This window comes from Homo sapiens, chromosome 6 (assembly GCF_000001405.40).
Source record: "Homo sapiens chromosome 6, GRCh38.p14 Primary Assembly".
Taxonomy (NCBI): domain Eukaryota; kingdom Metazoa; phylum Chordata; class Mammalia; order Primates; family Hominidae; genus Homo; species Homo sapiens.
Window position 1 is genome coordinate 82,150,203 of NC_000006.12, and position 144,179 is coordinate 82,294,381.

A 144,179-nucleotide genomic window follows, 5' to 3' on the forward strand; every position below is an offset into this window, starting at 1 on the left:
ATTTACATACAGTAGGAGTGAGCAATCTAAAAAAAATATCAAGAAAGCAATGCCATTTAAAATCTCTAGAAAAAATATAAAATACCTAAAAATAAATGTAACGAAAAAAGGGAAAGATCTCTACAAGGAAAAGTAAAACCTCTGGTAAAAGAAATTGAAGAGGACAGAAAAAAAAATAAAAAGATATTCCATGAACATGAATTGGAAGAATTAATACTATTAAAATGTCAGTACTACCCAAATCAATGTACAGATTCAATGCAATCCCTATCAAAATGCCAATGACATTTTTCACAGAAATAAAAAAAAATCTTAAAACAAGTACCAAGCAATAAAAGACCCTGAATAGCCAAAGCAATTCTGAGCAAAGAGAACAAAGCTGGAGGCATCACAATACCTGACTTCAAAATATACTATAAAGCTATTAGCAGTAACCACAATAGCATGGTAGTTATATAAAAACTGACACATAAACCAAAGGAACTGAATAGAGAGCCTGTAAATAAATCCCTCCATTTATAGCTGACTCATTTTTGACAAAGTTTCCAAGAATATACAGTAGGGAAAGTACAATCTCTCCCATAAATGGTGTTGGGAAAATTGGATAACCATATGCAGAAGAATGATTGGATAACCATATGCAGAAGATAGATCCCTATCTCTCATAATATACAAATGTCAAATTAAAATGGATTAAAATCTAAGATCTGAAGATAGCTGTTCCAAGATGGCTGAATAGGAACAGCTCCAGTGTGCAGCTCCCAGTGTGACCGACGCAGAAGATGGGTGATTTCTGCATTTCCAACTAAGGTACCTGGTTCATCTCACTGAGACTGGTTGGACAGTGGGTGCAGCCCACAGAGGGCGAGCTGAAGCAGGGCGGGATGTTGCCTCACATGGGAAGTGCAAGGGGTTGGGGCATTTCCCTTTCCTAGCTAAGGGAAGCCATGACAGACTGTACCTGGAAAAACGGGACACTCCTGCTCAAATACTGTGCTTTTCTCAAGGTCTTAGCAACTGACAGACAAGGAGATTCTCTCCCATGCCTAGCTTGGCAGGTCCCATGCCCACGGAGCCTTGCTCACTGCTAGCGCAGCAGTCTGAGATCAAACTGCGAGACGGCAGCCTGGCTGGGGGAGGGACGTCCGCCATTGCTGAGGCTTGAGTCGGTAAACAAAGCAGTCAGGAAGCTTGAACTAGGCGGAGCCCACTGCAGCTCAACAAGGCCTACTGCCTCTATAGACTCCACCTCTGTGGGCAGGGCATAGCTGAATAAAAGGCAGCAGACAACTTCTGCAGACTTAAACGTCCCTGTCTGACAGCTCTGAAGAGAGCAGTAGTTCTCCCAGCATGGTGTTTGAGCTCTGAGAATGGACAGACTGCCTCCTCAAGTGGGTCCCTGACCCCCCTGTAGCCTAACTGGGAGACACCTCCCAGTAGGGGCTGAAATACACCTCATATAGGTGGGTGCCCCTCTGGTATGAAGCTTCCAGAGGAAGGATGAGGCAGCAATATTTGCTGTTCTACAATATTTGCTGTTCTGCAGCCTCTGCTGGTGATACCCAGGCAAACAGGGTCTGGAGTGGACCTCAAGCAAACTCCAACAGACCTGCAGCTGAGGGACCTGACTGTTAGAAGGAAAACTAACAAACAGAAAGCAATAGCATCAACATCAACAAAAACGTCATCTACACCAAAACCCCATCTGTAAGTCACCAACATCAAAGACCAAAGGTAGATAAAACCACAAAGATGGGGAGAAACCAGAGCAGAAAAGCTGAAAATTCTAAAAACCAGAGTGCTTCTTCTCCTCCAAAGGATTGCAGCTCCTTGCCAGCAACAGAACAAAGCTGGACAGAGAATGACTTTGATGAGTTGACAGAAGTAGGCTTCAGAAGGTTGGTAAAGGCCGGGCGCGGTGGCTCACGCCTGTAATCCCAGCACTTTGGGAGGCCGAGACGGGCGGATCATGAGGTCAGGAGATCGAGACCATCCTGGCTAACACGGTGAAACCCCGTCTCTACTAAAAATACAAAAATTAGCCGGGCATGGTGGCGCGCGCCTGTAGTCCCAGCTACACGGGAGGCTGAGGCAGGAGAATGGCGTGAACCCAGGAGGCGGAGCTTGCAGTGAGTCGAGATCGCGCCACTGCACTCCAGCCTGGGCTACAGAGCGAAACTCCGTTTCAAAAAAAAAAAAAAAAAAAAAAAGAAGGTTGGTAATAACAAACTTTTCCAAGCTAAAGGAGGATGTTCGAACCCATCATAAGGAAGCTAAAAATCTTGAAAAAAGGCTAGACGAATGGCCAACTAGAATAAACAGTGTAAAGAAGACCTTAAATGACCTGATGGAGCTGAAAACCATGGCACAAAAACTTCATGACACATGCACAAGCTTCAATAGCTGATTTGATCAAGTGGAAGAAAGGGTATCAGTGATTGAAGATCAAATGAATGCAATGAAGTGAGAAGACAAGGTTAGAGAAAAAAGAGTAAAAAGAAACAAACAAACCCTCCAAGAAATATGGGACTATGTGAAAAGACCAAATCTGCATTTGATTGGTGTACCTGAAAGTGACAGGGAGAAAGGAACCAAGTTGGAAAACACTCTTCAGGATATTACCCAGGAGAAAATCCCCAACCTAGCAAGACAAGCCAACATTCAAATTCAGGAAATACAGAGAACACCACAAAGATACTCCGCGAGAAGAAAAACCCCAAGACATATAATTGTCAGACTCAACAAGGTCAGAATGAAGGAAAAAATGTTAAGGGCAGCCAGAGAGAAAGGTCAAATTACTCACGAATGGGAAGGCCATCAGAATAACAGTGGGTCCCTTGGCAGAAACCCCACATGCCAGAAGAGAGTGGGGGCCAATATTCAACATTCTTGAAGAAAAGAATTTTCAACCCAGAATTTCATATCCAGCTAAACCAAGCTTCCTAAGTGAAGGAGAAATAAAATCCTTTACAGACAAGCAAATGCTGAGAGATTTTGTCGCCACCAGGCCTGCCCTACAAGAGCCCCTGAAGGAAGCACTAAACATGGAAAGGAACAACCAGTACCAGCCACTGCAAAAACATGCCAAATTGTAAAGATCATACATGCTATGAATAAACTGCATCAATTAATGGGCAACATAACCAGCTAACATCATAATAACATGATGAAATTCACACATAACAATATTAACCTTAAATGTAAATGGGCTAAATGCTCCAATTAAAAGACACAGACTGGCAAATTGGATAAAGAGTCAAGACCCATCAGTGTGCTGTATTCAGGAGACCCATCTCACGTGCAGAGACACACATAGGCTCAAAATAAGGGGATACGGAAAGATCTACCAAGCAAATGGAACGCAAAAAAAAAAAGCCGGGGTTGCAATCCTAGCCTCGGATAAAACAGACTTTAAACCAACAAAGATCAAAAGAGACAAAGAAGGCCATTACATAATGGTAAAGGGATCAATTCAACAAGAAGAGCTAACTATCCTAAATATATATGCACCCAATACAGGAGCACCGAGATTCATAAAGCAAGTCCTTGGAGACCTACAAAGAGACTTAGACTCCCACACAATAATAATGGGAGACTTTTAACCCCATTGTCAATATTAGATCAACAAGACAGAAGCTTAACAAGGATATCCAGGACTTGAACTCAGCTCTACACCAAGGGGACCTAATACATATCTACAGAACTCTCCACCCCAAATTAACAGAATATACATTCTTCTCAGCAACACATGACACTTATTCTAAAATTGACCACATAATTGGAGGTAAAGCACTCCTCAGCAAATGTAAAAGAACAGAAATCACAACAAACTGTCTCTCAGACCACAGTGCAGTCAAATTAGAACTCAGGATTAAGAATCTCACTCAAAACTGCACAACTACATGGAAACTGAACAACCTACTCCTGAATGACTACTGGGTAACTAAGGAAATTGAGGCAGCAAAAAAAGATGTTCTTTGAAACCAATGAGAACAAAGACACAACATACCAGAATCTCTGGGACACATTTAAAGCAGTGTGTAGAGGGAAATTTATATCACTAAATGCCCGCAAGAGAAAGAAGGAAAGATCCAAAACTGACACCCTAACATCACAATTAAAAGAACTAGAGAAGCAAGAGCAAACACATTCAAAAGCTAACAGAAGACAAGAAATAACTAAGATCAGAGCAGAACTGAAGGAGATAGGGACATAAAACACCCTTCAAAAAAATCAGTGAATCCAGGAACTGGTTTTTTGAAAAGATCAACAAAATTGATAGGCCGTTAGCAAGACTAATCAAGAAAAAAAGATAGAAGAATCAAATAGATGCAATAAAAAATGAAAAAGGGGATAGTACCACTGATCCCACAGAAATACAAACTACCATCAGAGAATACTGTAAACACATCTACACAAATAAACTAGAAAATCTAGAAGAAATGGATAAATTCCTCGGCGCAAACACCCTCACAAGACTAAACCAGGAAGAAGGTGAATCTCTGAATAGACCAATAACAGGCTCTGAAATTGAGGCAATAATTAATAGCCTACCAACCAAAAAAAGTCCAGGACCAGAGGGATTCACAGCCGAATTCTACCAGAGATACAAAGAGGAGCTGGTACCATTCCTTCTGAAACTATCCCAATCAACAGAAAAAGAGGGAATACTCCCTAAATCATTTTATGAGGCCAGCATCATCCTGATACCAAAGCCTGGAGGAGACACAACAAAAAAAGAGAATTTTAGACCAATATCCCTGATGAACATCGATGTGAAAATCCTCAATAAAATACTGGCAAACTGAATCCAGCAGCACATCAAAAAGCTTATCCACCATGATCAAGTCAGCTTCATCCCTGGGATGCAAGGCTGGTTCAACATACACAGATCAATAAATGTAATCCATCACATAAACAGAACCAACAACAAAAACCACATGAGTATCTCTTGATGCAGAAAAGGCCTTTGACAAAATTCAACAGCTCTTCATCCCAAAAACTCTCAATAAACTAGGTATTGATGGAACGTATCTCAAAATAATAAGAGTTATTTATGTCAAACCCACAGCCAATATCATACTGAATGGGCAAAAACTGCAAGCATTCCCTTTGAAAACCGGCACAAGACAAGGATGCCTTCTCTCACCACTCCTATTCAACATAGTGTTGGAAATTCTGGCCAGGGCAATCAGGCAAGAGAAAGAAATAAAGGATATTCAATTAGGAGAAGAGGAAGTCAAATTGTCCCTGTTTGCAGATGACATGATTATATATTTAGAAAACCCCATCATCTCAGCCCAAAATCTCCTTAAGCTGATAAGCAACTTCAGCAAAGTCTCAGGATACAAAATCGAAGTGCAAAAATCACAAGCATTCTTAAACACCAATAACAGATAAACAGAGAGCCAAATCATGAGTGAACTCCCATTCACAATTGCTTCAAAGAGAATAAAATACCTAGGAATCCAACTTACAAGGGATGTGAAGGACCTCTTCAAGGAGAACTGCAAACCACTGCCCAACGAAATAAAAGAGGACACAAACAAATGGAAGAACATTCCATGTTCATGGATAGGAAGAAGCAATATTGTGAAAATGGCCATACTGCCCAAGGTAATTTATAGGTTCAATGCCATCCCCATCAAGCTACCAATGACTTTCTCCAAAGAATTGGAAAAAACTACTTTAAAGTTCATATGGAACCAAAAAAGGGCCCGCATTGCCTAGACAATCCTAAGCAAAAAGAACAAAGCTGGAGGCATCATGCTACATGACTTCAAACTATACTACAATGCTACAGTAACCAAAACAGCATGGTTCTGGTACCAAAACAGAGAGACAGACCAATGGAACAGAACAGAGGCCTCAGAAATAACACTACATATCTACAACCATCTGATCTTTTACAAATCTGACAAAAACAAGAAATGGGGAAAGGATTCCCTATTTAATAAGTGGTGCTGTGAAAAATGGCTAGCCACATGTAGAAAGCTGAAACTGGATCCCTTCCCTACGCCTTATACAAAAATTAATTCAAGATGGATTAAAGACTTAAATGTTAGACATAAACCATAAAATCCCTTGAAGAAAACCTAGGCAATACCATTCAGGACATAGGCATGGGCAAGGACTTCATGACTAAAACACCAAAAGCAATGGCAACAAAAGCCAAAACAGACAAATGGGATCTAATTAAAGAGCTTCTGCATGGCAAAAGAAACTATCATCAAAGTGAACAGGCAACCTAAAGAATGGGAGAAAATTTTAGCTATCTACCCATCTGACAAAGGGCTAATCCAGAATCTACAAAGAACTCAAACAAACTTACAAGAAAAAAAAACAACCCCATCAAAAAGTGGGCAAAGGAAATGAACAGATACTTCTCAAAGGAAGATATCCCTGCAGCCAACAGACACATGAAAAAATGCTCATGATCACTGGTCATCAGAGAAATGGAAATTAAAACCACAATGAGATACCATCTCACGCCAGTTAGAATAGTGATCATTAAAAAGTCAGGAAACAACAGATGCTGGAGAGGATGTGGAGAAATAGGAATGCTTTTACACTGTTGGTGGGACTGTAAATTAGTTCATCCATTGTGGAAGACAGCATGGTGATTCCTCAAGGATCTAGAATGAGAAATACCATTTGACCTAGCAATCCCATTACTGGGTATATACCCAAAGGATTATAAGTCATGCTGCTATAAAGACACATGCACACGTATGTTTATTGCAGCACTATTCACAATAGCAAAGACTTGGAACCAACCCAAATGTCCATCAATGATAGACTGGATAAAGAAAATGTGGCACATATACACCATGGAACACTATGCAGCCATTAAAAAGGATGAGTTCATGTCCTTTGCAGGGACATGGATGAAGCTGGGAACCATCATTCTCAGGAAACTATCACAAGAAGAGAAAACCAAACACCACATGTTCTCACTCATAGGTGGGAATTGAACAATGAGAACACTTGGACACAGGGCAGGGAACATCACACACTGGGGCCTATCGGGAGGTGGGAGCCTGGGGGAGGGACAGCATTAGGAGAAATACCTAATGTAAATGACGAGGTGATGGGTGCAGCAAACTAACATGACACATGTATACCTATATATCAAACATGCATGTTGTGCACACGTACCCTAGAACTTAAAATATAATAACAAAAAGAAAATCTAAGACCTGAAGCCATAAAAATTTTAGAAGATAACCTCAGGAAAATTCTTCTAGACATTGGCTTAGGCAAAAAGTTTATGACCAAGAACCCATTCATAGGTGGGAACTAAAAAAGTTAATATGGAGGTAGAGAGTAGAATAATCACTACCACACACTGGCCAGGGTGTGTGTGTGGATGGGGAAAGATGAAAAGAGAGGTTGGTTAATGGTTACAAATGCAACAAAAACAAAAATAAATATATGGGATTTAATTAAACCTAAAAGCTTCTGCACAGCAAAAGAAATAATCAGCAAACAGACAATCCACAGAGTGGGAGAAAGTTTTCGCAACTGTTCATCCAGCAAAGGACTAATATCCAGAATCTGCAAGTAACTCAAACAAATCAGCAAGAAAAAAAAATAATCCCACCAAAAAGTGGGCTAAGGACATGAATAGACAATTATCAAAAGAAGATATAAAAATCACCAACATGAAAAAATGCTCAACATCGCTGATTATCAGGGAAATGCAAATCAAAACTACAATGTAATACAACTTTACTCCTACAAGAATGGCGATCATTTTTTTAAAAAATACTAGACATTGGTGCGGATGTCATGAAAAGGGAACACTTTTACCCTGCTGGTGGCAATGTAAACTAGTACAACCACTGTGGAAAACAATGTGGAGATTCCTTAAATAACTAAAAGTAGAACTACCATTTCATCCAGCAATCCCACTACTGGGTATCTACCCAGAGGAAAAGAAGTCATTTTATGAAAAAGACACTTGCACACACATTTATAGCAACACAATTCACAACTGCAAAAACATGAAACCAGCCCAAATGCCCATCAATCAAGTGGTTTAAAAATGTGATATATATATCACATTTTATATACAAAAAATATGTGATACATTTTATATATGATATATATGTGATTATATGTAGTTATATATATATATGTGTGTTATACACACACACCATGGAATAATACTCAGCCATATAAAAGAATGAAATAAGGGCATTCGCAGCAACCTGGATGGAGTTGGAGACCATTATTCTAAGTGAAGTAACTCAGGAATGTAAAACCAAACATCGTTCTTATAAGTGGGAGCTCATCTATGAGGACACAAAGGTGTAAGAATGATACAATGGACTTTGGGGACTCAGGGAGAAGGGTGGGAGGGGGCTGAGAGATAAAAGACTATACATTGGGTACAGTGTACACTGCTCCTATTCCCCAAAAACTATTGAAAAAAAAATCTGGAAATTAAAAAAAATTGAAATCCTATAATTTGCAGCAACATGGATGAAACTGGAGGTCATTATGATAAGTGACATAAGCTAAGCACAGAAAGACAAATATTGTACATTTTCATCCATAGGTGAGAACTAACAAAGTTAATATGGGTGTAGAGAGTAGAATAATAACTACCAGAGACTGGCCAGGGTGTGTGTGTGGATGGGGAAAGATGAAGAGAGAGGTCGGTTAATGGTTACAAATATACAGTTAAATAGATAAGCTAAGACCTAGTGTTCGATAAATCAGTAGAGTGACTATCGTAAACAATAATCTATTGTATATTTCCAAACAGCTGGTAGAGAATAATGCAAATGTTCCCAGCATAAAGAAAAATTTTTAAGGTGATGAATATTCCAATTATATTGGCTTGATTATAACACATTATACGAATATAGCAAAATATCACATATACCCCCCAAAAGTATTTCTATTATATATCACAAAAATACGAATCAGAAACCAAAGTAAAATTTATATTTTAATATAAAATGGATCAAGTTTTTCTGTTACATCACAGTTTTCTTTGGTGACATACTGCTCAGCTTGTCTAGGCTTGTTACATACATTGTGTCAAGGAATTAATTATATTGGCTGCACTTGTGATCTCTGCTTCAGCAATTAATGCTGTTTTGATAAGTAAGCATCTTTTAGTGTTTATTATAAGCTATGTTCTAGCAATCTCTAATGAATTAGCAATCTGTAATACTCTCATTAGGTAGAAATTATTATTCCTAATGTACAGATAAGAACCTGGGACTCGAAAAGGTAAAATGACTTTCTAGTTTGTCTAATTGCAGAGTTTTTATATCTAATGCTGATGCCTCTGTGATCCAGAATAATTGCCATAGAATTTCAGTCCCTAAATAAATTCCTTGACAAAAGCCTTCATTGGTTAAGTGAATTTAGTGTACATTTTAAAATAAAGTATGTTGTAGAAGTCCCTTCTTGACAGTTTTCAATGCATATTAGCATACTAAAGCCTCCAAGAAGTACTGCTAAAAGAAGTAATTGTTTAACCCAGCATTTCCCAAATTAATTTAGCCATAAGGCTTTTTAGAAAAACACAATCAGCACTCCTTATAGCCAGCATTCCATAATTCCATAGAATATGTTTTAGGGAACTCTGTTCTGAACTTACATTCTGCCCTGTTTTAAAATACCTGATATTTCTATAAACCATATAATCCTGTAAGAAAGGCACCAAAGTGCTACTATGTCACAAGAACTCAATGAACAGTTCATTTATATGGCATTATAGCATCTTACCGATAGAGGTAATAATCCCTATGGCAAAAGTAGTAAAGTGTGAGTGTGTGTGTGTGTGTGTGTGTGTGTGTGTGTGTGTTCCTTTGGTTTCTGAAGATAACCCTAGAGAAGTAGAAAGTTTACACCAAGTCTGAAGGCAAGTGCTGTTAAAAAAAACAAACATCCCTTAATGAGCTTGATTTTCACCTTGAATAGTGTACTACTGTGAAAAGTTTAAGAAAACAAGGTCATTGGTTGGGGGGTGTCTATTTAACTAGTACAAAATAGGATTTAACATATACCAAAGAATTTACTTTCTTTAAATCTCAGTCGCTGGTTTTAATTTTAGTACCTATTGCCTGTGTCTGTACATGGCTCATGTAACATACTACATTATTTCCTACCACTCTTAGCTCAAATGTCAGTTTCTAGACAGACCCTACACTTTCTATTCCCTGTCCTTGAACTCTACCCTCTGTCAACTAGATATTTAAACAAACGCTTGGTAATGAGTGTGATGATGATGATGATGATGATGACAATGATGGTTTTAGATGCAAAGTTATGGACATACACCTAACATAATATCATACTAAGTGCCTTTTTTTTCTAAATGTCTTTGTATTAGTCCCCTTTCATACTGCCATAAAAAACTTCCCAAGCCTGGGTAATTTATAAAGGAAAGAGGTTTCATTGACTCACAGTTCAGCATGGCTGGGGAGGCCTCAGGAGACTTACAATCATGGCGGAAGCCAAAGGGGAAACAACGCACCTTCTTCACAAGGTGGCAAAAAGGAGAAGTGCCGAGCGAAGCGGGAAGAGCCCCCTGTAAAACCATCATATCTCGTAAGAACGAACTCACTATCACGAGAACAGCATGGGGGAAACCGCCTCCATAATCCAATTACCTCCACCTGGTCTTTCCCTTGACACGTGGGGATTATGGGGTTTATAATTCAAGATGAGATCTGGGTGAAGACACAAAGCCTCATCATATCACTTTTTCATTTTTAATACAATTGCAAAATGAGTCAAATACACTGTTCTATTTTATAGTCACAGCATAGAGTAATGAGCAAACCTAGGCTGGTCACTGCTATGTTATTCTTATAAGGAAAAGGAAAATTCAGCTTTCCATTCCAGCTTGCTGGTATTTCCATTTCACTAGGCTATAAATAAAACGAACACTAGAGTTAAAAAACTTGAATGTTTTTCTCTTTCTAGTGATAAGTGTAATTAGTAATTTGTTTTAAAGATATTTTTAAACCCTTTAAATGATTTAATTGAGGTCAGTAACCTATGTAACAAACAGCACGTTAGAGACACAACAATGGCTAAAACTCCTCATTTTCTCTAAAAATTAATTAAAATTATTTTCTCTAAATATAAGAAATGCCAAACTGAGCTAAAATAAATAAGACAATACTTATTTTTAATAGAACCATCTATAATTTCTACCTATAGAATACTTTTAAAGGTTCTAAACTAAGGCTTTTAACAGTGTCAGGCACAAATTGTTACCAATCAAATGAACTAAATTAATATGCTTTTATTTGCTATTTTATTACTAATTTTTTACAGTGGGTGAATACTACTTTTTCTGTGTCCTAAACTACTTAAAGTACATAAAATATACTTTTATAATATACTAGAACTTACTGTTTCCCAGACTTAAGACTGAGTCATTAGAGTAAGCTACACACTAGAGTGGAACAAAATTTAGCTTAATCTGAATTTCATGATTTGGTTTAAAATAAACCAAATTTTACTTTGCCTTCTAACTTTGTAACATTTTAAAGCTTATTCAGGTCACGATGCAATGAAAATAAAAAACAATTGACAAATGTACTTTGTGTTAATTCTGTTTAAACACTTGTCCACCTAGAAACTTTAGAGGTTTTCATACAGAATACAAAAATGCTATTACCTTTCCAGTCTTAAGCTAATAATTGTAATACAATTCACAATTTAAATTCTAAACTAACATGCCATCTGTTGCTATGAATCTAAAAATGTTGCCATATTTGGAAACTTTTATTATATTAAAGCATGAAAATTTGGATTTCTGAACAACCAGTAACTTGTAAAAAAGCTCTAATTTCTACTTTCAGAATACGTTTAGGATTCATATGTTCTTGTGATTCCAAAGAATTTGAAGTCCAGTGGAGCACAAAATTAAAACCAATTTTAAAAGTATTTAACTTTAATAGAAATTGGCACAAGCATTCATAAATCTTAACTAATTTTGTTATCCTCCTTTAAATCAATTTCTTTACATGGTAGTCCAGTTAGTAAGTTGCTAAGTTACTAGTTGTTAACTTGCCAGTTAATAAGTCCAGCTGCTAAGACAACTCAGCAATTAATGTGTATTAGAATTGGATTTCTTCAAATGTGCTCTAACTATATGGCCTACATTGGTCATTTATCAGAATATACAACTTACATGCCTCTTCGCATTAACACATCATAATGGATTCAAAGGTTTACCTTTAATAAGTTTAATTTAAAACTTAAATAAGTTTTAAATATGAAACAAGTTTAAATGCTATAAAACAAGAGTTAATATATGTAAATAACCTAAAGGCTTACTTTATATTCCATCGCAGACTTTGTCTTAAAATATCTGGTAGTTATAAGATAGGGTGAAAATAGATGCATTTTCAAAAACTGGGGCTTATTTCATGAAGGAAATTTGGCTTAATAATTAGAGCTTTCAGCCGAGCGCGGTCGCTCACGGCTGTAATCCCAGCACTTTGGGAGGCCGAGGCGGGCGGATCACGAGGTCAGGAGATCGAGACCATCCTGGCTAACACGGTGAAACCCCGTCTCTACTAAAAATACAAAGAAAAATTAGCCAGGCCTGGTGGCGGGCGCCTGTAGTCCCAGCTACTCAGGAGGCTGAGGCAGGAGAATGGCGTGAACCCGGGAGGCGAAGCTTGCAGTGAGCCGAGATCGCGCCACTGCACTCCAGCCTGGGCGACAGAGCGAGACTCTGTCTAAAAAAAAAAAAAGAAAATAATAATAATAATAATAATAATAATAATAATAATAATAATTAGAGCTTGCATGTTAACTAAGTTCAAGGTAATTGCTTTATAGTCTCAAATTTTAAAATATTAAAAACATAAAGTTAACATTTATATGAGTAAGAATTATGTCTGGTTCTCTTTTCTATAAAGCCATCTATCTACTTACATTTTAGAGCTTATACTTTAAATTTTTTTAATTATAAAAGTGATATATATGCAGAGCTTGAAAAAGTCAAACCTTGTTTTAAAAGATTTAAACCAGCTGGGCGCGGTATTATTATAACTTCTGTGAAGAAAACAAAAGTTTTTCCAGCTACGTGGTCTGTTAGAAAATAAAAATTAAACGGCTCAGACTAAGAAGATGTGGAAGAAATTATAGGACCAGACTCATTTTCAGATACTCAAAACAAACGATCAGTTGCCAAGTAATCAAGTACCTTTTTTACATTCTCTTACCTCACCCATTCTTTATACATTTAATTATGTGTGTATGTGCTTTTTAGATCCCATACCTATATAATTATCTTTAATTTTTAGTTTAATTTGCATAGGAAATGAAGAACTGGATACATTAAATTTTTTTTTGTTTTGAATATGAATTTATACTGCTGTGTTAACAAAGACTGCAGTCGTGACTGGGTGTGGTGGCTCATGCCTGTAATCCCAGCACTTTGGGAGGCCGAGGCGGGCAAATCACGAGGTCAGAAGATCGAGACCATCCTGGCTAACACGGTGAAACCTCGTCTCTACTAAAAAATTCAAAAAATTAGCTTGGCATGGTGGCGGGCGCCTGTAGTCCCAGCTACTTGGGAGGCTGAGGCAGGAGAATGGCATGAACCCGGGAGACAGAGCTTGCAGTGAGCCGATATAGCACCACTGCACTCCAGCCTGGGCAAAAGAGAGAAACTCCATCTCAAAAAAAAAAAAAAAGAAAAGAAAAAAGATTTAAACCAAAACAGTTGTCCCCTGACTTCAGCCCAGAGCCAATCAACTTGCACTCTTTTAATGGTTTCTTCTTTCTGTTTTGTTTTCTGCTACCTCTAGATAATTTAATATGTTGCTTTTTGTTTTTAACTCTTTGGATAAAATATTTAGCCAACTTTTGACAGCTCTGTAAAGCTTCTCTCAACACTTTTCCATCGTTAAACCTGTCAGATAACCCAATTGTCACTTTTCGAGTCACCTTCCTGGGGCCTGCCATTCTCCCCAGTTCACCAGAATGGTTTGCTCTCTGGGTCTGATAAACTTTCCCTTCACCATTAATCTGAGATTTCTACTTGTCTCTCCTTCTCTTCATTGTTGATTACCTATTTCCTCGATATCAGGTCTTCCTCTCAATCTATTTCTTCGTTTAGTGGAGTACATTCTCCAGCAGCCTCTAAGAAAGGGTATATGGTAGGTTTATTAGAGACTTTGTTTATTTGAAAATACCTTTATGCTATCTTTATACTGAATAGAGAGCTCTGTGGCCGGGAGCAGTGTCTGACGCCTGTAATCCTCAAACTTCGGGAGGCTGAGGTGCGTGGAGTTCGAGACCAGCCTGGCCAACATGGCGAAACCCTGTCTTTACTAAAAATATACAAAAAATTAGCCGGGTGTGGTGGTGGGCACCTGTAATTCCAGCTACTCGGGAGGCTGAGGCAAGAGAATTGCTTGAACCCAGGAGGCAGAGGTTGCAGTAAGCCGAGGTCGCGCCACTACACTCCATCCAGCCTGAAGACAGAGTGAGGCTCTGTCTCAAAAAAAGAAAGAAAGAAATCCTACTGCACATTAAATTGTGCCTCAAAGTCTCTACTAAAAAGGAGAAAGGTATATTATCTCCAAATCTTTCTTTCACCTTTTCATATGAAGGTGAAGGGATTGGAAATTCCCTTAATTTTTTCAGTCTTTTAAAAGGGTATTATGGATATGTGCTATTTCAAATGCCTTTTGTTTTAAAAGGAGTATATTTATCAGATTTTATCTTTTAGGGGCTGCAAATACATCCTAAGTTGAGCACCACAGCTAAAGTACATTGTAAGTATTTTGAAAAATACTTGCAGTATAAATTCATAATCAAAACAAAATTTTTAATGTATCCAGTTATTCATTTCCTATGCAAATTAAACTAAAAATTAAAGATAATTATACAGGTATGGGATCTAAAAAGCACATACACACATAATTAAATGTATAAAGAATGGATGAGGTGAAAGAATGTAAAAAAGGTACTTGATTACTTGGCAACTGATCGTTTGTTTTGAGTATCTGAAAATGAGTCTGGCCCTATAATTTCTTCCACATCTTCTTAGTCTGAGCCATTTAATTTTTATTTTCTAACAGACCATGTAGCTGGAAAAACTTTTGTTTTCTTCACAGAAGTTATAAATAATTAAAATTAGTGAACTCTAGGGCACCCAAAGACATCTCAAAATCTTTTTAAGCTGTACTAAATATTTGAGATTTTAATAGTAAGCAACTTACAAACATCTCCCTCTCATTATCAATTAATGAAAAGCCTCCCATTCCTAATAAACAAAATTTAAGGCTTTTAAGTTTGTATAGCAAATGTTTTCCACTCTCTTCCAGTTACCAACCCTTGCTATGCAATAGAAAATATTTCTAGACTATCGAGCCTGTGCATATCTTCCCTTCTCTTTCGCCTCAAAATACCTACTTTAGCACGTATCCGAATCACCTGGAGGGCTTGTTAAAACAGATTGCCGGGCACCCCTTCCTGTTTCCAATTCAGTAGAGGCAAAGCCCATGAATTTGTATTATCACATGTTCCCAGTGATGTTGATGTTGCTACTCTAGGAATCAATAAAATTATCCTCAATTTCTTTCCCTCAGTTTAAGAAAATTAAGTAGCACTTCTTTCCTTTCCAACAAGTTTAAATTTGTACTCTTGGTTTTATCTTCCTTCTCATTCTACCGTTATTTCTGTATTTCCAGCATCTCAGTCTCTTTCTATATGCATTGACTCCTCTCTGCCTTCTAGATGCACAGACCTCCTTTTTCAAAAATATATATAAAACAAATACACCGTCTATTTAAAAGTTACCATCTATGTCTCTCATAAATCTGTTCACTGCCAAATTTCTAGGTAAAATATCCTTGAACCAAAACCTCTACATTCGGCCAGGCGCGGTGGCTCACCCTGTAATCCCAGCGCTTTGGGAGGCTGAGGCAGGCGGATCACTTGAGGCCAGGAGTTCGAGACCAGCCTGGTCAACATGGTGAAACCCCGTCTCTACTGAAAAAAAAAAAAAAATACAAAAAATTAACCACGCGTGCTGGCACATGCTTGTAATCCCAGCTACTTGGGAGGCTGAGGCAGGAGAATCCTTGAACCCAGGAGGCAAAGGTTGCAGTGAGCTGAGATCGCACCACTGCACTCCAGCCTGGGCGACAAGAGCGAAACTCCGTCTCAAAAAACAAACAAAATCTCTACATTCTATTACTTCTCTCCATTACTTAGATCATCTTTCAGAGTCCAAGCAGGAAACAGACAGCACTTTCAACTTGGGAGAATTATTATTAAATTATTTATAAAAGTCTGGGTAGGATGTAGGAAAACCACAATGGATACTGCAGTTAGTTGGGCTAGATACAATGCAAGATCCTTTGCCATTCTTAGGCCTGAGGGTGTGGGAAAGCAACATCCCCAGAAGCTGGAGAGATTGTCATACGGAGAGAGCTGCCCGACAGGAGCTGTGACCTTCCCGATTGTGGCTCATAACAACATCATGAGAGAGGGCAGAAAAAAAAGCTTCATTCTCTTTCTCCTGCCAACACGCCAATATTCTGCTGGTGCTCCAAATGGTTATCAAGCCTGTGCATATCTTTCTCTTACGGCTCAAAATACCTACTTTAGTACACATCAGAATCACTTGGAGGGTGATAACTGGATGTCAGAGGGAAAATAAGCTGGTTGGTAAAGTCCTAGAGATTAATTTCACAAGATATAGTAGAGAACAAAGGATGGATCTGCAAATAAGCAATATCCCTTACCATATGGTCCATCTCTTTTGTTCCTCAGATTCTTATCCTTTATTTAGGTAGACACATTTATGTCCTCAACACAGGAAACATACAATCATACAAAGTCCTACAAGCTACTATTTCATAAGATTGATGTCAATTTAGTCATATTCTTCTCCTGTACACATGGAACATTCTCCAAGACAGCACATATACTAGACTATAAAAGATATTTCAACAAACTTAAAAGGACTGAAACAATACAAAATAAGTTCTCCAAATTTAACAAAATTAAATTAGCAATCAATAACAAACACATATTTGGTAAGAATTCCCAAATACTTGAAAATTAAACAATATACTTTTAAGTAATCCATAGTTCAAAGAAGAAATCAAGATGAAATTTAAAAATATTTTGAACTGAATGAAAATAAAAACATGACATATACAAATTTATGAGATGCAGCTAAAGCAGTGCTTAGAGGGAAATCTATAGGTCTACATGCCTGTATTTGAGAAAAAGAGAACTCTCTAAGCCTGAATGTATAGAAAAGAACAGCAAATTAAAGCTAAAGGAAGCAGAAAATAATAATAAAGAGAACAGAACCAAAGAAAAAGAAAAGAGAGCAGAGAAAAATCAATGAACCCCAAGCTGGTTCTTTGACTTCAATAACTTCTTTGACAACTTCAATGTTGACTGATATGGTTAAAGAAAAAAAAGAGAGAGAGAGAAAATAAAGATTACCAAAATTACAAAAGTAGGGAGGAACTTGACCACCAAACCTTATGAAATTAAAAGGACTGTAAGGCACTACTATGAACAAACTAGACAACTAAGATGAACCAGATAAATTCCTAGAAAGAACAAATTATTGAAACTGAATAAAGAACATATAGAAAATCTCAACAGGCCTGTAATATGTAAAGAAATAGAAAAAATAATAATAATTTAAAATCTTCCCACAAAGAAAATCCCACACCTGGATGATTCCACTAGTTAATTCTATCAAATATTTAAATAAGAAATAATACCAATCATTTATGAACACTTCCATAAAAGTGAATCCTTCCCAATTCACTCTATAAGGCTGCTATTACAGTGATACCAGAGTAAAAGATAGGAAAAAAAAAGGAAAAGAAAAAGAAAACCACAGACCGATATCTCTCATGAATACAGATGCAAAAGTCTTCATTGAAATGTTAGCAAATCAAATCCAGGACCTCTTTCTGAAGTGCTGTCATGGTCCACTTCTTGACTTACTGGTAAATTACTTAGCTAAATATTTTTGTCTTGTGCACTTACCTCTTTATGTTATGGTTCAAGATTTTAAAAGATTTAAACATACACATATACAAGAAAGAAAAGAATGCCTAGTCTATGTTCTCAAAGTACAAGTAATTTAGTAAAAGACTAGATTAATAGAAAAACAAAAGTAATGGCAGAATATGACAAGTACCCTGAAAGGTATAGGGTTACAAGGAAATGAGAACATAGCTGATCCATGTATGCTACTGTTTTTATGTTACTTTATGTTTGAGGGTGTATGGAGGGAAACCAGAAAAACTATAAAGGAAAGAGAATTTTGATTGCCTTAATTATGGATAGGTAGAATTTTATCTGAAGAAAAAGAAAAATTTAGGTAGAGATCAGCATGAGCAAAGCTTGAACCATATTTGGGAGAAACATCAGGTCAAGTTTGGCTCCACCACTATATGTACAATTTTTTTTTGAGATGGGGTCTCACTCTGTCACCCAGGCTGGAGCACAGTGGCATGATGTTGGTTCACTGCAACCTCCGCCTCCCTGACTCAGGTGATCCTCCTACCTCAGCCTCCTAAGTAGCTGGGATTACAGGCGCCCACTACCACATTTGGCTAATTTTTGTATTTTTAGTAAAGACGGGGTTTCACCATGTTGGTCAGCCTGGTCTTGAACTCCTGGCCTCAAGTGATCCACCAGCATCGCCCTCCCAGAGTACTGGAATTATAGCATGAGCACCACGCCCGGCCAGCTTTCTTCAATTTATAAAATGAAGAGAATATACATTAAAATTAATCAATAAGGCTTCAGATCTAAAATTTTATGAAAGAGCTATTTACACCTTATCATGAACAAATATATACACCCTGGCCTCCAAAACAGTTAAAGGGAATCAACCCAGACATAACTAGCAATGCTTTCTCAAATGACTGGATATTGCTCCTATATAAAGCTAGGTTTTCTTAAATTTATTTTAAAAACCATCTCTTTAGGACTTGAAGAAGAGTCCTGAATCCCAATATTTTGTCAACAAATTTGACTTTACCTGATTAGCAGTCTTCTTGATTTTGCAAGTTTTAAGCATATTCTGCCTCTGACATACCCTTATCCCAATGTCCTACCCAACCATCGCTTTTTCAGGCTGAAGAGTTCTGCCAGGAGGCAAAGGTTGCAGTCAGCCAAGATCCTGCCACTGCACTCCAGTCTGAGTGATGGAGTGAGATTGTGCCTCAATTAAAAAAAAAAAAAAAGAGTTCTGTAATTGTTTTCATAAATCTTAAAGATCTCTCTATCCCACTGATATTTTAAATTTGTCATTTCCAGTATTTATTCAATTCTATCAGGTCTTTTTGAGGTTATGGAATTAGAGATGAATACTGTAGCAGAATAATGTTATTTTGTTAGGGGAGAAAGAAAACCCTTATCACTTTCCTGGGCTTTTTGACAGCAATGTGTCAGATAGCTATCTTCATGGAATTATTTATGAAGAAATACAGTTTATGACAGTGTTTCTCTTTAACTTTACTAGCAAAAGAACTCCTTTTTTCCCAATAAAATTATATATAATACCTCACTACATAAAACAGACCATAAAGTGCAACTGCTCTGGTTGTAGTTTGTAACTGCCTAAAGCCTCACAGATGCGGTTCAGCTCTTGCCCCTCTTTCACACCCCATCCAACAAAGACCCCCAAGAGTGCTTCCCAGGCAGCACGGAGGACAGCAAGAAAATCATCACTTTACAGCATCTGTAAATATTAAAGATGTCAACATATACAGAAGAATCAAAGCTTCAAATGAAATCAATTACTTCAAAAGGCTTCTTTACTGCAACATCAATAGAACATTTATAAAATTCATTTCTCAATTTACTCAAACACACATACAAAAATTCACAAGTTCATATTTAGAAAACTGCCTTTTTAAATCCGTCTTAGAATAAATACAGCATCAACTTAACCATATACTGGCCACTAGTGTAGCACATCAGAAAAAATAATTATTAACTCTTTCCATAATAAATGTCAATATAGTAAAAAATGTCAAGCACACATTAGTGAAATGGATCAAGATCATTTTTTATTGCACATCTGCTTACATGTCTGCTGCTTTTGGGCAGAGTTAAACCTGACATATTGAGTCAGTTTCCGTCATTTTACATCAACTAAATTATAGCAGTGAATTGCTTATGTGTCTCCCAGGCTTACCTTCCAGAAACTAGAACATTAACCTTTCCAATTTATCTAGGTACTGAAGCACAAATTTAACATTTGTTTTTGCAAAATTTAAACACTCAGAAACAAACCAAACAACATCCTATACAGAAAACAATTTTTATGTCTAGATATACAATTGAGGTTCAGAGAACTTCTGATTATACAGTATTGTAAAGGTAATGATAATCCAACCCTCTTCCAAACTATTTAATTCCTGTATATGTAATTAAGCATTTATTTTCAGAAATTTTAACACTTTCAGCAATTGATTCTCTCACAATTAGGCATTTTTAAGATCCTCCATCCCACCAAAAATAACCCACAATGACTCCAAATCTTGTTTTTCTTTTTTAAAACGCTATTCTCTTGGGACTAAACTGTTCAGAATAATCAGTATTCTTATTCCCTTTCCACTGTACTCTACTGCTCAATGCAAAATGGAGAATATGTGGTCCAAATAGAAATATGGCATTTGTGCAGGTCAAGCTTTGAAGAGACATGGACCACATGATTAGCCTGATTTTTAAAAAGCAACAAGAATGGTGACACAACTATTACACCAAACACAAAATTCTGGCCATTAATGAATCAGAAGTAATAACTGATGCTCCTACTTTAAATTCATCAATGCCATATTTAAGAAGTCAAGCAACAACACATACTTGGCAAAATCTTCTAAATTCTCAAGTTATCAAACAAAAAAGTTATTTTTAATACTTTACCCCCCTTATATCTTATGATTCAATCACTTATATTTTCCTTTGTTAGATTATTCAGAAGAAACAATTCTATTTAACCTTAATAAGTTTTTGTCTCACACATTTTATATAAAGTTACTAAAATCACAATTCTGAGAAATTTATTTTTAATCATACAAACATTATATGATTTAACTGCAGTAAAGAAATTATATCTTTTCTTAATCTATTTAGAATGATATTACAAAATCTCTAAGACTCTTTTCCACAGCTTTTCTTTATATGAACAAACTCATAATTATGTAAAATGCATCTCAACTCCACAGTGAACTAGCATCCATGCTTATTCCACATAGGTACTGCCAGTGGTCCCTGCGGTGTCCTTTCAACAATGACAAACTCTTCAGGGTTGCCAAATGCCTCATAGAAAACCAATAAATCTTGTATGGCATGCTCCTCAATCTGAAAGGAGGAAGGGAAAGAAGACTCTTTACTCTTTTAATTATAAACTAAGCAGGATGTATTTGCCTTCCAATTTCCTTTTGAGGAACTATCACTTTCCATGGATACAATACAGTGAAATTAAATCAGGTATCCTGCATTTTAAATCAGGTATCCTGCTATCTCTGTGGCAAGGAGAAAGCTTGAGGTGTGAGGTAGAATCATGAGATACCCATGCGCTCTTCAATTTGAATCTTGAGCAGAAGGAAAAAGAAACTGAAAATGGTTGCTAAAATTCATTCATTCCAATAGCTTTATTCTGTGAGATACTTTCTGTTGTTGTACAAGTCTTCTAAATCTTGCTTCTGAGCTTTCCAGTGCTACTATGCGTCTTTTCTGTTTCCAAGCCTGGCTGTCTGGTCTTTCAGCTAAGTCTATGGAATCTTAATATCCCTCAAATAAATTATCTTTTCCTTAAGTTAGCCAGAGTGGGCTTCTGTTGCTTACAATCTTAGAATTCTTACTGATACAGAAGCCAAGTGCAGCACTAGAGAATACTGCCAAATTCTCTACTGGTCATTTTAAAAAAACTAAAATAATCCAAAGTATCACCAAAGCAAAAATATAAGCTTTATCATAATTTATTAGTCATAAATTAATTGCCCTGAATATCTACAACTAATACATACACTGCTAGATGCCTCAGTTTAATTTTACCTGGCATTTACATTTTAATTTCATAGATACAAGCACCTGTCCAAAACAAACAAACACGATTTTCTTAAAACCTAAGTAGGAAATGTAGTTCTTCTCTAAATTAAACCCTACTAAGTATGTTATTTACCTGAATCAGAGCCAACGGTTTTTCTCGACTTCTAATAAGAGCTGCTTCTTGTTGTAGTTCTTCTTCTACAATAGATGCAAAAGTGACTGGGGCTACCATGGATGGAGCAGTCACTGAAGAAGATAGCCAGGGACTGAAAGAATAATAATAATGAGTTTCATTCATCTTCCTAAATTTTTGCATGCAAAATTTTCTCTGAAATACTTTTTAGCAATGCTACAATTCTTTCCAGTGACCTACAATGAACGAACCTGGAAGCTTTCACAGAGATTACAGAATGATGAGTTTCACTCATCTTCCTAAATTTTTGCATGCAAAATTTTCTCTGAAATACTCTTTAGCAATGCTACAATTTTTTCCAGTGACCTACGATGAGCGAACCTGGAAGCTTTCGCAGAGATTACAGAATGATGAGGTGAGAAACAGAAAAACAGAAGAACTAATGTTTTATTTGGACCAGTATTAGAGAGAAAATTTTGGAAAGTACCAGGAAATGGGGAGGGAGCAGAAACAACATAACTGAACAGAAAGGTAACTCAAACTACAGTACGGAGAGGATACAAGTAATACATTCTACTCAATACCATACTATTCCCAATTTCTTAACATTCTCTTATTCTCTTTTTTTTTTTTTTTTTTTGAGACAGAGTCTCACTGTGTCGCCCCGGCTGGAGTACAGTGGCATGATCGCGGCTCAATGCAATCTCTGCCTCCCAGGTTCAAACGATTCTCCTGTCCTAGCTTCATGAGTAGCTGGCATCACAGGCATGCGCCACCATGCCCAGCTAAGTTTTGTATTTTTAGTAAAGACAGGGTTTTGCCATGTTGGCTAGGCTGGTCTTGAACTCCTGACCTCAGATGATCCACCCGCCTCAGTCTCCCAGAGTGCTGGGATTATAGGCATGAGCCACTGCACTCAGCCTTAATGTTTTCAATGCTAAGCAGCAACTTAGCTTTGGAGGCCCATAACTTATCAATTAACCTTACTTGGGACTGTCTAGAAGTGGTAAATCTGAAATATGGTTGCCTTCTGGTCCTGGGGTACCATGGGTAGAGCATCTGCAAAACAAATGCCAAAATTAAAGATTAAAGCTTCTAGTAATATTAGTCAAACTGCTTATTAATAGATACAGAGGAAGAATTGTAAACTCCTGACTCCAGAGGCAAATTAAATGAGTGCAGTCAAGCTTACCTTTAAAATTATAAGTAAACAAAATAATCTATATTTATAAAACCTTCTGTATAAAATATCATAGAGAAAGATACTGCAAGAAATAGCCTATTTCTAATAATAAATATATATATACACACACCAGATAAACCAATAATCTCTAAATCAGATAATTAACAGCCGAATTTTGTAAGGAACTAATATACTTTATGAGCAAAGGATTACAGATAGGACAGAAATATAAAATATGATCTTTACCTTCTAAGAATTCACAAGCTAGTTGAGGAAACAACATACAAAATGACATATAAAATAACAGAACAGAATTTAAGACAGTATAACAAATTGAGTCACACTGGCTATAACAACTATAAAAATCACAATATTTAATCATTTGAGAGGGCCTCATGGATGGAATGAACTTGAGAAGATAATAAAAAAGAGGTATATGATGAAAGCAGTAAGAAGCATTCCAGTAAGGAGAAAAACTTAAAAAGGTACAATACAGATGGACCTAATTATGGAATTTTACAGCTAGAAAGGTCCCTAGAGATTATCTAGATTGCTCCAATGCTCTCTTTCAGCAATGAGAAAACTGAGGACTAGACAGGTTTAACAACACAAAGTCAAACAGAGAGTAAATTAACAGGACCTAAAATATTGACTTCGTGATTCATTTATACACATTTATTGAGCATGTCAGGATTACTGTAGGTGCTAAAAATCAGGCTGATTAAAACCCAATCTTCTCCCCTCAAAAAATTCTGATGGGGAAGATTTAAAAATATACTTAAGCAATGATAAAACAATGTATAAAGTACTATGGATGCACAGAAGAAAAAATACAATATGGAAGATTGTATATACTGATGGCTTCACTGAGGAAATGACATTAAAGCTGAGGAGACGTACAATTAGAAAGAATTTTGGTTGTACAAATACATGGACCTAAAAAAGATTTCAGTTATTTAAGTAAAGGCAGGCTGTTCTCTTCAATAAGCAAAGAATGCCTGAATTCAGGGTAAGGAAGAAACTTAAAGAGAAATAAAGTTTAAAAGAAACAATAGAGCCAGAGTACAAAATGCACTGAAAGCTAAAATGTTTAGCCCTAATGTGTGGGCAAACAAATTTACTAAAAGCCTAAGTACTTCATGTGTATTATCCCATTTAATCTTTGCAATACCCTGTGAAGAAAGCATATATTAACTATTATAGAGATTAAAAAACAAACTCAAAGAATATTATATAATTTGTCTGATTAACAAGTTAGATAAGTAGCAGAGAGATAACAAAAATCTGGTCTTTTTGATTTAGAGTACAGTGTTTTTTCCATGATCACACAGCTACCTTTATTTTTACTATTCCCCTTATTCTGGAATATATTCCACTTCAAATGTCTTCTCACTCTTTTACAGTTGGCTCAAATGTCACCTTCTCTCTCCTCCTACAAAACTTCAATCATTATGATAAAGCATCACACACTGTTATTATTGTTTACATGTCAATCTTAACTGCTAGACTAGTCTCTTGGGGAACAGGACTGTGTTTCATTCATCTTTGTATCTCAGTGTCCACCAGAATACTTGGAAATAGTCGTTTATGAAAAATTAATTAGAAAATTAACGACTGAAACAGAAACTCAAAGGGTATTTTTTTAGTATACGATAATGAAAAGCAGAGGTTTTTAGGTTCTTTATTGCTTTAAATTACTGATAACTTTTCTTAGAGATATAAGTACTGAATTACAAACTGATATAAGCCTTGTAGTAAGCCTGCATGATAGGTATTACTACTCTCATTTCCATATTATGAAACTGAGGTACAGAAAGACTCAGAAAGAGCTGTATAATGTTATACTGAATCTCAAATATGTTTCCTAAGACTACAATTCCATAACTTTTTCCACTCATGATGTTTCAACGGATAATTTCATTAATTACAAATTTATCCAATGTGGAGTCTGTCAAAATTTCTTCTTAAAATGAACCAAATTTGTCAAATAAAATAGAGCTATGATTAAACAAATATCAAAAACATTCTAAACTTTCAAATAATAAATATAGCATTATTGAGTTTTCAACATTAGCAACATAGAAGTAGATATCGCAAGAGACAATCTGTAGAAAATTTAGCCTTCTGAAAATAAACAGCAACATAAAAAGGTTAACTGAAATTTTCCTTAAAAGATTTTTGTTCTGGCCAGGTGCAGTGGCTCACGCCTGTAATCCCAGCACTTTGGGAGGCCGAGGCAGGCGGATCACCTGAGGTCAGGAGTTCGAGACCACCCTGACCAACATGGAGAAATCCCATCTCTACTAAAAATACAAAATTAGCCAGGCTTGGTGGCGCATACCTGTAATCCCAGCTACTAGGGTGGCGGAGGCAGGAGAATCGCTTGAACCCAGGAGGCAGAGGTTGCGGTGAGCTGAGATCAAGCCATTGCACTCCAGCCTGGGCAACAAGAACGAAACTCCATCTCAAAAAAAAAAAAAGATTTTTGTTCAAACCAAAAAACATTAATATTGTCACATTTACACTTTAAAGGAACTAAATTATTCTTTGCTCAGTTGGCCTTAAAAAAATTGTACTGGCTTAATTAGAAAGATTTTTATATCAGATTGGAGCTGATATAATCACAGAATAATTTTTTTCTCACAAGTAGTTTTTTTCACTAATTAGAAACACAAGCTCAGCTGGGCACAGTGGCTCACACCTGGAATCCCAGCACTTTGGGAGGCTGTGGGCAGATCACCTGAGGTCAGGAGTTCGAGACTAGCCTGGCCAACATGGCAAAACCCTGTCTGTATTAAAAATATAAAAATCAGCCAGGCATGGTGGCAGGCGCCTGTAGTCCCAGCTACTGGGGAGGCTGAGGCTAGAGAATCACTTGAACCTGGGAGGCAGAGGTTGCAGTGAGCGGAGATCACGCCATTGCACTCCATCCTGGGTGACAAGAGCGAGAGTCCGTCTCAAAAAAAAAAAAAAAAAAAGAAACACAAGCTTACATTTTCTTTCCAGAATTACATAAGGGGACATTTCAGTGAAAGGAAAATGAGAAATAAAAGCACATGAAATAAAAAAGAATACCTAAGTAACAATAAACAAATAAAAATTGTACAAATTGCTCACTTTTAGATGTTAACACCCTCAAACAACATTGTCATTCTTGCCCTAACCTTGGAAAAAAATCACATTTTCTAGAACTAAAACAAGAATGTATAATTTGTGGAATTTCCTGAGATGAGTCCCCCACCCCTGGCACCCTAACTCCCCAAAGGACCATAAGCATTCCTATCTTCTTAACTCCCACGATTTCCTCTGTTTATACTGCCCCATCTTCTCTTATTTCTTCTTTTAAAAATCCCATCCTGTATTCAAAAGCTTATGACAATGAAAGGAATCAAGAATTAAGTGATCTCTTTTTTTCTAATGTTTTTCACATGCTTATAAATATAATAATAAAATATTTGGAAATGAATATAAAAAGTGCTTATGAACTGACCCAGCTCAAGCCCTTCTTCTGCAATGAAGTCTTCCTGACAACACCAGCCCATGCTCAGTTTTTCTTCTCAGAACCACTCATTTGGTACTTCATCATATTGTAATCTCTTTAATACTTCCATATTGTATCGTAATTTCTTTTTGTTTTGTTGTTGTTGTTGTTGTTGTTGTTTTTGGAGACAGAGTCTCACTCTGTCGCTCAGGCTGGAGTGCGGTGACGTGATCCTGGCTCACTGCAACTTCCACCTCCTGGGTTCAAGCAATTCTCCTGCCTCAGCCTCCCTAGTAGCTAAATTACAGACATGCACCACTATGCCTGGCTAGCTTATTTATTTATTTACTTATTTATTTCTCTTTTTATTTATTTATTTATTTTTTGAGATGGAGTTTCACTCTTGTTGCCCAGGCTGGAGTGCAATGGCACAATCTCGGCTCACCACAACCTCCGCCTCCTGGGTTCAAGCAATTTTCCTTCCTTAGCCTCCCAAGTAGCTGGGATTACAGGCATGTGCCACCCCTGGCCCGGCTAATTTTATATTTTTAGTAGAGATAGGGTTTCTCCATGTTGGTCAGGCTGGTCTTGAAGTCCCGACCTCAGGTGATTTGCCTGCCTCGGCCTCCCAAAGTGCTGAGATTACAGGCATGAGCCACCACGCCCGGCCTAATTTTTGTATTTTTAGTAGAGACAAGGTTTCCCCATGTTGGCCAGGCTTGTCTCAAACTCCTGGCCTCATGTGATCCGCCCACATCAGCCCCACAAAGTGCTGGGATTACAGGCATGAGCCACAGCGCCTGGCCCTTGTATCGTAATTTCATTCTTATTCTGTCATTTAACTTCCATGTATGTATATTAATATTTATCAACTAGATTTCAGACACATTAAAGGCTGCACCTATACATTCTACTTTTATATATACCCAACACAGGCCAGTACCAGGTAGCCCATAATTTGCAAATTAATGAATATTTTAGTTTGTCTGTAATGTTTAATATTTCCTTTTTAAAAAAGCATACTTATTATGTTTTCTATGATGGAAAAAAACCCTGAAACTCAAAGCTATCTGTCTTCTTTCTCAGAATCACTAGCAGTGATAGCCAAAGCTATTTAAAACATTAACTCCCATACCAAAAATACTGAAGCTATGGATATATCATACTGTCATAAACTCCATTGAGTCAAACTTCCAAAGCAGTATAACAGGGCACACTTATAATTAAGAGCCCTGATGTTATAGCACACTCTAGTGATCAACTATGAAACCACAGATCCATATTTTAAGTTCCATGACAAATCGTTATATATCTAAAGACTTTTTTTTAAGTTTCAATGAATATTAATATTTAAAATATAAAAATACAAAACTTATCTTAATTTTCATACCTTTAAATTGATATATCTAAGACATGCAATATAACTCACTACATTAGAAACAAATGTTACTTGAAACAGGGTTACAATTTCAATTAATTTACTCATTCATTCACCAGACTCACTGAGCACCCAATACATGCCAGAAGCTAATATGAACACTGGTAGTAAAATGATGAGCAAAGACAAACATCCTCCTTGCTCTCATTGAACATATAATTAAACATACAAACATGAAAATACTTAGAGTAGACAAATATTAAAGAATCACACTAATAAATATGGAACGTACAATAAAAAAGAAGTACTATGAGAACAAACAACAGCAAACTGCCCCAGTAAGTCAGACTTCTCCAAAGAATATAACTGAATAGATATTGAAAGAAGAGTCAGAGTCGTCAGTCTGTCAAAGAGTAAGGAGGTGGAAAGAAGGAAAGTGCATTTGAGAACTAAGAGAAGGCCAAGATGACTAGAATACAGAGATCAGGTTACAAAATCAAGTTAAAGACAGTTGGCAGGAGCCAGACTATGTAGGCCTTGAAGGCCATGTTAAGAATGCTATAGCTTTTCTCTTAAAAGCAGTAAACTCCAAATTTTAAAAAAGAACATACTGGCTTAATATATTTGGAGTAAAGAAAGGCAAGACCAGTCAGGAGGGTAACTCTGGTGGCCCAGGTGAAGTATCACACCAGACTGACTCAGAGGTGATAGCACTGGAGATAAAATTTAGTATATGGATTTGAGAAATATTTAAGAGATAAAAGTGGAATGCTCTAACAGTAGACTGAATATTTGTGAAGAAAATGGAAGTGCCAAAGACACAAATTCTTCCTATTTACTGAGGAAGAAGATTCCGAAAAAACAGGCTGTTCTATGTTTTGTCTATATTTTTGTTTGATTTTGGTTTTATGAGATGGGTATGAGGAAAACATTAAGTTTAGTTTTGGACATGAAGTTTGTGGTCTTTCTGAACATCCAGATAGAATGGTAGGGTCAATAAGAGATAATTAAGTCTAAAGTTCAGATGATAGATATGGGCAAGAGATATAAATTTTGAGACTTTAGTACATGTCTGACGACTGAACATATGCTCATTAAATGGATAGTGTAGAAAGAATATAAAGTGAAATAAGACGACGACCAGTAATTGAACTTCAAGTATGATGAGTCACATAAAAAGTGGATGGTGTTGGCAATACAAAGGTCACTGTTGAACTTAGCCTGTACTGGTACTGTTTCAGTTTAGTAATGGGGCTGGGAGATAGAATCAATTACGGACTGATTGGGAGGTGACAACTCTTTTGAGAAATCTGGCTGTGAAGTGGATGGAGAATTGGTAATGATAGGACAACTGATAGAAGAAAGTGTGCCCAGACCACATGAGAGACCTGAGCACATTCAAAACCAGAGGGGAAGAATCTAGTTAAAAGGAAAATGTTGAATCTTACACAAGAAAGGAAAGGGGTAATTAATAGTTTTCAGGCTTCTGAAATGGGAAGCATTAAGATAAAAGCACAGGTATTGGCCTAAGATAGGAGAGATAACTCTTCTATGACAAAACAAGAAAGGAGGATAGTTCTATATAGGCAGGGGCTAATTTGTTCACCATAGGCAGGGGCTAATTTGTTCACCACTGCAACTCTAGTACTTAGCATAATGTTTGACACAAAGCTCATAATCAATAAATGTTTGATAGACAATTTTAAGACTATGTACCTAGTTTTATATTTATAAGCCTATCATAATTATAATTGTAATTTATAAATATGCAAAAAGGCTTAATCTGCTTCATATGTTAGTATTCCATTTAAGGTTTTTTTATTTTGTTTTGTTTTGTTTTTTGAGACGGGGTCTCCCTCTGTCACTCAGGCTGGAGTGCAGTGGCACAATCATGGCTAACTGCAGCCTTTACCTCCCAGGCTCAAGCAATCCTCCCACCCAGCCTCCTGAATAGCTGGGACTACGTGCACATGCCACCAAGCCGAGCTAATTTATTTTTCTTGCTATTTTTTGTAGAGACAGGGTTTCATCATGTTGCCAGGCTGGTCTTGAACCCCTGGACTCAAGTGATCTGCCCACCTCGGCCTCCCAAAGTGCTAGGATTACAGGCATTAAGCCACTGAACTCAGCCTAAGATTTTAATTTTAAAATAGTATTTTAATGCTAGAAGTATTAGACAAGTTAGGGAGATGACTTCAGATATTTTTTGCTCTTTGATTTTCTGTATTGCAAGAAAACGGCTCAAGAACTTTCCGCCTAAATCTAAGTATCTGTAAAAAAGAAGACAGTCACAATAGTAACAATAAAAATATGCCTAAACATTTAATCTAAATCAGGAGTTTCCAAACATTGTTGTCAGAAGACTTTGATAGTTCCTCAGGACAGGTAAAGTGACATTAAACTAGTATAGCTCCCAGTCTCTGTTCCTTGCTTCAGTCAGAAAAGTTTATATTATCTGTTTGATGCACTTGAATTGGACATAACATATCTTACTTATTTTGTTTTGTTTTGTCTGAGACCAGGTCTCACTCTGTCACCCATGCTGGAGTGCAGTGGTTTGATCACAGCTCACTGAAAATACTGCTTTTAAATTATAGATAGATTTTGATGTTTCATGTAGGCATTTAAAATATGAAACTTTTTTTTAAATACATTGGACTTTCTAAAGCAGTATCAAAAATAGCTAGGCCAGGTGTGGCGGCTCATGCCTGTAATCCTAGAACTTTGGGAGGCTGAGGTAGAAGAACTGCTTGAGGCCAGGGGTTTGAGACCAGCCTGGGCAACATAATGAGACCCCCATCTCTACTTTCATGAAAATTAAAATTAAAAAATAGCTAGAGAAAAAATTGCAAATACCTAAAGGTCCATCAACAGATGCACAGATAAACACATTGATGTGGTATACCCATACAATGAAATACTATTCAGTAGTGAAACAGAATCAATGGATACCCATAACAGCATGAATAAATCTCAAAATAATTATGCTGAGTAAAAGAAGACAGATTTTACAATGGGTACATACTGCACGACCCTGCTGATATAAAACTCTAAAATGTACAAGCTAATCTTTATTGGTAGATTAGTAGCTGCTTGGGAGGGGGAAACAGAAGGAAGAGAGGAAGGGATTACAAAGGGACATGACAAAACATCTGAAAATGATGCTTATGTTCACTATTTTGAATGTTGTGTTGGTGTCATAGGTGTATATATACGCTGAAACTACAGAATGTATACTTTAAATATACGCAATTGATTTTAAGTCAATTATATCTCCGTAACCGTTTCAATTTTTTTTAAGTGGGGAAGGAATTTAAACATGCTAATTTTAATTCTGAATGTAAAAGAGTGTACAAAAAATCTGCCTCATAAAGTTTTAAGGATTATTTCAGAACATAAAACCACCACAGAATATTTTAAGGTAGAAAATGTATTAGTTTTAAGTTTGTTTTATTACCTGACAATTTTTGGTGCCTGAGAATTTTCAATTCCTTTAAAAGAAACTTTTTTGACATGATCGCCTGAACTATGGCTAGTAACAGACTTTTTTTCTTCTAGTAAGAAATCCCGGAATGACTTGGATGAAACTGAATGCAGAGAAGATGCCCTGCAAAAGAAAGCAAAGATCATGTTAAAACATCCATTTTGTAAAAGGGCATTGCTGGAAGTTATAAGAGAACAATAAGAACGTATACCAAAAATTTTACAATATACAATTGCAGTTTTCAATGTGATGTTGGATTCTTGCTGCCAATTGTGAAATATCCAAAACTATTCCATAAGAAAAACCAATCAATGAAGACCAAGTCTAGAGATAACTCAGATGTTAAAATTAGCAATATTAAAATAGCTATTACAATTATGCATCAGATAACAACAACAAAAGCTCATTAAAAATAGGTAAGTTCGGCAAAAGAAAAGAAACTATTAAAAAAAGAGCAAAATGAAAATTCAAGAATTTTTAATATATTTTTAAAAATTCACTGTATAGATGGAAGAGTCGGTAAACTTGAAGATAAACCAAAAGAAATTTTTGAATCTGAAAAACAAAAAAGAGAAGTTGAAGAAAATTATTCCATAGTGAGTTATAAGATAAAATCAAAAGGTCTGCCATATGTGTTAACTGAAGTCCCAGAAATAAAGAAGAGAGATACGGCAGAGAAAAAGAAACAATGGCCAAAATTTTCCCAAATTTGGTGGAAGATATAAATTTAAAGACTCCAGAATTTTGGCAAACCCCAAAAAAGATAAAACAAAGAAAACCATATTTAGGCACATAATAAATAAACAGCTGAAAACCAAAGCTAAACAGAAAATCTTGACAGCAGCCATAGAAACACAACACAGAATGAAAATGAGTAGCTTGTTATTTGAAACAATGAAGCCCAAAAGACGATGGAAAGGAATCTTTAATATGATGAAAGAGGTAGAGAATGTCAATCCAGAATTCTATATCTGAGTAATCTTGAAAGTAGGTCCTCTTCAAGTCATGCCTTGAAATGACTATAGCCCTGGCCAAACCTTGACTGCAGCACTGTGGAAGATCCTGAGTCAGAGGCATTCAGCTGAGATTCCTGACCCAAAGGAATTATGATAATAAATGTTGGTTGTTTTAAGCTGTTGTTCAAGTATAATCTGTTATGAAGCAATAAATAACTAATACAAGATATTACAGAAATTAAAAGGGTAATAAAGAAATCTTATAGAGCCAGGTACAGTGGCTCATGCCTGTAATCCCAACACTTTGGAAGGCCAAGGCAGGTGGATCGCTTGAGCCCAGGAGTTTGAGACCAGCCTGGCCAACATGATGAAACTCCGTCTCTACTAAAAATACAAAAATTAGCTGGGCATGGTGGCACACACCTGTAATCCCAGCTACTCAGGAGGCTGAGGCATGAGAATTGCTTGAACCTGTGAGTCAGAGGTTGCAGTGAGCCGAGACAGGGCCGCTGCATTCCAGGCTGGGTGACAGAGCAGGACTCTGACTCAAAAAATGAAAAACAAAACAGAGAAAAAAAAAAGATAGAAATGTTATAAACAACTTAACACAAATAAATTTGACAATTTACATGGAATAGACAAATATCTTTTTTAAAAAACTAAATTACTGAAAATAACAGAAAGTCTATATAGACTATATCTATTTTAAAAATTGAATTAATCTCACTAGGTTTTTTAACTGCAAAAATTGACAAACTGATTCTAAAATTTACATGAGAATAAAATATCCCAGATTAGCCAAAGCATTCTTTTAAAAAAAATAGAAAGTTGGAAGAAGACAAAACCAATTATGGTAATCAGGATAGTATAAGCTAGGTCTGAATGTATTTCCTCCAAAACTCATGTTGAAATGTAAATGTCACTGTGATTGTATTGTGAGATGAGACCTTTAAGAGGTGTTTAAGTTATGAGGGTGCCTCACAAACTGACTAATGCCATTATCACTGAGAATGGTTAACCCTTTTTGCTGTCTCTCACCCTGCTGGCATATGCCTTCCACTATGCTATGAAGCAGGAACAAGGCTCCTGCCAGATGCCAGCACCTTGATATTGGACATCCCAGCCTCTAGAACTGTGAGCCAATAAATATCTGTTCATTATAAATTACCCAGTCTGTGGGACTCTGTTACAGCAGCACAAAATGAACTAAGATTGTGTGATACTGGCATAAGGATTGACAAACAGATTTCTTCAATTATGTTTTACTGTTCTTTCCACTGACTATGCCATAATTGGAAACAGTACCTGATTTCCCACAATTTTATTTTCCTAACTCACAAGCTCCAGCTATTTTCTACCTTAACAGCCACAGAAAATTTATGGAGAAGAATTTTAGACATTTGTACCTGCATAAAAATTAACCAGAATTTTGCTCCTCAGCAAAAGAAGCCCTGTAATTTTACTCTAAATAATATTTTAGCTTTAAAATATTAAATAATTGAAATTGTTTTATATTGTATGGGTTAGCTCTAAATGGAATTTGAAAGAATTTACATTCAAACATCAAGCCAGGCCACAAAGAAAAAGTATTCTTCCACTGAAGATGACTGATGAGAAAGGTTCTATTATTTCTCCAAGTGAAACATTTAATTTTGAGAAGTAGCCAAATCCCATACATACTTAGTGTTTTCACATTAAATTTAAAATTTGCCTGGTTGGAACTTCAATCTAATGCAAAAACCCAGTTATCCCTAATACTTTCCATTGCCACACCTAACTGTCAGCAGCAGGAGTACAACTATAAACACTGGGAATTCTACAGACTAGGTGAATGAATGTGTGAACAAACTAGTGAAAATCCTACCACAACCTCAAGTATATTTAGAGTGCTAATTTGTGTTTTGCTAATGAATTGCACATTAACCTTAATATTAATGTAAACATATTTTTAAAAATCTTTTGAAGAAGTAAAATCTTATTAGATGATACTTCAGGTAATGATGTACCTTTAAGAAGGATTTTAAAAACCAGTTACATCGGCTGGGCGTGGTGGCTCACACCTGTAATCCCAGCACTTTGGGAGGCCAAGGTGGATGGATCATGACGAGGTCAGGAGTTCGAAACCAGCCTGGCCAACATGATGAAACCCCATCTCTACTAAAAATACAAAAATTAGCCAGGCATAGTGGTGTGCATCTGTAATCCCAGATACTCGGGAGGCTGAGGCAGGAGAAGTGCTTGAACCCAGGAGGCAGAGGCTGCAATGAGCCAAGATTGCGCCACGGCACTGCAGCCTGGGCGACAGAGCAAAACTCTGTCTCAGAAAAAAAAAAAAAAAAAAAAAACAGATAAATCATCACAGTCATGAATACATTCTATAAATAACAATCTGTAAATCTGATTAAAATGTTAACTTCAGCCAGGAACAGTGGCTCATGCCTGTAATCCCAACACTTTCGGAGGTGGAGACAAGAGGACTGCTGAGCCTAGGAGTTCAAGACCAGCTGGGGATATACAGACCCATCTCTACAACAAATAAAAAATTAGCTGAGCATGCTGATGCACACCTGTGATCCCAGCTACTCAGGAGGCTGAGGTGGAAGGATTGCTTCAGTCCAGGAGGTCAAGGATGCAGTGAGCCAAGATTGCACCACTGCACTCTGTCTCAAAAACAAAAAAAAAGTTCCAATTTTTTCTTTAAAACCAATGCATACGAGATATGTTCTCAGGAAAACAATCTATTCCATTTTTACTTCAAGCATATATTACAAGTATTTACATTCTATGTGTATCTGATTAAAAATCAAGTGATATACTGAATTATGTGGCTATCTCATAATTTTATAATCACATGAAAAATTATATCATATTATATTCACTCAATAATTAATGTTTTATCCAGAGTTCAGGTTAAAATACTTTGCAGCCTTCTAAGAATTCAAGAAAGAAAATTATTCAACAATTTAATAACAGTAATTTCAATTTATACTGAAGTGCTTTGCTTTGCTGTGCTTCATAGTTACTGTGTTTTTAAACAGGTTGAAGGTTTGTGGCAACCTTGCATGGAGCAAGTATATCGTGCCATTTTTCTAACAATACATGCTCACTTTGTGTCTCTGTGTCATATTTTGGTATTTCTCCTGGTATTTCAAACTTTTTCATTATTATTATATCTGTTACGGTGATCTTGATCTTTGATGTTACTATTATAATTGTTTTGGAGCACCATGAACCACATCCATACAAGTTGGCAAGCTTAATTGATAAATGTTTGTTTTCTGACTGTTACACCAATTGGCAGTTCTCCCATCTCTCTCCCTCTCCTCCTTAGGCCTCCCTATTTCCTAAGAAACAACAATATTGAAATTAGACCAACTAATAACCCTACAGTGGCCTCTAAGTGTTCAAGTGAAAGAAAAAGTCACATGTCTCTCACTTTAAATCAAAAGCTAGAAATAATTAAGCTTAGTGACGAAAGCACCACCCTGATCAGTCAGCAGTCATCAACATCAAGGCAAGATACTCCACCATAAAAAGATGATTCACTGAAGGTTCAGATGACCATTAGCATTTTTTAGCAATAAAATAGTTTTACATTAAGGTTTTTTTTTGTAGATATTATGCTATTGCACACTTAGCAAACTACGTATAGTATAAACATTACTTTTACAGGCACCAGGAAACCAAAAATTTCTTGTGACTTGCTTTATTGCGATGTTTGCTTTACTAAGGTAGTCTGGAACCGAACCTGCAGTATCTCCAAAGTATGCCTGTATAGTCTTAAAAAGAGCATAAATTACTAATTGTAGACAATTCAGATACCTCTCACCTTGATGATAATAATTCAGAATATCTATAATTCTCAAAAATTCAGATTACCCATAACATCTATAATTATCTAAATTATCTATAATTGGTCAGTTAGATAAATTTTCTTAGTGTACTAAGATACATAAAACTCATTACTCATGTTTGTACTTAAGTTTTCCAATCATGTTTTCATAAAATAAATGTATAACAAATATCACTTGTATTTGATAATTATCAAATTCTTTTTTTTTTTTTTTTTTTTGAGAAGGATTTTTGCTCTGTTGCCCAGGCTGGAGTGTGGTGGCATGATCTCAACTCACTGCAACCTCTGCCTCCCAGGTTCAAGTGATTCTCCTGCCTCAGCCTCCCAAGTAGCTGGGATTACAGGCATGCAACACCATGCTCAGCTAATTTTTGTATTTTTAGTAGAGACGGGGTTTTTCCATGTTGGCCAGGCTGGTCTCAAACTCCTGACCTCAGGTGATCTGCCTGCCTTGGCCTCCCAAAGTGCTTGAATTACAGGCATGAGCCATCATGCCCAGCCAGATAATTATCAAATTCTTTTCAAAGAAAAATAACCTATGTTTTTGGTCAAAATTTATGGCATCTTTCTTCCCATCTTTCTAGAATTCTCCTTAATATGCCATAATAGACTCTTAAAATTTGGATAGATAGTCCCTTCAATGTGGCACTCTAAGCTCATGTTGCTATTACCAAGGAAAAATTTTTCCTATGTTTGAAAATTAGTCAGAAGTTTCAGATAAATGACCACTTGAATACCTTCCTCTGAAATCCTAAAGTGTACAGCAAAGTAATCAGAAAGGTATAAACCCACAAGGGCAAAAATAATAAGCTATTAAGACAATGGCAGTCTAAAAACAGCAACACATTTTTGAAGGATAGCAAAAGAGATGGAATGATAAAAACTGATGTCGCCGAGTGGACAAAAAGAAATACTAGCAGTCATCAGGTGGGTGACAGTAAAGAGGGAAGCTGAGAACTCTGGAAAGGGGCATATACTGGAGACAGAGTATGTATCAAATCCTGAAGTCGACATGAGCATGAAAATTGTTTCAGTTTATTTAAGGAGGGGCTGAAAGTGCCAGATGTACTCCCTATCTCCATATGGTCATATTACTACATCTCCTTTACTCTGGCAGAAGGAAAATTTGATTCAAAGTCACTAGTAATAGAGGATGGCGGGAGTGAACTGTTGTGTACAAAGTCTATACACTAAATGTGAAAACCTATTACAAATGGTGACAAGTTCAGTCCCAGCTCTAACCTCCCTACACTGAGATACGCTTCCAGAATGCTAGCAACAAAATGTACACCTTAACAGCAAAAAAAAATTAAAAGGCTGCTCTTTAGAAAAACTGACAGACTAAAGAGACCAAGGAGAAAAGATATGGAGATAACCAACATATGGGGAGATTCAGGGGTCCCTAAGGAATCTGATACGTTACCCTATAGTCACACCTATCAGTCTATTTGTACAACATAGGCACACAGAGCTTCCAGTCAGAACTTAAGAGAAAACAATCAATCAATAAATTGACAAAATGAAATAAAATAAAACACATATAGAGTAGAATGAATAAAACATGGATGTAAATCAATGGCTATTTTTAGCTTTCTTTTTTTTGGTTGATTGGTTTATTTTGTTCAATATCATATTGGTAAGATTCATCCACACTGTTGTATTTAGTCATGATTTATTCTTTTTCATTACTCTGTAGTATTCTACTATAAAAATAAATTAATTTATCCACTGACTGCTGATAGACATCTAGATTGTTTTCAGTTTGGGCTATTACAGATAATAAATTATGAACATTCTTATACTTGTTGCGTGGTACATACGTGTGTGTTTCTGTTGGGTATATACTAAAGAGTGAAAATGCCTACAGAGTACAGAGATCTTCAACATTAGAATATTAAAACAATACTATAGAAAAAGGTATCATCAACAAACAAACCAAAAAAAGCTCTTGATAAAGATTTTAATGATTGGAAAAAGTCAGGCAAATGTTCCAGAAAGTAGAATTAAAAGGCATATATGTGGACAATAGAAAAGAAAAAGTGTAGTGGCTCACACCTGTAATTCCAGTACTTTGGGAGGCTGAGGCAGGCAGATCACTTGAGGTCAGGAGTTCGAGACCAGCCTTGCCAACATGGTGAAACCATGTTTCTACTAAAAATACAAAAATTAGCCGGGTGTGGTGGTAGGCATCTGTAATCCTAGCTATTCAGGAGGCTGAGACAGAAGAATCGCTTGAACCTAGGAGGCGGAGGTTGCAGTGAACCAAGATCGCACCACTGCACTCAAACCTGAACAACAGGGTGAGACTCCATCTCAAAAAAAAAGAAGAAAAAGTAAGAAATTTAGAGAAGCCTAGGGGGACCAATATCTGACTAATGTGATTTGTAGAGAAAACAGTGAGGAGGAAAAGTATCAAAGTAATATTAATATTACATAAGATTTCCCTAGAACTTAAAGACATGCTGTTGCCAATTAAAAGAGCCCAAGTACCCAGGATGTATCAAAAAAGACCTACATTATGATACATTACTGTAAAATTTCAGAACATTAGAGATAAAGAAAAGATCCTGTAAACTTTCAGGGAAAAAAAAAGTGGAGAAGAAAACAGGAGGTAACATAAGAAGATTTAGGAATTAAATGGCATTGAATAAATTCTCCAAATGATTTCCAATTTAGAATCCCGTTCCCATCTATCAGTCAAGAAGAATGAAGGCTAGAATAAAAACATTTTCATGAATATACGAGCTCCAAAAATATATGTCTTATACATCCTTTATCAGAAACCTACTGGAGTTGTGCTACATCAAAACAAGGAGTGTATCAAGAAATAGAAAACCACAGGATCAAGAAAACTGGGGATCAAACACTGGAGAGAAGGGAAGACCTGCAAGACAACAGTTAAAGAAAATCTCAAGATGACAGATATTCAGCATGCCTGGAAAAGACCCGGTTCAGATCACAAAAGAGCACAGGACTCTAAGGAATATGCCTCCAAAAAAATAAGTGAAACAACTTTCACTCGTTCACTTTTTGCTTAAGGAAAATGATTGATGGCATGCTTACAGCTATATTACCAAGTCCAAAGCTTCATCATGAGCTTAGTTAATTCTCTCAAACTGCAATTTAGTACTTGACAGTGGTTCCAATAACTTTTCCCCCTTTTTGGATTTTCCATACCTTTGTTTAAAGAAAGCACAACTCAGTATTGCAGCAGTCATATCATAAACCCTACAAGGGTAACAGTCAAATCTGTCTTGTTCATTGCCTTATCATCAGAAACTAGCACAGTCCCTTACATTTAGAAGGTGCTTAACAAATACTGATAAATTTTAAAATTCTGCTAAGCTCATCCTCTCCAGTTTTACCCTCTTTTCTCTTTTCCTTGGGTGTTCTTACCTCTTATTTTACTTTCTTTTTCAGTAACCATGCTTTGGACCTACTAATAGCCCTAACAAGCACTGATTTAGTTCCATTGGTAACATTTAGAATAAAATTATTTGCCACTTTCTTCAAAATAATTAACATTTTAATTGAGAAAAATATTCCTTCTTACAAACAGAATAATGTGGCCTTAGAAACATTGAAAGGATTCCCCTAAACCATGGGTAGCTGCCAAGATCCTCCCCAGTCCTTGTGAGAGAAAGAGAGTTCTACTGATTTCTTCGTAAGGCTTCACATTCTCCATGTAGTTCTCCAGTATTGGTTTCCAGATATTTTAAGTTACAAGAAAAGGAAGGATGGAACGGAAGCTGGAGTACAACCTATTTTACATATCTCAAAATTATATCTGACCTCTTTGGAGGTTATTCCAATGCTGCCACTATGTGTAAATTCCAATGGAGAAAATGTAAACACAACATTAAGTAAGGAGCAGTGTTTTAAAAAGTGAAAAATAACAAGCTATGATTATAACCATGTAAAGATATTTATGGAGCATGCAGAAGGACAAAGAAATTAGCGTAGTATAAATAAAGTTTTCTTTTTATATGTGTCTGATGTATTTAATTTCTTATAAAAAATAAAAATAAATTTTAAATCACTTTAGCAAGAAAATCTAATTAGAATATCAAGAAGAAATTATATCTATATATGAAAAATATATCCACATTTTGATGTGTATGATGATGTGTGTCATCATGACTTGTATGTCAAAACACCCCAAATTAAAAGAAAATAAACAACAACAAAAAAAGTGTTTGTTTCCCAAGTTCCAATTTTTAACTTGAAAACAGAAGGGGAGATAAAATACTTGAAAAGACTTTAGAAACACTGGAAGTGGGAAGGAACTCCAAAGTCAAGTACTACCTTAAAAGCAAATGCACAAATCTATATTAATTTTAATAAAAATAAGAGCATACCATGCATTCACTGGTTTGGGGGCTTTTGAAGGAGTGAATAAAACTGTTTCCATGCTATTCATTCCTGAATTGTTTTCCTTGGTAGTCAATGCAATCATTTTTCGTTGCTTCTGAGAAAGTTTAACTCCATGAGAAACTGTTTTGCTAGAAATTAAACCAATTAGTTTCAGTGGTTTCTTCTGACAAAGTTTAATTCCATGAGAAATCATTTTGCTAGAAATTATATCAATTAACATTAATTTCTGCTTAATAAAGGTTACTGGTAATAATAATGTTTTCTATTTATTTCATGTTATTTTACCATTATTGGATCAAAATGCTCACAAGTTTCAACAATGAAAATATCAGTTTATACTAACAATGATCAAGTAATAGCTACATATGAGCCCTCCAACATATCACAAATTTCAAAAAGAACTTGCATCACAAGCCTTAACTCTTTGGCTTTTGTAGCCAATAGTCCACAATGATCATTTTAGAGTCAAGTTTCTGGGATGTAATACTGTATTCTACAAGAGCTGGATTATCAACTCAACTCTATCTTTAGCACATATTTAAGAAATAATATTATGGAGGCTAAATTGCCCAGAAAAGGATGTATAATTAACTATAACATCAAATGCAGAAAAATAATAAGAAAGATGCAGTAAGTCTGTCCAATTCTTAGGGCAGAAATACAACATGAAATGATCTTTTGTAATGTTTTCAACCCACCCTAAATGTGACTTTGGTGTAGCTCCACATTTTTGTCTACTTTCTTCTATTTCCATGATAGTTCTGAGATCCACAACAGGAGGGCTGACAGGACTAAAAGACATAAAAGGTTACTTTGCAAAGCATTCATTTACCTATAAAGCCCAACCCCCAACTTCACTGAAATGATAAGTGATATGTGAGATTAATAATCAGAGTATAATTTAGATTTATCAGCTGTGAGCCAGTTTCATAAAGGATATTTTGAATAAAAGCTACTTTTATATACACATATATAAATATTAACTAATATATATCCAAAATGTTAAGTGATATAGCACATATACAAATAACAACTAATATGTATCCAAAGTCATAATGTTGTGATATAACTGAAATTCCTATATTTAAAAAAACATTTTTTAAAAAAAGTGAAGCAATAGAAAGATTCTTAACTAAATTAGGCAGAAAAACTCACCAAAGTTCTAATTAAATTCTTACCTTTAGGTTAAATGAAGCTTGAAAATTACATTCTTTCCTTTCTATTTTTAACAAACAAAACTCATTCTACTGTTTAATATTAACAAAAACAAACATTTAATAGAAAAACTTGGGGATACTAAATAATATTGGAGACCCACCAGAGGAAGTTATACCATAATGACAAAATTCTACAATCATTAGAAATAGATGATTTCTGGCCAGGTGTGGTGGCTCAAGCCTGTAATCCCAGTACTTTGGGAGGCCGAGGCGGGTGGATCACCTGAGGTCAGGAGTTCGAGACCAGCCTGGCCTATGTGGTGGAATCCCGTCACTACTAAAAATATAAACATTAGTCAGGGGTGGTGGCAGGCGCCTGTAATCCCAGCTACTAGGGAGGCTGAGGCAGGAGAACCGCTTGAACCTGGGAGGCAGAGGTTGCAGTGAGCTGAGATCATACCACTGCACTACAGCCTGGGCAATGAGGGCGAAACTCTGTCTCAAAAAAAAAAAAAAAAGAAATAGATGATTTTCGACCTAAATGAAATCTACACTACAGATAAAAATAAGTCAGTCAGGCACAGTGGCTCACACCTGAAATCCCAGCACTTTGGGAGGCCGAGGTGGGCGGATCACAAGATCAGGAATTCAAGACCAGTCTGGCCAACATGGTGAACCCTCATCTCTACTAAAAATACAAAAATTGGCTGAGCATGGTGGCACGCGCCTGTAGTCCCAGCTACTCGGGAGGTTGAGGCAGGAGAATCGTTTGAACCCAGGAGGCAGAGGTTGCGGTGAGCCGAGATCGTGCCACCGCACTCCAGCCTGGGCAACAGAGCAAGACTGTCTCAAAAAAAAAAAAAAAAGTCATATTACTTCATATTAAAGGGAACCTGTTTCCTGTACTTTTTTTCTTTCATCAAAAACAAATTCTACTTATTATTTACACTAGGCAATACTACAAAATGAATGTAGAAATGTTTGTGTATATGTCAATATTGAGAATGTTTATTGCCTATTGCTATGCATTTTGTCAATGAGCATAGTACTGAAATAGCCTAATCTATCTTGTAGACCAGGGTATTTTTAAAACATGTTTAACAAAATATCCTAACATTAGCAATCAGAAGATGTTTCCAGATGTTCCCACATATTAAATATTTACCAATTTGTGTACTTATGCAAAAAAAAAAATTGAAACTAATTTCTGAACTAAAGTTTAAACCATGAAGCACATAAAATGGAACATCATAATCTTTGTTCCAACTCTGCAAAATATAGCCTATTTCAAAAGAATTAAACAGTCCAGATGATAATATGTCAATTAACAGTTTTAGACTTTATCAACCATTGTAGGCATATAAACATGAAGCACAAGCTTAATTAACATTTTGAAAGAATACTACATTCTAATTACATCTGCTACTCATTTAACTTTTCTTTTTCTTTTTTTTGAGATGGAGTCTTGCTCTGTTGCCCAGGCTGGAGTGCAGTGGCGCGATCTGGGCTCACTGTAACCTCCGCCTCCCGGGTTCAAACGATTCTCCCACCTCAGCCTCCCAAGTAGCTCGGATTACAAGTGCGTACCACCACGCCTGGCTAATTTTTTGTATTTTAGTAGAGATGGGGTTTCACCATGTTGCCCAGGCTAGTGTCGAACTCCTGAGCTCAGGTAATCCACCCACCTCAGCCTCCCAAAGTGCTAGGATTACAGGCATGAGCCACCATGCCCAGCCTTCATTTGACTTTTCTAAATAAATGAAAAAATATATATATAATATAGGCAAGTTAAAAGGATAGTATAACATTAAATTAATATCCTCTGAAAATTAACTGAATAGTTACACATTTTGTGAAATTTTAAATACCCCTTCACATGCTCTAAGAGATAAAGTCTATGATTGACAAAATTGTCTTCCTGTGCAGCATTTTTAACCAATACATATTATCTAAGAAATAACTACTGATACTAAGTTTCTCTCTATATACGTAAAACATAGTATTTGCTACTATTCACTGATGATAATACAAAGGCAACTAAATTTTGCCTGGGGTTGGTTGGGGGGGAAGCCTATTATAGCTGGTTAGCAATTTGTAGGTATTTAGGCAATTTTCTGTGCATTAGAAATTTATATTAATATTTCTTAAATGTTCATCATTAAAAAATTAAATTGCATTAAAAATGAATGACATTTCTCAAACTAACAGTTATAGAATAAAATAAAAATCCTACCTGAAAGAACCAGCAACCCAACTGGCAGAGCTGGTAGTATCAATTCTGTTACTGGGAATAGGCTGTGGAGCAGATATTTTAAGTATTGGTGACTTTTCCCATGGTTTTAAATCTTCCCTAGAATACACAGGAGATGTACCATTAACATACGGTTTGACTTTCGCCTGGGGAGAGAAAAAAAATAAAAAAAGTTAACAGGCACCTAGAACAGTAACTAACACATAGCTGGTACTTAATAAATATTAGTTACATTATAATGAAGAATAAAATCTTATGACAATAAGCCATCTAGTATTTTCAAATCATGTTCTTCTACAGTTTTGTGCCTTAGCCAACTCTCAAATCACATTATTGACTATAACTGAATTATTATGAGCTTTGAAAATAATTTTTAGGGAAACTAGTTTGCATATTAAATCTCTACACAAATAGTTAACATGTAATATATAAAAGTTGTACAAATAAGACATGAAGCAGTAATTTTAAAATTAATATCCATGGCTTGAATATGAAACAAAATGAAAGTTTTGTATAAATGTCATATAATTCACTCTGATGTAAAGTACTGTGAATAAAATTAAAGTCAAATAATACTGACACCTTGAAAGGAACCCTAAAACTACTGCTATTGTAATATGTCAAGGAAGTTATTAAAATGATATGTCTATTTCCAGGATAGATTCTTCTGTTATTGTAAATCACTCACAATATACCCTGAGCCTTCCTTTAAACCTCAATTGTCTTACAGACCAACCTTAGTGTGAATATAAATTGCCCCCAAACTTCTATCCTATATTTTAAAAAAAATCAATCCTGGCGGGGTGTGGTTGCTCACATCTGTAATGCCAGGACTCTAGGAGGCTGAAGTGGGTGGATTGCTTGAGTCCAGGAGTTCGAGACCAGCCTGAGCAACACGGCAAAACCCCATCTCTACTAAAAATATAAAAAAATTAGCTGGACGTGATGGTGCGTGCTTATAATCCCAGTTACTCTGCCGGCTTAGGTGGGAGAATCACCTAAGCCCGGGAAATCAAAGCTGCAGTGAGCTGATACTATACCACTGCACTCCAGCCTAGGCAACCAGAGTGAGAGACCCTGTCTCAAAAAAAAAAATCAAATCAATCCTTGAGGCCTAAAAGACTCTAAGAAGAAAGGGTAAACTTCTGTTGTCTTATGAATTCCTAGAAGTTCCGATACGTTTTGTGGATGTGTAGGAGTTACAGAAAAGTGACTCTATCTCTATTCAGTTACACATTTTTCTCTAATAGGTTAACAGCTATGGAATCAAATGTTAAGGAGTGTCTAAGAAATGCCCTCCCCAGAGCTGATTAGGCTAGGAATCCTGCAGCTTAATGTGCTAGATTAGGAGAAGAACTCAAATCATTTCCAAATTGTTTTGCTCCAGTTAATACCCTGGAGGAAAGAGACTGCGAACTTTCAAAGTAGGCTTATTTTCGAAATCATTTGCCTTGACAATTTTTAACTGATGTTAACTGACATTTCACAAGATAAATTTCAATAATTTAGCTACAAATATATTTTTTCAACATGTCTATAGTGTTATTATATTTTACATCAACATTATATTTTAGTTGCACAAAGACTAGAAATAACATCATAAAGGGCTCAAAACTGCCATTACAATCTCTAAAAATAGAAATGTTGTGCAAATTTAAGAAAACTAACACTATATTTGTGATTCTTATATACCAACCTGGAAACTGTTTTAAAATTAGGGCAAAAATAAGGAAATATTAAAGATAAACCATCTATAAATCTAAAATCTGAAGGTAAGGAGGTAGTGCTTCAAAAAACAAACCTCAATCTTATCTGAATGAAATCCTGTTGTGAAATCAGGGGACTGTAAATCTCTAGGACTACCCACTCCTGCATAGCTTCCTTCAGAGTCTGATGTCAACAGTTCTGGAAGAGATTCCACAGAATTGGTCTTACCAGACTTTAATAATCCTAAAACATGAAATTAAAAAAAATTAAACACATATGCATTAAACATATATGCATTACATTCCATGAACCAGAGAGCTAAAAAAGCTTTCATTTATCCAGATTTAATAACATTCAAATTATATTTATGGTATAAAAATCTTAATAATTCAAGTTAACTGGAGAAAGAAATCAGTTTAAGTGAAAAACTGAAATGGAAGAGATTCTAAAACAATAATTTTATTCATTACAATCACACACCAATTGTGTAATGAACCTGAGGAAGATAGTTCTTTGGGATCTGCTCTAAAAAGTGATTTAAAATATTTTTGTCCGCATAAGAGACAAAGGAGAAAGGGAAAATAATTAAAATCCAGACCTCTTTTCCCTTTCTCATCTGTCTCTTGGTACAGTGGTCTCCGCACCCAAGCAAGGGGGTAGCTTCATTCTATGTGGGAGGAACCCTGTGGCCTTTTTGCCTCTCACTTAGCCAGCTGACTGACCCCATAGCAGAGGCTCCCGCAGAAGACAACTGTGGCCTGTTTGAAGTGTGTTTTTCCCTGAAATCTCTGGCTATTGAGAGCTCGCTTGAAGCAAGAGGGTTGTTGTGAAATGTATATATCATTTCTTCTCTTAGGCAAGCTAAATGCCTGGCCTCATGCCACACCTGGTATCCAGGTTCAAACTTTTGCTTAGATTCACATGTCCATTTCCACACATTTCAAATTTATTAGAATCTAAATGAAGTACCAAAATAAGCTATAAAATAAAGATGTTATCTAACTTGTAACTAAAAGCTGTATAATTGATTTAAAAATAAAACCTACCATCTCTTATACATTGTTCTCTTTAAAGTAAATCACCTTAACAAGCTAAATGTTTCTTTTATTGTTATCACTACAATTTGGAAAGAACATTTAAACATTTTTTTTGCCACACAATCTTTTTGAATTTTTTTTTTTTTTTGAGACAGAGTCTTACTCTATTGCCCAGGCTGGAGTGCGGTGGCATGATCTCAGCTCACTGCAACCTCCACCTCCAGGTTCAAGTGTTTCTCCTGCCTCAGCCTTCCAAGTAGCTAGGATTACAGGCATGCACCACCATGCCCGGCTAATTTTTTTTGTATTTTTACTAGAGACAGCGTTTCACCATATTGGCCAGGCTGGTCTGGAGCTCCTGATTTTGTGGTCCGCCCGCCTTGGCCTCCCAAAGTGCTGGGATTACAGGCAGGAGCCACTGCGTCTTGCCTCTTTTTGAATATTTTTAAGGCTGGCAAATTTTCATCGAAGAGAATACATCTAATATTAGAACACTCTCAAAAGTCAGTTAGAAATAAATCCAGAAAAAAAGAGGACAATTAATGTGGCCAACAATTACTTCTGGTCAAAAACAGTTTTGCTGAATGCCGTTTGTCTAACTTTAAGATCGACACAGATGTTAAGCTTTTACGCAACTGTCTTTGATGAAATTGGCCTCATACTCAAATTTTCTTCCTTAACAGGTCTTTTTGGCCTCCAATTAAATCTGACCTTTTAGTTATCTTTGACTACAGATATCCTGGCCACAGAAAGAACAGTACACCAGGAAAATACGGACCTGGAATCAAGAGAACAAATTTTATTTCTTTTGGTCACTACTTCAAATCACTTATGTTTTTTGAGCTTCTTTCCTTAGGTTTAAAGTAAGGGACATAAATTATTTCATTACTAATGTCTCTTCTAGCTCTGAAATTCTAAGATTCTAACACATATGGTAACAATAACATTATTTAAAACAAACCAAATATCTGCTTTTCCATAAGTCATTTAGGTGACTGGAAAGTCATTACTTTCAAGACTGTCTATCCATTATTCATCCTTCCATCAATCCACCCCTGCCTCCTTCTAAACACTAACGGTAATTCATACAACACAGAGAACACAGAGTCACAGAATTTTAAATTTAGAAAAGTCCTAAGATAATAGCTTTCCCATTTACTAGGTCTCCTGATTCCTATTTTCATTGCTTCATAAATAAATTTTAGGCATATTATCTATCCTTTTTTTATCTTTATGTTATCTAAAACTATTCTTGACATTATTCCTTTGAGCTTTAGTGAACATATCAAGCACCTAATTTGAAGCATCTCAGTAAACATAAAAAAAAAATCCTTCTTCTTTGCCCTGCCTAACAAGCTTTTTTTTCCAAAGGGACACAAAACAATGTACTCTTCTATTTTTCAAAGTTGTTTGTATACAGCTGATTGACTATGAAGTACTGTTAGCAGAAACTGTACTAGGTTATGCCTTAGTGCTATAGACAAGAGTAACCTACCATTTCTGAAAGCCATACTGTAGTCTCATTATTTTATAGTCACAATTCATGTTTTATCTAAAGAAACTACTAAAACGTATATAGTTTAATCTAGATCAGATGAATCTAGAATGTGAGACAGTCTATAACACAATTGGACTGACCTTTTGGAAAAGAGAAAACAAAAAACAAAAAAGTACAGCAGTTTTATACTAGTTAGAAGAGACTAAAGAGATACTAATAAGCAAAGATAATATGAACCTTGATAGAATACTAGTTTTTTTGTTAATGTTAAAAAAAAAAGACTATAAAAACATTTGTCAACAATTAGGAAAATGTGGATATGAAGTATAATACTAATTAACACTAATTAATGTCAATTGTCTCAGGTATGATAATGGTATTGTGGTTGTGTAGAAGAGTATTCCCATCTTAAAAGATTCATATTCAAGTATTCGGGGGAAAAGTATCATGTCTACAACTTATTCCAAGTGGAACAATTTTTTTTTAAGTCTCTGTATTGTGTGTGTGTGTGTTTGTGTGTGTGTGTAACACATGGAGGAAAGAGGAGACAGTAAGCAACAAAGAGTCTGCAAGAAAATGCAAATGTGATGAGAAGTTAACAATAAATCTGAATAAAATGTACATAGGTGTTCATGGTATTTTTCTTTCATCTTTTCAGTAAGTTAAATATTCTCAAAAGAAAAAACTGGGGAAAAATATTTTAGAAAAACTACATAACCTGACCTTTACTTTCAAACAGGCTCACATAATGCCTAAATACATTTTATATTCTACTACCAGATTACAACCCCCTTATGCATATGAATGGCATCTTACTTGGAGTACTGACATATTTAAATTGAATCAACATGATAATAGTTATCTCTGTCATGTTTTGCCAACCTCTAAACCCCTATGCCACTGGAAAGAGTAGTCTTTCTAAAAACAAATCTCATCCAGTCACATCCTGTTTTAAATCATCAACAGCCACCCATAGCCTTTAGAATAAAACACAAATTCCTTAGTTTGGCATATAAGAGCCTCCAAAATCTGACCCTATCCAACCTATCTCCTATACTGAACTATATGCACAAGAAATGTGCAACTCTTTCTCTTGCTACTAAGCTTGGGAACACATTGCCCCCTTTGCTTAATATACCTATCTGCCTCCTTTTCTTAGATAACTTCATTCTTCAAGACTCAGCTCAGCATTGCTTTCCTCTAAGAGGACTTCCCTGATCTCAGATTAGTTTGAGTACCTCTTTTGTGCTCCCAGAGCAAACTTCAACTGGAGTACTTACAATAAACTATCACTTTTGGTACCTCCATAAGGACTGTTTATTTCAGTAGCCCCAGCAGATGACATATGTGAATAGAGACATAGAAGATTAGAACTGGAAATACATGCTCACTTTCCACGAACCTGTAGATGATGGACTCTGAATAATATCTGAAAGGTTATAACCTCCAGAACTATCTGAACGTTTACGTGGCTTCTTTTTAGCTTTTGTTTTTGCTTTCTTGAACATAGTTTCCCTAGGAAAAAGCAAACATAATTTCAGCAGTGTTTAGGGAGGTAACTAAGATAAATGCACTTATTTAACCCAACATGTTTAACCTGAAGGCTACTTTTTAAAATATTTACACTTTCAATGTGTTAGACCTACAGATATTAATTATGTATTTACTTTGTATTATACCAAGGTTAAGAATGAGCGTAACTACCTATTTCTTATGTCAGAATTTCTCAATTTCATCTTCCAATACCAACACAAAAGTGTCATATGTCCAAGATGAGAGTGAAGGGACACACTGGAGAAAAGAAGGAAGAAAAGGAGGAAAAGAAAAAAAAAAAAGAAAACAGCTTACGAATGATTTTGTTCCATATTTATTTCTTCTTTCAAGAAGATATCTCCATCTTCTACTTCCAAATAGCTAATATCTGGTCCATCTTGATATGGTGTAATGACTCTTCTATCCATTGCTGGAATCTGCAGAATTGAAGATATCACTTTTCAAATACAAAATCTGTGAAGTTTTTTTTTTTTTTTTTTTTTTTTTTTTGTGCACACGTGGCTCTTGCCATGTTGGCCAGGCTGTTTGGAACACCTGGCCCCAAGCAAACCTCCCATCTTGGCCTCCCAAAATGCTAGGATTACAGGCATAAGCCACCACACCCAGCCTAAAGATGTTTTTTAAATTATGTAAGATATTCCATTTTTAATATGTGGTGACATTAACTAGAACAGCCTTGAATACTCAATAACTTCCTAAATTTACAAGAGGGGGTTAAATTTTGATTCAATTCAATAAAAACTTTATTCCATAAACCTGCCAAAAAGGAAACTTGAGAAAAAGCTCCACTTTATTATTAAAGATAGATTTATTCATTTCTTAGGGATCATATGAATTCATGTTTTTGCACGGTCCTGACCTCTGGTAAATAACAAAAGACTTACTCTGAGGCTTTCAGTAACTTTCATTTATAAAGAAATTAATAAATATTAACTTTATTATTAAGTATCTTGAATTCTGATTATCATATGTATCTGTGAGATCTGTAAAGGAATCCTATATCATCAGTTTTAAAAGATCCTAATGTACTAGAAGTCATTAGGAAACTATTCCATTAATAAGTCTGATCTAATATACTGCTTAAGCTGGTAATATTATAGCCGCGAAAATCTTAAAACATAAACCTTACCATTTTCCGGTAAAACTCAGAAAGATCCTTCAAAACACCATCGCTTAAAACATCAAGAGACCTAAAATATAGGATACAAAATTCTATCTTAAGATTCAAGTGACTTGATAACTGTCAAGTTGCTTACATACGTAGATATTTCATATTGCTAGATAAGTAACAAAGTTATTTTTTAAGCATTATATATAGCAGTTGCTACAAATTCCTTTTGGAAATAGATGTGGTTGTATATTACATATTTCAAATAAACAGCAAAGCAAACATATTACACAAATATCTTGAATAAAACTCAAGCAACTCTTTTTTTTTTTCTTTTTTTGAGATGGAGTCTCACTCTGTCACCCAGGCTGGAGTGCAGTGGTGCAATCTCAGCTCACTGCAACTGCTGCCTCCTGGGTTCAAGTGATTCTCCTGCTTCACACCCTCCCAAGTGGCTGAGACTACCAGGCACACACAATCACGCTCGGCTAATTTTTGTATTTTTATTAGAGATAGGGTTTCACCATCTTGGCCAGGCCGGTCTTGAACTCCTGACCTCAGGCGATCCACCTGCCTCAGCCTCCCAAAGTGCTGGGATTACAAGCATAAGCCACCACACCCGGCCTCAAGCAACTATTATAAATAAATGTACAAAGAATCTTCTCTACTTCATAAGAGTTTCATAAAAATTAACTAAATGAATCTATGTAATGCTTTTAGAACACCGTCTAGCACATAGTTAATAGTCATTACTACTGAAGTAAAATATAAAAATAAACTAAACAATGAAGCTTTAAAATAAAAACTGACACCAGGAACTCTAATCTCAAATTTCTGTGTTCTCATATTGTCACCAATGACTTTATAGGAAGTAAAATATTTTGACCTTATATTTTTAAAAAAGTATACATTTATTTCATTTTAAAAAGATCACTGTTAAAAACATTCAAAAGTTTTCAAGAGCTCTCTAATTCTAAAATGTACATAACTTCTAAATCATCAGCATTGATCAAATTCTTTCCATCCAGGTAAACATCATTATTCACATTTAAATCACTAATAATATCTGCTATTATATATAAATATCTCCTTTTGCAACAATCTTACAACATATGCACCTCACCTACCTTGCTTCAAGTAAAGCTGCCATATTCAATCCTATAAACTGTAAACAAGACAGTTTCAACTGTTTTGCACTATACATTGCTGCAAATTCCAGTAGCATAGCAGCATTCTTCAGGGTAACTACAAAGAAAGAAAAGATTTGCAAAATTAGATAAAAGGCACATTACCACAGCAAAATAAAATACATTTATGTCTAAAGCTGTACGATTTGAACATTTGGAATAAAGAAAAAAAAGTTTCTTGCCAAAAATAAGTTAATACTGGGGCAAATATGTAACTCTTCCATCCCAATATGCCAAAGTAATTTCAAAAGATTGGCTATGAGGAAAAATAAGCTCACACACAAGCATATTCTAAGCAAAACAGAATACAGAAGGGGCATAGTGCCACCCAAAAGCAAACACATAAGAACTGACAATCTTCCACCTAACATTTTCTGAATATTTTTAAAAAGCTTTTATTAATGAACAACTTTCCTTTCCATTTACATAGCAGTTATTCCCTCTTCCATAAAACTAAAAAAGATATAAAACTAAGAAAAACTGATGAAATAATTCTATAAAATATATTGAGTTATCTATCAGAATTCATGTGGGTGTATATATATACATGTAAGTATATAAATATATACATATTTTGAAAATACGTACATCACAATCTTATCATAATATTCTTCACACCAGTGAAAAATCTGATATACTGTGCAAAAGATTCTGGATTTAGTTACAATTGTAGTAACATTATATATAAAGTACCCATTTTCCTAGAGACTCTCCCAGAATATTCTACCTACATAACAGGTAACTTTCAGCTTCCTGTTCCCTCCACTATTTTTCTTAATTACTCTATCAGTACCAGCCAATAGGGAAACACAGTTGTTTTCTACATCTGGCTTCTTGCATTTCTTTTTCTTTCTCACCTGTGATTCTATCAAAAGTTGCAACTGCAGTCAATAATGGTCTCTGTCTCACTCCTGACTAATCTACATTTTCAACTAATGATGAACAGAGAAATTGAAGAAATGATAAAATTAGATCATATAAAAACTTCTTTAGAGTTGTTCACATGGGAACAAGTATCCACATATTCCTAATAATCAGAGACCAAAGGAGGTGGTAGCCTCCTTTTCCTAGGTTCTAGGAACATCAAGGAATTAATAAAGGCAACTGTGCAGCCAGAGCCATGAAAGAACACTGAGGAAGAAGACCAGCAAAGGCAACTGTACAAGTGTAAAATATCACTTATATGTATGTCTTATACCTGTTGTATGCTGTGTCCTTTATTTTAGAATATTTTTCTTTTCTTGCTTAAAAGGAGATCAGGGCTGTTGTTCTCTATTTAATAACCAAGGAGTAGACAGTCTACAGTGCTCAAGAAAAGTGAGAACTAAAATGCCAAAGCCAAGACAAACTCCTAGCAAGTATGAACTAGAAAAAATGGACAGGAATTCCCTTCACACTTCTTGAAGTAGCAGTAAAGCAGAACAGATATAAGATTAGAAAGTCAAAAAGGCTGTCAGGTGGAAGCTAAGGAAAGTTAACCTTTATTCTAGAGTAAGCAATTATAAATATGTAAACAGGGGGAAGATGTAACTACTTCCTACAGAAAGCTTAAAGAAACAGAAGTAGACAGGAGAAAGAGCATTTAAAACACTACTGTGACACTACCCAGAAGGAACAGATAACAGTGACCTCAACTGCATAGTAACAGTGAGAACCCAAAGGTAGGGGAAATGTGACCAACATAGTTAAAAGGAATAAGTTTTGACAACTGAATGAATTTGAGTGTCAGGGCCAAAATAATAAAGAAAAACTCATTTTGGATTTCAAAGTACAGTGTTCAGGAGGATAGCCATGAAATTAACTAAGATAATGAAGAGAGCAAGAAAGAAGAGTTCAAGAAAAAAAGAGATGTGCTTTGTTCAGATATATAATGGGAAAGTTAAATTTTTAAAATCACTGCAAATAGTAGAAAATGGGTAGCTAAAAACACCTAAAGCCAAGATCAGGGCAAGAGTACAAAAATTTCACTTTTAAACTCTCACCCTTGAAATTAGCAAATAAATCTGACACCATCTTTATTCTTCAAGGTTTTATGACATTTCAATACAAATATTACATTTCAATTCTAAGTCATATATATTTTCACATATTTCTAAAATAAGAATTCACTTACAAATGATGGCATGTAATAATTTACATATTTTGGCAGGTTTTCGTGGTACCAAAAAAATGGTCTATTTTACCATAAGTGGAATCATAAAGTCAATAAAGTACAGTAATCCTTGATGAACCTGAAAACATATTAATATTCAAACTCAAAATTACTCACGTTTTTCAGTTAATGCTACTTCACAAATCTCTTTCAACCGGGTTATGAGAAGTTGATCAGCCACCACAAGAACACTACAAATAAAATCTACATTTTGAGATTCTAAAAAAAGAAAGAAAACAAGCATCACTTTTTCTTTGTATACATTATACCTAGAAAAAAAAATTTGAAGTAATTAGTACACTAGAAAAGAGATTTAAGTAAAAAAAAAATTTGAAGTAATTAGTACACTAGAAAAGAGATTTAAGATTATTTTCTAAATGTTGAAAGGGCAACCATAATAAAAAGTAAATACATCAAAATATATTTCTATTTTTTAGGTAGAAAGCTGACAAAATTACACCAAAATGTCTTGATCTCACACTAGGACCATAAAATGGCCAACTTAAATTGATCATTTCAGTCTAGAAGCCCACTAGAATGCCTGACTTGTTTATAATCTCCCATGTTGTTAGAAAAACACTTCTCAAGCTAATACAAAGAGGGAAAAGTCAAATCTCAGCATCACACTTAATATATAAAGGGTGGGGAAATAATGCTCTTATGCTTTCTTATTTAAAACAAAATTTGTCATCTAAGAGTGCTTTTTTGTAACTATTGGACTTCCTTAATTTAAAACAACTTTCTTGGGCCAGGTGTGGTGGCTCACGCCTGTAATCCCAGCACTATGGGAGGTGGAGGCAGACCGACCACTTAAGACCAGGAGTTTGAGACCAGCCTGGCCAACATGGTGAACATATCTCTACTAAAAATACACACATTAGCAGGGCGTGGTGGCACATGCCTGTAGTCCCAGTTACCGGGGAGGCTGAGGCACGAGAATTGCTTGAACATGGGAGGCAGAGGTTGCAATGAGACGAGATCACGCCACTGCACTCCAGCCTGGGCAACAGAGTGAGACTCCATCTCAAAAAAATAAAAAATAAAACAACTTTCTTGGTCCTCAGTACTACTAATGGCTTTTTGCCCCTGAGCCACTGCCAAAATAACAACATAAATTGAAAGAAAAAAATAACAGAGGAAGAGAGGAAAGGGAAAAAAAGATTAAGAAGAAAAAAATCTGACACAGAAAACAGCTTTAAAATATGAGACAAAGATGAAGTCACTAGGAATGACAGACTAAGAGCTTCTAATCCTCTCCTCTAAAAAAAAACAGACAACTGTGGAAAATTGTCATAATCAACTTTTCCAGAATTCTGGAAATCAGCCAAAAGCTTATAATAATCTAGGAAGTGTTTACTTAAGAAAAGCAGTTGAATCTTGTTAAGAACAGTGGGATTCAGGACACTGCAGCCTTTCCTGTTCAGATCTTCCTCTCCCCTCCTCCACAGCAGTACTGAAACCAACAGCTCCATAATCACAGGGAATCACATTGACAGCCTAGTAGCCACAGGAGACAGAACAGTTGTAGAGCAATAGTATCCTTATTTGACCTGTCTGCTAGTTCTCTGAAAATCCCACTAGAATGCTTATCTTTATTTGACCTGACATAAAGCTTGCCCAGTGACAACAGCCTTTTATACGGGGGCAAACAATTAGCAATAAGTAAAGTAAAGATATTGAATTAGTGATCAAAAAACTTCCTACAAAGAAGAGTCCAGGACCAGATGGCTTAATTGGTTAATCTGACTGAATATTTAAAGATGAATAATACAATTGATGAATTAATACAAGATAAATTGATACAATTCTCCACAAACTCTTCAAAAAGTAGAAGATGAAGAACACTTCCCAACTCAGACAAGGAGGCCAATATTATGCTGATTCTAAAAACAGACAGGGACATCACAGGAAAACTAAACCAATATCCCTTACAATTAAAGATGCAAAAATCCTCAAAAAACGCTAAGAAACTAAATCCAGTAACATATAAAAAGGAATTATACAACATGACCTAACAGAATAAATCCAAAACGAAAGGATGATTCAACATATGAAAAATCAATCAATATAATACACAAAAATAAAGTATAATAAACACACGGCCATCTTAAGAAACAGAAAAACATTTGACAAAAATCCCACACCCTTTCATGATAAAAACACTCAATAAACCAGGAATAGAAATAATCTTCCTCAACCTGATAAATGGCAACTACAAAAAACCCACAAGTAACATCCTAATTAATGGTAAAAAGGCTGAATGCTTTTTCCTAACATCAGAAACAAGACAAGGACAACCACTGTTGCCACTTCTATTCAACAGAGTACTAGAGATTCATCTAATCAGGGCAATTAAGCAAGAAAAAGAAATAAAGCACACCCAAATTGGAAAGGCATAAGTAAAACCATCTCTATTTGCAGATGACATGATCTTGCATATAGAAAATCCTAAGGAATCCACTAAAAAAACTACTAGAATTAGTGAACAAGTTCAGCAAGGTTGCAGGATATAAGATCAATATACAAAAATCAATTGTAATTCTAAACACTAGCAAAGGACAATCCAAAAATAAAATTAAAAAAATTTCCATTTAAAATAGCACTAAAAATTCTTAATAATTTTTAACTAAGAAAGAGCAAGGCTTGTACACTGAAAACTACAAAAATCATTGAAAGAAATTAAAGACTTAAATATATAGACTTAAATAAATGGAAAGACAGCTGGTGTTAATGGATTATAAGATTTAAATATTAAAATGACAATAATCCTCAAGCTGATCTACAAATTAAATGTGATTTGTATTAAAATCCCAGCTGCCTTTATTGCAGAAATTGGCAAACTAATCCTAAAATTCACATGAAAATGCAAGAAACCCAAAATAGCCAATACAATCTTGAAATAGCAGAACACAGTAGGAAAACTCACATTTCCCAATTTCACAACTTACAACAAAGCAATGGTAATCAAGACACTGCTGTACTGGCATAAAGAGAGTTCAGTGAAATAGAACTGAAGAGTACAGAAATAAAACTTTAAATTTATTGTCAGTTGATTTTTGACAAAGGTGCTAAAACAATTCAATGGGAAAACAAATGTCTTTTCAACAAATGGTACTCAAAAAATAGGACATACAGATGTAAAAGAATAAACTTGGACCCATAGCTCACAACAAATACAAAAAATAACTTAATAAGAATGGTGGTTACTAGAGGTCAGGGGATTAGGGTAATGGGAAGATATTGGTCAAAGAGTACAAAATTACAGTTATAAGATGAATGAATAAGATCTAGAGACCTTATATACAGCATGGCCACTACACTGATAATAATGTACTGCATACTTGAGATTTGCTGAAGGACTAGATCTCAAGTACTCTCACCACAAAAAAAAAAAAAAGGTAATTATGTGAGGTGACGGTTATGTTAATTAGCTTGATTGTGGTAATTATCTCTCTCTATATATATAAATATAGATATTATACATATATATATCTCAAAGCATCATGTTATACACTATGACTACATATAATTTTTACTTGTTAATTACACCTTAATACGACTGGGGGGGGAATTAACTCAAAATGGATCAAAGACCTACATGTGAGAGACAGAACTATAAAACTCTTAGAAGAAAACATACAGGGTAATCATCATGACCTTGGATTTGACAACGAATTCCTAGATATGACACCAAAAACACAAGTAACAAGTCAACATAGACAATTTGGACATCATGAAATGCCTGTAATCCCAGCACTTTGGGAGGCTGAGGCAGGAGGATCACTTGAGCCCAGGAGTTCCAGACCAGCCTGGGCAATATAGGGAGGCTCTGTCTCTAAAAAAATTTTTACAAATTAACCAGGCATGGTGGTGCACAGCTGTAGTCCCAGTTACTTGGGAGGCTGAGGTGGGAAGGATCACTTGAGCTCAGGACGCCGAGGCTGCAGTGAGCCATGACCATGCCACTGCACTCCAGCTTGCCCAATGGAATAAGACCCTGTCTCAAAAATAAAAAAAAATTAAGTTTTTGTTTTAAACGACACTTCATCAAGGAAGTGAAAACAACTCAGAGAAGGAGAGAAAATACTTGCAAATCATATATCCCATAAGGGACTAATATCCAGAATATATAAAGAACTCTTGCAACATTATAAAAAAACAAATAATTGAGAAAAAAAGTGTCCAAAGGATTTGAGTATGTATTCAAAGAAGATATACAAATGACCAAAAAGCATATGAAAAGATGTTCAACATCATTAGTCATTAGTGAAATACAAATCAAAACCACAATGTTGCATAACTTCACACCCGTTAGGATGGCTATAATAAAAAAGGTTGATATTAGTAAGTGCTTGCAAGGATGTGGAGAAACTGGAACCCTCACACTGTTAGTGGTTAAGTTAAATGGTACAGCTAGCCACTGTGCAGTTCGGCAGTTCCTAAAAAATTAAACAGATGACCCAGCATTTCCGCTTCTAGGTATATGCCCAAGAAAAATGAAAACATAGGCCCACGCAAAAACTTAGGCATGAGTGTTCACAGCAGCATGATTCCTAATAGACAAGAGGTAAAAACAACCCCAACATCCATCAACTGATGAATAAATGTGTTATATCCACACAATAAATATTATTTGGCAATAAAAAACAATGAAGTGTTGGTACCTGCTACAACACAGATAAATTTTTAAAACATCGTACTTAAGTAAAATAAGTTAAATATAAAAGGTCACATGTTGTTTGATTGTATTTATACAAAATGTCCAGAAGAGGCAAATCCATAGAGACAGAAAACATAATAGGGGTTTTCCACGGACTGGGGATAAGAGAGAGTGGGAAGTGTCTGCTAATGGGTACAAGGTATCTTTCTGGGGTGATGAAAATGTTCTAGAATTATACAGTGATGATAGTTGCACAAATTCATAAACATACTAAAAACTACTTATTGTATGCTTTAAAAGTATAAGTTTTATCATGCAAATAATTTCTCGATTTTTAAAAAGAATGAAAGTAGAGAAAAACATACCATGTCTCAGTTATCTTACTCTCAAGTATACAAATCTTCAGAAATTTTGTCCTCAGTTAAACTCTATCTCCTTACAAGACTACCCAGATTTCCTAGGCAGACTCAGAGGCTAGCTTCTTAAAAATGCATCTGCTTTTTAGAGAATTACTCTGTTGGATTATATTTGTTTTCTTATACATTTGTCTTCTCCACTAGATTGAGTTTCTTGAATATAAAAAAAGGTCTATCCACTTATTTTTATCCCCAGTATACAGCTGGGGTTAAAAAAAACTAATGGAATATGACAGAACATCCAGTACCATTCCAATGAGTAAACATATCTTGTAACTAAAAGTTACTGTTTTGCCTAACAAAGTACATAAATGACCTCTCTTCATAAATTTTGGTACAATTTTTAATCTGTTTCTTTCAAGATGTGTAACCACAAAGGGGAAAAACAGGTAAGAAAGAACTTATGTAAGTATTTGTCAAAACTATCCCTGTTGTCAATTCATTCATCTCCATCATAGAAGTAGCTGGAAATTGAACTGCTGAATCTAATTTCAACCATTACCTACAATTCCTTTTTTTTTTTTTTTAATGAAACGCTTCACAAATTTGCGTGTCATTCTTGTACAGGGGCCATGTAATCTCTGTATCATTCCAGTTTTAGTATACTTGCTGCCGAAGCAAGCACTAATTCTCAAAGAGTTCATTTTCACATGGGTAATGAAAACCTTTTTCTGCTCCTTTACTATTAGCAATCATTCCTATTGCTTATTCTAAATTAAGCCTTTATTGGCCAGGCATAGTGGCTCACGCTATAATCCTAGCACTTTGGAAGGCCGAGGTGGAATAATCCCTTGAGCCTAGGAGTTTGAGACTAGCCTGGGCAACATAGTAAGACCCCGGTCTCCATAAATAATAAAAAATAAATTAAATATTTTAAAAATAAAATAAATTAAGCCTTTATTGATGGTTTTTTTCTATTAGAAATTAAGATTCACGTTGATTTTACCATTATTCCATTATATGTGAAGTATCTACAATGTCCTAACTCTTATTAATACCTTTTATCACCACAGCTTCATCAGTATAGAGGTAGTCCAAAATAACTTTTAATATATCAGAATGTATTGGCATTTCCAGAGCTGCACAACTGGAAGCCTAAATAAAATAAGACAAAATAAAGTAAAATAATTCATTCTAAACAATAAAATATTACATTCTAATTTGGGTTATTGGTACAAAACACTCTGAACAGGAAATCACATCAAATGCAAAACATAAAATTTACAAAACACATGGCTAAAATAATATTAAATTTAATTTTAAAACATAACATGAAAAAGGAACAAAAAAATTCAGAAAACAAGAAACACAGTGGTGTTCCTAATACATTTCTAAATAATAACGGGGAAATTTTTATTTAAGTAGCTTCTTGGCAATAATTTTAAATTCTAAGTGTTGCTATTTTCCAGCAGCCTCAAGCATAAAGTTTAATATAAATGAAAAACTGAGCTAAAATATCCAGTTCTGATTTTGAATTTCTTTACTACATACTTTGCACAAAATATAAAGAAACATAGTTACCAACCTAGGCGCTTTTTACTTAAATCTTACCTCAATCCATGAGCTACTCAGCATACTATGAAAATATTCTAAAAGAAAAAAAAGTTCAATGCAATAAGAATAGTGAAACAATACTACAGCAAATAAATCAGCAGCTTTAAAAAGTGCACCTACCAAGTCTAGCACAAAGAACACATTTATGACAAGGAAATTCCTTTCCATCCACTGATTTCATGGTCACGTCACACAGAAATGAACTGCAAGAAAATGTTTAATTGAAGCAAGAGCAATTTCTTTACATATTTAGTGAAAAAGATTATAGGATTTGGCTTAACTTTCAGTTTTCTCTTAAAGGTGGCAGAGAATAAATAACTTGCAGGAATACATACAATAAAATACTTCATCTTTTTCCACCACAGGGAAGATAAGGGCCTTAGAGTAAAGACAATATTTGAAAAGGGAGCCGAATACAAATATTCAAAAAGTATTTTTCTGATTTTCCTTTTTTTTATTCCAGAAAAACTGTTAATAATATAATACTAAGTGATATCATATTTAAGTCTCTGTAATTCACTTATTTGTAGTAGCTAATCTGGGCCAAGCACAGTTGAAACAACTCCACAGTTTATCCTTCTCCAAAACCTTTTCACTTACAGAGGAAGCATGAATAGCTAAAAACAAAACTTTTTTTTTCTTTGAAACGGGGTCTCGTTCTGCCACCCAGGCTGGAGTGCAATGGTGCAATCTTGTCTCACTGCAACCTCCGCCTCCCGAGTACAAGTGATTCTCCTGCCTCAGCCTCCCAAGTGGCTGGGATCACAGGCACCCGCCACTATGCCCGGCTAATTTTTGTATTTTCTTCGTAGAGACAGGATTTCACCATGTTAATCAGGCTCTTGACCTCAGGTGATCCACCTGCCTCGGCCCCCCAAAGTGCTGAGATTACAGGCGTGAGCCACCACACCAGGCCCTAAAAACAAAACTTTTTAACAATATATTTAGAATAGTATATTTATTACTAAGAATTTTTTATACTAAAGGCAATAATCATAACAATGATGAAGAGGTATAATTAATTGGTTTGGGGGCTAATAACATTTCCTAATTATAACAAGGCACAAAATTCAGGCAAGAAAAAATAAAAATTAAAAGTTCCACTCTCTATTAGAAAGTCATCGGAAAGAAAAAACTCCTTTGATGTCTTCAGCAGTTAATATTTTATCAATTTACTTCAACAGCTCCCCAACATTTCCAGAAATGCAGAATACTAGAAAAGGTAAGAGGGTATCTACCTATACATTTTGCTTCATATGTGGGTAAGCAGAGATCTATTTCCACACTTAAGTGCCAAAATCCAGACATGAAATGTTAATCTTCCTTTCCTTACTTACCATTTTTTCTGACTTAGCTTCAGTTTATTACCAGTGTTCTTGGCAATAACATTAATTTTTTCATTTTCAAATCTGACTCCATCTAACCTATCAAGGATAGATAAAAATTAACAATTGATATTCCCCTACAAAAATAAACATACAACAAAAAATCCAACAAATTAGCTTACATCTAAATATAATACTGTATCCTAGAAAAGTATCTCAACAAACTCCTACTCTGAGATAAAGAAATATCATACTTTTTCTTCCATTTTAGTTAGAATTCAAAATAGATTAAACATTACTGACAAAAGACAAATCAAAGCCATAGCACAAAGTTTTTCCTTTTTTTTTTTTGAGACGAAGCCTCGCTCTGTTGCCCAGGCTAGAGTGTGGTGGCATGATCTTAGTTCACTGCAACCTCCACCTCCCAGGTTCACATGAATCTCCTGCCTCAGCCAACCCAGTAACTGGGACTACAGGCATTCACCACCATTCCCGGCTAATTTTTGTAATTTTTTGTAGAGACAGGGTTTCGCCATGTTGGCCAGCTTGGTCTCAAACTCCTGACCTCAGGAGATCTGCCCACCTCAGCCTCCCAAAGTGCTGGGATTACAGGCGTGAGCCACCGCGCCCGGCCCCTTCATTATTTTTAAACAGGAAACACGATACACACCCCTCCTCTCTTCCCACCCTACAACGAAGGTTTAACTGCCACAAGCAACATAAATACCTTAAAAAAAGAAAGAATTTCAAATAATCTGATTCATAATATGATACTATGGTGTTAGGCAATTTACATATGACAAAACCATATCAACAATATGAGGCAAATATTATCTTTCCCATTTCTTATATTGAGAAACTGAAGTAAGAAGGATCGCTTGAGCCCAGGAGTTCGAGAAACTGAGGTAAAAGAAAATTGTCCCAGCCAGGAATAGTAAAGCTAAGAGATATGTATGTCTAACTTGAAAGACCTTTCCAGCATACCACATTGCCTGCCACTCCAGATCCCTGTTACATACACAAACCAGAGTTCAAACCCACCAACAGCTTTCCTATCCATTAATGTAATCCAAGAAGTCCCAGAGATAGCTCTGCCCGCAAATGGAGGAAAGACATATCCATGTACCTCCCCAAAAAAAGGATGGGTAGGGAGAAAGGGAGAGAGAGGAAGAGGAGGGGAAGGAGAAAGAGAAGGGGATGGAACAAGTGGGAGGAGACTTGGGGAGGGGAAAGAAAAGCAAAGCAAGGCAAAAAGGGTGGGATTTTTTTTTTTTTCTTTGAGACACAGTCTCGCTCTGTCGCCCAGGCTGGAATGCAGTGGCGCAATCTCGGCTCACTGCAAGCTCCGCCTCCCGGGTTCAGGCCATTCTCCTGCCTCAGCCTCCTGAGTAGCTGGGACTACAGGCGCCCGCCACCACACCCGGCTAATTTTTTGTATTTTTAGTAGAGATGGGGTTTCACAGTAAGGGTGGGAAATTTTTTAAAGGAGGACTGAATGAGGTACAGGAACAGATATAAAAGAGAAATCATACCTACTACTCAAATTACTGAAGTCGAATTTCTTTGCAACAGTTTGCAACATTCTTACAGGATCATCTTCCCTAATATTTTTTCCTTTTTTACAAGATTTAGGTTTGCTCTTCTGCCTCTCACTAACTGTTTGAGCTTGATTACTTTTGTAAACTTCAAATGCAGACTTCTGGTTATCATCTTCATGGAAATTCACTTTATTCAAATGAGAATTCAGAGTTCCCTGATATTCTTCTGGGTTTTTGTTTAAGTGTATTCTTGGTTTGAAGCCATGAGTTAAAAAGTCACAAGTATCTGTGTATATAAATTGTAAAAGGTATTCAAACATGTCAGGATGAACCTTCTCTACCACAAAGAGATGGCACCCTGCAGAATCTTCATCTTTCTGGTAAATATCTGTAAATTCTGAAGTATTACCATCTGAAAGAAACAATTTCTGAAAAAAATCAGAATGCACTGCCAAAATATATTTATGTGCAGGGAAGAGTCTATTGCCAACTTGAAATGTCACATCATGAATGCTGTCCATTTCATCTGCTTCCCTCAACAGTTTGCCAAACTCTTCAAAAAAGGATGATGAGGACACAGCTGGAATTTCATAAAGGCTAGAAAGAAGACAAAAACAAATTATGCTTCAAAAAATATGAAGGAAATCCTTTTTCATACCTAGCCAATTCTCCTTTAAAATGCAATTTTTTTAACAATATTTAGAAAATTTTAAATTTGGCATTTCCTAAAATACAAGAATATTGCACAAAGTCCTAGATGCTATATCATCCTTTAATTTTTTTCTATTCCTTTTTATATTTATATTCTATTCTTCTCTCAAATTAAAATGATAAGAACTAAGTTGTCCGTATCCCTGGTTCTTACAGTACTGTGGGAATGCAATTACACCTTCCCAACCAACATTTCACCCTTCTCAGTAGGAAGACCAACCCTCCTGTGGTTTGCCTTGGACTGACGAGTTTCTCAGATGAGACTTTCAATGTTAAAACTGGGGCAGGCCTGGGCAAACCAGGATGGATGATGACCCTACTTGCAGAATTTCCTCCCTCTTCAACAGTACCCTTGATGTTTATCTTAATCTGATACCTCTCTGCTTATGTGACTTAGGAGATTTGCATTGCGATTTACAGATGGCGCCACAACACTTATTTTGCCAATTCTCATCATATTCAAGGGTCAGAAATCTTTGCAAACTGCCTAAGAAATATTTATAATACATTTTTCAGAATCTGAGAACCCAGGGTACATCATACAGTATGAAAGACAAATAAGGCAGGGTGCGGTGGCTCATGCCTGTAATCCTAGCACTTTGGGAGGCCGAGGCTGGCGGATCACCTGAGGTCAGGTGGTCAAGACCAGCCTGGCCAACAGGGCAAAACCCCATCTCTACTAAAAATACAAAAATTAGCTGGGTGTGGTGGCGGGCACCTGTAATCCCAACTACTTGGGAGGCTGAGGCAAGAGAACTGCTTCATCCTGGGAGGTGGAGGTTAGAGTGAGCCGAGATTTTGCCACTTAGCCTGGGCAATAGAGCAAGACTCCATCTCAAAAAAAAAAAAAAAAAAAAGAAAGACAATAAACTTTGTGAGTGCATGTATAGATATTTTCAATATTTTCAATAAATGTCAGTTTATAAACCAAAGGAAACATTCATCACTCCAAGTATAACAAATTCTACCTCTGGATTATCTGTAGACATAATCTGTAAACATGATTATGTCTAAGGTCTCTATAGGTCTTGGCAACAGCTCTTCAATTAAATTTGCACCAGCAGCTACTGAAAACAAGAAAATTCAGTGATTGTTCCTTCTAAAAAATGAAATTTAATATATACAAGTATACCTTGTTTTAGGATCTGACTGCAGGATTGCAAAGTTGCATCCACTTGGATCTGTGCTGACACTAACAGCTCTATGTGCAAAGGTAAGTTTCTCAAGTCGAATTCTTTCATACACACTATTTATATCAGAGACATAAGACACATCTGATGAGGAATTGTGAAGGTTTGATAAAATCTCTGTTAAAAAAAAATAAACTACCATTAATCAAGGCTTTACTGAAACTACTAAAATGATTGAGAAGTAAATGGAATAGAAAAGGAGTTAGAAAAATATGGAAATCTTTTTCACATATATTCAGTGTTTTTGAAGAACTACATCCTCTCTTCAACACATTTTCCACTGAATATATTGGCTGTATTATACAGGAAATTTTTGGTGGATGGATTCTCAATTATCCATGATTCCATCTCTTTCAACAAACACATCCTCCATACTGCAACCAAAGTTCCCTTTCTAAAAAGCAAATCTAGTGTCATACTAGCTTTTAAAACTTTTCAACTTATACTTCCTGTTGCCCAAAGGGAAAAAAATTCTTCAACTTGGATTAAAAATATATAAATCTACTGTCTTCATAATCTGCTTGTTTATTTGCTTCCTCCCTTTCTCTTCCCCCTTTCTTGCATGTATTCAGAAAATATGTGCGTAACCAAACTGGGCTACTATGATATCATCAGTCTGGTGATATAGTAGTGAAGAAGACAGACATGTGCCTGCTCTCCTCGAGTACACAATCTAGCAGGGAAGACAGACATTACACAAATGATTATATCATTACAAGTAAAATCAAGGCTATGAAGGTAAAGGATATAGTGCTTCCACAAAGATATGAAATTTACATGAATGAAATGATTCTGGTTGTAGTGTGAAGAATGTTTAAGGTAAACAAAGAATAGATAAAAAGAGGCCATTTAAGGAATTACTGTAAATCCAGGAAAAGAATTAAAAGATGATATAGACTAGGTTGTAGCAATGAATCTGGAAAAAAGTGGAAAGATATAAGAAACATTTGAGAAAGAGAACAAAACTTGATGACTGATTAATTCTAGTGTAAGGGAATCTGAGTGTCAAAGATAATAATTTACAGAAATAGAAAACACTGAGAAGCAGAAGTTAGAGCATGAAATCATGAATTCAGTTTCAGATCACTAAATATGACTAAGACACACTTCTAAAGACTTCCATAAGTTGAACCTACGTTCTAGTTACTCCCACAAATTAACTCTATTTTAGTCTTATGAGGCTTTACTAATCTTCTCTGACACTCAGTCATTCCAATTTCTATGCTCTCAAGAAACTTATTATGTGGATATTAACATTAGTCTCAGTGAACTGCAAATATTTACATACATGTCTATTGCCCCTACAAGCCTATGAGTGCCTCAGTATAGAGGCCCATTTTATATATTCTTGCATCTTTAAAACTTTCCCCTATATCTGGCACATAGTAAATATATATTAAATGTTTACAGACTTGAATAATCTATAAAGAAATAAAAGAAATACAAGTAAATCATTAAATTTTACAAAAGTCATTTATCTGTGGCTTTATGATTTTGAAGAATACGTTTATAATTTTCTGAGTAATTATAAACATTCTTGATTTTGTTCTGGCACACAATAACTGAGTTATTCATACAACAGGTGATTTAATGAGTGACTACAATGCGCCAGGAAATATGCCAAAGGCTAAGGATATAGACGAATATTCATGGCCCTTGCCATCACTAACCTTACACTCTAATAGGAAACAGGCATTAAAAAACTAATCACAAAGATAAATACATAAAAGTAAAACCTAATAACACTTGTCAGTTGAACCTAATACTTGTCAAATTAAAGGATAATTGAAAGGTACTTTTACGTATTGTTCAATATATGAACTGACCTTTCTTTTCAGAACTCTTTCTTTTCTCTTCAAACCATCTCCCTCTAAATCCTTCTCCATCTTGCGTAACAAATAGAATTTCATTTCTATTTAAAGCAATATCAGAAATGAAGACCTGACGTGGATAGGCCCATCGACACTGCTTCAGAGAACTGTTGACTGATCTCCAGCAAAACACCTAAAACAAAACCAAATCACATTGAAATATAAAGCAAGTAGCATTTGAACAACCAAAACCTTAAATCAAGATATCAAGAGACAATGCTGTTAAAATAAAAGCTCTCATTAGTATGTTTCAATGTTTATTCTTCCACAGAAAAAGATAGCTACTATAAGAAAAATCAAGATGATTTTAAAGAAATATCTTTCAGAAAAGTATATTAAGCAAGCCTGAAGCATTAGAAATTATTTCAAAGGCACTCCTCTTAAGAAGTAGCAATTTCCAGTATTACCTGTTTAGGGCAAACAGATGTGCTACAATGCTAAAGAAAAACAAAATCTTAAAGCTACAACTTACAAGTCAGGCTTCTTGTAGTACTATCTCTTTACAAGAAGAATGAGCCCCCTATGAAAATCCAAACTTTACTCTCAAGAAAAAAGTAAATGTATGCATAACTCAATTATATAACTAAAACAAAATCTTAGAAAAGTCATTACAGAATTCAATGGTTGTAAATGGTTCTGCAAACCTCAGAGTCCCTGAAAAGTAGCTCCAGGGGACTTGCTAAGGGATGGAGAATGATGAGAGATGGGGTGTCAGGCTTCCCAATCCACAGTAGCAATTGTTTTATCTGTTTCATATACCGGTATTCCAAGCACAATTTCATTTGAAAAATTGGAACTGCTGATTTTTAAAAGTCCAATTCCCTCATAATCAAGTTAAGAAAACTAGAACACAAAATGGTTATCTGACAAGGTCGCTAAAAAGTTATTCACACAAAAAGACTATACTGATTGAGACTGACTGATGCTTTCAGAGCTTGGTTTTCTTAATGAGACTCTATTTTGCAGGAAGTAAATATCCAGAAGTATAAGCTATATCCATTTCAATGTAAGTGATACACATCCCAAAATCAAATATAAGTTTTTATACTCAACTCTTTTATGTAACCCCATTTGTTTCCTTCCACTAGTACAAACTGGAGCTCTAATTCTTTTTTTTTTTCCTTCAACTTTTAAGTTCAGGGGTACATGTGCAGGATGTGTAGGTTTGTTACATAGGTAAACGTGTGCCATGGTGGTTTGCTGCACAGAGCATCACATCACCCAAGTATTACGCCCACCATCCAACAGCTATTCTTCCTGATGTAGAGCTCTAATATTTAAACCTAGTTACTACTATTAAAATCATCTTCATTCTCCATCCCTACAATATATGCCTATAATGACCCAGTATGTGGAGCTTTATGATTAATTCCTCAATTTCTAAAATGTCAAACTTTACAGCACATTATAAACCTCGGAAAACATTATTTTAATTTGATAAGTAAAACCAGAAAGTTATCTGTGTTCTTCTACCCATACTGTGTGTTTTTCAGTATCATTAGTGTATGATATATACCTTTAAATATAATTTTTAAAATCTAAATATATTATTTAGAGATGGCTCCCACCCTCCCACCCCTCAAAAACAATTTAGAGATGTATTTTATATAATATATAAATACATTAATTGAAGCATATATTTCAGAAAATAATCTTTTTAAATATTTTAAATTAATAATTTTATTAGAGAAATGTACTGATATGTTTGCATAAGGAACTAAAATTAGAACTTTTTATTTAAGAGATAAGAAATTCCTTATACACTAGTGATCCGGAAATATTTCATATATAATGTGGATAGTTATAATGTATACATATATTATAATGCATACATTTGTATAAAACTAAATATGGAAAAAAATTTCCAACTATGCACCAAATTTATCATATTGCCTGATCTTTACTTTTTTAACAGTTACATGAGGCCAGGCGCAGTGGCTCATGCCTGTAATCCCAGTACTTTGTGGGGCTGAGGAGGGCAGATCACTTGAGGCCAGGAGTTTGAGACCAGCCTGGCTAACATGGCGAAACCCCGTCTCTACTAAAAATACAAAAATAAGCCAGGCGTAGTGGCACATGCTTGTAATCCCTGCTACTCAGGAGGCTGAGACATGAGAATCGCCTGAACCCAGGAGGTGGAGGTTGCAATGAGCCGACATCATGACACTGTACTCTAGCCTGGCCAATAGAGCGAGACTGTCTCAAAAAAAATAAATAAATAAAATTATAGTTACATTACATATCTTATATTTACGCAATTCAGTGTCATTTATCAGTATTCAGTGTATACACCAAATAACATCAAAATCTCTTTTCATTTTAAGCACAATAAAATTTTTGATTACAGTTTAACAAATCAGTATTGTGCAACATTAGATTAAATGCTGTCTGTCATACTTTCTCTAAATCCCACCTCCATACTAATTAGTAATGGATGTCTAAAACATACTTATTTTGGCACCCAATACTAATCATCAAAGTCAATAGGAATTGTCACTAACATAGCAATACATTTTCATGTTACCAGGTCTGCTACAGCTATCAACTGAGAGTAAGATTACACTTTTACATAAACATGTACTTACCCTTCCAGCTCCATCCATTGCAAGAATGCAAATTTTTTGACCCCCATTTTCTTTCAAATGTTCAGGATCAACCTTGTATTCCATATGACCCCCAGACACAAGAACTTTTTTCAAGTTCAACTGTCTAGATGAAAAAAAAAAAAATCCTAGATTAATATGTTCTCTAAACTACACATGCCTAAACTTCAAAGAAGTTAGTATTCAAACAACAATCTATAGGCAATTATTGTGAAGGTGAAGTAAAATGATTTGGTCTTTGGTATCTCTAGCCTTCCATTCTGTAAATTTCCCCTACAAGGGGGCTGTTCCTTTCTATGTCAAGTCTTTTTCTCTTAAATGACTTTACCTACACACACACACACACACACACACACACACACACACACACACATTAAATGCCTGAAGTTCCACCTGCTAATTCAAACATTCACTCTGGAGTTTAAATAACTGGTATGGGCTGGGTGCAGTGGCTCCCGCCTGTAATCCCAGCACTTTGGGAGGCCAAGGCCGGTGGATCATTTGAGGCCAGAAGTTCGAGACCAGCCTGGCCAAAATAGCAAAACCCTAGCTCTACTAAGACGAAAATCAGCCGGGCATGGTGATGCGCCCCTGTAGTCCCAGCTACTCGGGAGGGTGAGGGAGAAGAATCACTTGAACCTAGGAGGCAGAGGTTGCAGTGAGCAGAGATCACACCAGTGCACTCCAGCCTGGGTGATAGAGAGAGACTCTGTCTTAAAAAAGTAAATAAATAATAAATAAATAACTGGTATGGCTATAAGCTCCTAAGTGCATCTCTATTTTAACAGAAAAGACAAATTTTAAACCTCAAAATTAAATAGAAATGCTTAATTTAAAAAATGGCTAATCCTAAACAGATATTGCTACCATGAAAATCATCTGTACTGCTATTCAGTAACTCATTCATTAGCTACACATTTCATTATATCTGCACATTTGATGTGCATAGCATTATGTGAAATCTGCCTGCTGCTACTCCAATGACTGTCCTCCCTTTTAAATTAAAGGAAAAAAAAATTTTCAAAATTACTATATTGTATAACTTAATCTGTAACAAAATAATTTCCTTAATGTACTCTTGGATATAACATATTTATGTGATTTAATGTTATATAGGCAAGTTTTATAAATGTTAACTAAAAATACAACTCAACATCTTACATATCACCTCAAACTCAGGAAAAAACCTATTTAGTCAGTTTTAAGAAACATATTCACATTTTCATGTTTCTATCACTAAAATATAACCTAAAATTGAAGTCAAAAGTAACTTTCTGCCAGGTGCAGTGGCTCACGCCTGTAATCCAAGCATTTTGGGAGGCCAAGGTGGGCGAATCACCTGAGGTCAGGAGTTCGAGACCAACCTGGCCAAAATGGAGAAACCCCATCTCTACTAAAAATACAAAAAAAATTAGCTGGGCATGATGGCAGATGCCTGTAATTCCAGCTAATCGGGAGGCTGAGGCAGAAGAATTGCTTGAAAACCTGGGAGGCGGGGGTTGCAGTGAGCATAGGTCACATCACTGTACTTCAGCCTGGGCAACAGAGCAAGACAATGTCTCAAAAAAAAAAAAAAAAAGTAATTGTTACTCAAAGAAGGTAAGTTTTTACAAATTGATAGACATTTTCTGCTCATGAGTAACTTCATGGATGGTACCTGTTTTACATTATCAAAAGCATTTTGTTGCATTTAAATTTAAATCCCCAATTGTTTTAAAAGTTAGATAGCTATTCTCCAGAATTCCTGTACACAACTGCTCCCACTAGTTGAGCTATCCACTTTCAAGAATCATTTATATTTGTACAATGACCTATTTAAGTACTTGTATTTTTTTAAACTAATAATGTATATATTTATAATGAATTTATCACAGTAAAATACTATATAAATGGTAACATATTAGTCTGAAACCTGTCTATAGAAGTTGAATACTTTGGAATGGCACAATAAATATGAGCAGCAAAAAACTGTCAAACTAATTAATCAATTATAAAAGATTCAAAATGTATTAAAAATGTACAATTCTGCACTTACATTACTTCACAATTGTTTTTAAGCACTGGTTCCTTAAATCATTCAAAATGAAATGACAGGTGACACATTATGAGTATGGTTTATATGAAAACACAGGGAATTCCAGTTGGTGCACCCACCCATACTTAAAACTTTATGAAGCTGGGCGCAGTGGCTCACATCTGTAATCCCAGCACTTTGGGAGGCTGAGACAGGAGGGACGCTTGAACCCAGGAGTTCAAGACTAGCCTGGGCTACAGAGCAAGAACCTGTCTCAATTAAAAAAAAAAAAACAAAAACTTTATGATTCTTTGCTTTGACTTGACTAGTCAACCAACTGCTACTTTACTGCATTCTATAATAACATGTTTTTTTAAAAAATATACTTATCAGTTATAAACACTAAGCCTGGTTAGAGGGCTCATGATATATGATTATATTCTAAAGATAAATAAATGTATAATGTAAAAAAGGCTATACAGGAACCAATGATGAGAGTGTCACGAATCAAGAATTATGATTAATCTATTTCTGTGCACCTAAAATACAAAAAAAGAAAAAAATATATAGCTCATATTTAACTACATATTAAACATAATTCAGAAATACCACTTTACAATTTACACAGAAATTTTATATATATTCACTGGATCCATGCCAAAAGACAAAAATCAAAGACAAAAATTCCTGATGTTTTTCCTCATTCAATTTTTTCCATTTGACATTTATAGAACATAGCATAAAGCTAACACTCAGATATTTGCTGGAAGAGTTGAATTATTATTAAAATTACGTTTCTTTCACAGAAATACACATACTTAGAAGCCATCTTCTTGCACTGATAGTCTGCAAGTAAGTAAATATCTCCCCTTGTGGTAACACAGACTGTAGCTCCATCACTTGCAGCAACCAAAGACAGAGCAATGTCTTTATGGTGAAGGGCAGAGACCTGACGAGGAGCAGTTACACACTTTTCTCCATTGGGATCTAGCAAACAACCTAAAAAATGATACAAATAAGCAAATCACAAAATAGCTCTTTTAAGAGTCCTATTTAGCCAAGCACAGTGTCTCATGCCTATAATCCCAGCACTTGGGGAGGCCAAGGTGGGCAGATCCCTTGAGCCCTGGAGCTCGAGACCAGCCTGTGCAACATGGTGAAACCCCATCTCTACAAAAAATAGCCCAGCATGGTGGTAGGGGCCTCTGGTCCCAGCTATTCGGGGGGCTGAGATGGGAGGATCGTTTGAGCCCAGGAAGTCAAGGTTTCAGTGAGCTGTGATCGCACCCTGAACTCCAGCTAGGATGACAGAGTGAGACTTTGTCTCAAACAAACAAACAAAAAATCACTCATAATCTCATTCTAATCAATAAAAATTAAAAAGAAAAGATAATTTTTTAAAGAGTCCAATTTAATTTCCAGATATTGTCATTAAGGATTTCTTACCCAGTTGTCCACCATTTAGTCCCATAGTGTAAACAGCTTCTCTAGTCCATAGGACTGTATGAAACCTGCCTGCTGCAACGCCAATGATTGTCCTTCCTTTCAGATATTTTGCCTGTATCTATTTAAAGACAAATAAAACTGCAATTTACTATATATTTATGACCTAGTACAATTTTTTAAAGATCCAGCAGACCAGCAAATATATGGTATACTTGCTGTTAGTGGTCCACTCAAGTGCAATTGGCAGTTGTCACTAACAGATCTCAGCACTCATACTAAGACCTGAATCCTTCTCGGAACACAAAACATTGTGATGCAGCCACTTTCAGTCAGCAGTTTTAACATATAGAAAATTGACATGGTGTAAGAATCAAATTATTAAACTTTTAGCTATTTTTCTTTTTCTAACAAGCAATATGCAAAGCAGCCAGTCTCATTCTTAATAGAAAACACAGTGCTTCTAAATTAGATATTTCCATGGTCTCTCAATAGTGGCATTATTGACATTTTGGGCTAGATGTTTTTTTGTCGTGCGATTGTCCTGTGCACTACTGTGCACCTTCTGGAGATGGCTGTGCACATGAGAGTAAAAAAGTAGAATAAAGAATACTGGTTTTTGGACCCATGTCCCCTAACATCAACTTGTCACGTGTGATATCTGTGCAGAGGCAGATTTACTGAAGCAAATAAAACTTAAGTCTCTGAGTTCCTCACTTGCATGAACCCATTTGGTATTGATAAATTTCATATTTTTTCTTATGGAGGGCCTAAAAAGTGTTTAAGTTTCAAATCCAAAATATCTGGACCTCCCTTTGCTTATGAAGACTTAAAAGATGCAGTTTGGTGGCTAATCTCCCAAGTGCAGAATTTCCCAAGTGCTTTCTTTCTTACTCCAAACAAATGCTAATATGTACTATGCTTAATTTCTCCTGTTAAAAATAAAGACAACAGGCTGGGTGCAGTGGCTCACACCTGTAATCCCAGCACTTTGGGAGGCCGAGGTGGGCAGATCACCTGAGGTCAGGAGTTTGAGACCAGCCTGGTCAACATGACAAAACCCTCTCTACTAAAAAATACTCAAAAAAAAAAAAAATTAGCCAGGCATGGTGGTGTGTGCCTGTAATCCCAGCTACTCAGAAGGCTGAGGCAAGACAATCGCTTGAACCCGAGGGGCAGAGGTTGCAGTCAGCTGAGATCGCACCACTGCACTCCAGCCTGGGCAACAGAGGAAGACTCTGTCTCAAAAAATAATAATAATAATAATAAATAATAAAGACAGTATATACCACTGAAGATAAAGTTAAATAACAGAAATAAAATAAGTTGCTCTGTCAATAACTTACATTTTTTTGTTCATACAGGTTTTATTGCAAATGTAAAACCTTATTATTTAAAAGAGTAAAGCTTACCTGTCTGGGTACATTACAACTGGAAGGCGGTGGAATAATTCCTAATTGATGAAAAATGTTTAGACCAAATGTATAAACACATCCATCTTCAGTTAATACAACAGTATGATCCTTAGCAGCTGCCACTTGGGAACAATTATGACCATTCAGTCCTTCCACAAGCCGAGGGACCTACAAAATAAAATTAACTTTAGTATACTACATTAACCATTTATACAGATATGCAAATAGAATTTGATGATACTACATCTAAAATGACATGAAATGACATGACTGATACATGGCTGTATCTATCATAGGTAAATTCTACATTTCAGCAAAGGGTAGATGAGTTTAAAAGGATATGGTTGTAAGTTTATGAGCAAAATACATAAGCCCAGTAAGACATTCCAGTGAAATAATTCAATTCAACAAATGATTTTTGAGCCCTTACCAAGTGCAAATTTGTTTGGTATGAATAAAGGGAGCTCATCAAAGTATACACGGGTACATTGAAAAAAAAACAAAAATACAGAATCAATGTTTCCCTTCGGGGAGTAGCCAAACATATAGTATCATATTCCTTTGGAGTCATTTATCTGTCCTGGGTTCAAATCTTACTTCTGTCACTACCTATTTGATCTCAAATCAAATTTCTTAACCTCTCTGTACCTCATTTTCTTCATCTGAAAACAGTAATCAGTCAATAAACGATTGCTATTATTAGTGTCATCATCATGCATAAAATGAAGATAATACCTGTGCCTCACAGGGCTGTTGTGAGGCTTAAGGTAATATTATATATGAAAAGCATAAACAATGCTTGGAACAAAATAAACCCTCAAAAATGGAAGCTATTATCATTATAGCTTTCCCTCTTTTTAAAAGCACCATTTAATAGATAAGTATATCAGAAGTCCCCACAAAAAACATCTTAAAATAACGTAGTGAACCAATTTTCTGATAGGTAATGTACTAGGTCTCTTCTAATTAGCACTAAGTTTCAGTAGCACAAATATAAATTTTGTGACTACATAATGAAAATACTGGCTCAATTTTTAGACCACAGAAATCTTAATGAGAAGTTAAAAACAAAAACCAGAACTACTTCAGGAAAAGTGTTTTACAATTAGTGTGCCTTCTTTTTTGTTTTTTTTTTTTTCTTTTTGAGACGGAGTTTCACTCTTGTTGCCCAGGCTGGAGTGCAATGGCACAATCTCGGCTCACCGCAACCTCCGCCTCCCAGGTTCAAGCAATTCTCCTGCCTCAGTCTTCCAAGTAGCTGGGATTACAGACATGTACCACCATGCCCAGCTAATTTTGTATTTTTAATAGAGACAGGGTTTCTCCATGTTGGCCAGGCCGGTCTCGAACTCCCGACCTCAGGTGATCCGCCTGCTTCAGCCTCCCAAAGTGCTGGGATTACAGGCGTGAGCCACTGCGCCCGGCCTAGTCTGCCTTCTTCTATTTCAACTCTAGAAACATTTTAAAGCTTATGTAACGCTCCTGACTCAGTATTTGCTATAAGCAAAGTATTACTTTTTTTAATCCTTTTGCATTGTATGTAAATCCTTAATTTAAACATGATATATCAGGAAACAGATTTTTTAAAATCTATTATCAATTGATGTATTATTTCGTCCTTACAGTTGAAAAAAAAATTTAGTTAATTAAATCTTTCAGCTTATCAGCATTTTTCTAAAGTTACCTAAATAGTGTAATGACATTTCAATTACCAAGCATGTCTGTTCATCTCCATGTCCTAATCGCCCTCCAGGACCATGACCACAGGTATAAACCTGCCCTTTCTGAGACAGAAACACGGAGTGAAATTTACAAAGCACCACCTAAGGGAAAACAAGAGAATATTATTAAACTTCTCTGAATAAAATATCCTTTATTTTATGAAAAAGAAATAGAATATTGTTAATTGTTTAAACAGGATAATGGATACAAGGGGAATTTATAAGACTTTAATTTCCACATTTTAAGTTTCCTGTAATAAAAATAAAAGATACATATGCTTTGTTTTAAAATTATGTCTAAAAACATTGACACGAAAAAAAAGAACAAAGAAAGAATTAAGCATGTGTTACCCACAGAAGAGATTACCCAAAGGAAAATATAATTTTAAACCTTCAATTCCAAAAATTAGTAGCCAGTTGTTTTCCAGTTTCATGAAATATCAAACAGTAAGAAATGAGCAAAGTGCAACAGGAAGCATAAAGATTACCAAATAGTGATATATGGTACTAATAAAAATAATAGAAACATCTTCAGAGTGTTTTCAAAAAACAATAAAGCCATTTATACATGGCGTAGGGGGCAGTATGTCCTTTTCTTTATCTTTGGTTTTATCAACATGTCTTTAATATACATTTATAATTATTTTAATAAATAATTTTATATTTATTTTCAAGTTTTTCTCTCCTTTCCCACTTCCTTTTTCCTTATCTGCCTCAATCTCAGTACACTCCCTTGCCCCTGATACACAGACTTACTATTCACATACTACAGAAGACAAAGATACTGAAACAGTTGAACTGCCTCAGCAGAACACAATAACAGGAAACCATCAGCAGTTTCAAATATATATATATTTACATATCTAACCCTGGGCCACATTTTGCTATTTTCCAAGCTCTGATATTCATTATACTCACTTTACCTTAATAATATTTTTAAAATCTTCTCATTTTTAAAGATTGTTTGCATTTATATTTCTTACAACATCTGCAAATATTTCTAACTTAGGATATAAAAAGATGAGTAAGAAATAAAGAAACCCTAAAATCATTTCCAGAAAGTCAAGGTCCTTTGGAAAACAAAAAAATTATAAGCTAGACAAGCTCTAAATATTTACACATACCCTAGACCGCTCGGAATTTTGTAAGCACAATATAGCTATCAAATAAAAAAAGTAATGCAAAGATTATTATCTCATTTAGCTGTACCACAAATACCTAAAAAGTTTAAAAATAAAATCCAAATTTGTATTTTAAATTTACAAGTTGTCAGTGAAATTCATTTTATGAAATAAGAAAGAATACATTTCATTCAATTTTATATTAAATATTAGAATGCCATCCTACAACTGCTGACTTCTACTACTAAACAACAGTTGCAATACTAGACAGTTTTAAGTTATCCAACTTTAAAAACCCCAGACTTTTTTTTTTTTTTTGAGACGGAGTCTCGCTCTGTCACCCAGGCTGGAGTGCAGTGGCGCCATCTCGGTTCACTGCAAGCTCTGCCTCCCGGGTTCACGCTATTCTCCTGCCTCAGCCTCCCGAGTAGCTGGGACTACAGGTGCCCGCCACCACGCCTGGCTAATTTTTTATATTTTTGGTAGAGATGGGGTTTCACTGTGTTAGCCAGGATGGTCTCGATCTCCTGACCTCGTGATCTGCCCGCCTCAGCCTCCCAAAGTGCTGGGATTACAGGTATGAGCCACTGCGCCCAGCCTAAAACCCCTGAATTTTTAAATAAGAACTGAGCATGGATTTTCGCTTTTAATTATCTGGAATATATAATACTAACATTAATAATCTCTGTCTCATGGTAGTTAATTAATTTGGTACTGTATAATATAGAATCAGCCCCTTTTCAATAACAAATGGGGCTCTCTATATAACTGGTACTCAATTAATATTCCCATACTTGCTTTCTCTTCCCTGACTGAAATTTATACTGATTTCTTTCCTTCAAACCTACCCACTGTGCTTGCTTCACCCTCATTCTGTGGTAAATAAAATCCCTTAGATCCTTAATACCTTCACAAAACACGCCCACTGCCTTGCCTTACCTGAAATGTGGCTTTCTCTTTGAGTACACTAGTTCACTCACAACCCTGGCAAATGGAATATGCTCAAATATTCCAAACTATATATTTCTTTGGATCAGACATTTCAATCACCCTCTGATTTCCTAATGCCATCATGATTCCCTCACTCTTGTCTTTAAAATCCCTGCTCCGTAACAGCTCATGAAATAAAGGTATATCATGTACTACCTCAAAAAAGGAAAAACAGGTGTCTTTCTTGTGCCACAATTCCAATCAATCATTAGTGGCTGCTAATGGTTGGATTATCATTTTAAGGAGGAGTCTGAGGACCCACTCAAGCTCAGCATGAGAAAAAAAAAACTGACTAGCATGTCTGCAAAAAGCTCTAGACTAGGTGAGCAGCTTGTACACTTGCTGCCCCTGCTCTGATTTCTCACCATCTTGCTCACCCCTCTCACATTCACTAAAGACTTGGACACCAAGCTTGATTCTCGCCCATCACAAGTCCTTTCATTATCCTAAGTTCCCTCCACATCTACAGAGAAGACCCACAAGAATATTAGCTTTCATGACACCATTCTACTCCCTACTTCTCTAGCCACTTTTCATTCCTATATGGGTTTTTATTCCTGTTCTCTCAAAATTTAATATTCTCTAGAGTTTAAGGATTCTATTGCTTTTTTTGTTCAATTGCTGGTTGTGATGCATTAGGTTGTGACTTTTAGTTTAAAAAATAGTGTTCTATGGAGCCCTAAATATAGTGGTCATATTATTTATCATGCAAACATTTTTGAGAATGAAAGGGGATACTAACAATTACACTAGGAAAATAATCATAAACCAGAACTGTCCTGGGCAAACTAGGGATATGTTGTCAAAGTAGCTCTAAAAACTGTCTAAGAATTCAATCTCAGGATATAAACTAAGTGTTGTTATGTATGTCATATATAAATAATAGGTGAAAGTTGGAAAGAGCCAGTACTATAGTGATAAAAACACTCCAAGCTCATATTCTGGATCAAAGAAGTTTTATGAACTTCAAAATGCAGAAAGAATATAACTAGGAAGTTGTAGGAAATGTAAGTTGAAATGGTAATTTAGGAAGACTGAAAAAGTTCTTACATTCCAAGCCACAGAGTTTGGACTTTATCCAAAGGTGACTTAGTAGATAAACACATAATTAGCTCTTTTTTAAGACAAATAATTCTGGAGAAGAATATTATTGGGGTTGAAATGAATGGAGCCAAAAAGTCAAATTAGGACACTGTTGTCACTGTCCAAAAAAAGAGCTTGAAAAGGACATGGCACCTAGGTTCATGAGACAGAAAAGAACTAAATAGACATGCTCTGAGGTATCATCTTCAGGATTTAGAATTTGAGATTTATAACATTAAAAATTGAATAGGGTAGTTTAGGAGTGGCAAAAATAACACTTCAGACATTCTAAATTTAAATATCTTGAAAGAATACCCACAGTACAACTGAAATAAAGTTCAAGAGAAAGACTGGGGCTAGAGATACACATACATACACACATATACACAATGTAATACAGAAAGATTTGTCAACAGTAGCTGTATCTGGGGAAGTAGAAGATATCATGCATTGTAAGGATATAAGACCACAGACCAAATCTTTACAATTGTATCTATTAAAATTTTACAATTACTTACATTTAAGAACTCAGGTTCACAAAAAGCATCACTCGTGCCTAAGCATCTAAGGGCAAATTTTTGAACCCCACACTTCCAAAACATTGCTTATCTGTCTCCATAAGTGATGAAATTTTAGTTCTATCTACTATCCAAACTGAGAACTGAGACTTAGACATTTAATTATTTATTGCTTGTCAGTGTGAATACAAATAATTAAATAGAATGACTGGCAGTTTACCAGACCCTCAGTTAAAAAACTCTATAGCCTTTCCAGACTGCTGTCATCCAACTTCACATAAGATTAAACATATTCTCTTCATGATAAATAGCTTGGAACCTAAAAACATTATTTTGTTACAAAAAATTGCAAGAAGTGTGTTGTTTTCTAAATTGAAATTATTTTATTTTTTAATGCCACCAAAAAAAAAAGAACTGTTGTTCACTTATCAAAAATAACACTGAGCTTCAACAACAAATTCACTTGAGAAACAGCTTACAGAATTGTAATGTTTGTTAAATAGAAAAGCTAGAAAATCAAGAGAAGCTTTACCCTCTTAAATTAAACTACTATCTGTATAACATTTTCTAATTTCTAACACTAATTGCACAAATATCTTATATTTTAGGGTATTTTACAAAGTCTAAATATAATTAAGGCTAACAATATCTAAAATAAAATTAGCAAAGTTCTATTGATTGATTTCCTCATTAAAATGTTACTGTACCTGAAACAAAGTTATGTAATCCACATGAAAAGCTGAACAATCAAATACAAAAGTTCTTTCTCATCTCTAAAAGTATATAGATTGTACTTCAAAAATACCTGCTTGATATAAATCCCACTCCTGGAGAACAGATCCACCAACTCTGGATGATGTTTGCTATTCTGGCTTCCATGACCCAGGGTAAAATTTGTATTATCGCCCCAAGTATAAACATCTGTAGGATCTAAAATAAAAATTAGTTTTTATACTTTTTTATATTTTAAAACACATATAAGAACTAATTTAACTACAATATTTAGAAAGATGCCAACGCTCTTCTCTGAATGAATATATTAATATGATATTAGGTAATTCTAGAAATAGAAAATCCAAATCATAGTACAGGCCTGTCTCAATGCAAGCAATCAAACATTTGTTCCTTGCTTCTTTTTTTTTTGTTGTTGTTTTTTTTTAATAATTGAGACAAGGTCTCATTATGTTGCCCAGACTGGTCTTCACCTCACGGGCTCAAGTGATCCTCCCACCTCGGCCCCCCAAAGTGCTAGGATTACAGGCATAAGCCACTCTGCCCAGGCTGTTTCTTGTTTCTTTAGCAGCTAAAGTTTAACTGCCAAATGAGTAAAACACCACCGGCCATATCTACTTAGTTTCCATGAAAATAATATATAGAACTGTATCAAATGTAAGATATTATTAATCCACACATACAAAGGTTCTAAATGTTGCAAATGTGATATTACTCTTTGTACAGGAACACTAACTTTCAATACTTTGTTTTTCATAGACACAAAATCACACTAGTGATTAGGGTAAAGCCCATTAAACTGGAATACAAATCACAGCTAAGTTCATGATATAAATCTTCATTTTTATTTTAGAAGATGAATAAAGTCTTAGAATGGAATTATCACTGTTAACCTGCAATGCAGTATCCAGGGTAGAAATAGAAATACAGAATGTGTCCTTACTCAGCTTGCTTACTAGTTAAATGCAAACTATACAGTGCCCCAATTAAATCTTTTCTTTTCTGCCAATTCCCACTTCCAAATCTCAAAGAGCAAACAAACTGGAGGGATAAGTGAAACTGAGAATGTGTGAATAAAAAAATAATTGGAGCCGGGCACAGTGGCTCACGCCTGTAATCCCAGCACTTTGAGAGGCCGAGGAGGGAGGATCACTGGAGTTCAGGAGTTCCAGATTACCCTGGTCAACGTGGCAAAACCTCACCTCTATAAAAAAAGTATAAAAATTGGCCGCACGCAGTGGTTCATGCCTGTAATCCCAGCACTTTGGGAGACCGAGGCAGACGGATCACCTGAGGTCAGGAGTTCGAGACCAACCTGACCAACATGAAGAAACTGCATCTCTACTAAAAATACAAAATTAGCTGGTCATGGTGGCTCATGCCTGTAATCCCAGCTACTCAGGAGGCTGAGAGAAGAGAGCCTCTCAGCTTGAACCCGGGAGGCGGAGGTTGCGGTGAGCCAAGATCGCGCCATTGCACGCCAGCCTGGGCAACAAGAGCGAAACTGTCTCAAAAAAAAAAAAAAAAAAAAAATTAATTGGGCATGGTGGCATGGGTCTATATTCCCAGCTACTTGGAGGGCTGAAGTGAGAGGATGGCTTAAGCTCAGAAGGTTGAAGCTGCAATGAGCCGTGTTCTTGCCACTGCACTCCAGCCTGACTGACAAAGCGAGACCCTATCTCAACAACAACCACAAAAATAATGATAATTTCCAGAGACCCTATCTCAAAAATAACAAAAGGAATAAAAATTTACATTCCTTTTTCCTTCTACCTCAATGCTGATGTTACTTTCTGAGTATATATCAATTACTTTACAGTAGTTACAATTATAACAGTCCTCCCATTTTAGATTGTACTTTTATATAGACATAAATATGGATTGAAATTTTAAAATGCAAAATAAAATTGTTCTGAATATGAAACAAAAAATATCCAACATATACCAAAGTAAAATTTCTTTGCAGATAGCCACACACAAATAAATTTCCCCACTACTTTAAGAAGAATAAAATTTCATTAAAATTTTCTAAGCTAAGCTGCACCTTAATGGAATACATTTGTAAAGTTTTTTTTTTTTTTTTTTTTGAGACGAAGTCTAGCTCTATCACCCAGGCTGGAGTGCAGTGGCAAGATCTCAACTCACTGCAACCTCCACCTCCCAGGTTCAAGCAATACTCCTGCCTCAGCCTCTAAGATTGCCTAGAGGAGCTAGGATTGCCTGTAACTAGGATTGCCTGCTACCATGCCCGGCTAACTTTTGTATTTTTAGTAGAGACGGGGTTGTACCATGTTGGTCAGGCTCGAACTCCTGACCTCAAGTGATCCGCCTGCCTCGGTCTACCAAACTGCTGGGATTACAGGTGTGAGCCGCAGCGCCCAGCCCATTTGTGAAATTTTCTTACCAGTATTCTCGAACTCCTGACCTGAAGTGATCCGCCTGCCTCAGCCTACCAAATTGCTGGGATTACAGGTGTGAGCCGCAGCGCCCAGCCCATTTGTGAAATTTTCTTACCAGTATTCTTGAATACTACATGAGTTGGTCTATCCTTCATTACAAGATCCAAAGCTGACAAGCCTTCTTTATCTTGAATATACAGACTAACACCATGCTAAAACAAACAAACAAACAAATACATAAATATATATATATTATTAATTACCTATATCATCAGTAACTTCCTATTTTATTATTATTTTTTTTTTTTTGAGACAGAATTTCGCTCTTGTTGCCCAGGCTGGAGTGATGCAATGGCGCAATCTTGGCTCACCGCAACCTCCACCTCCCAGGTTCAAGCAATTCTCTTGCCTCAGCCTCCCAAGTAGCTGGGATTACAGGCATCCACCACCACGCCCGGCTAATTTTCTATTTTTAGTAGAGACAGGGTTTCTCCATGTTGGTCAGGATGGTCTCGACCTCTGACCTCAGGTGATCCACCTGCTTTGGCCTCCCAAAGTGCTGGGATTACAGGCTGAGCCACCACACCTGGCCGACTTCCTATTCTTATGTATCAAAAAGTCAGATAATCAACCCCATAAATACACTGAAAAAAAATTTAATAATGATTATCTCTCATATTCACACACATTTTTCTCTCACATACTGCAGAGAATAATTAAGAAAAATCACATATCCGACTCTTGCTGGAATAAGGAAGAATCAGAAAATGTGAAGAAATAAAAAATTAACATTTTAAATAAAAATTAACTACATGTGAACTTTTTTTTGCAGGGGGGACGGAATCTCGCCTTTGTCGCCCAGGCTGGAGTGCAAAGGCACGATCTCAGTTCACAGTAACCTCCGCCTCCCAGGTTCAAACAATTCTCCTGACTCAGCCTCCCGAGTAGCTGGGATTACAGGTGCCCACCACCATACCCGGCTAATTTTTGTATTTTTAGTAGAGATGGGGTTTCACCATGTTGGCCAGGCTGGCCTCGGACTCCTGACCTCGTGATCAGCCCGCCTCAGCCTCCCAAAGTGCTGGGATTACAGGTGTGAGCCACCGTTCCCGGCCATGTGAACATTTTTAACAATAAAGCATTTCTGATACCCCTTTAATACCCCATAAATACACTGTCCCTACAAGTCCCTAGCTCTGGGTTTGTGTCTGTGTGGGAGTGCATCTGAACATAAACATTTAACTCTTCTTGCATTTGAGGAGCCACACTCTGCCGGGCGCAGTGGCTCATGACTATAATCCCAGCACTTTGGGAGGTGGGTGGATGAATCGCCTGAGGTCAGGAGTTCAACGTCAGCCTGGCCAACATGCTGAAACCCCATCTGTAGTAAAAATACAAAAATTAGTCAGGTGTGGTGGTGCATGCCTATAATCCCAGCTACCTGGGAGGCTGAGGCAGAAGAATCACTTGAACCCGGGACACAGAGGTTGCAGTGAACCGAGATCGCGCCACTGCACTCCAGCCTGGGCAACAAGAGTGAAACTCCGTCTCAAAAAAACAAAAAAAAATTATCTGGAGAAGGAGAGACATAAAATTTCAAATCAGTTTATTTAGTTTATACTTACTCTATTTTAGTTTGAGGAATTTTTTCTTATTTATAATTTGACAGTTAATTGTTGATGACCTGTTTATTCTGCGAGGTATCTGATATCCCTTCAATATATTTTGTTTATGTTACCATAGTTGGTTCCAGTTGCAGGCAAAAATAACTCTAATACATCAATATTTATCAAGCATGTTCCTATTTGTTCATTAATTTTTGTTGTTATTGTTTTTTTTGGTTTTTTTGAGACGGAGTCTTGCTCTGTCACCCAGGCTGGAGTGCAATGGCGTGACCTCGGCTCACTGCAACCTCCATCTCCTGGGTTCAAGCGATTCTCCTGCCGCAGCCTCCCCCGTAGCTGGGATTACAGGCATGTGCCACCACGCCCAGCTACTTTTTGTATTTTTAGTAGAGATGAGGTTTTGCCATGTTGCCCAGGCTGGTTTCGAACTCCTGACCTCAGGTGATCTGCCCGCCTTGGCCTCCCAAAGTGCTGGAATTACAGTTGTGAGCCACCATGCCCGGCCATTGTTCATTAATTTAATTGCTTGGTTTTGGTTTTGGTCTATCTCCCCCTAGTAGAATAAAAACTTAAACAAAGAAGGGATTCTGTCTTGTTCACTGCAATATCCCTAGCACCTGGATTACTGCCTGGCACATATCAGGCACTCAAAAAATATTTGTTCCAAATACCTCACAGACAGTATATTATTTAATCCATATAACCTATGATTCTGTGAAGTCTTCTGTTTACAAATGGGAAAAATTAAAGCAAGTTCTTCCAGAATAGTAAGTAAACCACCAGTATAAAAGAGCAATGGTTTAGCAACAACAGATACAGCAGGACTCCACAAGCATAAACAGTCTTTACCAGCCATGCATCCTGTCATGGAATCAAGAAGCCCCAAAAGAGCTACATAAGATAATCTGTCTCTATTCCAGCTTTTTGTAGGCAACAAGTTTCTGCTAAGGTTTTATATCTTTGGCATTAAGAAACTGACAATTTACTGTGCAATTTACAAATGTTATAGCTATGAAGTTTTATCAAATTTAAATTCATTAAAATGTGTGTGGTTTCTTCCTGATAATCCATAATACCTGAAGTGCTACAGCTGACATCAGAGACGGAACTGACATGAAGACACCTATCACTGCACCCCTTCCAATTAAAGAAGTGTTGGAAGGTCAAAGTAAAAAAATATGCTGAACAAAAGCAGACAGCCTACCAACATGAGAATGCTGAATGGTTAATACAGGATTTAGGGGAAAACCGTCAGTGGAATACATCCACTGTTATGTATCTATCACTGATCAGCAGGGCTCTGATGCCAATAAGACAGTCAAGCTAAGGGCAAGGTGACAACGGCACAATTTCCTGGCTTCTATTAGCCAAGGTGGCTAGAGTGACTGAGGATTTCGATGGGGCAATAAAATCTCACAGGAAGGAAAGGACCAAAATTCAGTCCAGACCATAACTATTTCAAACTGTAGCCCTAAATGCTAACACCTAAATGGCAACCCCTAGGATGGCAGGAAACCCAAACCCAGGGACCTTCTCAAACTCAGCAGGGTTGGCAGTCATCCAACTTTCCAGCAGAAACTGAAAAAAAAAAAGCCAAGGTTTTACAGATGGAAAAGGGTAAGAATGGAGCTGAGAGATGCTTTAACTCTTACTAACCTAGCTTTCCCTATAATGACAATAAGGGAATTAAACAGATACCCCAAGGTTTCAGATATAAGAGGAATCTTCTCTACCATTAACAAACTTAAAAATGCTTTACTTCATGGATAGTCCCTGGGGGGGAAAAAAAAAGGAAAGTGCTATTATTACTCTCTTTTTATAGATAAAACTGAAGTTCAAGATTTAATAATTTGTCCACGATGATTCACTAAGTAGTAGTAGTAGCAGCAGCAGCAGCAGCAGCAGCAGTAGTAGTAGTAGTAGTGGTGGTGGTAGTAGTACTAGAAGATAGTAGTAGTAGTAGCAGTAGTAGTAGTAGTAGAAGATAGTAGTGGTAGTAGTAGTAGTAGTAGTAGTAGTAGTAGTAGCAGTAATAGTAGAAGATCAGTAGGGAGTTTAACTCCACAAAAGAATATTTTACTATTACTATATAATAAAAATTATTCTTATCAGTAAATGTTACTACATAAAAGCCACTACAGAAATATTTTTTAAGTCAAAATTAAATGAAGACACTGAAGGTAAGCTTCTGAATTTGACCAGAAGTTCCTTAAGGACCAGAACTGTTTTTTTCTTTTCCAGGTCCTCCACAAACATGACAAAATCCCTATACAAAAAAAATTGTTAAATTTAAGGCCAGACATGGTGGCTCACACCTGTAATCCCTGCACTTTGGGAGGCTGAGGCAGGTGGATCACTTGAGATCAGGAGTTCAAGACCAGCCTGGCCAACATGGGGAAACCCCGTCTCTACTAAAAATACAAAAATAAGCCGGGCACGGTGGCACATGCCTGTAATCTCAGGTATCGGGAAGGCTGGGGCAGGAGAATCACTTGAACCTGGGAGGTGGAGGTTGCAGTGAGCGGAGATCACACCACTGCACTCCAGCCTGGGTAACAAAGCAAGACTCCGTCGCAAAAAAAAATAATAATAAAAATAAAATAAAATAAAATTGTTAAATTTAAAACTCATGACTTCTGACAGTGAGTTTCTAATTTGCATTCATTAGTGAAATGACATTGGGGTGTATTTCAAAACGCTTTATTATTTGCCTATTCAATACAACACACCTAATCTACTAGAAAGAAAATTTTATATAAATTAAACAATTTTAATGATTTTTTTTTTGAGATGGAGTCGTCCTCGGTTGCCCAGGCTGAAGTACAATGGTGCGATCTCAGCTTACAGCAACCGCCGCCTCCTGGGTTCAAGTGATTCTCCTGCCTCAGCCTCCCAAGTAGCTAGGATTACAGGCATGTGCCACCACACCCAGCTAATAATTTTTGTATTTTTAGAAGAGACAGGGCTTCACCATGTTGGCCAGGCTAGTCTTGAACTCCTGATCTCAGGTGATCCACCTGCCTTTGCCTCCAAGAGTGCTGAGATTACAGGCGTGAGCCACCGCGCCTGGCCATCAATTTCTTTTTTTGAGACAGAGTCTCACTCTGTCGCCTAGGCTGGAGTGCAGTGACACGATCTTGGCAAACTGCAACCTCTGCCTCCTGGGCTTAGCTGATTCTAATGCCTCAGTCTCCCAAGTAGCTAAGACTACAAGCACACGCCACTACACCTGGCTAATTTTTGTATTTTTAGTAGAGATGGCGTTTTACTATGTTGGCCAGGCTTGTCTCGAACTCATAACCTCAAGTGATCGGCCCACCTCGGCCTCCAAAGTGCTAGGATTACAGCATGAGCCACCACACCTGGCCTCATCAGTTTCTTTAGAGCTTATAAACACCGTATGTTAACTAAACAAGAAATGAAACATACTACTCAAAAACACAATTCCTAAATAATGTTCAACAACTACTGCCCTTTTAAAGTTAATAATAGGCTGGGCATGGTGGCTCATGCCTGTAATCCCAGCACTTTGGGAGGCCGAGGTGGGTGGATCACGAGGTCAGGAGATCGAGACCATCCTGGCTAACACGGTGAAACCCCATCTCTACTAAAAAAATACAAAAAATTAGCCAGGCGTGGTGGTGGGTGCCTGTAGTCCCAGCTACTTGGGAGGCTGGGGCAGGAGAATGGTGTGAACCCGGGAGGCGGAGCTTGCCATGATCCGAGATCAGGGGCCACAGCACTCCAGCCTCGGCGACAGAGCGAAACTCCATCTCAAAAACATAAATAAATAAAATAAAGTTAATAATATAGTTATTTAAGAATAAATCATTTTAAAATACTAAAAGATATTGTTACAAAAATACTAATTGAGATGCCATTAGACTGGGGCAACTCTAGCACTTTAAGTTTATCCATAAGTAAACACACAGCCAGTAAACAGTAAAATGAAACTAGAGTCTTTACCAATCAGAAACCACCAACTAACCTCTAACTAGGGTCTTTCCACTCTAACCAATTAAATATATTTTCTTTGTCTTTATTCTGCATCGGCCTATAAAAGCTCACTGCTCAGGCTGCAGCACAGCTCTCTGAGCCTCTTCTGGTTCTGAATGCTGCCCGATTCATAAATCATTCTTTGTGCAAATAAATTGTGCTTACTTAATGTAAAGTATTTCTTTTAATAATGTATAATACTCATTAAATGATGTATGGGATTTAGTTCAAAATATTATGAGATGTACAAATAACACAAAATTGGCCAACAGTTCATTATATATAGTAAGCATGATAAATGTTTAAAATTTTACATCACAAAAAAGTTAAGTAAAAGGATATATGGAGTTTTAATTCCAAAGATCAGTTACAGTAGTAAGAGATAGCAAACAAGCAAGAAAAAATGCAAATATTTTCCAAAAAGCATGTAGGATGTATGAAAATGATTAAGAAAAACATATTCCAGACTAAATACGTTTAAAATAAACAAATGACAATTACCTTCAATAGAGACCAAACACAATCAATATGTCCATAAAAAATGCTTCTGTGCAATGCTGTCCATCCAGACTCTTTGTCTTTCACCAACAGATCCACTCCTTTCTGAATAAGCCAATCTAACACTCCTTTCTTTCCACAGGAGGAAACAAGGTGGAGGGCATTCCTGCCAAAAACATCCTTGATAGTTGCAGCATTGTAACAATGACTGGAGAGAAAGGCCTTAATCTGGTTTTCGCTCCCCTTTGTTACCACAGAAAGGACATCCAAAGCATGCTTCAGGGATCGACACTTTGATGTGCAGTCAGGCATGGGTGAACTCATCCTAACTGTTTTTATACCACTTACTTCAGAATCGTGAAAACTAATTTTAAAAAATGAAAAAGCCAGGACACAAAGGTGCTATTGAGGAAGTTACAGAGAATAAATTACCTTTTTAGGATAATTTAAATCCTCCTGACAATAGTATAAAACTATATATCTTTATACAATTTTTTGGCACTTAAATCAAAAAAATTATAAATAGCTCTATAAAGTTCATATCAAATACAAGTTCTTCATTTAAAAAAATTCCACAGTTTATAAATTATTCCTGGAGTCAAGCACCAAGGGGGAGTGAGGAGGGGAACTCCCCCTCCACACTGTCTGACCCTTTTAAATATCCATAATTGCAAGGGTGACCTATAAGAGAAAGAGAAGAGAAAATAAAAATTCAAAATCTGTCTCTCGCTCTCCTTGAGTACTTTAGAACACAACTACCTCCATATTTAGATGCCCTTAACCCATTTATGCTTAGTGTTCCATTACTGGAACACTAAGCTTACGGGAGTTATTTATATCCTAATGCTCAAGGTCATCGCCAAGATCTGATTTTTCACAAAAAACATTTGCAACCTCTGGCATAAACGGGTTAATTCCTTTTTTTTCTTAAATCTATCGACCTTTCATATTTATGGTACCTATATTTTTATCAGTCATCCTTACTCCATTTTTCCACTCTCATGTTTAAAGTTAACCCACATTGGTTGTACTCTGGAGTTTCTCTTTCTTTCCAGTCCTTCATTCCTTCTATGCTGTATTTTTACACTCTACTAGTTATGTCCCCACAAGCTATGAATACGCTTAAATCTACCATCTTTCTAAGAATCCCATCCCAAACCTATACCCCCTAAAACTGTATCATCACCACCAACACAACAATAACCAACACTCTCATCAGTTACTCCGTTTTTACTAAGTACCCAGGCACTGTGTTAATATTGTTACCTCTGCCTGAAAAGTCCTTCATCACATGAAGAGATGATAATTAAACAAAGGTATTAAAACAACTGGATAGCTATCTTTAAAAAACAACTTTAGATACGGTACTTACTTTATATCTTATACCAATATAAATTCTAGATGGTTCAAAGGCAAACAAAAAAACGAAACTACAAAAGCACTGGATGAAAATACAAAAGACTCTTTTTTTATAATCACAAAGTACAAAACACCTTTCTAAGCAGGATCTGAAATCCGAAAGTCATAAAAGATTAATTCAATAGTTTAAAAATTACATTAAAAAGTTTAAAGACAAAAGGAGAAAAATTTGCCTCAATATATATGGTCTTTTAGATCTTCCTTAATGTGTAGTCTTTGGGAGCAGAGAAAATTGGCTATAAGAAGACTATTTAGAAGGACATACTTGAGTTTACTATATGTATAGGGAAAGCTTCTATGCATCAGAGGGAAGTATGAAATATTCTAAATCTGTATTTTTCCACTCCCACTTCATACCACACCAAAGAGTCAGAAATCTGAGATCTAACTAGTTTTCTGATCTTAACTACTTTGATTTCTCCACCTGGAAACTAGATGATTATAATCTTCTCTATTAGGTTGGTACAAAAGTAGTTGCAGATTTTGCTAGTAAAAGTAATGGCAATGGCCAGGCGCAGTGGCTCATGCCTGTAATCCCAGCACTTTGGGAGGCCGAGGCGGGCAGATCACCTGAGGTTGGGAGTTTGAGACCAGCCTGACCAACCTGGAGAAACCCTATCTCTATTAAAAATACAAAATTAGCCAGGCGTGGTGGCACATGCCTGTAATCTCAGCTACTCGAGAGGCTGAGGCAGGAGAATCGCTTGAACCCAGGAGGCAGAGTTTGTGGTGAACCAAGATCACACCATTGCACTCCAGCCTGGGCAACAAGAGCAAAACTCTGTATCAAAAAAAAAAAAAAATTAATGGCAATTACTTTTAAGAATCCAATCCCAAACCTATACCCCCTAAAACTATATCACCACCACCAACACAACAACCAACCCTCTAAAAGTAATGGCGATTATTTTTAATGGCAAAACCTACAATTACTTTTGTACCAACTTAATAGCTCCAGATCTGTTCTACTAATACATTCTGTAATTTGATATAGTCCTCATAAAAATCATCTCCCCCTTAAAACACTGATTTGAACAACAGCAACAAAAAGAACAAGATAAAACAAATAAAAATGTGTTTGGGGGCCGAGCACGGTGGCTCACGTCTGTAATCCCAGCACTTTGGGAGGCCGGGGTGGGCGGACCATGAGGTCAAAAGATCAAGACAATCCTGGCCAAGATGGTGAAACCCCATCTCTACTAAAAATACAAAAATTAGCTGGCCACACTCCTGTAATCCCAGCTACTTGGGAGGCTGAGGCAGGAGAAATGCTTGAACCCAGGAGGTGGAGGCTGCAGTGAGCCGAGATCCCGCCACCGCACTCCAGTCTGGTGACAAAGCAAGACTCTGTCTCAAAAACAAAACAAAACAAAACAAAAGACGGGCACGGTGGCTCATGCCTGTAAACCCAGCACTTTGGGAGGCCAAGGCAGGCGAATCACGAGGTCAGGAGATCAAGACCATCCTGGCTAACACGGTGAAACCTCGTCTCTACTAAAAATACAAAAAATTAGCCGGGTGTGGTGGCGGGCGCCTGTAGTCCCAGCTACTTGGGAGGCTGAGGCAGGAGAATGGCGTGAACCTGGGAGGCGGAGCTTGCAGTGAGCCGAGATCGTGCCACTGCACTCCAGCCTGGGCGACAGAGAGACTCTGTCTCAAAAAAAAAAAAAAAAAGTGTTTGGTAGCAAAGAGAAAAAAAGGTACCAATCGTCAAGTACTTTAAAAGGTTAAAAATGGAAAGCATGACACAGTAGTTCCCCATTATCCATTTGCTTTCTATGGTTTCTATTACCCACAATCAACCATAGTCCAAAAATATTAAATGAAAATTTTGGAAATAAACAATTTATGTTTTAAATTGCATACTATTCTGAGCAGTATGATGAAATCTCATAGTGTCCCACTCCAAACCACTCCACCTCACCTGAGACATGAATCATACATTTGTCCAGCATTGCCATACTGTACATGCTACCAACTCGATAGTCACTGAGTAGCCCTCTTGGTTAGCAAATTGTAAAAACATAGCATATATAGGGTTCAGTACTCTCTGCAGTTTCAGGCATCCACTGGGGGTTTTAGAATGTGTCCTTGGATAAGTAGGGACTATTTATTGTATGTGGCAAAATAGTTCATCCAGTTAATTTCATTCTTTTAAAGCTCTAAAATCCCACCATGTTTGTATTTTCATTGTATGCATAATACCTGGAAGGAACTACTTACTGGTGAATCACTCAAACCTTACATTAAAGAATTAAGATACAACAGAAAAGAATTCCCTAATTCATTAGTATATATAATGTAAACATTTAAAGGGGGGAAAAAAGAATGTTAAAAAGTCATTCCATACTATCATATAGAGAAAGCGGCACCTACAGAATACTATGAACATAAACATGGAAGCGATTAAGAGCTAGGATTTCTTAGAGTTTTACATACATAGATTCAAATATAGCAATGTCAGCTGTTATCAGTTATATAACTAAAAAATGACATAATCTCTCCAAGTCGTTTCTTCATCTGAAAATAGAAACAATCCATGGACTTCACATGGTTACTATAATGATAAATGAAACTACCTAACATGGTACCTGGCACTAAATATGCATTCGACAAATAATAGTTTTCATTACTATTGTTTCTTCAGTCATAAAAAGGTAATACATTTTAACTCCAAAATTCATGTTTGAGCTTCATTATCACTTGTTACCACTTCTCCAAAGAAATCATTATTGCTAAAGTTACTAATGACTTCCAAATTACCAAACACTTTTAGATATTTTCAATTCTTACTTGCCTTCCCTGCTTTTATGTCTTTAAAACCTCATTCCCTTAAGGAGTCTAAAAGAGATCCAGGAAGGGCAGGAAGTCGCAGAAACATTTAAGCATGGGCTCTCTCTCTTAACCACTTCTTCCTAGGGCATTATCGCTTCCCCTGTCCTTCAAACTGGGCTTCTCTGAAATAATCCTCAGTCCTCTACTTCATATTGTTCCTGATAGTTTCAATCCTTTTCATGCTTTTAACTCTACCGTACACATGATTATAAATCCCCAAATCTGTCTCTTGCTCACATATTTGCCCTAAACTCCAGGCCCATATTTCCAATGCCTATTGTACTTCTTATCTATGCATTCAAAAACTGCTTAAAGAAGGGGAAGAAAGCAAAGGAAATAAGCATTTAAAGACCTAATACATACGGAATGCTTTACATCAGACCAGTCAAGTAAACCACCTAAATCATACCACCAAGAAAAGAGGGAGTCAGACTTCAAATACAGATCTGTTTAATGATGAGGTCCGTGCTATTTCTGCTACGTTACACTGTCTTCTTCAGCGCATCCATAGTAGGTCACAAGGCATTGGGAATACAAAAATAATTAGGACCTAAATATTTTAGATAAAATAAAATACAGGTTCATGGATAATACTCAGGTGGATGCATAGCTAGTTTAACATATGTACTAACTGAACAAAACTTATGATCTATTACACAGTTCCTATTATCAAAGGGTCACAGTTTGGTAGAAGAGAGTAATTTTATTTAGGCAAGTAACTAAAACATATCATAATTATAAACCTATGGTCAAGATAAAACAAGTGACACATAGGAACGGGGAGTGCAGAAGAGGGGTCCAGGTAAGACTTTCTACAGGAGATAAACTATGTATAAACTAAGACTTAAAAGATGAGTACTGGCCAGGCACAGTGGCTCATGCCTGTAGTCCCAACACTTTGTTAGGCTGAGGCAGGCAAATCACTTGAGCCCAGGACTTTGAAATCAGCCTGGGCAACATGGTGAAAGCCATCGCTACAAAAAAAAATACAAAAATTAGGCGTAGTGGCACATCCCTGTAGTCCCAACTACTCTGGAGGCTGAGGTGGGAGGATCACTTAAAACTGGTCAGTCAAGGCTGCAGAGAGCCAAGATCATGCAACTGCACTCCAGCCTGAGCGACTGAGCGAGACTCCTTCTAAAAAAAAAAAGAGTACCATATGTGTTGGCCTGATAAATTCTGGGTGAGAGCACATTTGAAGCAGAAGGGATAGTAAATATAAAAGAACTAGAATCATCTTGGTCCATTCCAAAATTTCTAAATAATTCAGAAGACAGAAAGAAGTGAGGCCTAACATACACACAAGGATAGACAGGATTTTGAACAGCCTTATGTGCCTTTTCTTAGAGATTTAAAAAAAAAAGGGCAGGCAATCCAAAGACATACTTAGGATCTTGAATTGACAAGATGTGGTGGTAATTCCCAGGTTTCTGGCTTGGAGAACAGATAGGGAAACTAGAAAGAAGAGTAAGGGGTCAATACTTTGGAAGTGAGTAAAGCAAAACAAAATTAAACAACGGAAAAAACACACAAAAATTATAGGTGAAATTTTGTTTTATACATTATACACAGTGCTCTACATAAATATAATCCTTATTATTGCCCCTGTAAATATGATCACTTTCATTTTCTGATGAGGAGATTCATGTGAAAGTTTAAAAAGCCTACCTAAAATAATACCGACAGAAAAGTGCTCTTGATCCCACCTATTCTATGCTACCAAACTGCTCTCCCAAAAGGCAGTTAGAAAAATTTCAATGCAAGTAGTATAGTGTAGTAGAAAAAAGTACCATGGAATTCAATTCAAAATAATTGAATTCAAAAGCAGTTTGGTAGGGCAGCTGGAGACTCAAGCGATTCTGCCTCAGCCTCCCGAGTAGCTGGGATTACAGGCACACATCACCATGCCTGGCTGATTTTTTTGTATTTTTGGTAGAGACGGGGTTTCACCAAGTTGGCCTCGAACTCCTGACCTCAAGTGATCCGCCCACCTTGGCCTCCCAGACTGCTGGGATTACAGGCATCTTTTTTTTTTTTTTTTTTTTTGAGATGGTGCCACACTCAGTCGCCCAGGATGGAGTGCAGCGGCGCGATCTCGGCTCACTGCAACCTCCACCTCCCGGGTTCAAGCAATTCTCAGCCTCCCCAGTAGCTGGGATTACAGGCGTGAGCCACCGCGCCCGGCCTAAAAAATTTCTTGAAGTAAACTCTGGTTTGACTAAAGCTTCTGCAAATATTTGCAAATGTAATTATTTTTAGAAACCAGTTTTGTCCTCATCTACCTTGCCTCAATTTCTAAAACAAATAAAAGTTAAGGAATTCAAAATACAAAAAGAGAAATGATCAAGAGGGGGCTGGCAAGCCTGTGAATTTACACCACTTTATGGGCACTGAAACACTACTACTCATAAAAGTCATATCCTTTCAGTATTTCTGATAAATTTCAAATGGCCTACTTCGAGGCATAAGTTAAAAGGTGCTACATGAATCTCTGGCTAACACAGTCAAGTTTTATGAACTACGTTGGAAAACAGGAGTCAAGGACGGCCTATGTTACCTAATTCGCAGCTGAACTAAAACTCTTTGAGCCAGACAGCTCTGCCTGTTACAAAAACAAAGGGCCTGTCTTCTCTGTCTCTCTCAACCCTCCACCCTCCAAAAAGAATCAGTTCCTTTTTACATAGCAATCAATGTCCACTTATCAGATTTCACGACCTGCTTCCCCAGAGTCAGTATCCCCAGGGTGGACTCAAACTTGTGACTCCAGGAAGGGGATAAGGAACATGAGCGCCCACAGGAATGGCTTCAAATCCAAGACTCGAAGGAAAGTGACACTACATAACTATCACAACTAGGAATGCAATGTCGCTGGAGGGCGTGTCCAGCAGGACGGGAGCGTAGCGCATCGCCGGGACAGGCCATTCATTAGCTGAGGGGGGCGGTAGGGACCCTGGCCACTCGGCCCTCTCCGCGCCGCCTCGCGCGAAGCCCGGCAGCCTCGGGGCCACAGAGTCCCCTCCCCACGGTCCCCCCGCGCCGCCGTCCGCAGCCACCCGCACCCTCCAGAAGGCGAATACTCTCCCCCTGCCCCCGGGCTGAAGGGAAGCCGCACCGCACGGTCGGGCAGCGCCAAGCCCTCCCTCACCAGTCGCTAGATGAAACTGCGCCGGTGGATTCCGCAGGGTCCACATAGAGCCACAAAGGGACTCATCCTCAGTGAAGGCAATAAGAGAAACCGAACGGCGCCAGAGGGGCCAGTCCCCAGACCCGGGTCAGTTCGGCAGGCGGCTGCAATACAGCCGCTACTACAGGAATCGGGAACGGGGATGTAGAGGAAGGGCCCGAGCGGGCGGTTCCCAGTAATAAGGCGGGCGCTGGTTGGCTGGGGCTCCTGTATGTCTCTTGATGATTGGCTGGTGCCTGCCCAGAAGGTTTCGCGTGGCAGCACCTCTGCCATGGCCTTTTCCCTGGCGCCCCAAAGGAACTTGACCTCGCCGGCCTTGGGGCCGCTGACTCAGGCCAGGGGCGGGGAAAAGAAAAAGGCCGCAGCGGGGAACTCTAGGCCAACAACGGTGATGGGAGTGTCCCTTTCAGGCCAGCCATCTCGTAGTTAGAAACGTCTCTCTAGGTAGCTGGAGACTCGCGGGGGAGGCTAAACCCGAGTGGAGAAGGAGACCTGGCAGGATGCCTTGGACACCCGGTCGCTACGCAGCAGAAGCCAAGTGCATAGGCGTCCTGCACAGAAGAGTTTCCTCCCATGGCCTTAGCAGTGGGGTTACTGCAAAGCCAAAGGTGTAGTCTCCGTAAACCCAGCCTCACCCCTCTCTGGATCTCCATACACCCGGATTATCTGGCAGTCACTCCCTTGGTCAGAAGGCGTCACTGCCCTCTTAGATCACCACCGTAGGACTAGCTGCCGACCCGGGTCACGCCACTCACTGCCTGACACCAGGCTTACACTAGGCTTTTTCCACTTGAACTCTGAATCTAAAGGCCATTTAGAAAGTGGTCAAGTGAAAAATGCTAGGAGGGACAGTAGCCAATAATCAATACTAGGTTACTGAATGGGAAACACACTGCTGCTGAATGCCTAATACGGTAAGCACTCAGTAAATGATTGTTCAAGGAGGTGTAGTGTGACTCAAAACAAACGACACTAAGAATCATGAGTTGGCTGTACAGCTCTGCCACGTTGAGTTTTACAAGCCACTGAGTCGACCTCATCTAATCTCTAAAAGAAAGGAGTTGCGCATGTCTTAATGCCCACTGAGCTCTGCTTGCTCTCTTTTGAAGCCTTTTTTGTGGGAGGGTAGGTTACTAGCCCAAAGCCACACAGCTGCTTAGCGAAAGAGAAAGGGAGACTAGGACCCAGCCCTCCTACTGCCCTTCCCAGCACATAATTGTTTCTTTGCTCTTTATTCTTAATGTCCTTCTACAAAACAAAAACCAGTTTGTAATGTCAAAATTGAGTGGTTTTGAAAATAAGCTTAAGTTGGCCGGGCGCGGTGGCTCACGCCTGTAATCCCAGCAATGTGGGAGGCCGAGGCGGGCGGATCACGAGGTCAGGAGATCGAGACCATCCTGGCTAACACGGTAAAACCCCACCTCTACTAAAAAAATACAAAAAATTAGCTGGGCGTGGTGGCAAGTGCCTGTAGTCCCAGCTGCTGGGGAGGCTGAGGCAGGAGAATGGCGTGAACCCGGGAGGCGGAGCTTGAAGTGAGCCCAGATCGAGCCACTGCACTCCAGCCTGGGTGACAGTGAGACTCCGTCTCAAAAAAAAAAAAAAAAAAGAAAGAAAATAAGCTTAAGTTGTATCTCCAGATATTTAAAAAAAGAAGCTACATATAATGACTTTCATATTCATGAACAAAGAAGCCAATAATGGCAAATAAAGCTGCTAGTGTAAATAAATGCATTGACCTGAGTTCGTAACTTCTCTCTCTTGTATCTGGGCAAGTTAATTCACTTTTCTGAAGCCTCAGTTTCCTCATTTGCAAAATGGGAGAAATAATGTATTTTGGGGTTGTGAAAATGTAATGATAGAGATATATAGCACTTAGCAGAGAGCCTTAGTCACACACAATAATACTTCATAAATAGTGCTAATGAATAAAGTATTTCCTTAGTGGCTGAATTAGTCCAAGCAGGCATTCATTAATTTAAAAGTTACGGCCAGGCAAGGTGAGTCACACCTGTAATACCAGCACTTTGGGAGGCAGAGGCAGGTGGATCATTTGAGCCCAGGATTTCAAGACCAGCCTGGACAACATGGTGAAACCCCGCCTTTACTAAAAATTAAAAAAAAAATTAGGCATGGTGGCGCACGCCTGTGATTCCAGCTACTCAGGAAGCTGAAGTGGGAGAATACCCTGAGCCCTAGGAGATCAAGGCTGCAGTGAGTCAAGATCACGCCGCTGCAACGAGTCAAGATAACGCCACTGCACTCCAGCCTAGGCAACCGGAGTGAGATCCTGTCTCAAAAAATAGTAATAAATAAAAGTTAAAATTACCAGGTCTCGGACAATTTGTGGTAAGCATTGGGGATCCAACAGTGAACAAAAATACATGTAGACCCAGATATTCCCAAGCATAATAAATTGCAACGTTTATAAGTATTAATCTGATAGATTTATCTGACTTCCAAAAGATGTGACACATGAACTAAAGACTGAGCAGAAGATAACTCAGATAACTAGATAACGAGGAGATAAGTAGATGAAGCAGGAAAGAAATAACATTCCAGTCAAAGGAATGTAGAATTGCTCCCCTTTTCCCAGGAAAGTTAGATGCTTTCAAAAGTACTTACTGGTTATTTGCAAGACAAAATATTAAAATAATTAGGAAATAGTACAAATGAAATACAATTAAATGAAAAATATATTGTAGATGTGGTTAAGGGAGGAAGAAATCAAAATGAGCCATTTTGTTTGATTTTTAAAAAAATTTTGTGTTTACACATGAAAGAATAGGTCAAAATATATCTACAATGATTGTTTCTATGGTGGGATTATGGGTGATTCTTAATTTCTATCATTTTGACTTTTGTAATTTTCATTGCAATAATTTAAATATTACTTGAATGATTAAAAAAATCAAAGTTTGGAAAAATAATTGACTAGAGTTTCTAAAGTAGTTTTATTTTTTAAAGTAAAAAATAAAAAAACCAGAGATGACTTTAAAAGATTGCAGTGATGGGCCAGGCACAGTGGCTCATGCCTGTAATCCCAGGAGGCCGAGGCAGGCAGATCACGAGGTCAGCAGATCGAGACCATCCTGGCTAACACGGTGAAACCCCATCTCTACTAAAGAATACAAAAAAAATTAGCCGGGCGCAGTGGCGGGCACCTGTAGTCCCAGCTACTCGGGAGGCTGAGGCAGGAGAATGGCGTGAACCTGGGAGGTGGAGATTGCAGTGGGCCAAGATAGCGCCACTGCACTCCGGCCTGGGTGAAAGAGCGAGACTCTGTCTCAATAAATAAATAAATAAATAAAAAGATTGCAGTGATGGGCGGAGGGAGTAGAAAAAGAATAGTACAGGCATCAAGAGTGGAGCACTGCAGAAATATTTCTAAGCCACATGGCATCTATAATAAACTCCCTAAATACCATTTTTCCAAAATAAATTGGTAGTACTATCCTTTATAATTAAAAGTACTGACATCATTATGTGTATTTTGCTGTCTTTCAAGTTGTATAGGAGTAGGAAATGACAGTGCTGGTGGCAGAAGAGAAAACACTAGAATTTGATTAGAAACCCAAACCTGATTAGGTTCTACAAGAATGATTTTTAGAGGAAGATCAATAGTGCAGCTGGCCTAGAGATGACTGGAACCTTATTGTTTAGCCTCATTCTCTTCTACTCCACACCATCTTCTACAGGACATCACTGGTTGACTACAACTTTCTGGCACACAAATTAAGTACCTCACATAAATCACATATCTCACCTCAGGTTTGCCATTAGGGAAGATAGCACTGAGCCTATTATCTCAAGCACAAAAGTTCTAGGCACCTGACGGACTCATGTCGGCTTGGATTAGGTGAGGAATCAAGGATAACATGATTGACATCCTCTATTAGAGTCATGGTTAAAGCAGAGTGAAGAGTAGTTCCCCAAAAGAAAGCAGGGTGAGGCAGACAAAACAATAGGCCACATAGGGTGTTTGTGTTCTTCTGGATTCAGGTGTATGGTCCCAGCTGCGTTCTTCCTATAGAATCATTATCTTTCCAATCCTTACTTACAGAGGGTCACCTCCCCACATATCTGTGAAGACTTTCCGGATGGCCTTTCCTAGCAATTATTCCCTTTATACTGCTTCTATCACTTAGTCATATAATGTATCACACTGTTTTATTTTTAGATTTGTTAGTTTTACTCCTGGAGACAAGGATTCTAGAGGCAAGGTGCCCAGATATAAAGTTTTACTCCTATGCTTACTATCTGTGAGATGTCAGGCAAGTTACATAAACCCTCTAAGCCTAGTTTCCTCATCTCTGAAATAGGGTTAATAGTATTGCTTTCATAAAGTTCTTAAGAAGTTTAAATGAGATTTTATATATATATATAATATAATGTATATATTATATATATGAAGCTCTTAGTACAACTCTTAGCAACTTAATTGACATAACCTGAAATGAACTGCCTGGATGAATCTGTTTCCACCAAATTAAAGGGTGGGATGGGGAAACAAAGAATAACCCACAAGGTGGCAGTATTTGAATGTAACTTTAGAATCTTATGTTTAAAAGCATAGTCCACCAAAAAAATCTGAAATTCAAGGCAAATACTGGAGAAATTCAAGGTAAATTCAAAGCCTAGATGAAATAAGCAGAACTTTGAGATAAATCAAACTTATAAACTTAACAGGCTTAGTATTCTATTACAATCAGAACACTGAACTCCTAAAAGTCTTCCCTTTACGATGACTGAAAAATGTATCATTTGCCTTTCTCAGCCCATCTTACTGAGAATTGCTCCTATTCCTTTTCTACTTAGCTAAATAATTAAATCTGTGTTGTCACTATTAGAAAGAGAGAGAGAGAAGAAAGAAAAAGAGTGAGTTTGATACATAGTGGTTGGAGCCTTCTCTTCATGCCATAAATCCCTAGGACTGATAGAAAAGACATACTTAGGCCGGGTGTGGGGGCTCACACCTGTAATCCTAGCATTTTGGGAGGCCAAGGCAGGCAGATCACCTAAGGTCAGGAGTTTGAGACCAGCCTGGCCAACATGGTACAACCCCATCTCTATTAAAAATACAAAAATTAGCCGGGCATGGTGGCAGACACCTATAATCCCAGCTACTCGGGAGGTTGAGGCAGGAGAATCACTTCAACCAGGGAGATGGAGGTTGCAATGAGCCAAGATCACACCACTGTACTGCAGCCTGGGCGACAAGAGCAAAACTCTGTCTCAAAAAAAAAAAAAAGAAAAGAAAACATACTTAACATACTTAAACTTATCAGTGCATTGGAAAACAAGAACCTTGGCCATTGAAGGTCCAGAACTTATGAAGAGTCCTTGAAAAGTGGATAAGAGGCTAGATTGGGAAAAAGTAACAGCCTGTGGTGTTGTGATATATATATAGGTTTTCATCCACAGCTCTTGGCTCATAACTCCCATAGCCCTTGTTACAGTCATTTGTTATAAAGTTGGGTATGTTAGACCTCAGGAACAGGCCTCTGACCTTCTCCTGCCCTTCTTCCATAGTTTCCGCACCTTTCTGACTCTGGGTCTTAAGACCCTCCCACGAGAGAGTCCCACCCTATACCCTGCGGGAAGGAATGCTGATGTCCTGAAGCTTCCATAAAAATCCAAGAGGACAGAGTTCATGAGCTTCCAGATAGGTGAACACATGGAAATTCCTGGAGGGTGGCACACACAGGGAGGGCATGGAAACTCCACGTCCCTTCCCTCATACCTCACCCTACGCGTCTCTTCATCTGTATCCTTTGCAATATCCTTTTTAATAAACCAGTAGGCCAGGCGCAGTGGCTCACGTCTGTAATCCCAGCACTTTGGGAGGCCGAGGCAGGCGGATCACCTGATGTCGGGAGTTCGAGACCAGCCTCACCACCATGGAGAAACTCCGTCTCTACTAAAAATACAAAATTAGCCAGGCATGGTGGCAAAAGCCTGTAATCCCAGCTACTCGGGAGGCTGAGGCAGGAGAATCGCTTGAATCCGGGAGGCAGAGGTTGCAATGAGCAGAGATCATGCCATTGCTCTCCAGCCTGGGCAACAAGAGCAAAACTCTGTCTCAAAAAACAAAAACAAAAACAAAAACAAAACAAAAAAACAGTAAATATAATTATTTCCTGAGTTCTTTGAGCCACTCCAGCAAATTAATAGAACTCAAAGAGGGAGTCATGGGAACCCCAACTTGAAGCCAATCAGTCAGGAGTTCCGGAGGTCTGAACTTCTGACTGGTGTAGGGGGATGTCAGAGGTATTTGAACCATAGTGACTCCATCTTGAATAGGGGCTGGGTAAAATGAGGCTGAGATCTGTTGGGCTGCATCCCCAGAAGGTTAGGCAAGAATAGTCACAGGATGAGATAGGAGACTGGCACAAGATACAGGAAGAACCTGCTGATAAAACAGGATGCAGAGTCGGGGAAAAGCGGCTCACGCTTGTAATCCCAGGGATGGGAGGCCGAGGCAGGCAGATCACCTGAGGTCAGGAGGTCAAGACCATCCCAGCCAACATGGTGAAATCCCGTTGCTACTAAAAATACAAAAAAATTAGCCTGGCATGGTGGCAGGTGCCTGTAATTCAGCTACTCAGGAGGCAGAGGCCCACGGAGGTTGTAGTGAGCCAAGATTGTGCCATGGCACTCCATCTCAAAAAAATAAAATAAAATGAAACAAAATACAAAAAATTAGCTGGGTGTGGTGGTGCACTCCATCTCAAAAAATAAAATAAAACAAAATACAAAAAATTAGCTGGGTGTGGCGACACACTCCTATAATCCCAGCTACTCAGGAGGCTGAAGCATGAGAATTGCTTGAGCCTGGGAGGTGGAGGTTGCAGTGAGCCAAGATCACACTCCAGCCTGGACAACAGAGCAAGACTCCGTCTCAAAAAAAGAATAGAAAAGAAATGCATGGAAAAAGATATAAGCACAATAAAGCTGGAGTGGCTATTATAATAGCAGAAAAGCAGATTTGAGACAAAAATTGTTGCCAGTAGCTGGGCGTGGTGGCTCACGCCTGTAATCCCAGCGCTTTGGGAGGCTGAGGTGGGTGGATCACCTGAGGTTGGGAGTTCAAGACCAGCCTGACCAACACGGAGAAACCCTGTCTCTACTAAAAATACAAAATTAGCTAGGCATGGTGGTGCATGCCTATAATCCCAGCTACTCAGGAGGCTGAGGCGGAAGAATCACTTGAACCCGGGAGGCAGAGGTTGTGGTGAGCCGAGATTGCGCCATTGCACTCCAGCCTGGGCAACAAGAGCGAAACTCTGTCTCTAAATAAATAAATAAATAAATAAAGATAAGTAAATTAATTAATTAATTAAATAAAATTAAAAAATTGTTGCCAGAGATAGAGGGCTATTTGATAATAATAAAAGGGTCAGTTCTCAGCAGGGTGCAGTGGCTCATGCCTGTAATCCCAGCACTTTGGGAAGCTGAGGCAGGCAGATCACAAGGTCAGGAGATTGAGACCATCCTGGCCAACATGGTGAAACCCTGTCTCTACTAAAAATACAAAAATTAGCTGGGCGTGGTAGCACGTGCCTGTAGTCTCAGCTACTCGGGAAGCTGAGGCAAGAGAATCGCTTGAACCCAGGAAGCGGAGTTGCAGTAAACCGAGATGGTGCCACTGCACTCCAGCCTGGGTGGCAGAGCCAGACTCTGTCTCAAAAAAAAAAAAAAAAAAAGAAAAAGAAGGGTCAATTCTTCAGAAGAAATAATGTGTATGCAGTTTTGCTACAGATGTAGTAAAAGAAAAAAAAAAGAATAATTTGTATATACCTAATCATAAAGATTCACATTCCTGATAACAGAACTTCCAAATACATGAAGTGAAAATCAACTGAGCTAAAAGGAGAAATAGACAATTTCATGATCTCAGCAGGAGATTTTAACACTCTGCTCTCAGCAATAGATAGAACAGTTAAACAAAAAAAAATCAAGAAATTCATAGGTGTTTTGAACAATACTATAAACCACCTTGACTTCTGTGATGGTTAATGTTATGTGTCAACTTGACTAGGCCACAGAGTGTCCAGACATTTGGTCAAATGTTATTCTGTGTGTGTCTGTGCGGGTATTTCTGGGTTCAAGTAACATTTGCATTGGTAGGCTGAGTAAAATAGACTGCCTTCTTTAATGTGAATGAGCCCCATCCAATCAGTAGAAGACCTGAATAGAACAAAAGGGAACTCCTCCTTCTTGATTGCTTTAGAGCTGGGACATCAGGTTTTTTCCTGCTTTCAGGCTTAGACTTAAACATGGGCTTTTCTTGGGTCTTGAGCCTGCTGGCTTTCATTCTGATACTACAACATCAGCTCTTCTACTTCTTGGGCCTTTGGACCAGGACTGGAACTATGCCATTTGCTCTCCTAGATCTCCAGCCTGCTGACTGCAGAGCTCAGACTTATCAGCCTCCACAATTACATGTGCCAATTATTTATAATAAACCTCTCGCTCTCTCTTTCTCTCTCTCTCTCTCCCTCCCTCTCTCTCATCTACACATCCTACTGGTTCTGTTTCTCTGGTGATCTCTGACTGATACAACCTCATTGATGTTTATAAAGCACCACATCCAACAACTCCAGAATACATTTTGTTTTCAAGTGCATGTGGTATGTTCAGCAAGATAGACCATATAGTGGATCTTAAAATGTCTTAATAAATTTTTAAAAATTGCAATCATACAGAGTATGTTCTCTGATCACAATGGAACTACATTAGAGATCAATAAAACTAAGATCTAGGGAAACTTCAAATATGTGTAAATAAACAAGATATTTAAAATAATCCATTGGTCAAAGAAGAAATCACATAGGAAGTTAGATAGTATTTCACACTGAATGAATAAAAATACAACATATCAAAATTTGTATGATGCATCCAAAGCAATGCCTATTCAGAAATATATAGCTTTAAATGCTTATGTTGGTGAAGAAGAGATGTCTAAAAATCAATGACCAAAAGTTCCACATAAATAAGCTAGGGAAAAAAAGAGCAAAGTAAATCCCGAAGTAAGTGGGAGGAAATAAAGATAACAACAGAAATCAATTAACTAAAATATAGGAAAGTAATAGAAAAAATTAGCAAAGCTGAAAATTGTTCTTTGAAAAGATCAGCAAAATTGATAAACTCCTTGCTAGAATTAGTTATTTAAAAAAAAAAAAAAAAAAAAGGCTGAGCGCAGTGGCTCATGCCTGTAATCCCAACAGGGGATTACAAAGAGGCTGAGGTGGGCGGATCACCTGAGGTCAGGAGTTCGAGACTAGCCTGGCCAACATGGTGAAACCCCGTCTCTACTAAAAATACAAAAAAATTACCCGCGCATGGTGGCAGGTGCCTGTAATCTCAGCTACTTGGGAGGCTAAGGCAGAAGAATCACTGCATGTACCTGGGAGGTGGAGGTTGCAGTGAGCCGAGACCTCACCATTGCACTCCAGCCTAGGCAACAAGAGTGAAACTCCATCTAGAAAGAAAGAAAAAGAAAGAAAGAGAGAGAGAGAGAGAAGGAAGGAAGGAAGACAAACATCAAGAATTTCAAGAGTCTGAGATTGTACCCTCCTGTTAAAGCTAACAAGTTAATCTGCCAGAGTTTCACGGAATCTGGCCTGCTAAATGAGATTCCTAAGCCAGAGACTAGCACTTTACCACTCACAGCCAGCAAGCAGCATGAGCTTCACATTTGCATTAGTTCTTTTAGACCCTCAAGTCCTATGAGAAAGACACAGAGTGGCCCAGGTAGGTGTTATAGGTGTTATAAATGTAGTGGGTTGGCATCTCAGTTAAGGAAACCCAGGCTTAGTAACTTAATCCTTTATAGTAGACTGCAAGAAAACCTGACTGACTTTTACCCCTGAGGTAGAAATTATCTTTATTGTACCAGAGAGTTAAAATAAAAAAAAATAAAAAAAAATAAAAACCTGTCCCTGCTCTAGAGGGCTCCACTGTCACTATTTACCAAGTGATTTGCAATACAAACATCTTTAAAAGATAACTCAGAACAAAGGCTGTCAGTGCCTCTACTCACAGGACCTGCAGAAACATGAAGGAACCCACAGGAAATTTGTTCCCAACAAGAGCACCAATTGCCAATATCAGGAATGAAAAAGTAGTTATCACCACAGATACCACAGACATTAGAACAAAAAATAAAATAAAATAAAGTAAGAGAACATTGTGAACAACATTAGGTTAAAAAAAAGTTGCCTTTGAGAAGTTGAGGGTAGGGATTGACTGAAAAGGAGAATGAGGAAACTCTCTGAGGTTGTAGAAATATTCCATATCTTGATGGAGGTGTAGGTTACATAGGGTACATGCATTTATCGTAACTCCACAAATATACAGTTAAAATTTGTGCATTTCGTTGTTGCAAATTTTACCTCAAAAGGAAAAAATGGGCTGGGCGCAGTGGCTCATGCCTGTAATCCCAGCATTTTGAAAGGCCGAGGCGGGCAGATCACGAGGTCAGAAGATGGAGACCATCCTGGCTAACGTGGTGAAACCCTGTCTCTACTAAAAATACAAAAAATTAAAAAAAAAAAAAGAAAAAAATACAGAAAATTAGCCGGGCGTGGTGGCACACACCTGTAGTCGCAGCTACTTGGGAAGCTGAGTCAGGAGAATCACTTGAACCCAGGATGTGGAGGTTGCAGTGAGCCAAGATCATGCCACTGCACTCCAGCCTGGGCGACAGAGTGAGACTCCGTCTCAAAAAAATAAATAAATAAACAATATAAACCTTAGTAATGATTTTTATACTGAAGTGTTTCAGGGTAAAAGTATTTAGGGATAAATGATCAATATCTGCAATTTACTCTGAAATGCATAAAGGGATGAACAAATGGGTAGATATGTGATAAGGCAAATATATTTAAAATGTTAATGGTTTAATCTCGATAAACATATTTGTTCACAATAATATTCTTCTAAGTTTGTTGTATGCTTCAAAATTTCTAAATAAAAAAATGGAAAGAAAAAGAGACTTAAAAAACATGTACAGTCATGCATCACTTAACAATGGAGACACATTCTGAGAGATGTGTTGTTAGACAATTTTGTCATTGTGCCCACATAATAGAGTATCCTTACACAAACCTAGATGGTATAGCCTACTACACACCTAGGCCATGTGGGTTAGCCTATTGTTCCTTGATTACAAACTTGTACAGTATGTTACTGTACTGAATAGTGTCAGCAATTGTAACCCAATGGTACTTATTTGTGTGAGGAAACATAACTAAACATAGAAAAAGTACAGTAAAAATATGGATTATAATCTTTTGGGACCACTGTTGTATTATGTGCTGTCTTTGACCAAAATGTTGTTATACAGCATATGATGGTAAATCAGTTACAATAAATGGACCTTACTTGGATAATGATTTGGACACATAAGCTGTAAAATCAAATAGTATGACATACTAGCAATAATTTGAACACTGGCTTGTTACTTGTTTATTGTTTTTATTTTATTTTATTTTATTTTTTTAGACAGAGTCTTGCTCTGTTGCCCAGGTTGGAGTGCAAGAGTGCCATCACGGCTCACTGCAACCTCTGCCTCCAGGGTTCAAGCAATTATCCTATCTCAGCCTCCCAAGTAGCTGGGATTACAGGCACACACCACCACACCCGGCTAATTTTTTGTATTTTTAGTAGACATGGGTTTTCACCATGTTGGCCAGGGTGGTCTCGAACTCCTGACCTCACGTGATCCACCCACCTTGGCCTCCCAAAGTACTGGGATTACAGTCGTGAGCCACTGCGCCCAGGCTGTTTACTGTTTTTAAGCCTGTGTAAGAGAAGCTGTTGGCCCTGGGCTCCACAGTCTCTCACCCTTACCACTTCAGGGCATGCTACCCTGAATTTAGCAGCCAACAACTGCATTTCTTTGCCTGAAGACTTTGCCTCCTGAAGTCTTGTTGGCCTGCCCCTGTGGCTTTCTGCAAGTGCTGAGGAGGTAATGCTTGCCCAACTCAGATTCAGCCATCTGCGAAAGTCTTACTTAGAACCTTCCTTTTTCTGTCTCACTCCCTCCACTTCCCCACTGATGTTTCCCTCTCTCAGATGACTTGCACTTAAATTTTTGTCTTTGTTTCAGCTTCTGGAGGAACCCAAAGTGTGACATTGGGATAATGGCATTTCAGTTATTTAAAAACAAACAAACAAACAAACAAAAAGACTTTTTAAGTTTGGGAGATATTTACTGAAATATTACAGATAAAATTATATTACTTGGGATTTGTTTCAAAACACAAGTGTTAGTGGGGAGAGTGGATAAAAATATAGATGAAAAAAATGTTGGCAAGGCTTAGTGGCTCACGCCTGTAATCCCAGCACTTTGGGAGGCCAAGGTGGGCAAATCACTTGAGGTCAGGAGTTCGAGACCAGCCTGGCCAACATGGTGCAACTCTGTCTGTACTAAAAATACACAAATCAGCTAGGCATGGTTGTGGACACCTGTAATCCCAGCTGCTCAGGAGGCTGAGGCATGAGAATCGCTTGAACCCAGTGGGTGGAGGTTGCAGTGAACTGAGATTGCACCACTGCACTCCAACCTGGGCAACAGAGCAAGATTCTGTCTCAAAAAAAAAAAAAAGAACTAATTAAAGTGAAAAGACTCACATGACAATATCTGGGGTGGAGGAAAAATCAAGCTATCTCAATGTGAGAGGGGAGGCATTTCTACAAGGCCTCTGAGACCATTTGGCCTATGACATTTACCTCACCTTTTTTAAGACAAGACCTTCTAGTTGTGACTTGAATTTGATATTCAACCACTTAACCTAAGACCCATTACTTGAAGTTTATTGTTGCTGCAAATTAAAATCCACAGGGAGCAGACATGCACTACGGTTTTATTTGCCAATGTAAGTGCAGTGTGACTCACATCCTCCCTTCAGGGGGATCTTAGCTAGATAAAACTTTTCCAGGGCTCAACTTTTCCTGGAATAGCTTTGTCATTAAAGACATAGGCACTGAATCAAAAGCTAATTGAATCAAAACTGCAGACAATTTAATCTGGAATTCTAGACCCATTTAGTGCATAAGTAATTGGCATCGAGTGTCTTTTATGCAAGGATGCCAACTGTTTCTGGGTCCCACAGCAATCATTGCCAGTTTTAAAGACAGTGTTTTAAACTTCTCCAATCTGTTTCCACATCCAGTAACATAAATATTTCAATGTAATGCCAACCCATAAATATTAGCTGATGATCACGATCTAAACTGTATTTCAAAAAATAAGAGGCATCCATTAAAAGGGTTTTAAAATATTTTATTCACACTTTTCATGGAAATCTTTTTCTAAACTTCTAATTGCACTAGAGAAAATACCAGTAAAATCTTCTCATAAGGATGACCATGAAGGACTTCTGTTTATCTTTATTAAATGTAGACCCAACACATCCCCAACTACAAGTGTTCTACTTCCTCATTTCCTATTTAAAGGAAAGGAAAAAAACTCACTTCCTTTTCTTTACCATTCTTTTGAGACCTATCAAACTGGTAAACTGCTCCATACTGCTCTATTAATAGCAGCTAATGGGTAGTGAGGCACCATAATTGCCTTTTAGTGATGATGCCTTAATTCACTAAATTCATTAGTAAATCTAGTACTGGAAATGTTTTCAGGCACTCATAGTTCAAGAGAGAGAGATTTGGGAACAGGCCAGATCTAAAGCAAGCATTGTCTGGAGTTCTTTGATTTGTATTAATGCTGTGGAATATGAGTCTGTGAAAGGAAAATAAATTTTGGGACACCCTCCACCCCCACCCACTCCTCGCCAAATCACTAAGCCAAAGGAAAAAGTCAAGCTGGGAACTGCTTAGGGCAAACCTGCCTCCCATTCTATTCCTAAAAAAGATAGCTACTAAGATAAAAAGCTACATACCTCTCTCACAAGAAATTTCCTTGTAGAGAAAGGACAGAGAGGACTCAGTCATCTCTCTGCTCACTGAGATAAATGCATATCTGATTGCCTCCATTGGAAAGGCTAATCAGAAACTCAAAAGAATGCAACCCTTTGTCTCTTTCCTACCTATGAACTGGAAGCCCCCTCCCCGCTTTGAGTTATTCTGCCTTTCCACACAGAACCAATGTACATCTTACATATTGTAATCTCTGTAAAATGTACAAAACCAAGCTGTGCCCCAACAACCTTGGGCACATGTCATCAGGACCTCCTGAAGCTGTGTCATGGGCCTGTGTTCTTAACTTTGGTAAAATAAGCTTCCTAAATTGACTAAGACCTGTTTCAGATAAAGATCACTCCTCAGATCTTACTTTGCAGGAGGGTGCTATCTCTACCTATAATAAGCAAAGCTGATTAAGACTAGTTGAATGCATATAAGAATTACATTAAATGCAATTACACATATCTATTGAGCATATTATATATGTAGACACTGTTAGCTAATGCAGAGGATTCAAGAAAAGCAATTTAAAATCTAGTATGGAGAATAAGGTAGATACATAAGTATCACTGATAGTAAAGTGAGACACTGTCATAAAAGAGACAATGGGATTGTGGAGCTACAAAAAGAGAGAGATTACAATCAGTTGAAAGGATCAGGGAAAGCTTCTTCTTTTTTTTTTTTTTTTTTTTTTTTGAGACGGAGTTTCCCTCTTGTTGCCCAGGCTGGAGTGCAATGGTGCAACCTCAGCTCACTGGAATGTCTACCTCCTAAGTTCAAGGGATTCTCCTGCCTCAAACTTCCAAGTAGCTGGGATTACAGGTGCCTGCCACCACACCCGGCTAATTGAAAGCTTCTAGTGGAGTTATTTGTGAAAGAACTGAGGGATAAATAGGAGCATCTGAAAGGAATCTACTTTTTCCATGATTGCTAATGTAGAGAAAAACTATAAAAGACTTTGAAATGCATCAAAAAGATTACTGATGACTTCAGTAGAAAATTAGGTGGTTTAGCTGGGATCATTGCACCTTTCATTGTCTTTGAGATATTTTACAACTCTGCAAATTGTAGATAATGGATAGCAGTGCAAACAAGCTCATATTCACAAACATGCAAATTAATTTTGTCAGGTGGAAACACAACTGATTTCTTTATTTCCATTTCTGTAATAAGCAAGTTTTGTATTTATTTACTTTTTTTAATATAAACTCTCAACTAAGTGATTTTATTCCTGTCCATGATTGCAGACACTTACAAAAACATAACATCTGAGTTCACCTTAAGAAATAACTTACAGCTGGGCATGGTGGCCCATGCCTGTAGTCCCAGCTACTTGGGAGGTTGAGGAAAGAGAATCACTTGAACCCAGGAGGTGAAGATTGTAGTGTGCCCAGATTGTCCCACTGCACTTCAGCCTAGGTGACAGAGTGAGACTCTGTCGAAAAAAAAAAAGAAGGAAGGAAGAAAGGAAGGAAGGAAGGAAGGAAGGAAGAAAAAGAAAGAAAGAAAGAGAAAGAAAGAAAGAAAGAGAAAGAAAGAAAGAAAGAAAGAAAGAAAGAGAAGGAAAGAAAGAAAGAAAGAAAGAAAGAAAGAAAGAAAGAAAGAAAGAAAGAAAGAAAGAAAAGAAAAGAAAGAACGGACGAATGAACTTGCATAAAGCAGGGACATAGATAGCACACAATAGTTCAGGGAGGATGCAGAAGCAACTTTTAGTAATTAAAATGTTAATGTGAATAAAGGATGGAATAAATATCCCTACTTATTTCTACCTAAGATGTTATGTGATAATATTTTACAATGTCCTGAGGGTCAATGTATGTTTGTGTATATGTCCATATAACACACACAGATACAGTACATTCTTCTTCCCACACATATACATACAAACATAATTATTTGCAGTTCAGTTTAAGTCAACTTTAATATGCCACTTTGTACCTTTTCTTTTCTTTTGGGGTGGGGGACAGAGTGTCACTCTGTCACCAAGGCTGGAGTGCAGTGGTGTGATCTTGGCTCGTTGCAATCTCCGCCTTCCAGTTCAAGCAATTTTTGTTCCTCAGCCTCCTGACTAGCTGGTAGTAGACACGATCTCACTTTGTTGCCCAGGCTGGTCCTGAACTCCTAGACTCAAGTAATCCTCCCACCTCAGCCACCCAGGTTCAAGCGATTCTCCTGCCTCAGCCTCCTGAGTAGCTGGGATTACAGGCATGTGCCACAATGCCTGGATAATTTTTATATTTTTAGTAGAGACAGGATTTTGCCATGTTGGCCAGGCTGGTCTCAAACTCCTGACCTCAAGTGATTCACCCACTTTGGCCTCCCAAAGTGCTGGGATTACAGGTGTAAGCCACCACGCCCGGACAGATTCCTTTGTTTAAATGTACGCTGTGATAAATAATTTTCCTTTATGATAGTTCTGTGATGGGCTAGTTCACTGTGGTTTACATGAGGGTACTTGGTAATGGATCACACACTCACTGTTATGCGAGAGGAGTAACTCCCTGAAAAGGATTTTAAAAATTTCCCCCAGTTTTGCAATTATCCCTGAGCCCAGTTGATTACTCAGGCTCATTTTATCAGGAGAATTCTTAGAAATACCGTCCATATCTCCTGAGCCTAAAAGCCATTCATGTGATGTGACTCCATTCCTCCTCCTACTCCATCCATGGTACCATCTGACCCAGATTCCACTGGAAAATTAGGTCTGTTAGGTCTACAACATACTGCATTCATTCATATCTCCAGGGTTGATTAAATCTGCTAGACTAGACATGACGGGTGTTCCTGTGGACCTCACCTCCTGGAGGGCCTATGTAATTCCCAGGAGATGTTGAGGAGTATGGTACTGAATTGGCATTTGTTGGGTTTGGCCAAGATCTGCCACCCTCCAGACCCATGTTCATTCTAGGCATTCCAGAGCCACCTAAAGCATTCACTGGGCATCTCATTGCACCTTCATCATTCTGTACTGACAACCAAGGATCAGACTGTGGCCCTCAGGGCACCATTCCTCTTGGAGAAATTGGCCCACCCATACTTAAATGTCCTTGTTGTCAAGTTGGATTCCACTGGGGAGTAATGGCTGACTTCCTAGGATACTTCCAAGTGCCTCTTTAGGTATCTTCAATGGGAACCTTGGACCTCCAGGGTACCAAGGTGATATAAAAAGATAATCATGGAAGTTTTTTGTTACACTTGAGTGTTCACATGTTTCCTTTGGCTCTGGAGCTGCCAAATAGAGATCCCAAAATACACAACACCAGGAATGTAAGAATCCTGGTGGTTCTCCCAATTTTTTCCCCCATCTTATCTCTGATAAAAATGTTCGGGATGATCTCTGAACTCCTACATGGAGCAGATATTCATATATGTAAAGTGCTAACTTCACCAAGGTGTGGCTGTCACATGGGTTAATGCTGCTGTTACTCTTGCCTTTGCTGTACATTCTTTGCTGAGAGTAACTCCCATTGTCATGCACTTGTTACCCCATCACAGCCTCCCTGGAAACAGCCCTGTCCCCATGGCAACCCATGTAGCCACCTTCACTATTGGCTGCCTCACACCAACGGCTTTTGCATTTGTTTATAGATTTGTTTCCTCATTGCTTATTATATATGTGATATTTTTAATTCTCCTATCTATGAATCAGTTGTAGCATGTTACTGCTTCCCTCATTAATTACAAAGCTATATAAAATCTTTGACGTGTTAATTTTATATATGTATAAAAGTTCTGATTGCATCCTACTTTAAAAATTATTCTTTTTTTCTTCTTTTTTTTGAGATGGAGTCTCGCTGTGTCATCCAGGCTAGAGTGCAGTGGTGTGATCTCGGCTCACTGGAAACTCCGCCTCCCGGGTTCAAGCAATTATCCTGCTTCAGCCTCCTGAGTAGCTAGGATTACAGGCGCCCACAACCGCGCCTGGCTAATTTTTCTATTTTTAGTAGAGACGGGGTTTCACCATCTTGGCCAAGCTGGCCTAGAACTCCTGACCTCGTGATCCACCCACCCAGGCCTCCCAAAGTGTTGGAATTACAGGCGTGAGCCACCATGCCTGGCCAAAAACTATTTTTTAAGACTAACACATTTCATCTAACATGATTTTGAGTAACTCTTTATTAATATACCTTTTTCATTTTTCCCTTTCTTTGACCACTTTATTTATTTTATTTATTTATTTTTGAGATGGAGTCTCACTCTGTCACCCAGGCTGGAATGTACTGGCGCGATCTGGGCTCACCGCAACTTCCACCTCCCGGGTTCAAGTGATTCTCCTGCCTGAGCCTCCTGAGTAGCTGGGATTACAGGTGCCCACCACAGTGACTGGCTAATTTTTGTATTTTTAGTAGAGATAAGGTTTGATCATGTTGGCCAGGCTGGTCTTGAACCCCTGACTTCAGGTGATCCCCCCGCCTCGGCCTTCCAAAGTGCTGGGATTACAGGTGTAAGCCATTGCGCCCAGGCTTATTTATTTATTTATTTATTTATTTAATTTATTTTTTGAGACAGAGTCTGGCTCTGTGGGCCTGGCTGGAGTGCAGCGGCATGATCTCGGCTCACTGCAACCTCTGCCTCCTGGATTTAAGCAATTCTCCTGCCTCAGCCTCCTGAGTAGCTGGGATTACAGGCACACGCCACCATGCCTGGCTAATTTTTATATTTTTAGTAGAGAAGGGGTTTCACCATGTTGGTCAGGCTGGTGTCGAACTCCTGACCTTAGGTGATCCACCTGCCTCAGCCTCCCAAAGTGCTGGGATTACAGACATGAACCACTGGGCCCGTCCTCTTTGAACAGTTTAATATAGACCTAAAACTGTATATAGTATGTATGGGATTATGAAGGTGGAAGTAAAGGATGATATTAAGAAGTTTTCTTGTAAAGATCTAGCACTCCTAGAATCTTTCCTACCTAATATGCAAACCAAGGATTACTGAAACAGAAGTTTTGAATCTGGAGGCTGTTCTGTAGTCCTTGGTTTCTATATGAAAATAAAGCCTTTACTTGAAAAATATATATTAAATGTAGAATGTATAAATATTTTATATTTTCTTTTCTTTTTTTCTTTTTTTTTTGAGATGGAGTCTCACTCTATCACCTAGGCTGGAGAGCAGTGGTACAATCTTGGCTCACTGCAACCTCCGCCTCCTGGGTTCAAGGGATTCTCCTCCCTCAGCCTCTTGAATACATGGGATTACAGGCACATGCCACCATGCCTGGCTAATTTTTGTATTTTTGGTAGAGATGGCATTTCACCATGTTGGCCAGGCTGGTCTGGAACTCCTTTTTTCTTTTTCTTTTTCTTTTTCTTTTTCTTTTTTTTTTTTTTGAGACAGAGTCTTGCTCTGTTGCCCAAGCTGGAGTGCAGTGGTGCAATCTCGACTCACTGCAACCTCCACCTCCTTGGTTCAAGTGATTCTCCTGCCTCAGCCTCCCTAGTAGCTGAGAGGCTACCATGTGCCATCATGCCTGGCTAATTTTCGTATTTTTAGTAGAGATGGATTTTCATCATGTTGACCACGCTGGTCTTGAACTTCTGACCTAAGGTGATCCTCCCGCCTCGGCCTCCCAAAGTGCTGGGATTACAGATGTGAGCCACCGTGCCTGGCCATATTTTAAATTTTCTATAACTAGTATTTTATATGTATAAATGTCTTTATACGTAAATATAAAAAGATAAATATATATGTATAGAACTAGCTATATACTTCTCTATTTATTTATATATATCCCATTAGAGTACAAGTCTTATTTATCATTGAAATACTTCCTCCACTATACCAGGACCCTCAGTGCTGAGGGTGGCTACATTCTGAGTAGAGAACATCTTTGATTTTTTAGTCTACAGTCGCAGCTGCTGCATTTTTCTTTGATGTCTTGTGACCCATTTGTCACTGCTAGTCCTCTGCTGTTCTGCCATTGACACTATATAAGGTTATGGAATCTTCTGGTCCAGCTCCTATTCAAGCCTTTACATACATCTTCCCTCAGAGGACTATCTGCTACTATCTGCTAGCAGTCTAGTTTCTCCCCACTACCTATGTTAAGCTCAGACAGTTCAATCAGATTCCCCATACCACAGCCCTAGTGCCCAGTTTGTCAGCAGCACTAACATTTCCACACTGAGTTTTCTCCTTGTAGAGGTGTGATGTCCAAGCAGGCTCATGTCTCTTTCCTGATGGAACCCATAATATCTGTCCTTGCCAGTTCCTGTCAATGTACCTCTCACCCCTGTCCCTAACACACAGGAATTATTCTGCCCCTATTGTTGAACATATAGTTATATTGCTTCTACAGACCTGAATTCTAAACCATAAAGATACAAATATCTATTTATGCTCATCCCTATTAGTCACTGTCTCTTTAGTAGCTGAAGCATAAAAAATTTCTTTAAAAATAAGAAGAACTCTAATATGAGAGGTCATTAGTCCCTTAGAGCTCTCGGCAGCATTTGAGTTTATCTTATAAGATGGAATGTCCTTTCGTCTCTTAATTATATCCATAAAACTAATGAAACTTTAATAAGAAATCTAGATTCCATTAATAGGTTTTGGACATCACAGACATATTTGCTTGTTTGTTTTTAAGTGGGGCAGAGAATAAACCCCAACCTCCAACATCTATGCCTGCTCTATCTGCACGACATTGACAAGAGCAGAGGCCAAACGTGAGCGGACAGATTCCAAGAGGAGGGTCCTCTCATGTAGAGCTACTCTCGTGTCTTACTGTTGGGTCTCATTATGCTACTTAAGAGCAACACAAAATAGTCTTACAGGTTACTAGAAAGCCAGAATAAATAAAAGGAAGGCTTATTAAAAAAACCATATTCCCAGGAAAACTCTGGGTTAATGCCTACTCAGAAAGGAAAGAAAGAGAGATGCCAAAACAGATTATGTATTACTTTAATTGAATCTCTGTATATGATTTGATTAAGGTTTTTTGCCATACTTAAGACAAGACAGTGTATTCATCATGACTTTACATCGTATTATGTTCTGGTTATGTAATTATAAAATAATTAAATTGCCTTCATAAAATTATATGAAAATTCAATGATTACATTTTAGAAATGGACCACTTAAGCCTGTTCAGTTTCTAACCCATAATAAACTTGGCACCCCTAGAGAGCACTGGAAGTGAGACATAAAGTAAGCATTACTTGGCATTCTTCCACAAAAATTCCTGCTGTGGAAGATTGCCCCCTTCAAATAACATCAAGTACTAAACTAGTATTTAATTTAAAACTCTTTAATCAACAAAGATCCCAACAACCGCTAAAACTTCACTGCATGCCAATTTTAACTACCAATTATGAAATCACTGCTAATGCAGTCAATAAAATAGGAGACTTTGAATTGGGGATGAGGGAAGGGTACTGAAACATAGAGATTAGGAGATCACTATCTCGTTTCTTAAAGAAAAATTCTGCAGTAATTTAGCTGAAATTAAGATCAGAGGTGTTGGCCGGGCGTGGTGGCTCACACCTGTAATCCCAACACTTTGCGAGGCTGAGGCAGGTGGATCACAAGGTCAGGAGTTCCAGACCAGCCTGACCAACATGGTGAAACTCCATCTCTACTAAACATACAAAAATTAGCCAGGTGTGGGGCGGGCACCTGTAATCCCAGCTACTCGGGAGGGTGAGGCAGGAGAATCGCTTGAACTCGGGAGGTGGTGATTGCAGAGAGCTGACATTGTGCCACTGAACTCCAGCTTGGGCAATAGAACAAGACTCTGTCTCAAAAAAAAAAAAAAAAAAAAAGAGGTGTGAGTTCTTTTTAACTAAAACTGCTTTAGGCAGGTACATCTCACTCAGTTACTCTTATTTTAATTAACATGGTGAAAGTATAGTGTCCTAAAATCTACCATCCTGAAAAATTAAGTTTATTTTTGTTTCTTTCTTTTTTTTTTTTTTTTGAGACCAAATCTTGCTCTGTCGCCCAGGCTGGAGTGCAGTGGCGCAATCTCAGCTCACTGCAACCTCCGCCTCCCGAGTTCAACTCTCAGGCCTCAGCCTCTGGAGTAGCTGGGACTATAGGTGCCTACCACCACATCTGGCTAACTTTTTGTATTTTTAGTAGAGACAGGGGTTTCACCATGTTGGCCAGGCTGCCCTCAAACTCCTTACCTCGAGTGATCCACCTGCCTTGGCCTCCCAAAGTGCTAGGATTACAGGCATGAGCCACCATGCCCAGCCTTTCCTATCTTTATGGTGAAAAGATCAAGACAAAAGAAACCCTTTCATAACTAAGCATCAGGCAACCATGAGAAGATCAATGTATTGAAGAGAAACTTCCAAGTGATGGGTGGTATTGGGAAATTAGAGATTTGGCCCTTGAATCAGTAGATATAGGATATCTCAGCAGGCATCAAGTGAGGTTTGAAAGTCATTCATTTAATTACCTCCTATCATTCAAAGCATTTTAGACTTGCCCAGCATGTTTTACATTTCAATTCACTTTCACATCTATTAGTTTAGCCGCAAGATCATGACAATGCACAACAGGAAGAGGTCCTGAGAAAGTCAAGTCCTCCGAGTAAATTTGGTAGGAATCTACCTCTATCACCAGCTGGGAAGTAGGCAATGATTGACACATGCAGATTTGATCAGTCTTTCAGTGCCTGTACAGGAGGAGACCCCCCTAGGGAAGGCAGAAGTACTTTGGAAACAGAGCAGCCGGTGAGTGGGATCAGAATGGAGACCTGATCTTAGAAGTATCTCACAGTCAAAGCAAAGCCAGTCTCAAGTTAGAGATCAGCCTTTAAAAGGACAAGCTGATTCTGGGAAACATGAATCACTTAAGTTAGACAGCAGTTTCTGATTTGGTGATGGTTTTTTAAATTTTTGTTTCTTTCCATATATATAGGGGTTGTTTATTCATTCTGAACTTTGCTAACAGTGGGCCAACTTCTAAAACTTGGTTATGGTTCTCATAGGTGTATATTTTTAATATGCATAATTGAAGACATCTTTGTTTTTTCATGTCCATATATTTAAAATTTGAGAAATATAAATTCAAGTGAGAAGAGTTGGAAGAGGGGAGCAATATTATGGTTTAGATGACATGATCATTTCCATTTTCTTAGCTTATTAACATATTTTCCTATACCTCGCAGAATCAAGGTTTTATTTTAGTGTGACAGACAGAACCGGGATAGCAAGAAAAAGTCCAAAGTTAAAATACCACTGCAGCAGTTCCTCTGGATACTGAAAGAGTTTTCATGTTTTTGGCTCTCCACAAAGCAGATTAAAGCTTAAAACTTTCAGTGAAAACAAAAGAGACCCCAGGATTGAATTATCCCCATAGAAGGTTAAACAAAAAAACCCAAAAGCCCAAAAACTAGAATTAAACCTGGAGATTCCAAAGCAGACCCCAGTAGAAGGATTTTGTTTTCTCTGTGCAATCAATAAATGATACAGAGCTTTTTTAGGTATCTGTCGCTAGATGGCACTATATAAACACCTTCATTTTCACTTTTCACATCTTCCCTTAGTAGTCAGAAAGGAGGCAAAATATCAGGTAAGGCAATCCTTTTAGTCTTCTTGAAATTGCTGCTGTTTATTAATTTAACTAAATCTTTAATTATAAACCTAAACACCTTGTAACAGATTTGCCAATACCTTAATCCTCTATCAGCAAGTACGGTTCCATTGACAGGAGATTGGCTCGAAGGCAGCTTTGGGTTTGTTATTTGACAGATAGGAAACTGAATAATAAGAAGGCAAGAAAATTGATAGTATGTGAAAGAGAAGACAGGAAAAAGAAATACATTTATGAGAAAATGTATAATCTTGAATTTTCTTTGGTTTCCATTAAACTGCCGGTGCCTCAGAAGATTGTCAGTTTAACGTTCTATCAGTAGTACCATAATTTATTCTTTTGTTATACCATGAGGATTGAAGACGAAAAGGCCCATGCTAGCAGGAGGCACAAGAAGAGATTATATATGCAAATAATTCTGTAGCTCTTGTACCAGGAGAGGGTTTGTCTTGTAATATTTCTTTGAAGACACACATAGAAATCTTTGATTGGTCTACAAAAAGCAAAATTGTGAGGCTAAAAAGAAGAGGGAGAAAGAGAAAGAATATTTGAAAAGAGTATGCAAAGCTATGATAAAAAGTCGGAAGATGGATGACAACTGCAGCATCTTTTTTTTTTTTTTTGAGAGCTAAGAATAGTGGGGATGAGGGGGTGGGTAAGGCATGCAAAGCAATTTGGAGAAGCAAGGGTAAGTGTGTTCAAGCCTGGGGAATTGAGGACATCTGGTCATATCCAGACAAAATGTTTAATCTGTGTAACTGGCAGTGGGCAGGGGTAACCCAGCTAGCCTGCCTTCCAAGTCAGGTCGGCTGCTCCTCGACTCTGCTTCTCAGGAGTGGTGGGCTGTGTTCCATGGATCTGAGGTGCCATGTGCTGCTTTCTGCCCCCAGGAAAGAAGCAGACACCGAGGGAGAATTTTAAAGACTTCAAAGAGCCCGAGTGGACTACCACATCCCTGTAGCTGGCAGTCCTATAGCTGGCGGTCCTACTTGTCCAGTAAGGTTAGGGAGGAATGGAGAGGCGGAGGAGTTGGAATATGTGGGTAGGGGTGGGGTTGGGAATGAGTGAAGTGGAAGAGGGCTGGCTAAATGAGCTCTCCTCTTCCAGCACACATTCAGTAAACTTTCTCCCTTCCTCTGTATTTCAGCTTCCAAACATTGGCTCCTCTCTGAAAAGGTCACCCTGCTTTTCAGACAGAATTTGTGACTCTCGGCAGCTGGGAATACTTTGGAACTGAAGAGAACCTATTAGGAGAGAGAAAAAACAGAGTCATGATTAAGCAAAAAAAAAATGGAGAAAAGATTCACCTCTAAATTTTATTTAATGACAACAAAAACACACAACATTTCTCTTTGATTCATAACGTTAATAAATTCTACTTATCGTTTGCAATAATTCCAAGGTGTTCTAAAGACATCTTTATATTAGAAAAGAGTTCCATATTAGTTTGAATTACTTCAGGAAAGAAATGCCCTATTCCACCACTACAAGTTATGGGGAAATCTATAGCAGAACATTTTGTACTCTCACTAATGAAGAAAGAACCCAGTAAGGATTGCTGTATTTTGGAGATTAGGGAATTGTGTTCACACTCACAATAAAATGTTAAGCTACTACGTCAGAGAAGGCTTGGTTCATTTATTTTGACACCAGTATTTGAAATAATTTAGTTTCCTTGGTAAATGATCTGTAGACTCTTCCAAGTGTTGTTAGCTAAAATATTATTAATGTGAATTCATTCAACACACTTCATAATTTTGCTGAGAAATGAGACGTGAAAACTGCATGTTATGGTCCCAAGAGGTGAAGGAGGGGAGCAGAGAGAGAAGCAAGGATGAACAGTGTGAGTGAATTTATGGGAGTTTAGAATGAGAGACTGGGAGGCACCAGCAATAGAAAAACGAGATCATGAAATTTGAATTTTGCTATTGTAGGAGTGGAAAGATGTGATACCTTTCCTCGCTCATCATAAAGGTCACAGCCGACACTTAATACTCCTAACAAAAAGGCAGGTTAACAAAAGAAAAGCATAACATATTTTTAAAATCAAAGTTTTACATGACACAAGAGTCTTCAGAAGTGAAGACCCAAAGACCAAGGGAAAACTGCTTAGGTTCTATAAAGAATGAACAGCTGTACAGATAGGTAACTGGACAAAGGGGTATAACCCAATGGTAACAGATGAAGGTGGAAAGCTCAGCAAGGCCTGTCCAGCTTCATCTTGGCCTCACTGTGTAGTGAAACTTCCTCCCTGCCAACGGGGCAGGACCCCTTCTGAAATGAGGATCTTCAAGGAAGAAGGAGAAGAGAGACAGTAACCTTTCTAGGTGTTATGGCTTGCTTTGAGGGAGAAGGGTTCTAGTTTTTATGACTTACCTTGAAGAAGAAGAATTCTGGTTTCTATGACTCACTTCAGGGGAGAGACAAGGACAAGAGAAAGGAGGGTAGGAGACAGTCAGAGAGAGGCTTTTCTTCTGAGGCTACTTCTGAAGCCTTGCAATCTCCTTTAGTTTTATGTACTCAGCATGCCAAAGCACCATACTTTGGGGTATTGTGTTCTGAGCCCCAACACTATCAATTATCATTCAGTTTCAGCTTGAAAAATGAACTCTGTGGTGAATAAGCACACTGGAGTAGTCCCTGAAGTGTCTACATTCTGCTCAACTAAACTGTTAGCACTGTGAAGAAGGCTTTTGGAAAACAAAATTTTGATATATTGACTCTAATTAAAAAAATATATAGCCACAGTCCAACTAACTCCAAATGAGCACATTATTGCAGAGTCCCTGGGAAATATTTTGTGGAAGTAAAATTTTGAGGGAGAGGCCTGGTGCGGTAGCTCACGCCTGTAATCCTAGCACTTTGGGAGGCTGAGGCAGGTGGATCGTGAGGTCAGGCATTCGAGACCAGCCTGGCCAACATAGTGAAGCCCTGTCTCTACTAAAAATACAAAAAATTAGCTGGGTGTGGGTGTGGGCACCTGTAATCCCAGCTACTTGGGAGGTTGAGGCAGGAGAATCACTTGAATCTGGGAGGTGGAGGTTGTAGTGAGCCGAGATTGCGCCACTGCACTCCAGCCTGGGCGACAGTGCAAGACTCCGTCTCAAAAAAAAAAAAAAAAAAAAAAAAAAAAATTCAGGGAGAAAAAGTCAAGAAAGCTTGGAATGAGTCACTCTATCCCACAATTTCAACAATTCTCTCCAGAGCCCGAGGTGCCAGGTGTGTTTTTGGCTTTGCTTCTGTGCAGGAGCTCTTGCTTCTCCATCTGAGCACCTTCTTTCTCATCCTTTCTGTAATTCTCCTTTGTTCACCTACATTGTTATTCCATGAAGTCATCCCTGGATCCTCTAAGGCACCCCTGCTTCCAGGCCAGAATAATAACATCCTCTGACTCCCACTGTCCTTTATCTGAATTGCTTTCAGTTTGTTCTATAACTTACTTTATAATAATTTGTATATATAGCTTAATCTTCATTGAAATATAAGCTCCTCGCAGGCAGTGACTTTGTCAGAATTATCTTTTCAGGTAACAGACACCCAAATATATTTAAATCACTTAATCTTCATACAGCTCTAGGAGTAATGTTCCACGTGAACTGTGGGCACATTACTAGGATTTTCCCCATCACCCAATGTAATCTAGTTCACATGTGCTAAAAGCATTCACTTGATGAATGTTTCCAATGTCTTTATCCATCAGTATTTTATTAAATTTAAGCTGGGAATCATTTCTAACATGATTATACTCTTGCCCCCATGCCAGGCTGCATTAGGAGAGCCTGCTCTGTGATGACCTGAGCTGTGATGACCAATTGTCCCAGTTTGTGCAGAACTAAGGAGTTTTCCAGGATGTGGGATTTTCAGTGCTAAATTGGAGACAGTACCAGGTAAACTGGGTTGGTTGGTCACCCTAACACTGCTCCCCAGCCCCCTGAATATTCTAATATTCTTCTGTTAGAGCTCTCATAAATGCAGAGTAATCTTTGATTTTCTTGTTTGTGTCTCTCACTAGACTAAATTTCTTATCTCTCTGTATCTCTAGCATCTAGCACAGTGCCTAGTACTTAACTGGTACTCTATAAATGGTTGTGGAGTGGATAAAGAATGAAAGAATATATGCATGAAGAAGAAGTAGAAAGGCTGCAGTGAGCCATAACTGGGCCAGTACACTCCACACTCCAGCCTGGGTGACAAGATGAGGCCCTGTCTCAAAAAAAAAAAAAAGAGAAAAAAGCAACAACAATTTTTCCTCTTTATTTCCCCACAAGGACAAGAAATGTATCCTTTCTGTGTCTCAATCCTATTGTAGAGGGTTTTCAGAAAAATAGGGCAATGTGAAGAAAGCAGAGTTTCAAACTAAAGCCCAGAGGTTCATGGAAAACCTTGGCATCCTCTTCATAAGGAAGAGGCCCAAGAGACATACCATGAGCAGCCTGCTCCCTCCTCTCTTGTGCAGCTCAAATGTTTTCTCTTTTAAGAAGTCTTCTTTCACCCTCCTCCCACTCTGGACAGAGTCAGTTGCTGCCCACTCTGGGCTTCTATAGCATCTGTCTTCTCTGCTACTCTGAGGGCATCGTGAACCATCTGTACCTTATTCATTTTTGGATCACCAGAAGCTGGCATTATATCTGGTCTATAGTAGGTGCTTGTTAAATGAATAAAAGAAAATGTTGAAAGCACAGGGAAATTTATTCACAAGTGTTCCATAAGACAGAGGTAGAAATGAGAGGAGCTTCACTGAACTGAGTTGGGGAAAAAATAAAACGAGAGGCCAGGCACCTGTGACTCACATCTGTAATCCCAGCACTCTGGGAGGCAGAGGCCAGTGGATTGCTTGAACTCAGGAATTCGAGACCAGCCTGGGCAACATTGTGAAATCCCTTCTCTACCAAAAATACTAAAAATGAGCCAAGCATGGTGGCACGTGCACCTGTGGCCTCAGCTACTGGGGAGGTGAGGTAGGAGAATCTCTTGATCCCGGGACATGGAAGTTGCAGTGGGCCGAGATCAGCCACTGCACTCCAGCCTGAATGGATGGAGTGAAACCCTGTCTCAAAAAAACAAAACAAAACAAAAAAGAAAGATAAGAAATGAAAGGGGCTAAATTTAAGAAGATATTCATCACAGCAACTTAGATTGAGTAAGTGGTTTGCATTCTTTATTTCATTTAATTCTAACAACAAACCTCTAAACGTTTAGGTTTTCCCTATTTTATAAAGGAGAACATTAAAGGTCAGAGAGCTTCAATAATTGTCACAGGTCACATATTCATAAGTGGCACAGACCAAGCTAGTTTCATATTCCATTTCATTTGATTTGGTTTAAGGAGTTTTGGAAAGCTGCTCCAAGCATACATTAGAGATAGAGAAGGGATGGGCAGGAAATACTGAGGAGAATATTACTAACATTATTTTAAAAGAGGGGTGGAACGACCCACTCCCAAAATGCCCTTTGGAATATAATAAGAACACATGACTTCCTCAAAGCTCTCACTTCCTCAAGTACTATAGATTTTGAGATTTGGAGGAGGACAAGTTAATGTGCAGGGCTTGTAATTTTATATTTATGAGTAAGATGTGACTGAATATGATTATGTGATCTTTAGGGGAAAAAAAATCCAGTCTTACATCCCATCTGAAACTCAAAACCCTAGAGGAATTCCACTTATGAAAAGGAGAATCCTTAAAAGAAAGGAAAGTTTGAAAAGGATCCTAGGGCTGAAAGTCATAAATTTTAACAGAAAGTGTGTGTGTGTGTGTGTGTGTATGTGTGTGTGTGTAGGCAGGGAGGTGTTCAAGATTAGATTTAGTTATATTATATTAGATGTGCAAAAAAAAAAAAAAACTTCAAAACCTTCTTTACTTCCTATACCTGCAGTGGTGTTAGAGGAAAGTAACGAAACAAAAGAGACTTATATTTTAAAATTTTGCTAAAATACATGTAACACCTTAACCATCTTTAAGTGTATACAGTTCAATGATAGAACAACAAAGACTTTAACTTGCCAATTAAAGTAACTTCTGGATGAAACAATTGTGTTCTGATAAATATTTCATCAATTCCAGGGTCATCACTTGTATTAGTCCATTTTCACACTGCTGTGAAGATACTACCTGAGACTGGGCAATTTATGAACAAAAGAGGTTTAATTGACTCACAGTTCCATATGGCTGGGGAGGCCTTAGGAAACTCACAATCATGGCAGAAGGTGAAGGAGAAGCAAAACCTTCTTCACAAGGTGGCAGGAGAGAGAGAGGGAGAATGAGTGCAGTGGAAACTGCCACTTTGAAACCATTAGATCTTGTGAGGACTCCTTCACTATCAGGAGAACAAAATGGGGAAACCGCCCCCATGATTCAATTGCCTCCCACCAGGTCCCTCCCTCCACACTTGGGGATTACAATTCGAGATGGGATTTGGGTGGGGACACAGAGCCAAACCATATAAGCTCCATACTAGGGATGTTCCTCCCCTCTTTGTTTATCTACTCAAGATAGCATTTGTAGGGGAAAGTTCTCTCAGCAGTGCAGGCACTGAGCATTCATAAATGACTTTCTATTGGTCTTTGTGACCTGGTGGATAGTCAGAAGGGGTCTCTAGACTAGTATCCACTGAAGTGTAACTGGAAAGTCCATTTTGCCTCTCTGGCTGTTTCTACCAGCATCCTTCCTCAATGCTCCACCCTAAGACTTGCACATCCAACTTCTGACCATATTTTTCTGGAAGGGGAGAGACTTTGTTTTCTTTCTCTCTGGAAAATACTTCCTTGATATCATATCCTTCTTTTTCCTGGTAGCACTAAGCACAATGACTCAGCCTTAATTGTGGATGAGCTATCTTCTCCACATGTTGAAAGAAACTGATTTGCACTTGCCAGGTATGGCTCTTGATAAGGGAGCATTGTCATAACTTAAAAAGAGGAATTACTGTGGACCAAACAAAATATTGCTCTTATCACATATATAAATAAAACTTTGAAATTGACAACCTTAGATCAATGAATGTAAAACATCCTTACTAGATTTTATCTAAATTCAATCTTTTTGTTTTTATATTATTATACTTTAAGTTCTGGGACACATGTGCAGAATGTGCCATTTTGTTACATAGTTATACAAGTGCCATAGTGGTTGGCTGCACCCATCAACACATCACCTACTGTCCTTCCAGTAGCCCCCTACCCCCAAACAGGCCCCGGTGTGTAATGTTCCCCTTCCTGTGTCCATGTGTTCTCATTGTTCAACTCCCATTTATGAGTGAGAACATGTGGTGTTTGGTTTTCTGTTCTTGTGTTAGTTTGCTGAGAATGATGGTTTCCAGCTTCATCCATGTCCCTGCAAAGGACATGAACTCATCATTTCTTATGGCTGCATAGTATTCCATGGTGTATATGTGCCACATTTTCTTTATCCAGCCTATCATTGATGGACATTTGGGTTGGTTCCAAGTCTTTGCTATTGTGAATAGTGCTGCAATAAGCATACGTGTGCATGTGTCTTTATAGTAGAATGATTTATAATGCTTTGGGTATATACCCAGTAATGGGATTGGTGGGTCAAATGGTATTTCTAGTTCTAGATCCTTGAGGAATCGCCACACTGTCTTCAACAATGGTTGAACTAATTTACACTCCCATGAACAGTGTAAAAGCGTTCCTATTTCTCCACAGCCTCTCCAGCATCTGTTGTTTCCTGGCTTTTTTTTTTTTTTTTTGAGATGGAGTCTCGCTCTGTCACCTAGGCTGGAGTGCAGTGGCATGATCTCGGCTCACTGCAAGCTCTACCTCCCAGGTTCATGCCATTCTTCTGCCTCAGCCTCCCAAGTAGCTGGGACTACAGGCACGCCCGCCACCACACCAGGCTAATTTTTGTATTTTTAGTAGAGACGTGGTTTCACCGTGTTAGCCAGGATGGTCCTGGTCTCTTGACCTGGTGATCCGCCCACCTTGGGCTCCCAAAGTGCTGGGATTACAGGCGTGAGCCACTGTGCCCAGCCTGTTTCCTGGCTTTTTAATGGTTGCCATTCTAACTGGTGTGAGATGGTATCTCATTGTGGTTTTGATTTGCATTTCTCTAATGACCAGTGATAATGAGCATTTTTTCATGTGTTTATTGGCCACATAAATGTCTTCTTTTGAGAAGTGTCTGTTCATATCCTTTGCACACTTTTTAATGGGGTTGTTTGTTTTTTTCTTGTAAATTTGTTTAAGTTCCTTGTAAATTCTGGATATTAGCCCTTTGTCAGATAGATAGATGGCAAAAATTTCCTCCCATTCTGTAGGTTGCCTGTTCACTCTGATGATAGTTTCTTTTGTGGTGCAGAAGCTCTTTAGTATAATTAGATCCCATTTGTCAATTTTGGCTTTTGTTGCCATTGCTTTTGGTGTTTTAGACATGAAGTCTTTGCCCATGCCTATGTCCTGAATGGTATTGCCTAGGTTTTCTTCTAGGATTCTTACGGTTTTAGGTCTTACATTTAAGTCTTTAATCCATCTTGAGTTAATTTTTGAATAAGTTGTAAGGAAAGGGTCCAGTTTCAGTTTTCTGCATATGGCTAGCCACTTTTCCAATCACCTTTTATTAAATAGGGAATCCTTTCCCCATTCCTTGTTTTTGTCAGGTTTGTCAAAGATCAGATGGTTGCAGATGTGTGATGTTATTTCTGAGGCCTTTGTTCTGTTCCATTGGTTTGTATATCTGTTTTGGTACCAGTACCATGTTGTTTTGATTACTGTAGCCTTGTAGTATAGTTTGAAGTCAGGTAGCGTGATGCCTCCAGCTTTGCTCTTTTTGCTTAGGATTGTCTTGGCTATGCAGGCTCTTTTGTGGTTCCACGTGAAGTTTAAAGTAGTTTTTTTTCCAGTTGTGTGAAGAAAGTCAGTGGTAGCTTGACGGGGATAACATTGAATCTATAAATTACTTTGGGCAGTATGGCCATTTTCATGATATTGATTCTTCCTATCCATGAGCATGGAACGTTTTGCCATTTGTTTGTGTCCTCTCTTATTTCCTTGAGCAGTGGTTTATAGTTCTCCTTGAAGAGGTCCTTCACATCCCTTGTAAGTTGGATTCCTAGGTATTTTATTCTCTTAGTAGCAATTGTGAATGGGAGTTCACTCATGATCTGGCTCTCTATTATTGGTGTATAGGAATGCCTGTGATTTTTGCACATTGATTTTGTATCCTGAGACTTTGCTGAAGTTGCTTATCAGCTTAAGGAGATTTAGGGATGAGACAATGGGGTTTTCTAAATATATAATCATGTCATCCGCAAACAGAGACGATTTGACTTCCTCTTTTCCTATTTGAATACCCTTTATTTCTTTCTCTTGCCTGATTGCCCTGGCCAGAACTTCCAATACTATGTTGAATAGGAGTGGTGAGAGAGAGCATCCTTGTCTTGTGCCAGTTTTCAAAGGGAATGCTTCCAGTTTTAGTCCATTCAGTATAACATTGGCTGTGGGTTTGTCATAAATAGCTCTTATTATTTTGAGATAAGACCCGTCAGTACCTAGTTTATTGAGAGTTTTTAGCATGAAGCGGTGCTGAATTTTTTTGAAGGCCTTTTCTTCATCTATTGAGATAATCATGTGGTTATTGTCATTGGTTCTGTTTATGTGATGGATTAAGTTTATTGATTTGCGTATGTTGAACCAGCTTTGCATCCCAGGGATGAAGCTGATTTGATCGTGGCGGAGAAGCTTTTTGATGTGCTGCTGGATTTGGTTCGCCAGTATTTTATTGAGGATTTTTGCATCAATGTTCATCAGGGATATTGGCATGAAATTTTCTTTTTTTGTTGTGTCTCTGCCAGGTTTTGGTATCAGGATGATGCTGGCCTCATAAAATGAGTTAGGGAGGATTCCCTCTTTTTCTATTGATTGGAATAGTTTCAGAAGGAATGATGCAAGCTCCCCTTTGTACCTCTGGTAGAATTTGGCTGTGAATCTCTCTAGTCCTGGACTTTTTTTGGTTGTAGACTATTAATTACCACAATTTCAGATCTTGTTATTGGTCTATTCAGGGATTCAACTTCTTCCTGGTTTAGTCTTGGGAGGGTGTATGTGTCCACGAATGTATCCATTTCTTCTAGATTTTCTAGTTTATTTGCATAGAGGTGTTTATCGTATTCTCTGATCGTAGTTTGTATTTCTGTGGGATCAGTGGTGATCTCTTCTTTATCACTTTTTCTTGCATCTGTTTGATTCTTCTCTCTTTTCTTCTTTATTAGTCTTGCTAGCAGTCTATCAATTTTGTTGACGTTTCAAAAAGCCACCTCCTGGATTCATTGATTTTTTGAGGGTTTTTTGTGTCTCTATCTCCTTCAGTTCTGCTCTGATCTTAGTTATTTCTTGTCTTCTGCTAACTTTTGAATTTGTTTGCTCTTCCTTCTCTAGTTCTTTTAATTTTGTGGTTAGGATCTCAATTTTAGATCTTTTCTGCTTTGTCTTGTGGGCATTTAGTGCTATAAATTTCTCTCTACACACTGCTTTAAATGTGTCCCAGAGATCCTGGTATGTTGTGCTTTTGTTCTCATTGGTTTCAAGGAACATCTTTATTTCTGCCTTAATTTCATTATTTACCACGTAGTCATTCAGGAGCAGGTTGTTCAGTTTTCATGTAATTGTGTGGTTTTGAGTGAGTTTCTTAATCATGAGTTCTAATTTCATTGCACTGTGGTCTGAGAGACTGTTATGATTTCCGTTCTTTTGCATTTGCTGAGGAGTGTTTTACTTCCAATTTTACTTTCAATTTTAGAATAAGTGCAATGAGGTGCTGAGAAGAACACATATTCTGTTGATTTGGGGTGGAGAGTTCTGTAGATGTCTTTTAGGTCTGCTTGATCCAGAGCTGAGTTCAAGTCCTGCATATCTTTGTTAATTTTCTGTCTTGTTGATCTGTCTAATGCTGACAGTGGGGTGTTAAAGTCTCCCAATATTATTGTGTGGGAGTCTAAGTCTCTTTGTAGCTCTCTAAGGACTTGCTTTATAAATCTGGGTGCTCCTGTAATGGGTGCATATATATTTAGGATAGTTAGCTCTTCTTGATGCATCGATCCCTTACCATTATGTAATGGCCTTCTTTGTCTGTTTTGATCTTTGTTGGTTTAAAATCTATTTTATCAGAGATTAGGATTGCAACTCCTGCTTTATTTTGCTTTCCATTGCTTGGTAAATATTCCTCCATCCCTTTGTTTTGAGTCTATGTGTGTCTTTGCATAAGAGACAGGTCTCCTGAATTTAGCACACTAATGGGTCTTGACTCTTAATCCAATTTGCCAGTCTGTGTCTTTTAATTGGGGCATTTAGCCCGTTTACATTTAAGGTTAATATTGTTATGTGTGAATTTGATCCTGTGATTATGTTGCTAGCTGGTTATTTTGCCCATTAGTTGATGTAGTTTCTTCATGGTGTCGATGGTCTTTACAATTTGGTATGTTTTTACAGTGGCTGGTACCAGTCGTTCCTTTCCATGTTTAGTGCTCCCTTCAGGAGCTCCTGTAAGGCAGGTGGTGGTGACAATATCTCTCAGTATTTGCTTGTCTGTAGAGGATTTTATTTCTCCTTCACTTATGAAGCTCAGTCTGGGTTGAAAATTCTTTTCTTTAAGAATGTTGAATATTGGCCCCATTCTCTTCTGGCTTATAGGGTTTCTGCAGAGTGGTCTGCTCTTAGTCTGATGGGCTTCCGTTTGTGGGTAACCCGACCTTCCTCTCTGGCTGCCCTTAACATTTTTTCCTTCATTTCAACCTTGGTGAATCTGAGGATTATTTGTCTTGGGGTTGCTTTTCTCGAGGAGTATCTTTGTGGTGTTCTCTGTATTTCCTGAATTTGAATGTTGGCCTGTCTTGCTAGGTTGGGAAAGTTCTCCTGGATAATCACCTGAAGAGTGATTTCCAACTTAGTTCCATTCTCCCCGTCACTTTCAAGTACACCAGTCAAACGTAGATTTCGTCTTTTCACATAGTCCCATATTTCTTGGAGGCTTTGTTCGTTCCCTTTTTATTTTTTTTTCTCTAATCTTGTCTTCTTTTTTTATTTTTATTTCATTAAGTTGATCTTCAATCTCTGACATCCTTTATTCTGCTTGATCAATTCAGCTATTGATACTTGTGTATGCTTCACGAAGTTCTTGTGCTGTGTTTTTCAGCACCATCAGGTCATTTATGTTCTTCTTTAAACTGGTTATTTTAGTTAGCAATTTGTCTAACCTTTTTTCAAGTTTCTTAGCTTCCTTGCATTGGGTTAGAACATTATCCTTTAGCTGGGAGGACTTTGTTATTATCCACATTCTGAAGCCTACTTCTGTCAATTTGTCAAACCATTCTCCATCCAGTTTTATTCCCTTGCTGGCGAGGAACTGTCATCCTTTGGAGGAGAAGAGGGGTTGTGATTTTTGGAATGTTCAGCTTTTTTGTGCTGGTTTCTCCCCATCTTTGTGGTTTTATCTACCTTTAGTCTTTGATGTTCGTGACCTTCGGATGGGGTCTCTAAGTGGATGTGCTATTTTTTTCTGTTTGTTAGTTTTCCTTCTAACAATCAAGCCCGTCTGCTGCAGGTCTGCTGGAGTTTGCTGGAGGTCTACTCCAGACCCTGTTTGCCTGGGTATCACCAGCAGAGGCTGCAGAACAGCAAAGATTGCTGCCCGTTCTTTCCTCTGGAAGCTTCGTCCCAGAGGGGCACCCGTCAGATGCCAGCCAGAGCTCTCCTGTATGAGGTGTCTGTTGGCCCTTACTGGGAGGTGTCTCCCAGTCAGGATACATGGGGGTCAGGGACCCACATGAGGAGGCAGTCTGACCCTTAGCAGAGCTTGACCACTGTGCTGGGAGGTCCACTGCGGTCTTCAGAGCTGTCAGGCAGGGACGTTTAAGTCTGCTGAAGCTGCACCCACAACAGCCCCTTTCCGGAGACGCTCTGTCCCAGCGAGATGGGGGTTCCATATCTAAGTCCCTGACTTGGTCTGCTGCCTTTTTTTCAGAGATGCCCTGCCCAGAGAGGAGAAATCTGGCAGTCTGTCCACAGCAGCCTTGCTGAGCTCCAGTGGGCTCTGCTCAGTTTGAAGTTCCCAGAGGCTTTGCTTACACTGTGAGGATAAAACCGCTTACTCAAGCCTCAGCAGTGGCAGATGCCCCTCCCCCCACCAAGCTGGAGCATCCCAGGTCTATCTCAGACTGCTGCTGTGTTGTCAGCGAGAATTTCAAGCCAGTGGGTCTTATCTTGCTGGGCTCCATGGATGTGGGACCAGCTGAGCCAGGCACGGGAGGGTATCGCCTGTTCTGCCGATTGTGAAGGCCCTGGGAAAAGTGCAGTATCTGGGCCAGAGGTCACCATTCCTCCGGGTACAGTTTCTCATGGCTTCCCTTGGCTAGGGAAATGAAATCCCTGACCCCTTGTGCTTCCCGGGTGAGGTGATGCCCCACCCTGGTTCGGCTCACCCTCGGTGGGCTGGCTGTACCCACTGTCCAACCAGTTCCAATGAGATGAACTGGGTATCTCAGTTGGAAATGCAGAAATCACCTGCTTTCTGCGTCGATTTCACTGGGAGCTGCATACCGGAGCTGTTCCTATTTGGCCATTTTGGCCAACCCCTAAATTCAATCTTAAAAGAAAAAAGAGTAGGAACCCATTCTGTTTTTCAGAAAATGAACGGAAGAAAAACAATTCATTTATGTAAATATTTAATGAGTCTCCTCCATGTGCTTGCTATGCAGCTTGTTGGCTATATGTCCAAGAATTGGATTTAGGAAATGGGGGAAAACCCAAAAGTGGATAATGACTCCACCAACACACACACACAATTTGACTTTAAATAATATGTGATGCTACTACTTTTGACTTTGTTTTAATCAGAGAAGCAATGGAAGGCTATAAGTAAGCCTGTAGGTTTTGATTCAGAGCCATAGATTACATGTTCTTTGCTTCTGTAAGAAAAACTTTTGAAAGGCAAGGGAAACATTTTACCTCGCTAGTCTATAGAATAATTATGGAAGTTTTGTTCATTTCAAAAAGAATATTCAATTATATTTTGAGTCTTTGCCTTTAGAAATTTCCATGAGAGTTTTTGTTGACAATGAATTCATTATGTTCTAAGGTTTTAAAAAATTATTAGCCTTCTATATTTGATAATTACATACTGATATATACTGTATTAAGTATATTAAGAATAAAAGATTTCTTAATGTTTAATATCCACTTTTGACATTTTTGTCTTTTCTGGAATGAAATCATGTGAACTAAAGATAGCTATCAATTTAATTAAAACTGCACAATGACTGAGTTTTTAATATTGAGATTGATTGGACATTGATATCTCAGGCATAGCTGTTTAATTTTCATTCATACCAGGACAAGAAAAATTTTTATAAACAACATTTATATTTCTGGTTTTCCAGAAGTCTTTTAATATGGAAAAGGAAAAAGATCAAAATGTGATAGAAAGAACATAAGTTCTAACAGGAAGAATTCATCTGAAAAGAACTGAAAATACAAAGACATAGCTAATCCCAGCTGCACCAAACCAAATTGAATGAAACAAATGTTAACTCTAACATTGTCTTAACCTTATGCATTTTCTCCTGGTTTGCTCTGATTTATTCTGCTGCTGGTATGGTTACTATTTCATTTTTCTTTAACTTGTGTGTTTTATCCTTATTCAAGTAGAGTACCAATCAGGTAAGGAATTGGGCAGTGCAACTTTCTAAGTACTAGATGAATTTTTATGGTAGTTGCCTGTCAATTTCAAATTAATTTGTATCAAAGAGCTTTAGTTTTCCTCTACTTCCTTACATTCTCTGCCTGACCTTAGTCACTTTACAATAGACCACAGAAAAGGGGGCAAAGTCCCTCATCCTTTTCAAATCTATTTTAGGCTCATGGATCAACATATACTGAACACAAACTTTGAGAAATTACAGAGACCTTTACCTTCTTTTATATTTTTCTAAATATTGATCTTTATTTCCTTTAGTCAAGGAAGGTGTGGAATGGGCAGAAGGCAGCAAGATAAATGGTCATATGGAGTTGGGATAAAATAAAAAATAAACCCCCTGGGTGTTGTAACATGAATGGAGTGTGCATATTACAGGTAAGCGTAAATAGTGTTGGCATCTAGAATTGAGATCTTTTGGGACCTAAGATTGTGTTGTACATGCCCTAGTAAAATTGTAAAAGAAGAAATTTTAGGCAATGATAATAGCTAAGCTAAGATTCATTGAGTATTTCCATGTATCAGGCACTTTCTAACAAGTTTTACTGAATCTTCACAATCCCATCCTGAGGGAAGTACTATCATTATTCTTGTTTTACAGGTCTAAAAAAATGAGGCACAGCATGGTAAATTGTTAAAAATCACAAAACTAGTGAGGATGGTGTGGTACTTATATTCACTGCACTAATACCCCATTATACCTATAATCCACATATACCTATATATGCAGATGTGTACACACACATGTGCATCCACACACCACACATATATATGTAAGAATATTCTCAAATAATAAAACTAAATCTGATGGAGGAAATGTACTCTTGAAGGAAGTGCCTTGTTAGAAAGTGGGACAGGAAGGAAGTGGGTTTTTGTCCCTACAATCATTGAATGGCTTCTCTTTCAACAAAAAATATAGTTATCCCTTGGTATGCACAGGCAGTCGGTTCCAGGACCCTTTTGGAGACCAACATCTAAGGATGCTCAAGTCTCTTATAGGAAATGGCATAGTATTTGCATATTGCCTGTGTACATCTTCCCATATGCTTCATTATCTCTACGTTATTTATATGATAATATCTAATACAATGTAAATCTTATGAAAATGGCTGTTATTCAGTATTGTTTTTATTGTTGTGTTATTATTGTTTTATTTTTATTTATTTTTTTGAGATGGAGTCTCACACTGTCACCTGGGCTGGAGTGCAGTGGCGCGATCTTAGCTCACTGCAACCTCCGCCTCCCAGGTTCAAGCCATTCTCCTTGCCTCAGTCTCCCAAGTAGCTGGTATTACAGGTGCCCGCCACCATGCCCGGCTAATTTTTTTGTATTTTTAGTAGAGACAGAGTTTCACTATGTTGGTCAGGCTGGTCTCAAACTCCTGATTTCATGATCAGCTTGCCTCGGCCTCCCAAAGTGCTGGGATTACAGGTGTGAGCCACCGCACCTGGCCTATTTTATTTATTTATTTATTTATACTTATTTTTTTTGAGACGGAGTCTCGCTCTGTTGCTCAGGCTGGGGTGCAAAGGCACGATCTTGGCTCAGTCAACCACTGCCTCCCAGATTCAAGTGATTCTCCTGCCTCAGCCTCCAGAGTAGCTGGGGTTACAGGCACCTGCCACCATATCCAGCTAATTTTTGTATTTTTGTAGAGATGGGGTTTCACCATGTTGGCCAGGCTGGTCTTGAACTCCTGACCTCAGGTGATTTGGTCACCTTGGCCTCCCAAAGTGTTGGGATTTCAGGTGTGAGCCACCGCACCCAGCCCATATTGTCATTATTTATGTATTTATTTGTTTTTATATGTTTTCTGTCTCCAGTTGATTGAATCCAGGGATATGGAACCCACAGATAAGAACTGATTATATTAGGCCAGTGAAGTAAAATGGCTGCCTGAAAGGTAAGAAAACAAATGAGGATTCAATGAAAACAGCAAAGACAGAAATCTCCCCAGGAAAGCTGAGAACAGAGATTGGTTGTTGGTCAATTCATTTGTGCCCCATTGATATTCAACATTGACTGGATTGTATAACTTTCTTTCTTCACTAACATCAGGTTATTATTATTGGCGCTAGGTTTTTTCTTCCCATTTGTGCATGGTTTAACACATCTCCCAAAATGAGACTGTCATGCAGGGATATATTGTAAAAAAGCATTGGAAGAATGAGAAAAGTGGTAGTAGTAAGTCCACTGGATGATAGAGTAGAGAGGAAACATTATTCTGCCCAAGATAAGAAAATTATAATAGAAATAAGATGGTGATCATTAGCAAAGAATTTAAGTTCTCTCCTCCTACAAACAGCAGAGAGTTCTCATGACTCTCCAGGTTTTTCTTTGTTCAATGGCTTCCCAGAAGGTGATAAGTGAATAATAGATAACACTCAGTGAAGTTAAGCAAGGGCTTCTAGAGAGTAGAGAAGATGATTCCATAGGCTAAGAGCTAAAGGGAAAGTCTTGGTTACTTTCAAAATTCATTACATGAAGGAGAGTTCCAAAAAGTCCTAGAAACTTGAATATAAAAGTGATTGCAACATTTATGTGGCCAACAAATATACAAAAAAAAGCTCAACATCACTGATCATTAGAGAAATGCAAATCAACACCACAATGAGATACCATCTCATGCCAGTCAGAATGGCAATTATTAAAAAGTCAAGAAACAATAGATGCTGGAGGGGCTGTGGAGAAATAGGAACACTTTTACACTGTTGGTGAGAATGTAAATTAGTTCAACTATTGTGGAAGACAGTGTGGCCATTCCTCAAGGATCTAGAACCAGAAATACCATTTTACCCAGCAATCCCATTACTGGGTATATACTTAAAGGAATATAAATCATTCTACTATAAAGACACATGCACACATATGTTTACGGCACCACTGTTTACAATAGCAAAGACATGGAACCAACCAAATGCCCATCAGTGGTAGACTGGATAAAGAAAATGTGGCACATATACACCATGGAATACCATACTATGCAGCCATAAAAAGGATTGAGATCATGTCCTTTGCGGGGACATGGATGAAGCTGGAAACATCATCTTCAGAAAACTAACACAGAAACAGAAAACCAAACACCGCATGTTCTCACTCATAAGTGGAAGTTGAATAATGAGGACACATGGACACAGGGAGGGGAAAAACACACACCAGGGACAGTCAGGGGGTGGGGGGTGAGGGGAAGGAGAGCATTAGGACAAATAGCTAATGCATGAGGGGCTTAAAACCTAGATGATGGGTTGATAGGTGCAGCAAACCACCATGGTACCCGTATATGTATGTAACAAACCTTCACGTTCTGCACTTGTATCCCAGAACTTAAAATAAAATTAAAAAAAAAAAAAAGTGAATGCAAACTAAAGTCTGTCACAGCTTCTCAGCAAGACAATGTGTCAGTGATTCTGATTAAAGTGAATGGACTCTATAGACAGAGGTTGCTCAGGAATCCCTGAGATCTTGATGGAGAGCAATCTCTGTGTTTGATTGTATTTGGTGCAGGATTTTCTGTTAATTAAACCTTTTAATATAAGTCTATAGCAAGAATCCTTGTATTGGATTCAAATATTTCTTGGTTCTGAGGCAGGGGAAGAGCAAGGAGGGGATTACAGCAGTGAATAATATTACATGAAATTAATCACCACTGAGTTTTTTCTTTTTTTTTTTTTTGAGAAAAAGTTTTGCTCTTGTTGCCCAGGCTGAAGTGCAACGGCGTGATCTCGGCTAACTGCAACCTCCACCTCCCGAGTTCAAGCAATTCTCCTGCCTCTGCCTCCTGAGTAGCTGGGATTACAGGTGCCCAGCACCACACCTGGCTAATTTTTTGTATTTTTAGTAGAGACGGTGTTTCACCATGTTGGCCAGGCTGGTCTCAAACTCCTGATGTTGGGTGATCCACCTGCCTCAGCCTCCCAAAGAGCTGGGATTACAGGTGTGAACCACCGTGCCCAGCCTACTCACAGGGTATTTATAAAAGACTGATTACAGGATGATTGCATCACCCATGTTAATGATTTTCCTGTTCTTTATTAATTGTGATTCTAGCTATTGAATCAATGTGATACTTCAGCACAGGGTCTGATAGTCTTCAAAGTTGTTGCTTTTGTGTTAAATGAAGATAAACTATATCAATCTCTCTCCTGAAAATTTTTAACCTAATACAAAGTCATATTATTCAATGACTAACAGATTTTTTTTTTCCTGGTAAACTTTTTTTTTCTTTTATCCCTTTGACAGAATAGCAATGTGGTATGTTATTAGCCTGATAAATAGATATACATTCATACATATGGAGACTACTTTGCAGTTATAAACAAGTAAGTTGGGTTTCAAAAGTTCAAATTTCAATCAGCTGATTGGAACTTAGAATGATTGTATGTATACAAATATTGTTAGAATGTGGTGTTTTAAAAATATGCTCCCATGGGACACTAGTGTCCCACAAGGGGAATTCTTATAGAAAAATATAAGAGAGAGTAATGCTGTTTCTCCAATATTCAGGGTAATGTAATTCATGGATGTCATTTTCTTGGTTTTAACAGTTTTCCCCATGTAGTTTCTCCCAATAATAAAAGACCTTTTGTTGGTGGCTCACGCCTATAATCCCAGCACTTTGGGAGGCCGAGGTGGGCGGATCACGAAGTCAGGAGTTCAAGACCAGCCTGACCAACATGCTGAAACCTCGTCTTTACTAAAAACAAAAAAAATTAGCCGGGCGTGGTGGCATGTGCCTGTAATCCCAGCTACTCAGGAGGCTGAGGCAGGAGAATTGCTTGAACCCGAGAGGCGGAGGTTGCAGTGAGCAGAGATGGAGCCACTGCACTCCAGCCTGGGTGACAGAGGGAGACGCCTTCTCAAAAAAAAAAAAAAAAGACCATTTGTATTAGTCTGTTTTCAAGCTGCTGATATAGACATACCCAAGACAGGGAAGAAAAAGTTTAATTGGACTTACAGTTCCCCATGGCTGGGGAGGCCTCAGAATCATGGTAGGAGGTGAAAGGCACTTATTTGTGGCGGCAGCAAGAGAAAATGAGGAAGAAGCAAAAGTGGAAACCCCTGATGAACCCATTAGATCTCTTGAGACTTATTCATTATTACGAGAATAGCATGGGAAAGACAGACCCCCATGATTCAATCACCTCCCTCTGGGTCCCTCCCACAACACGTTGGAATTCTGAGAGATACAATTCAAGTTGAGATTTGGGTGGGGACACAGCCAACCCATATCACCATTTGAGAGCTTATTGTGAGCTAAATTCTTTACATACATCATTTCATTTGATCTTCACAAGGATCACATTTTATAGATAGAAAAACTCTAATTTTCCACTGGCTACTCAAATACTAGGTGGTAGAGCCAGTGTGATAAATTTAAAACATGTCCATAGGCCAGGTGCGATGGCTCACGCCTGTAACCCCAGCACTTTGGGAGGCTGAGGCGGGCGGGTCATGAGGTCAGGAGATCGAGATCACCCTGGCTAACATGGTGAAACCCCATCTCTACAAAAAATACAAAAAAAAAAAAATTAGCCAGGCGTGGTGGCGGGCGCTTGTAGTCCCAGCCACTCAGGAACCTGAGGCAGGAGAATGGCGTGAACCCAGGAGGCACAGCTTGCAGTGAGCCAAGATCGTGCCACTGCACTCCAGCCTGGGCAACAGAGCGAGACTCTGTCTCAAAAAAAAAAAATGTCCACAAACACTTTCACATTTCTCCTATTGACAGTCTATGTCCCTTTCCCTTAAATGTGGGCTGGCCTTAGGGACTCACTTGTAACCAATAGAATCCATTGGAAATGACACTGTGTGACTTCTGAGGCTAGGTTAGAAAAGATCAACAGCTTTCAACTGGCTCTTTTGTGATGCTTTTCTAGTAGAAACCAACTGGCATGTGAGAAATCTGACCATCCTGAAACCTTCATGCTAGAGAGGCCACATGTAGGTTCTTTGCTTTATAGCCTACTATCAACTATGAGCCATGTAAGTGAGCCATTTAAACGTCCAGCACAATTGAGTCTTCAGATGCCTGCAGCTCCATGTCTGACTTGAACTGTATGAGACACTCCAGGTGAGAACAACCTAGTTGTTTTGTTGTGGTTGCTGTTTTTGAGATGGTGTCTTGCTCTGTTGCCCAGGCTGGATTGCAGTGGCGTGATCTCAGCCCACTGTAACCTCTGCCTCCCAGGTTCAACAGATTCTCATGCCTCAGCCTCCCAAGTAGCTGGAATTACAGATGCACACCACCAGGCCTGGCTAATTTTTTTATTTTTGGTAGAGAAGGGGTTTTGCCATGTTGCCCAGGCTGATCTTGAGCACCTAGACTCAAGTGGTCCACCCGCCTTGGCATCCCAAAGTGTTTGGATTATAGGCATGAGCTGCCATGCCCTGCCCTTGTTGTTGTTTTATATCACTAATTATTGGGGCAATTAATTATGCAGTAATAATAATCAGAACAGCCAGTAATAGAACTTGGGTCTTTGGGACTCTAAATTTCATCTTAAGGTACACATTTTACTGCTTCTTTAAACTTCTGATACTGTTATTATTTTTTTAATAATAAAATCTAGTATGAGACTCAATTTAGTATACAATTATATACTTAGCTATTTAAGTTTAGTATATCCATAGTTCTTTGGGTTGTACAAAATTTTCCCTGAATTCTATTCTCTTGCCTGTTTACAAACTAGGGAATCACTATTTTACAATTAACGGTAAAGTTCTCATTCACTCAGCTAACATTCACTGAGTACCTATGATCTGTTAGGCAGTGTAAAAACTATGCACCCAAGTATGAATAAACATAAGCTTTATCACCTCGTCAATGACAGAAGGCTTAGAGAAAATGGGGAAAGATGCACATACAAACAAATAAGACAACAAAATAAGAAGAGTTCTATAACAAAGGAGAATACAAAGAGATGATGGTTAAGCAAAGTTGAAAAGTTTAATTTTGGCTGGGCGCAGTGGCTCACACCTGTAATCCCAACACTTTGAGAGGCCAAGGTGGGTGGATCACCTGAGGCCAGGAGTTCGAGGCTAGCCTGGCCAACATGGCGAAATCCTGTCTCTACTAAAAGTACAAAAAATTAGCCGGGCGTGGTGGCAGGCACCTGTAATCCCAGCTACTTGGGAGGCTGAGGCAGGAGAATTGTTTGAACCCGCGAGGCCGAGGCTGCAGTGAGCTGAGATCTCACCATTGCACTCTAGCCTGGGCAACAAGAGTGAAACTCTATCTCAAAATAATAATAATAATAAATAAATAAATAAATAAATGAAAGAAAGAAAAGTTTAATTTCTCAGGTAACTGCAGGAAGGAGGAGAGGAGAATGGAGAAGAAAAAAAAAAACTCCCTGGGTTGGTTACCCTATAGTACTAACCTCAAGTTCTTAGTCTAGAACCTTCAAGAAGGAAAAGGGTGGAGGGAAGAATCCAAAGGACAAAAGCTAAGATAGCCCTTCTGGAAAAAACAGCTCTGGAAGGATTTTGGGTTTAAGAGAATCCAGAGGTAGGCATTCAGGTGTTATTCTGCCAAGAGAGTTTCTAAGTTAAAGAATGCCTGAATTCAATCCACCAGATGCTGACTTTGGATAAAGACATTTTCATCTTTTTTCCCCCTATAAAATAATGATAATCAGCAGGGCCCGGTGGCTCATGTCTGTAATCCCAGCACTTTGGGAGGCTGGGGTGGGTGGATCACGAGGTCCAGAGTTCATGACCAGCCTGGCCAAGATGGTGAAACCCCACCTCTACTGAAAAAAAAAAAATACAAAAATTAGCCAGGTGCAGTGGCGGGTGCCTGTAACCCCAGCTACTCGGGAGGCTGAGGCAGGAGAATCGCTTGAACCCGGTGGGTGGAGGTTGCAGTAAGCCAAGATCACACCACTGCACTCCAGCCTGGGCGACAGGGTGAGACTATGTCTCAAATAATAATAATAATAATAATCATCATCATCATCATTCTTATTACTAAACAAATTTGTGTTTTCAGAGTAATGAATGAGGTAATGTCTAGAAAGATCCCTGATTTCCTTGCTAAAAAAAGCAATGCTACAGGGATAGAAGTTATCATTATTCCAGCAGTTTTGGTGTATAGTTTAAGAATGAAGAAAACATCTATCTTTATTCAAGCAGTGTGGCCTACTCAAGGGAGCTATTTTTTAACATATTGTATTTCTTGCTTGATTAGGTAGCAAGCAATGTTTCTCATAATGCTTGTCCCTTGCTCACATCACATCCTTCATTCAGCCACCCAAGAGACAGCCCTGTGTGTTTATTTAGTTAGTGAGTTGGTAATTTTGTACCCACTTTTATTTTCTTACTTTTTTTTTTTGGTTTGCCCAGTCTTCTTTTGTTTTGGAAACTGTGTTTTTGGGAACAGTTAGGGCTGTCAATCTCATGGCGCCATCAGTTCTGCTAAAGGTGAACTTACGACTCAGGTTGGCCAATAAGAGTATTGTATTTCCCTTCAAATACAGTAATTAGTCCAAGGATGGGTATGTGATCCAGGTGGTGCCAGTATTTTTCAAGGATTGATATGGATGATTGTGGAGAGAGGGTAATCTACTCATATGAGTTCCTGAACTACAAAGATTATGTAAGCCTAGTGTT

The 144,179-nt window shown here is 37.8% G+C and overlaps 1 protein-coding gene, 1 long non-coding RNA gene and 2 pseudogenes across 3 annotated transcripts, besides 8 other annotated features; 1 reads left to right on the plus strand and 3 right to left on the minus strand.

The window, feature by feature from the left end:
• Positions 19,785–97,542, minus strand: IBTK (inhibitor of Bruton tyrosine kinase). 2 transcript variants are annotated; one of them, NM_001300906.2, is made up of 29 exons: positions 97,360–97,542; positions 89,964–90,641; positions 83,957–84,053; positions 81,516–81,640; positions 76,990–77,100; positions 75,275–75,445; positions 73,866–73,983; positions 73,238–73,418; positions 70,388–70,511; positions 67,758–67,935; positions 65,874–66,048; positions 64,025–64,627; positions 62,505–62,591; positions 61,288–61,370; positions 61,165–61,202; positions 60,612–60,708; positions 54,655–54,756; positions 52,326–52,443; positions 51,220–51,280; positions 50,385–50,506; positions 49,939–50,051; positions 46,096–46,199; positions 44,277–44,440; positions 41,585–41,677; positions 40,871–41,014; positions 31,677–31,826; positions 23,165–23,236; positions 22,178–22,310; positions 19,785–21,354 (listed from the first exon to the last, which is right to left on the minus strand). In NM_001300906.2, exons 2-29 carry the CDS (start codon positions 90,282–90,284, stop codon positions 21,223–21,225), a joined length of 4,017 nt encoding a protein of 1,338 aa, NP_001287835.1. In that variant the 5' UTR covers positions 90,285–90,641; positions 97,360–97,542; the 3' UTR covers positions 19,785–21,222. The 2 variants fall into 2 exon arrangements, with proteins under 2 accessions (NP_001287835.1, NP_056340.2); NM_015525.4 differs by having other exon boundaries at positions 46,096–46,244.
• On the minus strand, positions 60,136–60,238 carry RNU6-130P (RNA, U6 small nuclear 130, pseudogene; annotated as a pseudogene).
• Positions 77,667–77,867: a silencer, noted in NCBI's record as "peak5922 fragment used in MPRA reporter construct". NCBI's record gives its function as "represses an SCP1 promoter by STARR-seq MPRAs in K562 erythroleukemia cells {active_cell/tissue: K562}" and the evidence as "EXISTENCE:reporter gene assay evidence [ECO:0000049][PMID:32103011]".
• Positions 89,906–90,423: an enhancer, noted in NCBI's record as "NANOG hESC enhancer chr6:82949825-82950342 (GRCh37/hg19 assembly coordinates)". NCBI's record gives its function as "activates a minimal SCP1, AML or CMV promoter by ChIP-STARR-seq in naive H9 embryonic stem cells {active_cell/tissue: H9 hESC(naive)}" and the evidence as "EXISTENCE:reporter gene assay evidence [ECO:0000049][PMID:30033119]".
• Positions 97,175–97,344: a silencer, noted in NCBI's record as "silent region_17353". NCBI's record gives its function as "represses an Ori minimal core promoter by ATAC-STARR-seq in GM12878 lymphoblastoid cells {active_cell/tissue: GM12878}" and the evidence as "EXISTENCE:reporter gene assay evidence [ECO:0000049][PMID:35858748]".
• On the minus strand, positions 113,687–114,893 carry LOC100132659 (single stranded DNA binding protein 2 pseudogene; annotated as a pseudogene).
• Positions 114,710–115,004: a silencer, noted in NCBI's record as "tiled region #1235; HepG2 Repressive non-DNase unmatched - State 24:Quies". NCBI's record gives its function as "represses a minimal TATA promoter and a strong SV40 promoter by Sharpr-MPRA in HepG2 cells {active_cell/tissue: HepG2}" and the evidence as "EXISTENCE:reporter gene assay evidence [ECO:0000049][PMID:27701403]".
• LOC105377874 (uncharacterized) lies at positions 121,236–122,488 on the plus strand. The gene is made up of 3 exons (XR_942737.3): positions 121,236–121,555; positions 121,758–121,868; positions 122,015–122,488. It is a non-coding gene; the product is annotated as an uncharacterized LOC105377874 (long non-coding RNA).
• Positions 127,597–127,797: a silencer, noted in NCBI's record as "peak5923 fragment used in MPRA reporter construct". NCBI's record gives its function as "represses an SCP1 promoter by STARR-seq MPRAs in K562 erythroleukemia cells {active_cell/tissue: K562}" and the evidence as "EXISTENCE:reporter gene assay evidence [ECO:0000049][PMID:32103011]".
• Positions 131,498–131,597: an enhancer, noted in NCBI's record as "active region_24777". NCBI's record gives its function as "activates an Ori minimal core promoter by ATAC-STARR-seq in GM12878 lymphoblastoid cells {active_cell/tissue: GM12878}" and the evidence as "EXISTENCE:reporter gene assay evidence [ECO:0000049][PMID:35858748]".
• Positions 131,688–131,737: an enhancer, noted in NCBI's record as "active region_24778". NCBI's record gives its function as "activates an Ori minimal core promoter by ATAC-STARR-seq in GM12878 lymphoblastoid cells {active_cell/tissue: GM12878}" and the evidence as "EXISTENCE:reporter gene assay evidence [ECO:0000049][PMID:35858748]".
• Positions 139,225–139,416: a silencer, noted in NCBI's record as "fragment chr6:82999144-82999335 (GRCh37/hg19 assembly coordinates)". NCBI's record gives its function as "represses an EF-1alpha promoter that drives an FKBP-Casp9 reporter gene in an ReSE screen in HepG2 liver carcinoma cells {active_cell/tissue: HepG2}" and the evidence as "EXISTENCE:reporter gene assay evidence [ECO:0000049][PMID:32094911]".

Bases quoted from the DNA above. Each gene is read 5' to 3' on its own strand.
- IBTK (NM_015525.4), bottom strand. From the start codon at position 90,284: ATGAGTTCACCCATGCCTGACTGCACATCAAAGTGTCGATCCCTGAAG. The intron at 46,245-49,938 runs GTTCGTGGAAAG...TTCATGTTTTAG, and splicing joins TCAGAGTCCATCATCTACAG to GATTATTAAAGTCTGGTAAG. The intron at 22,311-23,164 runs GTAAGGTTAATT...TTATTCTTTCAG, and splicing joins CCACTTCTAGACAGTCCCAA to TCCCTGGCTATCTTCTTCAG.